This window comes from Clarias gariepinus, chromosome 3 (genome assembly GCF_024256425.1).
Source record: "Clarias gariepinus isolate MV-2021 ecotype Netherlands chromosome 3, CGAR_prim_01v2, whole genome shotgun sequence".
NCBI lineage: Eukaryota > Metazoa > Chordata > Actinopteri > Siluriformes > Clariidae > Clarias > Clarias gariepinus.
Window position 1 is genome coordinate 6,082,656 of NC_071102.1, and position 144,179 is coordinate 6,226,834.

The window sequence follows — 144,179 nt, forward strand, 5'->3', positions numbered from 1 at the left end:
CCAGTTGAAATGCTGTGGCAAGACATTAAGAGAGCTGTGTATAAATGAATATCCAAAACCCTTGATAAACAAAAACTATGTTCTAAAAAAGAATGTGCCAAAATTCCTCCACTGTGATGTGGGAGATTGATAAAGTTAGATTAAATGATTACATCTAGTTTTTGCTGCTAAAGGTGGATCTCCAAGCTATTAAATCATGGGGGCGCTTAGTATTGCCCACATGTTTTTTTTTTTCTTTCTGGCTTTATTTTTGTTAAAAAATAATAATGGCATGGTGAAAGAAGTTATACAGTATAGTGTTGGTTGTCTAAGGTTGAATTTGCCTAATACTAAGACTTATGTTAAGAATTATGTTTTTACACAAAAAAACGCAAAGAATAAAAACTTGTAGGCTAAATAATTTGTGTATATAAGCTCAATAAGAAAAAGCTATACACATTACTCTCACTTACCTCAATAACCAATCATTAATCTTTTTCAATTTGCAGTTGTGAGTGGATATAGTACGGCTGGTTCAACTTAAACATGATGCAACATGGAGCAATTCACCAAATACCAAACCCTCAAAAGAGCAACTTATTCTTTATATATAAAATACTGTAAGACACAAAGATAAATAATCACTTTAATTCAATGATTTATCCTGTATCCTGTGGTGGAAATACTTACAAAGAGAACACTGTTAACAGGTTCTGTAGTTAAATGGAAGAATGTCCCATTGGTGCTTGTTAACCTTTTGTAAATTAGAACATTCCAGCTTTCAAGCGCTTTATAATGTCTGTGGAAACCTATAACTCCTGAGAGTTTGGAAACAAAACAGCACAGCTGTATTTTTGGGACACACCGTGATAAATGCTTTCAAATGTTAAGAGATTGTTTTATCATTTAGAAGATAGACAGGAGCTGTGGTTTAGTCTTGTTTGTAGTGAATATACTGTGACTAGAGCTGATGGTTTAATATAAAACTAAAAAAAAATTAATGCAAAAAAAAAACTTTGATTCTAATATCTGTTAACAGATTGTCCGATTTTAATCTATGATATTATCATAAAGTGAACGTGGTAGCGGCTCCATTTGTAATTAACTTTGTTTTAATAGAGTCAACATCAAATAAAACAGAGGCACAGTAAAGTCTGGATGTCCAAACTGGTGTTTATGGAGGATGGATGGATGGATGGATGGATGGAAAGATAGATAGTTGATAGTCATAGTTTTTGCTATTGTGTCTTATAATGATTTGCATGTTTATTTCATTACAGTATGTTAAATAAAGTGGGATCTGCACTGGCAACGGTGCCTTTTTTAAGTTGTGACAGGAAACAAGACCAAAAGATCGAGCAGACAGGAGCAGCTCTGGGACCATTTACCATGGGTCTCCCCTAAAGAAATTTTTGGTGTGAGAGGAAATAGCAGGTCTGTTGCACCAGTGTTGCAACTAAACACAGATAATGGCAAGCACAGTATAAGCCAAAAGGCTGGTATGGCATCCACATCAGTAACATCCAAGCCGTAGAAAGGAGCCATCCGATGTACAGCTTGTTCCAGCCTCAGATTCTGGTTTAAAAGGTCTATCTTCACCACTCTGCCCTCCTATGAAGATCATTGTCTTTTCTGAATCCTGATAAGCAGATCATCATTGTACACAATCATGATCATACATAAAAACTGTTTCCTCTCAGTAAATTAGATTTTTCTAATTAGTACCATCATAATTTGTCAGTCATAATTTGTTCATTTACCAAAAGTATAGCAATTATATACAAAAAAGGTAATTATAACTACTACCACCTTTTCTCCAAGCTATCAGTTTAACTGTACTGTACTGTACATGGCCCTGTTGCACTCAATAACAAAAAAGAGATGTAAAACAGTAATGTCTAACCTCATTATATTGACTGTTTGCCTGCTTGTATTAGGAGCAACCTTGCTTTTAGGATTAAGTAGTAAAGTAAGAAATTAAATATTTAATTTATATATATCAGACTAACTTGACTAGAAAAATGAACTGTCAGTCTGGATCATTGAAACTTTTTGCGTCTTTTGATTAAACGGGTCTCTCTCAACACCATTATTAAAATGTTATTTCACTGTAAAACCACTAAGCCTCTACTTCATGGTTTTATCTTTATACAGAACGGCTATTGTCGTTGCTCAAAAGAAAAGAGTTTCAGTAATCGGATTGATCTGAGCTGATCTGGCTTCCCAAAGACTCGAGGTCTAAGGCGTGATTGACTAAAGAGGGAACAAGCAATTTAGTTAAGGCCTTGGGAGTTTAATAATTTGAATGAGCTGTTAACTCATAGATTCTAACTTTAGGTCAGAGGTCAAGAAGTGATTTACTCTAGAAAATGAGAAAGATGCCCTAAATTGTGTTAAAATTCCAATAATAGTAAAAACTAATTTGCATTAATTGTATTAAATGTAGCTTATTTGTTTTAGCAATCTCTGGCCTTTTCTTAAAACAGATGGTGGTACACACATCTTTGAGGTTGAATCATTTCAGCTGGATTTTTTTTTTTCAGGTGAAATGACTCCCAGAAATCCTCACCTGGATGACTGAGAATCTTCCTGGATTTTAACACACTCTTGTACAGAGGAATACTAAATAGAGTATACTTTAATAGAGTAAAGCATGAATAGTGTTCCAGGTGACAGGACTCCCAGCTAACCTCCCCTGGATGACTGAGAACCTTTACAGACAAAGTACTACTGAGAACTATTGTTCAACAGTTTGTCTTGAAATAAAATAAAAAAAATCTTAGCATATAGTCTTATTTACGCTGGGTGTTCAAAGCAACCCAGGACTTGTGATAAAATTTCTCATGAATAAAGACATAAAAACCAGTTGACATTACAGAAGACTTCAATCACATTACAGTCATGAGTATAGCATTTGAATGGTGCAAACTTTTTAAAGAAGACCTGTGAATAAAAACCTAAGATAGCCCACTGCAGTCATTTCTGTAGACATTCAACAAGTGGAACATTCTCAACAAAAAAAAAAGACCAAAGGAATTTTGTTTTTGCGGAACAGTGCATGACATACTGCCCACCATCCCGGTTGTACATTACAGGAACTCAGCTGGGAGTTATTGCGTCATGGCAATAACATCCCCCTATACAGTCATGACCATTGGGCCATTAAAGGACTTCCTGGGAGATCAACATTTCATGACTGCATGACTTGAACCAGACAGTCTGATCATCAACTGTCTACCTTGATGGTATCCAAACACTAGTGAAAGATGAGACAAGTGCATTAGTGCAGCAGGGGATTATATAGAGAAATAAAGGTAGACTTTACTTTCATAACTGTATTATCTTTGATCTGCACAATCAAAAGCCCCAGTTTCACCTGAAAGCCCCTTATATTCAGTTTATGTTGGTGATTCTTTGTGGTGACTAGACACTGATTTTATTTGTGGTTTTATTTGTGCATGCAATGGAAATGCACTTCTGTTGTGTTTCCAGATATATTATTATTAGTAGAAATTTTCAATTAATGCATGTAAATGGTTTTCACATAATGGTTATACATAATCTGTATACATACACAAGTCAAGGTTCATGTCTATCAGGAACTTACAAACATATTGTATGTTGTCTGTAATATGATCATCACTTTACTCTTGTCCTTAAATAATAAGTTTTACACGTTGCCCTTGGCCAAGAAAACCATTATTTATTTTTTTATTTTTTTATCAGATGGACCGGTGGACCGGAGCCCACTTCCTCGAGAGGAACCATCAGTGGACTTTTACTGGATTGTTTGAACATTTTTATTTATTCACTTAGTTATTTTTAATGAGAGACACTAAACTTTTCTGGGCTGTACTGGTATGGGGTCTTTTATTAATGTAATATGCAGAACAATTCTGTAAGTCACACTGGATAAGGATTAATCTGAAAATACAAATATATTTACATAAAATGTACTTTAGAAAATTTGTGGATACCAGAAAACTTTTTTATTGTTTAATCCTGTTACAAACTCTAAGACGTGCAGATACTGCCCCCTTGTGGTATTTGAGGGAACATTTGTTTTTAACATTTGTATTTTGTGTTGTGTGTTTTTTTTTTTTTTAAGTACATACTAATACATATCCATCCATGGATATGTTCCATGGCAGCATCATGGCTCAAACCAGGGACCTTCCTACACCTTAACCACTGAGCCACTCCTTATGGGTTCTCAGGGTGGGGGTATGTTTGTTTATTTGTTCCTTAGTTATTAACCCATTAATTGGTTTATTTGAATCTAATAACAATTTTAATCTTTAAATGTGTTTCTATGTGGAAAATGTGTGTGTGGGTGTGTGTGTGGGGTGGGGGGGGATGGGGGTGTTGTATTATATGGCTCCAGTCCTTAAATATTACTCTTGATTAGATAGTATTATAATATGCCATATTTTGAGCACAAAAAGGTTTAACACAGAGGAATTCTTTCTGTTACTATAATAAGGTTATACAGTAGAATGATTAATATTTTGATAAATATTAATAGTTAATATTATGTATAAGACTCCATATCATAATTGAATAATATTACTATGTAATTGAACAGTGAACTGAAATGCTGTTCGAGTCAAAACAGGATTTGTGATTGTGCATTATACCAATATTGTGCAGTTCTTATATCTCAAGATCAGGTGTTTTAGTTGCTAAATGTTTATTGGAACACCTGCCAATACTGGTATAATGTGCCAAGCCACCTTGGCTGAGATTGTCATTCATTGATGTACACCCTTCTTTAGAACGTTTGCATGATTCATATATCTTACAGCGGCTAAGAGTCTCATCACTGTAATATATTTGAAGTCTTCTGTAAATGTCAATTGTTTTTTATGCTTATACAGTATTCACAAAAAGTTTTACCACAAATACTGGTTTGACTTAAACACCACTATTACATGAAACAACAATTAGATTTGAATACAGGTGAAGTTATAATAAGGTATAATAGGTTTACAAGTGATTCAAGTCTAATTATATCTTTATCATTTGTAAATATACATCACCTTTTAGCCTTTGTTGCACTCACAGCCCTCATACTGACAGTTCTGAATAACATTTTACACTACTGTGTAAATCAGTAGGCAAAAAAAAGTTTATCGAAAGACTGGTGGTCTTTGGAACTTTTGACAATAAACCACAGTTGACTCAAATTCCTACTCTAGGCTTCATTTATTGCTCTCCACCCCTGCAAGGAAATTTCACACTGCAGCTCTAAACATGCATGACCTACAAATCCAGTGGGAAGAAAACACTCACCATTTCTTGTGATACAGCAAAAGAGCTGACCTCAAAAAACCATTGCAATGTTTCATGAAATCTCTCTCTCTCTCTCTCTCTCCTCTTTAAAACAGTTTTTTTATATTAAACACTTGTTGCAATGTTATGAGAAAATAATCAATGATGAATAACAGTAAAGCTAAGTAAAGTGCTGTTTTTGTACAGTTAATGGCACATTTTCTTTAAATAAGATACATACAAAAGTGAGACATGACTCATTTCTCACTCACTCACTCATTGTCCATAGTGCTTTATCCTGTGTACATGGTCACGAGAAGCCTGGGGCCTAAACCCAGGACGTTTAGGCCACAAGGTGGAGTACAATCCATCACAGGGCAGACACACACATACTCACACAATCATTCAGACACTATGGGCAATTTGAGGACACCAATTCCCAGAACACCTAATATGCATGTCTTTGGAAACTCAATGCACACAGACCTGAGTCGGGAATTGAACCCGGATCCTGGAGGTGCAAAGCGAAAGTGCTCAATTCTATTCTATTTTTCAGTAAAACAACTGTGGAATTTATCACACACTTAGCATACAGTATATACTCTTGTTTACGTACAAACACCTTGTTTGCTGTCTGGTAATGTGATAATTGCTATGATATTACTCTTAGACATTGGTCATGATGCGTAAAGTCTATCCACGCACAAGAAAACTAATTTATATTAGACAGTAGCAGTCTAAGCCAGACAGGAAAACATGTCATAGTGGCAATAACAACATGACACATAAATGACTCCTGAAACCAGACTAGTTTTACAGCTTCAACAAAAGCAGGACAGAGTAGTGTTTAGAACAATGATTAGAAGTTGCGACAATGTGAAAAGGAATGGGTGTGTATTGGTCAGGTCAGAGATTTAAGCGTCTGATAGTGGGATTCTCCTAAAACTGGCCATGCTTGCCTGTTCAGTTGGAAAATAACAAAACTGTTTATGTAGGATAAAAAAATATATATTTTTGAAGGAACTGGATGAAGTTTCTTAAAATAGAAAGCCCTTACTGTAATTACAGTCTACAACTAAAATCTACATTTACTGAAGACGACCTGCTTTTTACAGTCCCTTTGATGAAAATCTTTACTTTCTAGATTATTATTTTCATAATCATGAATATATATTTTAAGGACTAGTCTGTGTGCTATATACAGTATAAAAATTAATTGTTTATTTAATATTTCAGCTGGAATTAAAAGATAAGTAAATCCCACTATTAATTCAACTAAGTGTAATAAAACTGCTATAAGAAAACTACTTGTGTTTAATGTTTGCGTAGAGGCTTATTGTTATTGATTATTTTTCAGTTTCTAAAATGTGCATAGTTCAAATTAACAACATGCTTCTGCTTGTGGATTTAATGTAAACTATTAACTTGATGGAATACATTATAATCTCAAGAGGGGAAAGTTCAATAAACTTTCTGTTCAATAAAGAACACTACTGCAACCCCGCTGCACTCTTCCTCCTCCTCCTACCACTACCATTATTACTACTACTACTACTACTAATAATAATAATAATAATGATAATAAAGCTGAAATCTTTTGATGCAAATACACACTTATGTATACGGCAAACGCCCATATTTATTGTCCATTTCTAAAAGCTCTTCTTTAAAAAAATCTAATTTAGGTGACCAAATTACAGGTTTGCTATATGGAAATAGCTTTAAATGATCCAAGAAAGTGTTTAAAATATCCCATCATAGTCCAAACAAAGTAAAACAGAACAGTTAAACCTAGGATGTGTGGGCATTTAAGTACGAGGACCATTTTAACCCAGCAGTGTTCAAGGGAAAATTTGGTGTAAAACCCATTGACATGTACAAAAGAGTACAGTGATGAGACTCTTAGCTGCATTAAAAGATTTGAACGGGGTGGCCAGAATAATAATACTCAACAAGGTGGCTGCAGTCATCCCGCAGGAACATTCAGCAAGTAGAACACCTGATCCTTAAAAAAAAACAGATAACTTGTTGCCAACTTGTGGAAGAGACACAACTGTCTGTGGGAACTGTAAACACAACCATTCACCAACACCACTTGCACATTACAGAAACTCGGCTGGGAGTTATTGGCACCTGACCTTTACTGTCCTGACCTTGCTCCAAGCCATTTCTACATGTTCTACATGGCATTAAAGGAGTTCCTGGGAGGACAGCGTTTCAGACATGAAGCAGGAGTGCGATCATGACTTCAGCATACTGAGAAAACGTTGACTCCATCCACTAGTGAAACACTAGGATAAGTGCAGAGGATTATATTGAGAAATTTCTACATTACTATGTAACGAGTATACTACATAACTATGTCCCGGCTTGACTTGAACAGCTGTATTTTAATTAACCATACTGATATAATATGAAGTCTTCTACATAATGTCTATTATCATTCATTAATTCATCTTCTATACCGCATATCCTGTACAGGGATACAAGTGCCTCGTGCCTATCCCAGGAAACTTTGGGTACAACGCAGTGGACAGGGTGCCAATTCATCTGAGGTCTCAAAAAAATCCCATGAAATCCATCGCAGGGCACACACACGCACAGTGGACATTTTGGGAACGCCGTATTTCTTTGGACTGTGGGAAGAAACCAGAGTACCTAGAGGAAACTCCCCAAGCACGGGAATAAAACATGGCAAATCCACACTCACAGACCTGCGGCGGGAATCGAACCCTCAACCCTGGAGATGCGATACGGCATAAGACATAATACAAATATTTTACACATAATAAACTGCATTAAACTTTAATATAATGAATAAAATGTCTTATTTGGTGATGACAAACTAATAAATCCTACTAAGGTGTATTTACAGTATGTGGTGGCTAACCTTTTTATTTAATGGTTATGTTTAATTAGTTTCATTAGTTGAATATGTCTTATTGTTTTATTGCTTCATATTTTATTATATTACTTCAAAACATTCTAAAACTACAGTTACAGTTTTTTGTTTTTGTTTTTTGTTTTGTTAAGTAATATACCATGTTTCTAATAGATTGTCTTATATTCATTCATTCATTCATTCATTCATTCGTTCATTTCATCAAGGTCCACAGTTGCCTCTTTGCATTTGAACATTGCTGTGAACAATGTGTGCCTTTTTTAAAGGAACTTAACCGCCCTCCCTCCAAAAAAAAAAAAAAAATTATAAAACTTGATGCAACTGAAAGTAACTATAAAGCAACCAGCAGATAAAACATCCAGTTTGAGATGACGCTGCCTGTACTCTTCTCTTTTGAATAGCATCTGGCAGGGGTGTGTACTGTAGGTCTGTTATGCGGTCCTGGCCACGTCATTTGCGCCCAAGCTGTTCCCAGGCCTGAATGTTTTAGGAGGCCCTGTTTAAAAAGGGGGAAATGAGCTATGGCAGAATGGAGACTCTGCGGTGTAACGGGGGTAGGGCCGGCTCTATTGAATGTCCTTTCAGACAGGGCAGGGCCTGGGGAGCCGAGGGAGGGGATTATGGTAATGGAGTGCTGTGGGAGGAAGTGAGCAAAGAGCAGAAGAATGCACTTGAAAGTTGCAAGCTTCAGCTGAGAGCTGAGATCCCAGCTTTATTTTTCCCAAAAGACAAGACAGACCTAGATAAAGCTGCTGGGCTAATGAAAACATGCCCCATTTCACTGTGGTACCAGTGGACGATAGCTCACATTCCCACTATGACAGCCTGGAGGGACTTAACTGTGTGGATTACAGAGACACGGGGCAAGATGGGTACCCTGGGCACGGGGACACCGTCAGTTCTGATGGTGAGTTTTAAATAAGTGTGCTTCTGTAAATCATTTATATAAGACTGTTACGTTGTGTCTATTCTCCGAACTGCTATTGCGTGCTATTTTTTGACAACTGGGAGTATCTGTGTGGGATTACAGCAATTTTCCAGTCATGGAAAATATGGGATTGTTTGACAGCTAACTTTTCCAAGTCTTTCCGAACTCGCCTGTTAAAAGTAAGAGTGATATTTTTCAGCAGGAGATATACACATCAATGAACTTCAATAGCACGCATGACTGCGGTGACAAAGAAAAAACAAGTGCAGTGGGGGAGAAGAGGAGAGGTGGAAGACAGGGCGAGTGGTTTAGTGGTAATCAGACAGGCCTCAAGTGCACCCACACAAAAGATGGAAGTCCTAGAGTTTTGCTGCCAAACGTGTCTCTCTTTTTTCATGACAGCTGTTCAAGTTAGTCTCACACCCTCACTCACATAATCTTTAGCATTTTCCAGCCTGTCATCCATGTTTTTTTTTCTCATAAATGTAGAAAGTAAGGCAGGGAGGAGTCACTGCTAAAGTGAGAAAGAAAGAGAAAAACTTTGCTCCTGGGCATGACTTTTGATTTCATTTGGGCTGGGACTGAGATCAGTATTTATATGCTTTTTGAATGCATTAAATGAGCCTGTTTTTTTTGGATGCTTCTGTGAGCAGGCGATGCTGTCTTGAAGGGGGGCACTAATTAATATAGAGCACCACATCCAAGCCTGGTTAAAGAACCTCTGGTTCTTGTTTTTGTGAAATCTGCTTTTAAAATCCTCTTGGCTTGTGTATTGGATTGGAACTTTTGGAACTTAATACTAATTAAGTTAAATCTAATGTTGTACAATGGTTAAAGATAGAAAAATACTAATTGTATTCAGACATTTTTTTTTTAAACATTCTTAAACTTTAAATATTCCTTGCACGATATCTACTTTGAAATAATTAACCATAAAAGGAACTTATGCAATCCAGTTAGTAATTTCGCTACTACAATTCTAAAGTAGTTTAAAAAATTTTTTTTTTTCATTTAAGATTGTTTAGATTCTTGAGTTTGGCTTCTAAAGCTGATTATTTGTGAAGCCTCTGCAGGTGTTAAAATACACTCTTACTTCTCTTTTTTTTTAGTACTTGTACAAGATTTGCTTCGGACAACTTTTGGATTTTGTTTGTGTCATCAGTGATCGGAGAGAATATAATGTATAGTTGATTGAATGTATAATGTTGTTGAGTTTATTGTGTCTTATTTAAGGGCTGTCTTAAAGCTGTTGGAATAGGTGCAATAGGGTGGGCACAGTGATGACTTTGTTCAAGTGTGAGCTGAGAGTTGTGCCGGCCGGGAGGACACAGTGCGCACATTGTGTACTATTAAGGCTGAAGCATCCAGAGGAGAAGCACAGGAGCTTTTACACTTTCCATAGTAAAAACTAACTAGTAAAAAAAAAAGGACCTATATATACATATATGTGTGCGTATATACATAGAGAATATCACTCAATGATCTTGTTTCAGAATATGAACTGACATTGTAGCAAAACTGTAACGATTCAATCAGTGCAATCTAACTTGTAACATAATGTACTATATAAAATAGCAGTTCCACCACACAGTTCCTTCAAAATTTTACAAAAGATTTATGACAATAAATATAAAATTATTTTTCTTCCCATTTGTGTAACACAGTTTATTCAAATTTAACATATTCTTTAAGTAATCTATTTTATCACTTTCTTTAGTCACATATCTATCTATCTATCTATCTATCTATATATATATATCTATATATATATATATATATATATATATATATATATATATAAATTTAATATAATGAACAATTACATTTTCTTGTTGAATTTATTTTAAAAACTCATATATTCTACTTTCATGTTCTATGTGAAATCAAAGTGTAAAAGTTAAATAATTAAGAACTTTTTTTGTTACGTGGTGCGGTATGGAGAGCCGCACCACGAGATGTTATATTGGGTTATAAGAGCCCTGACGCAGGGCTTTAGAGGAAATCAGTGAAATAGGAGGCTGTGAGAGTGCTTGTGATACGCACGGAAGACCTTCCCGTTTGGAGATAGCGTGGGATTATTAATTAAGAGAACTTAAAATGAAACAAATGAAAACTAATAACACAAAATAAACAGAGCTCCGCCGTCTACGTGAGAATGGACGGGGCTCTGGAAAACAAAACAAAAACTATATCCTCTCGGGGCGTTCGCCCTTACCAAGGATTTATGAGGAGAGAGGGGTTGTGTTTTATGCACACTTTATACTTTACCCAAGAGCGCACGCTACACGGCTGCGTGACGCTCTCTCTCTCTCTCGCCGGCGTCTTAAGGAGGCAGAGGCTGGGGCTTTGCCTCTGTCTTTACTTGCGCGCTTTTCTTTTTCTTTCTTTCTTTCTTTCTTTGTCTGTCTTGGCCCTGATACCTTACCGGTGCTACCTAATATTCGCACGAAGTGCGGAGGTATCAGGGCCCTTATATAGACGTGCTGCCAGGTGCGGCTCATTCAGGCTAATTGCCTGACGGCGGCGTTGCCTGGCAGCCGTGTGCATAAATGGCCGCGTCTTTGCCTGTTCAGAACCCCGCATGGTAGCAACCTGCGGATCTGCCCGTTCTGAACAGTTTAAGAGCGGCTCTGCCTTTTGCGCGAGCCGCATCGTTACATTTTTTAGTTTATTTTGTTTTGATTTATTTTATTATTATGGCTTACAGGTCATGAAAATTACAAATCCACTATCTCAAAATATTAGAATATTGCATTTAAAGTTTGAATAAATTATATTTCAAACAGTATAAATATATATCTTAGTCTAGTTCAGTATACACATGGGAAAGACTACTGGCTATTCTCAAAATTCTGTTTCTCAGCGTAATTATGAAAAGTTGATTTAAGCGAAAAGTATTTTGAGAAAAAATTAAACAGCGACAGGGATGATCCTTAAGAAAATTGTCAGACAAAGCCAATTGGAGGCTTCAACCAGGAGTGCTTATTTTTCTTGATAAGCTGCCTAGATTGTCGATGGGGTTTTGCCAAGAGGAAGATGAGAAACGACCTACTGTACCAAACAATACAGATGAGCTGAAGGGTGCCATCAAAGCAACCTGGTCTTCAATAGTACCTCACAGTCATGATCACCTGCATGCTATACCACTTGTAATTTGTGCTAAATGTCCCGAATACATAAATTATGCAACATTTCAGAATTTCTGTATTGTAAATCCTTTTTTAATAAATCGTAGAAAATATTCTAATATTTCAAGATACTAAGTTTTTGATGTTCCAAAAATAGCTTGAAATATATCACTGATATGAGTCTAAAATATGATTCCTTGCACCTCAAGGGTCCGGTTTCGATTCCCAGCCGGGCTCAATTTCCTGTCTCTGTGTGCATGGAGTGCTTGTTCCTACAGTGCTTGGTGGGTTTCCTCCGGGTACTCCAGTTTCCTCCCACAGTCCAAAGATATGCAGGTTAGGCTAATTGGCGCTCCCAAATTGCCTGTAGTGTGTGAGTGAGTGTGTGTATGTGTGTTTGCCTTGAGATGAATTGGCACCCTGTCCAGGGTGTACCCTGCCTCGTGCCCTAAGCCTCCGGGGATAGGCTCCAGGTCCCTGTGACCCTGAATGCAGGATAAAGTGGTATAGAAGATGAGTGAGTGAGCGAATGATTAACTTTTCTTCCATGATATTCTATTTTTCCATGATGCACTGTAAAATACAGGATACATGAAGCCATTTTAAAACATAGTTCTGTTAAATTCTAAAACCTGCATTAAAAGAAAGTTTTCGCTTTTTTACAGAAAAATCAGCATTAAAATTCTAATCACACATTTGTATTATTTTAATTCACTTTTTCTAATAAGTTATTACATAACTGTACGTGATAACTGTAATTCAGGCTATTAAAAATAAGGGGATAAAAATTTAAACTTTCATTCCTTGCAAAAATAAGTTAATTAGCAAATTGCTGCGGTGTAATGTAGTATTAAAACATTTTTAAAATTGAACATTCATGGTGGAAACAATAACTCCACTTTGCCCTGGATCTTATCACACCACCCTGTTGTTGATGACATTCTTACAGCATGCCTCAACACGCCTTAGCATGTAAAATCTGTACACTGTATGAATTCTTAATATAAACTACAAATTAAAATACAAAAATCCACATGGGACCTTAATAATACAGTATATAAAAATAATAATAATCTTAATGCAATAGATTCATTTCATTTGGTTTTCTTAATACTGCTGTGTGTAATTTTGAGAGTCATGAAATGCCTAAATCAGCTTATTGTTTCTGCCAGCCACTGACTCAACATAAACCATTTCTTTAGAAATAACTAGAGAAACAGAAGGCTGCTTTAGACCCAGTGGGATGAGACTTTCAGTTTCAGAAATACAGTTTTTTTTTTTTTTTTTTGAGGACTGCCTGGTATATAGTGAAAACGGGCAAATGTTTTGGCCTTTTCACCTCCCTTCAGCCTGAAATAAGAGCATTATTAATTTTTGCTGACAGATAGCAGTCTCTCCCCCAGCAGAACATTACTTATTTCCTTGGGCACTGCGCTGTTCCAGTTACACTCGTAAAGATGTGAAAGACTGCCAGAAAAGTAGTTTTGAAAGACAACTTAATCTCTAAAACAATCTTATTACACTGTAGTCTTCCATTTATTAATGCAGAAGAAATGCAGAAATGCATTCATATTCTGGTGTTTAAAAAATAGTTATTTTACAAATAACAAATATTTATGTAATATTAATATTAATATTAATAACAATAATAATGATGATAATAATACACACATTATAGAGGAGCAAACCTCTTTGTGGAATATGAATAAATATTTTATTTTATTTTGTTATTTTATTATAATTTTCATAAGATTATGATACCCCTAAAGTAAGAATATAAATAGCCTTGAGACAATAATTGTGAAAATATTGTGAAAATATAGAGAATATAGAGAATATAGGATAGATAGAAATCTTATGCAAAACTGTTATCTATAAGCAAAAACTAAGCACAAATTAAAAGATATAGAGAGAGAAACATTAATACCACATTAAAAATGCAATACATTTATAATTTTCACTTTTGATATATAATGGTAATATAATTTAAAATGTACATTGTATAGATATAAAATATGTATGTCATGTATTTGTCTTGACCACCATAACATTAACACAGTAACAGTTATTATTAACTATACATGACCAAACTGGTGACAGGATCATGGGCACACAAGTCTCAAAAACCCCTTGCGGTCCCAGCAGCCAAAGAGCCCAAAGCGACAGACTTGTCCGCAGATTCCAATTTGATCATACACCCATGGGATGCATCAGAAAACTAGTCTGATTCATTGAGACACCACCCTGCAACCTATAGCACCCAAAGGATCTGCTGCCAACACAGCACACCCCCAGAGGTCTTGCGGAGTCATGCCCCGAATAAAAGTGGAACATTCACAATGCTGGGCATAATGAGTTGCATTGTAATGTTACAGCTGATTGGTATATACAAGTTTTAGGCAGATGAGAAAAAATGCTGTGAAGTAAGACTGCTTTTAACACTAGAAGTGTTTATATATTTTTTGAAGAAGAAGACAAAAAAACTTGGTGCATGGTTCCAAAGCAGGTGCATTGTTCCAAACATCTTGTAGAACTAACCACAAATATTCTGTGGATGTATTGTAGTCTGCCTCAAATCGTCTTGTCTCATCATGTTATCCCAGACAGACTCAATAATGTTAAGATCAGGGCTCTGTGGTAGACAAACTATCACTTCCACAACTTCTTGTTTTTCTCTGTGCTGGAGATAGTTCTTAATGACATTGGCTGTATGTTTGGGGTATTTATCCTGCTACAGAATCAATTTGGCGCCAATCAGATGCATCCCTGATGGTATTGCAATATGGATAAGTATCTGTTTGTATTTCTTAGCATGGAGGACACCATTCATCCGGACCAAATCTCCAACTCCATTTTCAGAAATGCAGCTTAAAACTTACAAGGAATTTTTACTGCTGCCTGCAGACACTTATTATTGTACCGCTCTACAGCCCTCCAGCAAACAACTTGCCTCCTGCTGCAGCCAGATATTTCAAATTTTGACAGATCAGTCCAGAGCACCTGCTGCCATTTTTCTGCAACCCAGTTCCTAAGGTTTTGTGCATAGCTGAGCTTGAATAACATCAACAACATCTTAAAATCCCAGTCTACTTTGAAGCCATTGACCAGGGCAACCTTCCTAATACATTGTAACTACATTGTATTACGTCACTGTGCTCAGTCTACCCATAGTGTATAATGTATATACATTGTGTATACACACAAACATAATTTTGCACAGTACTACTGTATGTATTTCATGTCTGTATTTCATGCCTGTATTAATATATACAAAACAGACTTTTTCCAAATGTGACTTCCAAAAAATAACATTACAGGAGAACATTTGCATGCCTGTAAAGAACGCAACATATCATATGACAGAGCAGTTTTCACATGGAAACAAAAAACCTAATGTAGGCTCCAGGGTTGTCCATAAAATAAAATAAAAAATATTTTAAGTGTGTTAACAAAGTAACCAGAAGAACCAATATATATCTAAACCAGCTGTTTTAGATAAACTGTAGTACTGTGCAAAAGTCTTGAACATAAATAAAAAAAGAAAAGAGACTTTTGAGAACATTTTTATATAAAAGAAACTACTACAAAGAGCACAGATTAATAAAACCATTATAATCAGTATCTGGTGTGAAAGCTTTGGTTTACTGTAAATGTGTAAAAGTTAATACCCCCTGAAACATTATAAAAATCATCTGATTGTAGCAAGCCTTAGAATTAGGCAAATACAACCTCAGATGAACAACATATAACTTCTTTTACAGTGCCATTATTTTACAAAAATTAAGTGAAAAAGAAAAAATATGTGGCCAATACTAAAACCCCTTACTGCTTCTACAGGGTTCAAGAGGGCAAGATACAGCCATGTGCTGCTAATCATCAGCCCTTGGTTAACTGATCATCTACAGGTGTGCATACCTCTCATAAAAATAAAAAATAAAAAACAGTGAAATTTTCAGAAAAACTGAATGAAAATACAGGATTTACTGAGCATGCTAAATGTTGAATAACAGCACAAGAAGAAGACTGAACAAGTATGGGTTGTGTGAAAACCTCTTCTATCTAAAAAGAACTTAAAGAAAGTGTATCTGAAAAACAGCTAAACATCTGGAACAATGTTCAATTAACAGATGAGACCAAAATGGAATTGTTTGGCATTAATATCCCACACCATGTTTTTTCAAAAACCAAACAGCATTTTAGCAAAAACACCTCATACGGTCAAGCATGGCACTGGAGGAGTGATGATTTGGGCTTGTTTTGAAACCAAAAACAATTTGAGCATCTTGCAGTCACTGAGTTGACTTTGAACTTTTCTATACACCAGAGTGTTCCAGAGGCAAATGAGAGGCCATAGCTAATGCTTGTTAAAAATGTGGTCATGCAACAGGAAAAAGGGGGTCAGAAAAAAGCAAACAGGGTGAATCAGGGTCAAAGCACATTAGTAAATCTACATCAGAATAGCTGATGCAGAAGATTTTTCTGAATGGCCTTATCAAAATCCAGGCATTTGAAATCATTTGAAATCAGTGACTTATACTGTATATATAGTATCAAGTCAAAAGTTTGTATTTATTTAACACATTTTACAACAGTTCTGAGTTTTACAAAACTATAAAACATAAAAAATATGGAGATGAATGATAGGGAAACAGTAATATTAGTCAGTTGTTATTTTTAGACAAGAAGGTCAGCTGTTCTGGAACAGTTCACGCAAGAACAGTATTTTCAAGTGCATTTGTAAAACCCATCAAGCACCATGATGAAACTGGCTCTCATGAAGACCATCCCATAAACTTACCTCTGCTGCAGGGGAAAGATTTAATTAGTGTTACCAGCCTCAATTCATTAAGCCTTCTTACTTAATCAGTATATCAAAATAGCATCCTTTTTTTTCTTTTTTCACAGTTTATGGCTTTCATGTGTAAAACATATTCCCAGTTGATAAAATTTTACCCGACTATACACTTTACAGCAAAAGCCATATTTTGTGAGCACAATCTGTAAACTTTTAAATTAAGATTTTTTTCTGAAAAAATATAACATCATGATGATCATGACTGTTTGTTCCATATGATTGTCTTATTCTACTCACCGTTATGGCCAGAGAATGTCTGGTCTCTGTCTTTGAATGATGAGTCATGGGTCCACCTGAGCAGACAGAATTAAGAAGCACCTGTGTGCAATACGGTGCACCTGTGAGGTAGCAATTTAGTGGTTACTGTAGTTAAGAAACGCAGACAGCTGGTTCGGTCAGGTGTGCTGTGTGACATTATAAACATGAACAAGTAATGGGTTTTGCTTATGTTAGTCATAAAAACCTACATACCACTGCAGGGAAAGCCTTTCGTCACAAACACACATATATACAAGAACACAGTACTCATTATGGGGACTATTACGTCAAGCACTGCAGTGTGCAGCCAAAACACAGACCTTTGGTGGCAAACCTCCATGGATAAATCCGCCTAAGCAGCATGACTTCCTGTCCTAATACAATCTTTAAATGTCCATTAAATGAGAACCTTTTGGAAAATAGGATTTCACACAAAATCCCATAATGCGATTGTACAATGTTTTCTGTGGGTAATCGGTTTTACTGTTCCTTAACATGCACACGCAAAAGATTTTTAAACCCCTGGGTAGTAAGAGAATTTGGATAATGATATATAAACATAACTATGCAACAGACAGATCCAAATGAGTAATCTGATTGGACGGTAGACATTCCATGAGTCGTGATATAAAGCATAACAACACTGGGACCATTAACAATATGTAACTTCGATCACATTAGAAGTTCTAACAATCATTACCTACACTGACTGTCAGTTGCCAGAGTGGGTGAAAACTACGGTACAGTCCACAGTACTGGAAGGAGGGCAAAGCAGCTGCCTGACAAAACCCATGACAGTTTGTCTCCTAAGTAATTGCTGGAAATTCAATCCTATTGACAAATCAATTGACAATTTAACCTCAGAACCATAGAAGTTATTCTAAAGAAGAATAAATAGAAATATAAAATGAGACTCATAAGTTTTTTAGGGCTGTCCACCACTTCCATGGATTATTTTTCTTACCTTTGGCTACATAGTAACAGTTAGAATTTAATCTGTTAATTACACTAATTGTCAGTTTCTAACTGGTCGCTAGTTCCGCCAGTCACAGAATGATGGGTGTTGGTGGAGCAAAATAACTGGTTAAATAACAAATCAAACAAACAAATCATAATATATTGATAATAAATTTTGTTTGTGGAATTGGTGTTTAAAAGCAATATCACATTTGAGGCCATGCTGTTGTGCTGGATATCAGCATGGCTGTGATATATTAGGTATTTATATTATATTATAGTCAGAATGCTGTACATAGATTTCAGTTCAGCATTCAATACAATCAACCCTCAACACCTGATCAGGAAGCTGAGCCTATTGGGCATGAACACCTCCCTCTGTAACTGGATCCTAGACTTTCTGACCAAAACCAGTGCGGATCGGGAAATATACCTCCAGCACCATCACACTGAGCACTGGTAACCCCCAGGGCTGTGTGCTCAGTCCCCTGCTGTTCACACTGCTGACTCATGATTGTGTAGCGACACACAGCTCCAATCATATCATCAAGTTTGCTGATGACACGACCGTGGTGGGTCTCATTAGCAAGAACTCAAGTGCAGAGGCTAACGGACTGGTGTAAAGACAACAACCTGTCTCTGAACATTGATGAGACAAACGAGATGATTGTTGACTTCAGGAGGACATGGAACGATCACTCTCCGCCCAGCATCGACGACTCTCCTATGGAGATCGTCAAGAGTACGAAATTCCTGGGTGTCCATCTGGAGGAGAACCTCACCTGGTCCCTCAACACCAGCTCTCTGCACAAGAAAGCCCAACAACGTCTTCTCTTCCTGAGAAGGCTGAGAAGGGCACAGCTTCCACCACAAATCCTCACCACCTTCTATAGAGGGATAATGGAGAGCATCCTGAGCAGCTGCATCAATGTCTGGTTTGGGAATTGTGCCATATCAGACCGCAAAACCCTACAGCGGATAATGAGCGCAGCTGAGAAGATAATTGGTGTCTCTCTCCCCACCTATCACAGACATCTACACCACACGCTGCATCCGCAACGTGTCCACCATTGGAAACATCCTTGTTGTTAATTTATGTTGTTGCAAGTATGTAGCACCTTGGTCCCGGAGGAACGTTGTTTCGTTTCACTGTGTACTGAACTGTATATGGTTGGAATGACAATAAAAGCCTACTTGATTTGGCCCATCCAATGTAACACAACAGGTCAGTGTAAGGCCTGTTCTCTAAGTGGTGAGACCAAAACCATAGGGTGTTTTGTTGCTGTTCTTTGATCTCCAATGCTATGTGGAATTTTTCGCCTAGCATTGTTAATGTGTTCAAACTTGTCAGTGCAGTGTGTTCTTTTCTTTCCCGCAGCGGTGCAGCAGGAGACTCAATGTGTGCTCTTAAAACATTTCTGAGGCTTTAATCCCCATAATGAGAATTCCAGTACAATACACCACAGCGCTGTTTAAAACTTTCTGTTTGTGGCAAGATCAGGCTAGTCAGTTTAAAATTCAGAGGACTTAGTGGCACTAGTGTGTCATTGTGTGGTATTAGTATGACACTGGTGTGTTATAACCTATATTATGTAGGCTTTTTTTTCTAGAGTTCTAGAATGTAATGATATATAAATGAGGCAATCAAGTTGAGTATAAGGAAACATATTCTCGTACACCTTTTTAAGTGCTGTTCATGATCCATGAGCCTTCTCAAACTGACATCACCAATGTGAGCAGAAATTCTGTTATGATACTTGACACTAGGTGGTAGCATTAAACCAGTTTTTACTCATCTTAAACCTCATTCACATATCATAAACTGCCTAATAAACTGTCTTTTTAATTTTTTTGTGTTCATGTATTCAAGCGTGCATATTATCTTCCCTGTTATTTCTAAAAAGGCAATAGAAGGCTTAGCAGAATTAAAATGCAATGCAGTTAAACAATATTGACTATATATATATATATATACAATTGAAAAATAAGAAAGACAGTATAGAGGTGGAAGTTAAAATCCATAGCTTTGATCGCTGTATGGATGGATGAGTGGATGGATTGATGTGAAAGTTAAAATCCACAGCTTAGCTGTGTGTGTGTGTGTGTGTGTGTGTGTGTGTGTATGTGTGTGTGTCAGTCTGTCAGTCTTTTAGTGTGTCAGCTGCTGCCCTTTTAGATGTCGTCTTTGATGCTTATGATTGGTCTCAAAAAACAGAAATGTTTGTTATATGTTTGTATGTGTGTGTGTGTGTGGGTGTGTGTGTGTTGCCAGTGTTCTGTATTAGCATAAGCCCTCTCTCCTTCAATGTGAGGTCACAGTGGCCTCCATGGAGGGTGACTATAGCCAGAGCTTATAACATTTCTAAGATCAGAGAGACATGCTGACCCACAGCAATGCCACTGCCAACTCTAACACTAATGGCTCGTTAACACAAGACAAAGGTGAGTGTTATTCAGTCCACAACATGCGGAATGAAAAAGAGACAGTCCAGATAGGCCTGTTTGTTTGCTGTGGGTTAAACTTGGGGGCGTAATAAAGTTAGTTCTGCTGCATCAGCTGCTCTAAAGGTGAAAGATTTTGCGATATTTACAACGTTTTGTATGGAATAAAATTGATTATGAGTGGTTCTTATATTTAGGTGCCGGTTGGGGTTCTGTAAATTTTCACATTTAACTGAAAATTCAAAAACAATAGGATCTGACATTTATTTCTTTTTTTACTTTTTATTTTTGCTTTTTTTTAACAGTGTTTTCTTTTTTTACTTTTTATTCATAGTAGTGGTATTTATTAACTGGTAGTTAATAAATAAATATTTAAAATGTTTATTATCTCTAAAAAAGGGCTATGAATGTTGTGCTTTTTGGAGTATAACAGTAGATACTTATTTTTTTACAAATAAGGGAATATGTGTGGATGTGTGGAAGTGTGAGATAAAAAAAAACTTCCTGAGATAAACACATAATAATATATTTTTTTATTATATAATAATATATGTACTAATTTACATGAAATATTACTTTATGTAATGTGTTAGATAATATTAATAAAAATGCACTGATAAACTATCAGTAAAAGTGAGCTGGGATCTTTATTAAATTATGTTTGTTTAAATGTTAATGATACATGCATTAATGGTTTATTTAATCCTGCATAATTTTGCTAAAATACTATAAATTAATTCAGACTCCTTTCTAATTTGTTGTGTTTGTTTTATTAATAATAATAGGTTTTGCTTATTTGAGCAATTTTGTTTATTTTCAAAAAACAGTTAGTGTTAGTGTTTTCTCATACTTCAATTATGTACTGCTGGTTTTACTTATAAAGTGGGTGCATTAAAGCTGAAGTAAACCCTATGTGTTATAATAATGTGTTATAATAATAATGTCCAGGAAAAGATCTGTCAAATAATTTCCTTGTATGTCTTTCCTTAAATACCAAGACTATTTGAAGTGAGTAAAGCTGACACTGAAAATGACCAATCTGACCATCTGTTGCCAAAATCATTATTATTATTATTATTATTTTATTAATTATTATTATTATTATTATTAGTAGTAGTAGTAGTAGTAGTAGTAGTAGTAGTAAGAGTAGTGTCTGGTCTATGTTGCTTGTTATGAAGCTTAATACTGTACTGGAAATAAATTATACACATTCTTTCTTTCTTTCTTTCTTTCTTTCTTTCTTTCTTTCTTTCTTTTAGGGCACAGCAATCACAAAGAAGATGTTCCTTTCCTTAACAACACAGATTCAGCAGCAAAGAAGAATGACTACTACGACAAGAACTTGGCATTGTTCGAGGTTGTTGTTTTCCTTTTTGACCTATTAAAATCCAAGGTCCACCTTGTAGCAGAAATAATTAGACCAGTATTTTGCAAATACTATTAATAAATAGTTTCTGTGCACTACAGGAGGAATTGGACATCCGGCCCAAAGTCTCATCCCTCCTCAGCCGCCTGGTCAACTATACAAACATTACTCAAGGGGCAAAGGAGCATGAAGAGGCAGAAAGTGCTGATGCTTCAAAGAGGAAAATGCCAAAGGTTTAATACACACACAGCTAAATAAAACTTTAGGAAACGGTTGGTTATACAATATATACACTGCCTTTCTAAAGTGGAACATTGGATGGCATCAGGCAAAGAAAGCATAAAAAATTTATATATTTTATATATAGTGCTAACACGTCACTTTGTGGAAAAAATGCAATCAGAAGTAGATTATGGCTGACCATAGATCATGATTGGCGATCACTTAAAAGCTTAGTGAAGATGCTAGAAGAGAACTCACAGAATTAGGATCACTTTTTAGTGGGACTAATCTGAACAAAAGATTTCCCTTTTATAGAAAGTACTGGACTGATGGGTCCAGCCTGGCCCTATCCCAAAGTGATGCACTCATAATGCACAGTGCCTGCTGTTCAAGGCTCTGTACCCAGCGTTACAGTCTCAAATTGCTTTTGTTGGTCAGGTCTAGATTCAGCTAGGTTATGTGGCCATAAAATTGAGTCAGCTGAAATCCGGAAAGTACTGGTTACCATCAAGGTTATACCATCAATGGCCCATTTTTCTTTCCTGATGGCATGGCCTATTCCAGGATAGAGTGGTTTTGAGAGCATGAGGAATCGTTTTCACATAAATTGGCCACCACTGGTGGTTAGTACTGTCACCTTGCACCTTCAGGGTCCAGGTTTGATTCCCACCTCAGGGTCTGTGTGTATGGAGTTTGTTCCCTGTGCTTGGTGGGTTTCCTCTGGGTACTCTGGTTTACTCCCATAGTCTAAAGATATGCAGTTTAGGCTATTTGATGTTCCCAAATTGCCCATAGTGTGTGTGTACAGTATATGTGTGTGCCCATTGATGAGTTGTCAACCCAAACATGGTGTACCCTGCCTCATGCCCTAAGTCTTCTGGGATAGGCTCCAGGCCCCCACGACCCTGTACACAGAATAAACCATATAGATGATGAGTAAACAATAATGAATTGGCCACCACACTGGAAAAAAAAAAATGGGGTGTGCAACTTTTCTTTGGCCAGGCATTGTATATACAGTATATACAAAAATGGAATCTGTTGTCAGTTTGAACATCTTATATGTGACATAAATAATGTTAGTAAGTAAATACTGTGAATTATTCAGTCACTTCAGTGAAACTAATAGGAAACTAATTATGCCAGGAATCCTAGGATGGAATTTTTATAGATTTTTCAGATAATAATGAATGAGTCAATAATTGTTATTGAGTTATGAATTTTTAGTTACACATATTGGAAAATGCTGTACTTGGCATTAGTGGAAATATCTAGGGATTGCTATTGCTAACATTGAATTTCAGAAATTTCAATATTATTCTCAGTGTCAGGTAAAAACGTATGACTTGTGTTGCTCTTGTTTTCTCTTTATCTCTCATTGCTGTAGTCTCCAAACATGGGCACATTGATGGGAGTTTACCTGCCATGTCTGCAGAATATATTTGGCGTTATCCTGTTCCTGCGTCTCACCTGGATTGTCGGCACAGCCGGAGTTGTGCAATCTTTCTTCATCGTGTTTATGTGCTGCACATGTGTAAGCTGTTACATATCATATATAGATATATGCACACATGCATTTTAATACATGCATATATACTTTTTACATATTTTTATTTACATTTAATGTTGTTTAATGACCATGAGACAAATTCCTTTAGCACTTACATTATAGCACGTAAGGAATGTTATAGGTCCCTATCCAACCCAAGGTCCTAAATACTTAAAAAACTTTATTTGCGCTTTTTTATTTTGTAATCATTGGTGTACGATTATGTGAAGAATCTGCCATACAAGCCCCTGTTAATGTATAGTTACTCACAGTAGTTACAGAAGCATCACATTCTAACCTGGTGCGTCAGAGCTGCTCTTCTGCATGAAATTAAACAACTTTCAAGAATTCAGTAGCACAGTTAAGTAACTGAACTTAACCATTTATCATTCTTCTCAACTTTTTGGTAGAGCATATTTTGAGTCAGTTTAGCATGTTCAAAACGCTGATTAAGCCATCTTCTCACTTGGTTGAGGTATGTCATACAAAAAAAATCCACTAGATGATGCTGTTCCTTTATATCGTATGCATATACAAGTAGAAGACACATTAGTTGTATTCAACAAAAAAAAAAAAAGTGGATCTTATGCTGTTGGATCACTACACAAAACACTGTTGACTGTTGATTTATAATACAGTGCATCCAGAAAGTATTCACAGCGCATTACTTTTTCCACATTTTGTTATGTCACAGCCTTATTCTAAAATTTATTAAATACATTTTTTCCTCAGAATTCTACACACAACACCCCATAATGACAACATGAAAAAAGTTAACTTGAGAATTTTGCTAATTAATAAAAAAAAATTATAATTAAGAAAGCACATGTACATAAGTATTCACAGCCTTTGCAGAATTGAGCTCAGCCGCATCCTGCTTCCAGATGTTTCTGCAGCTTAATTGGAGTCCACCTGTGTTAAAATTAGTTAATTGGATATGATTTAAAAGGCACACACCTGTCTATATAAGTATTTATGACTATAAACAACTAACATGAAATGTGTCCCCAACTGAAAACCTAATTCAATTCAATTTTATTTGTATAGCACTTTTAACAATTGACATTGTCGCAAAGCAGCTTTACACATTCAAAAGAATTATGTAAGTTCTGTAATGAAGACCCTGGTCGATATTACAGAAAAAAAACATAAAACTATATCAGATTCAAAGAGTCCCAATGTCTTAAACCCACAATAATTTAACCACTTTTTTAAAATATTGTTTTACAGACAATGCTCACAGCGATATCAATGAGTGCCATTGCTACCAACGGTGTTGTCCCAGGTAACGTCTAAAATTACCCACTTTGATACTTGGATCAGTGATTTATACAAAGAGCTCCTGTGTTTAAAATTTCCACATTTAATGTACTGAACAGTGGGATTTTTAGGTTTGTATCAGTGCTGCTGTTTGTGTGAACACATGTGGTCTGTTTTTCAGCCGGTGGAGCATACTTTATGATTTCACGTTCTTTGGGGCCGGAGTTTGGGGGCGCGGTAGGGCTTTGTTTCTACCTGGGAACAACCTTCGCTGCTGCCATGTACATCCTGGGAGCCATAGAAATATTTCTTGTAAGTCAAAGTTTTCATTAGGAAAAATAACCTGTCCAGGGCTGTACTTATACTACAATGAGTGTTCAAGTCAAACCGGGACTTTTGATTGTGTGAAATAAAAGAATACAGTTATGAGAGTCACATTTATTTCTCTATATAATCCCATAATACACTAATGCATTTATCCCAGTGTTTCACTAGTGCTTAGGTTACATCAAGGTAGAAAGTTTTATCAGTATCCTGGAACCACTTCTTCCAGGATTGTCACGCATGGATGTATGGCCTTTTGTAAAATATTTGCACCATTTTAATGTGTTCTGAGCCCAAGTAAAGTGAATGTTAATAACATACTGTACTTAAAGTCTGCTTTAAATGTTAATTGGTTTTATTTCGTACATGAAAAAGTTCATCATAAGTCCCATTTGACTTAAATAAACATTATACTGTATATCCTGTACCTTTCTTCATAGTTATATACAGTAAGTGTCATGGAATACTTTATTCTGGCCATTGAATAACTTTAATAGCTAAATACCAAAATAATAAATTATGACTTTGCGATTACAAAATGATCTACTGTCCTAGTGTGACACATTAAGATGTCTAATATTTGTGTGCTGAAATTCACAGAAATACCTGGTGCCACAAGCAGCCATATTTCATGCCACTGATGTTGTAGCAGAGAGCAGCGTCATGCTGAACAATATGAGAATTTATGGCAGTATCTGCCTCAGTCTCATGGCTGTCGTGGTGTTCGTCGGAGTAAAATATGTGAACAAATTTGCCTCACTCTTCCTCACCTGTGTCATCATTTCCATTGTTTCTATCTATGCTGGGGCGATAAAATCCATCTTCCAGCCCCCTGAGTTCCCGTAAGTACAAGCACATTCTAAAAACAAGATACAGTATAGCAAAATAGCTGGGATATTTAAGACATCAATCATTAATCAGAGACATTGAATACAGCTCTCTTTTAATGCTGAGCTTCCTATATACTGTATGGCTTTTTGCTGTAAATTCTGATGGACAAAATGCTGTCATATAAATGCTTGTGCTTGTTCTTGTTCAGGATTTGTATGCTGGGGAACAGAACGTTGGTGCGTGATCTTTTCGATGTGTGTGCAAAGAAACTCCTTATAGGGAATGACACAGTATACACTGAACTGTGGAATAACTTCTGTAGTTCAGAGAATGGCAGCATGTTTCACTGCGATGAATATTTTGCCCAGAACAATGTGACTGAAATTCAGGGAATTCCTGGACTGGGCAGTGGAATTATCAGAGGTAGGAATGTCTACTATGAAATGTATGTAGATTTCTGTACAAACATAAAAAACATTTAATTTCATTAAACTTGCATAATATTGGTTTTCCTATGAAAATGTGTTTTCATGAAGTCAGCCTTTTACAGTAAGTGTGTGTTTAATACAGAGAACATGTGGGGCGATTACATGGACAAAGGGCAGATTCTGGAGAAACGTCTGTCATCTGAGGATGTACATGGTTCTATGGATTCCTTCAGATATTATGTATCTGCAGACATTGCCACATCCTTCACCCTCCTTGTGGGAATATTTTTTCCCTCAGCCACAGGTACAGGCAATTCAGACAAGTTGTGATAGTCTATATGGTGTGCCACAAGGCTCTATTCTAGGCCCACTTCATTTTTTTTATTGTGAATGCTACTGCTTCTTCTTCCTTTTCTTTCAGCTGCTCCCATTAAGGGTTGCCACAATGGACAATTTGTCTCCATCTAACTCTGTCTACTATATCGTACTCACTCCAACCTACTGCATGTCCTCCCTTATCAGATCCATAAACCTTCCCTTGGGTCTCCCTCTTCTGCTCCTGCATCTCTAATATTCTCCACCCAACATACCCCTTATCATCTTATTCTGGCCTCTTTAACTTTGTTCCCAAACCATTTTACCTGCACTGTCCCTCTAACATACTCATTCCTAATCCTACTCATACTTTTTACTTGTTTTTAAACATAATATTGAATGAGTGAATTTGATTTAATTCAATACAACCTAATTGTCACTGCACTTGTAGGTACAAGGCAACAAAATATAGTTAGTATCTAACCAGAAGTGCATTTTCGCAGTGCATATATAATAGTGAGAGAGGTATATACAATAAATGCAAATGAACAAATGATTATAGGTGGTGCAATAAGGAAGATATTGTATACTATGATAAATAATTTGCATATGTAAACTGTACACAGAAATAGTTATATACACTAAGTGCAATGAAGGAAGATATATAGCATGATAAAATAATATGCATGTGTAAGTTATGCTTTCCCTTCCTCAATTTTACTTTTTTAGGGATTATGGCTGGATCGAACAGATCAGGAGATTTGAAAGATGCTCAGAAGTCTATTCCTGTAGGGACAATATTGGCCATCACCACCACCTCCCTTGTCTGTATCCTTCCTTTTATTAATTAATCTATTTATTTTCTTTTACCCTATATTGTATCTTATAGCAAAGATCTAAACATCTTGAGAACTCTGTTTGTTCCTTAATTAGCATTGTCAGATTTTAGTTCAGTGGTCTTGTTTGGGGCCTGTATTGAAGGAGTGGTTCTCAGAGACAAGTAAGTTTTCATCTGAAAATGAATTCTGATTGATTATCCAGCATTAAAAAAAAAATCCATGTACAGTACTTGAATGTATTCACAAACACATTTCATATGTGTATTTACAGATTTGGAGATGCGGTTAATAAAAACCTGGTAGTTGGAACGCTGTCCTGGCCCTCGCCATGGGTCATTGTGATTGGCTCGTTCTTTTCGACGGTAGGGGCAGGTCTGCAGTCGTTAACTGGAGCACCCCGTCTTCTGCAAGCCATCGCTAAAGACAACATCATTCCTTTCCTCAGAGTAAGACCTGGGCTGCTTGTAACCAATTAGGAACCATCCCAAGGCATATGCCTAGATTAGACCTGCATATTCTGTTTACCCTAACATTGCATGTACTATTGCCATATCTTATTAATTGTTAAATTTACAACAGACCTTTAAAACTAAGTACTATTCCTATTATTTTTTATGTAGCTGATATGTAATGATATGACTTTATGTAAGTGATAAAGATAGATCTATTTGCATGTTACTATGTAAATTACACTACTTTGTACTGTATATTACAAAGTACTCATTGTGTGTGTGCGTGCCTGCATGTGTGTGGGTGACATCTAGGTGTTTGGACATGGTAAAGCCAATGGGGAGCCTACATGGGCCCTGCTGCTTACTGCACTCATAGCAGAGTTGGGTATTTTAATTGCATCGCTGGATATGGTGGCTCCCATTCTCTCTATGTAAGAAAATAACATACACAGCACATATATCAAAATTGCTCAAGCTCTGTCAGATTAAATAAAGCCTTTTGGTGAACTCCAATTTTTATTTCTTCACATAAGTTACTCTCATTCTACAGTAGCTGTTGGTTTTGAGCCATGCACTGCATTGTTGGCAGGGCAGGATGCTTGGGCCATTTCCATGATGGAACGGGTTATCTTTGAGGATTTTTCTATAGTTGTCTACATACATCTTGTGATCAACCTTAGTTCCCTGTCCCTGCTGGTGAAAATCTTTCCCACAACACAATGCTTCCACCACCATGAGTCACAGTGGCAATGGTGTTTTCAGGATCATAAGTAGTTTTGGGTTTCCACTAAAGTAGAAAGTGGTGTTCAGATTCAGATAAGGTCAATAATCAAATGTTTGCAGAGGAAACCCCAACATTAAACAAAATGTGTTTTTTTAAGTAAAATGATTACCCTAAGTTAACAAATGTTGCTGTTTGTAGCACTCTAGTCATAAAAGCATGCATGATTCATGCAATAGCTTCAAACCCATGTTATTTTAGGTGCTAGGTTTTGTGTTTTATACCCTTATATCCTCACAACTTTTCTTCTGTACTTGTTTCTATTTGTTTAACAAGTTACCTGCATTTGCTTTCCAACAGGTTTTTCTTGATGTGTTACCTGTTTGTAAATTTGGCTTGTGCTGTCCAAACTCTGCTCCGAACCCCAAACTGGAGACCGCGGTTTAGATACTATCACTGGTGAGTTGTGCATGCAATTTGGAATTGTCATTAATCATTGCCTTTCTACTGAGTCTTGCTTAAACAGTCATACTAATGTTGGGAAAAGAAAATGAATTGTTTGATTAATTATAATTCATTTAATTTAATGATAATGTGTAAAAATTTATTCATTTTAATGTGTTAATAAAATGTTATTAAATATATTAAATAATGAAGAGCATTTTAGACTTTCCTTGGAATGACATATATCTAGTGTTTTATCTGTTTATTTTTTCAGGGCCCTGTCTTTCCTAGGAATGAGTATGTGTTTGGCTCTAATGTTTATCTCATCCTGGTATTACGCCATCGTAGCAATGTGCATCGCTGGCATGATCTACAAATACATTGAATACCAAGGGTGAGTTGTGGTTCATTTACATTTATGCATTTGGCAGACGCTCTTACATTTTTATCTCATTACACATCTGAGCAATAGAGGGTTAAGGGACTTGCTTAAGGGCCCAACAGTGGCAACTTGGTGGTTGTGGGGTTTGAGGTACTGACTGTATATGCTTTCATACATGACTTGATCATAATTTTTCTCAATCTATGTCTCAGAGCAGAGAAGGAATGGGGAGATGGGATCCGTGGTCTATCCCTTAGTGCTGCTCGATATGCCTTGCTTCGTTTGGAAGCAGGACCGCCTCACACCAAAAATTGGAGGTATGATGTTTTATCATTTTAAACAAAGGTGATCCATGTGATCAAGATATTGTAATGCTTGTGCTCCTCGATTTTTCTTTTTACGCTGTGAGACTTGCAGCGGTAGCTTGTGTGTTTAACACAGAATTGTGTACAAACTCTAGTGCTAGTTTCTAGAATTGATCATCGCTGGTGGAGTTTGTGACTGTTAGATATACAGTAGACCTTTTTATTTATCGCAGAAAATTGACCACCATTTTCATTATCGGAGTGTATTGTACATTCCACCTAGCGCTGAGAAAGCGCTCTGAACTGAATGCTAGGATCAGTGAACTGCAGAACAAACACCCCGATTGACTGTTCATAGTCACTGGAAATTTTAACAATGCAAATCTCAAGTCAGTGTGCCCAAAATTCCATTAGTATGTGGACTTTGAATGAGAGGGGAAAACGTGCTGGATCTTGTTTACACAAACTTCCCTTGTTTATATCGGGCAGAGTCCCGTCCCCACCTCGGCTACACAGACCACATCTCTGTTATGCTAATTCCAGCATAACAGACCACTCGTTAGGCGTTCAAAACCGGTTCTAAAGCAGGTAAAACCCTGGCCAGCAGAAGCTATCTCTGCTCTTCAGGACTGTTTTAAGAACACTGACTGGAATGTTTATAGGGACGCTGCAACTTACGGCGACTTCACTGACTTGGAGGGGTACATGGCATCAGTCACCAGCTACTTTAACAAGTGCACCGATGACATCACTGTCTCTAAGAACATCATCTCACACCACTGCGGTATTGCGTGCACTTCTAAAGCCCCGAGACTCTTCCTTTAGATCGGAGGGACAAGGTGACTTTTAGAAAAGCAAGGGACAAACTGTCCCGGACCATCAGAGAGGCGAAGTGCGCACAGGTCCAGAGAATCCACAACCACTTCAAGGATAGCGGTGATACACAGTGCATGTGGCAGGACATACAAGCCATCACCAACTACAGGACATTATCACCTAGCTGGCTCCCTTCCAGATGCGCTGAACAGCTTCTACGCATGGTTTGACATGCAGAATGACATGATGGTGAGGAACAGCACCCCTCCTCCCAACGACCGGGTGCTGTGTCTCACCAGGGCTGATGTCAGGAAAACTCTATGCAGAGTCAACCCACGTTAAGCTGCTGGAACAGACAATGGAATGGCAGAGTGCTCAGAGAATGTGCTAAACAGCTAGTAGATGTTTTTACCGACATCTTCAACATCTCTTTTAGCAGCACAAGTCCACTACCATCATCCCCAATTGGAAGAAGTCTTCTGTCTCACACCCATCACCATAAAGTGCTTTAAGCAGCTGGTCATGAGACACATCAAGACCCTGCTGCCCCCCTCACTGCAGTTTGCATATCATCCTAACTGTTTAACGAACGACCCCATCTCCACCACACTTCATCTGGCTCTCAAACACCTAGACAAGAAGGATACCTACATGTGAATACTGTACATACGTAGATTTCAGTTCAGCATTCAATACTATCATCCCCCAACACCTGATCTGGAAGCTGAGCCTGTTGGGCCTGAACACCTCCCTCTGAAACTGGATCCTGGACTTTTTGACTGGAAGACCTTAATAGTGCGGATCGGGAACGGCACCTCCAGCACCACACTGAGTACTAGTGCCCCCCAAGGCTGTGTGCTCAGTCACCTGCTGTTTATACTGCTGACTTACGACTGTGTAGCAACACAACGTTTCAACCACATCATCAAGTTTACTGATGACACGACCGCAAGACCCTTTAGCAGATACTCACTCTTGTTTGCACATTTGCACATGCACTTTATGTTGTCTCTTTTGTATAAGACATATATAGTTTTCTGTTAATTTAAAAATTAGCTGGGTAGTTTTGTTAATTCATGTTGTTAATTTATGTTGGATGTAGCACATTGGTTGTGGAGAAACATTGTTTTGGTTTACTGTGTACTAAACTGTATATGGTTGAAATGACAATAAAGCCTACTCGACTTGACTTGGCTTGGCTTGACTTAAGAAAGACGTGTGAGGAAGAGGGTGATTATGTAAAGATGCCTAAAAAACATTTTTTATTTAGATTCGCACGCAACCCTGTTGGCAGGAGGAGCTGTCATGTGCCTCTGCACACCACACTTCCTGCATTTCTCTCTGTGGGTTTCTGTTACCAAACCACTACCTGTGTGTTAACTAAACATTTTTATATCTTATTTGTGTCACTAAAGTCAGATATCTCTGGTTAAAATATAACATTGTATTCCACTGAATTAACAGACTAGTTCATGTTTACAGACCACAGTTGCTTGTGCTGCTAAAGCTGGATGAAGATTTGCATGTCAAATATCCCAGAATGCTCACCTTTGCTTCACAACTAAAAGCAGGAAAGGGCCTAACAATTGTGGGATCAGTAATTCAGGGCAACTTCCTGGACAGCTATGGGGAAGCTCAGGCCTCAGAACAGGTAATGATGTGATGAATCACTGAATATTTATTTCATTTTGATAAAAAGACAGGATACGTTAAACCAATCTTGTGCTTTATGTTTGTAACAAAATTGTTCGTGTGTGTGTGTTTGTGTGTGTTTCAGACCATAAAAAACATGATGGAAATAGAGAGAGTAAAGGGATTCTGCCAGGTTGTGGTGGCCTCAAAGGTGCGAGAAGGTATTGCCCACCTTATTCAGTCATGTGGCTTGGGTGGGATGAAGCACAATACAGTAGTTATGGGTTGGCCTTACGGCTGGAGGCAAAGCGAGGATCCAAGAGCATGGAAAACCTTCATCAGTGAGTGCCCTTCCATAGCATTGTACAGATATACACTACCATTCAAAAGTTTGGGGTCACTTTCTAACTCTATGATGGTTCCTGATTTTTATTTCTTTCTACATTGTAAAGGAATGCTGAAGGCGTCCAAAAAATGCATCAATCTCCTTTGAACAGTTAATAGTGAGATGTTTCTGCTACTTCTGCTCTGTAAAGACGTCATAACGCCTCTAATCTGAGGTGCTGTTAATTCGTCATTTTTTAGGCTGATAACTTGAAATGAACTTCTCGTCTGCAGCAGAAGTAGGTTTTGGTCTCGCCCTCCTGGGATGGCCTTCATAAGAGCCAGTTTCATTATGGTGCTTGACGGATTTTGCAAATGCACTTGACAATACTGTTCTTGCAAGAACTATTACAGAAAGGCTGACCTCTGTGTCTTAAAATAACAACTAAGTGTTGTTTTTGTTGTTGTTACGTTATTACCTGATTGCATATGGGTTATTTTATAGTTTTGAAATCCCCAGTATTGTAGAAAATAAATCACTAAACAAAAACAAAGGAATTTGCAAGTGACCCCAAACTTTCGAACGGTAGTGTATATGTACATATTCTTTAAAATATGCATATTCTTGCTGATCATTTTTGCTATATAAGGTTGTGTGATGATCACTTTATCATATAGTCATACTTTAATCACTTTATAGACTGCACACTGAGTGCACACTCAGAAAATACCAAAGTCTTCTCTTTTAAACAATCCATGAAAAGCTCTAGCAGCAACAGTGCTTCTGATATACAGTAAGTGCACAGGAATGCTTCTGGCTTTGAAGTTTAAGCCAGATACAGTCTCCCCTGCGGCTACGTTTAGCAGTCACACTGTTCATTTCGAAATGAACAGTTCAGATTTGCATGTCATGACTGTTTACACTCATATTTACAAGTGACTTTTATCTGACTCTACAGTCTCCTACCTTCTTAACTTTAGAGACTAGAAATGAGTAGTTTCCAGCTTTTTGCTCAGGAAAGGCGCTGTGCGTTTGCACCCCTACTTTACAATTTCTCCTGGAATTCTATCTACTGAATACTTTCTTCTGTACTTGGGTAAAAAATTTTTTTTTAAGAAACCCAATGATGTAAGATTATGTGTAGCCCTGTGAACACTATACTTAGGTAAATATATTTTCTGGTAATTTTTTTATTGTTTGTTTTTTTTAGACACAGTTCGGTGTACCACTGCTGCCCACTTGGCATTGATGGTGCCAAAGAATGTGTCGTTTTACCCGAGCAACCATGAGCGCTTCATTGACGGACACATCGACGTGTGGTGGATAGTCCATGATGGAGGAATGCTTATGCTGCTACCCTTCCTTCTCAAACAGCACAAGGTTTAAATTTGGCCTTTTAATACATAACACACAAATGTACAGAAACTTTGGGTGTAATAACTTCTTATCAAGCTAATTATAAGATGTGGATCATATTTATTGGCTATTAAGAAAAGTGTTAGATAGTTGTCTTATGTTTTTGATACTTTTTTCCCCCCAGTCTCTTTGTTTACACAAATGTTCCATGATGTTACACACTTCACATGTGGAATTAATTTTCAGTGCTATTGCTCGTGCTATTGCTCGTTAATTGTTATGTTCTCTTAAATTATTGCCATATGCTAAAATAGGTACATCTTGTGATTGTGATGTTGTTTAGGTATGGCGCAAGTGTAAGATGCGTATTTTCACTGTGGCCCAGATGGATGATAACAGTATTCAGATGAAAAAGGATCTTGCAACATTCCTTTACCAGCTCAGATTAGAAGCAGAGGTGGAAGTGGTAGAAATGGTAAATAAAACACATTACCATCTAAACCATACATTTTCATTTATATCAGTTATGTTACGTAGCTGTATGCAATGTTTTCTTGGCCTACTAATATGAAAGCATGCAAGTCCCTGATAATATTCTATAATATATTATTTCTAGCATGATAGTGACATCTCTGCATACACATATGAGAGGACACTAATGATGGAGCAGAGGTCTCAGATGCTGAGGCAGATGAGATTGTCCACAGCGGAAAGGAACAGAGAGGTGTGTGCATAATCTCTATCCATTGCACTGCCATCTTATTCTATGCTATGTTTCATGTCTTTATACCAGGGGCATTCAAGTCAAACTGGGACATTTTTTTTTTTTTTCAATTTAACAGAACCCAGTTACAGTATGAGTTGCTACAGTGGTGTAGTGTACTGTCCAGGGTGTGTGTAAGTCTCCTGGGATAGGCTCCAAGCCCCCTGTGACCCTAAATACATGATAAAGCGGTATAGACTATGAGTGAGTGAGTTACAGTATGAGGGCAAAACCTACCTTCATACAATTTTCCTTTAGGATTGGTGAAGTACTCTATCTATCTATCTATCTATCTATCTATCTATCTATCTATCTATCTATCTATTTAATTTTAACATAAATTCGTGACTTGGTTAGGACTGTATGTGGCAATAACTTCCAGCTGAGTTTCTGTAAAATTAGTTGGCGCATGATTATGCATCTAAGTTGTTCTTCTTCCACAAGTTGGCCACAAGTTATCTGTCAATTTTTAAGGACCAGGAACGTCTGCAATGACATCATTCAAGGATATATGTCCTTCTTTAAAACGTATACATTACTCAAATGTTTTTTTCTACAGCTAAAAATCTCATCACAGTATTGTGCTTGTAAATGCAAATCACTGTAATGTCTTCAATAGTGTGAAATTTGAAAGTATGAAAGTCCCAGTGTCACTTGAACACCCTTTGTATAGTATATCCACAACCGAATCCTCCGTTACACAGTACAAGTTCCTGTTAACATATCAGGCTTCATTAGTCCCCCTTTCTCTTGCCGTCAATAAAAAGAAAATGCGTTTTGGGTAATTAAATCCCTGTATATGTTGTTAATAACATATTATAAGGACAGCCTTGCAGCTGAAAAAATCCAGTTAACACCATCTGAAACATGGTATATATAATGTAGTGAAAAAAACGTTTTAATGTCCTGATTTGTACCTAACAGGCCCAACTAGTGAAGGACAGACACTCATTGATAAGAATGGGGAGTTTATACTCCGATGAGGAAGAGGAAGTACTAGACCTAGTGCCTGAGAAGATCCAGATGACATGGACCAAAGAAAAGCTGGACACAGAGAGACGAAACCGCAACAATGCTCCAGAGAATTTCAGAGAACTCATTAGTCTTAAACCGTGAGGATTTTATTTTTTCCAGTTTACTTTAAATCTCTTGTCTGATGTAGCGCTCTTATTTTAAGATAGCATTGATAATGTTTTCCTTTTAATAAAATACTAACAAACACATTAAGGCTCTAACATTAAGCTGGTTTAGCACCAGAAAATTTTCTCTTACTGTCTCTGATTTGTCTTTTGCTATATCTTTGGTATTTGTTTATCTGTGAGACAGAGATCAGTCCAATGTGAGACGGATGCACACGGCAGTGAAGCTCAACGAAGTCATTGTGAACAAGTCCCATGATGCCAGACTGGTGCTGCTCAACATGCCTGGGCCTCCTCGAAATGCTGATGGGGATGAGAACTGTATCCTTAAAACGCTGAAAAGTTCAAACTTCACAGTACAGAATGAATAATCCTAAACAAATTACAAGGTCTACACATACATTTAATTCAAGGCATAATTATTAACCTGGCAAGAAAAATAGGAAGTCTTAGCAACTTTTATGGTATCTTATGGTAAAGCAACTTTTACGAAATGCATTTGGGAGCAGTAGCATTTCAGGTATTAAAAGCCTGAAATCAAATTCCAATTTGATTAGAATTTGCAGTTTTTAAACTAGTAATAAAAAGGTTTAACTTAATCAATCAACCAATGGCCTATTTGCTCCAGTGAACTAACTTTGTGACAACAGTTTGAAAAAGGGCAACATATGTGGGCTGTAATGCTCAGGTCTTCACAAACTTTTGCCTTTTAAAAAAACAAATAGAGCTGGGACAACCATGACTTCCAGGATGAGTTGCGAAACACATTTTTCCAAAAGAAATCGTGTAAATGCAGATACTCTGTATCAGTTCCACCCCAAAATATTACCAGTTTCTTACACTATGATCATATATTTTCATGTAGAAACGATCATAACATTTAGGTTTAGTAAAATATGAAATAAATAGACATTTTCCTAAACCTTTTCTTCTTGCTACCATCCTTGATAACGAAATGCCAAAAACCCATGGAACCTAGCCAGAGTTCGTTCCATTCATTCATGATCGTATGCCAAAATGCCTTTTGTGCCAATGCAGATTTCTTGCAAAATTTTAGTTCTTAAGGCGATAACTTGTGAGACAGGACACTCATATGCCAAGTTACCACTGTACAGTATTTGCTTCAATCCTTGTTAGGATAAAGCATTTAAAAATTTACTGATGATTATTATTAGACAGCACTTTGCAATTGTTAATGATGACAAAACCAGTAACTGTAGATCAGTAGATCAATAGTAACAAACAGGAATCAAAACCAGAATCATGAGACAAAATTGGGATGTGAACCTAGAAACTTTAAACATCCATGTCAATATAAAAGTCCCAACAAAATAAAAAAATCTTTCCAAAAAAGAAAATCGTTTTGAAAATCTGACTTAACTGTGTCTGAATCCTGTCTGTTCCCTAACTCAAATTTTTCAGATATGGAGTTCCTGGAGGTGTTAACTGAAGGTCTTGAGAGAGTGCTGCTTGTACGCGGAGGAGGTCGTGAAGTCATCACCATCTACTCATAACTTACCAAGACAGATTTGTCCTAAGGCTAATTGGGGCAGAATAACAGACATTATCTGAATATAAATCTTGGTAATTTTAATGCTAAAAATGAGTTGTGAGCTATTCTGAATGCCCACATATAGCACTCATTCTCTCACGCGCACACACACACACACACAAACACAGTGTTATCAAAGGTCACGATCAAAGTGCATTTCAGTTGATAAGAAGCTAAATTGGTTTACTTGAAAGACTGACCCCAGCTCATCTGCTTCTCATTAGAAACAGAAATACCACTTTTAACCATCTGTGATTTAAAAAACCATGTGGGCCGGAATCCACAGTAAACAGAAAGTTTTATCAGTTTGCAAGGGAATAAATCTGCTATTTTGAGAAACCTTACATAATGTTACGCTACTTTAGAGCAGCTGCAGCCACATCAGTGCACATGTTTCTGTAAGATTTCATTCTAAAGAGCTTCAGTCCAAGCATAAATTTAACTTGGATAAGTTGTTTTATTTATTTTATATATTTCCTTTATTTATTTGATTTTACTCCCCGTTGGCTTAAAGAGCCCCAGGTTGTAGATAATGGTCGAAGAAAAAGCATTGAGTTTATTCATGTTTATGGGTGAAAAAGTAAAATGGTGTTTTTAACTTATGACTTTTTGTACTGGACTTTTGAACATTTCAAAGAAATATAATATTTTTAAATTAAAGACTTTTTGTGTATGTTTAGGCAACCACACAACTCCACAATGACATCTGTAATTGGTACATGTTGATATTTTTATGGCCACAATTACTGTACAGACAAATGCATCTGTAAAACTGACAATGAACAAAATGAAAATAAATAAATGAATAAATAAATACATTTTAACTCAGTTACCATGTTCTAATTCTTTTGATTTTATTTGTGCTTGTGTTCATGCAATTCTAGCTTAGACAGGGGGAAAGAAACAGTGATAAAAACCACAGGCCTCTCAAACCAAGACCTGAAATGACCAACCAAGACCTTTATACAGTATAAGACAATAAGAATAAAAATAACTATGTGGTGATGTGATGTAGCCCAACACAATACATAATTCCTGTTACCGCCCTGGAGTAGAATGTGAAATAGCAGCACATCCTGTCGAATTTGATAAGAAGGTGTCCCTTCCTATTATTTTATTTTTTGGAAGTGCAAATACTTTTATTATGTTATATAATTTTTTCATTAATGTGGGTAATACCACCTCTGTTAAGGAATCTGAGCAACAGTTTTCCAAAAATTCCTGTTTTCGGAACAATGCCGCCATATCACTGTCAGTTTGGCCTGCATGAAACCTCTATTGAAATAAGTGGCCAGGTCTTGCGAGCACAACGGAATTATGTCGACTGTGGTGCAAAATGCACCATTTTCGAGTTTTGAAAATCTGTTTTGGTACTCAGGGCGAACTAATGCACTCGAGAAGTCATTTCCAAGAGCCTGAAATCTCTACTATTTTCATACAAATCATGTAAATCAAAAAATACTTAACCCCTTCAAAAATGGCCAAGACATCGTTGCAAAGATCCCTCCATAGACTATGATGGGGTTTCTACAGTGGACACACAATGACTTACAGTACCCAAAAAAATACCAAAGTGTCTACCCAATGTACATTATATTTTACAAGCATTACAACCCCACACATATTATACCATAGGGCTCAGTCTCCTGCCTTGTTTAAATTTTGAATAGAAAAGATTGGTCGAACTGTTTGGGAACTATAAAGCAATATTCGGGACCTGAGAAAAAATACATTTTGTCATAGGAGTCCTGCACCGAGTGGTTCAAGCTACGCCCCTCAATTCTCACACACATTCCCTGAATTCACGAGCAGCATAAGTAATAACCGTAACAGTATGGGCAGGAAACGAGCCGTTTTAATCAATTAATTTCTCTATAAGGTTTTGTATTGATGATGAGAGTCAGACTGCTGTTAAAGTGTTCTCCAGTACATTCCAAAGATTCCTAATGGGTTTAAGGCCAATCCATGTGTGATGATGTCTTATTCTCTCTGAACCATTCTCTCACAATTTTAATTAAATTCAATGATAAATCCTGGCATCATTATCTTGGATATCATTGATGGAAAAATTTGGTTCGCTGTTTTTTCCGATTTTCTTGATTCTAAGGGTAAATGGCTGTTTAGTCCCAACCCCTTGGGTTTTCTTTGCATTGTTAATGTTCTTACTTTCACTATTAAGAGTTCTACTGATTTTCTAATGATTTTATTTCACTTGCATTTAAGTGATCTCCCATCCAACAGATTTTCCAACAGCATTTCTATAATTCCAGGTTTTAACAATGTGTTTTACAAAGTGTTTCCAATCCTTTGCTTGATGCATGCCAATAATTTTACCCTCCTGAAACAGAATAACATCTTTGCCATGACCAAAGGATATGCCTTCTGATGGTTGTTTAAGAAGTGAGGTGCTCACTGTATCAGTTAGGGTTAAATAACATTTCTGACTTTGCACATAACAGTTTCTCAATAATGTGAAAAGTTACTTTTTTGTTTTATTAACTTAAAATGGGTCCAACACCAGAGAATCATTCCATTATTGTAAAATAAACAGAAAACCATACCAAATCAGTGTTTATATATTTTTCTTTGTTAAATGATGACACATTTCTCTTTAATTTATTATTTATATAATTTATTATTACACTATAATTATGTGGTAAAGTGCTTCAAAAGTGACTTCATATATTTTTACATGAAAAGCTGCTTAATGGGATATACATAAAACAGGAAAAAAAAATAAGCAACATGAATAAAAGAAAGTAACAAAAGACAATAAAATGCTTTAGTATGAAGTATATGCCAACATTGCCATAATATCTGACAAAGCTTTTATCCATTTTTACAATAATTATAATTATTTATATCATATAATTATAACATAATTGTGCGTATTCTGGCTGTGCAGACATTTACCTTCAAAATGATTTAATCCTAGCAATTGCCATTTACTAACAAAAAATTATTATATTATAATTCATATCCACTCAACTTGGATAAACACAAAGCTAGTCTGTTTAAAGCATGTGAATGTTGAAACTGATGCCCAAAAAAGCACCTTCTCAAATCAATTCTTGCACATTCTCGCAAATTATTTAAATGCTTGACCATAGAAATAAGGAATGCTCATAAAAGAAAAAAAGTATACTTGTGATATGGATACCAACTTTTGTATTCTATGCATTATAAATAAAAAGTTATTAAATATTTATATAAAAATAATGTCTAATATAATATATGTATAAAAATAACATCAACAAAATAGATAACCATCTGTAACTTATATAAACTTTATATTCCAAAATATTTGAAGTTACTGCCCCAAAATTGCCCAGAGTCATTTATTTAAAAATGCTAATAGAAGCTAACAGCAAACCAAATCCAAGTGTATTAACATGGAAGATAAACAAAAATGAAATAAAAATCCTAAAAAATAAAAAGATATGTTTTTCTGATCTTAAACCTGTTTGACACATAGTTGTTTCATGCATCTTTTGTATTGTGCTATCTCCCTGAGACAGCCTAGAATCCGATAGCTGTACTGAGGACAATATAATAAATTATATTGTATTAAATATATTGAGATGTAATTAAATATATTTGCACTTCAAATGCATGTGTTGTTCTCCTGATGCTGTCATGATGCTTTAATCTAGCTTCCAACATTTTTACTTACTGGGAAGGTTTGTCAGATCACTTCCTCAATGAATTAGTTAATTTATAGCTTTACCATAAACTAGTATCAGTGTTGTTATTGCCATCATAGTTGTACATTGAATCAATTATTCACTTATATGAGGTTGATCTGAAACTGAATAACTACAAATAAGTACATATACAGTCATGTGCCCTCTAATTATATGGGTTTTTGTGTAAAAACATAATAAAAAGCACCTGATTGTAGCCGGTCTGAATATTAGGAAAAAACAACCTCTGACTTAAAGACCTAATGACTTTTTTTGCATCAGCATTAATTCAGATATGCCAGTTTATGTAGCAACAAAACATGGAAGAGGAGAAGAGTCCAAAACAGAGCACCTGGGCTTAAAAGATTACTTGCACGCGTACCAGATGACTTGACTTCTTTGGGTATATTCGGACGCCTCAGCACCAAACGGCATTCATTGTGGGCCTCTGCAGAGGGGATGACTGCCTCACTGGGGCGGGTGCTGCGCAGTTCATTACGTACCTGTACCATAGAAAACAAGACAAAAAGTATGTTTACTTTTATGCCAGTATGCCATCAGCTTTTAAACATGCAATGCTTTGTAAACACATGCTACAAACAAGGTTAGATCTTAACAGATCTTAGGTGTAGCATTACAATGAAACAAGACACTGTAGAAACAGATGGAACTAATGATACATTTCATAGGAATGTGTGGGGAAAGACATGATTATATCTTAAGGGCTTATGTAAAATAACAGTTTACATCATATGATGTCCTTTCTGTAGCCATATTGTTTATACATAAAATCTGTTCATATGAGCCTTTTGGTATATAAATTACAATAACCTATTAAAAAATATATATATTTATCATTTTTACATCTTTAAAAAAAGCCAGATTTTTTTTTTAATGTGGTGATCTTTATCCTGATTGATTCCAGACTTGTCTTATCCATTAATTACCAGACTTAGTTATGAGGTTTAACTGAAGGCCATCTCTCACCTTCTCTACCTTCTCAAACACTCGGATGAAGTTGAGCCTCAATATGCCCGCCAGTTCTGCCTCGCTCCAGTTCCTGGTAATTAGTTCTTCAATCAGAGCTGGGTATTTAGACACATCCTCCAGACCCTGAGGGAAACTATGAGCACAGCAACAAACACTTAAGACTCACTGATTTAGGGCATATGTTTTCCATGTATGCCAGTCTGAAACAGAGTGAATCTCTTTGCTGGAGTTAAAACAAATTAGAAACATGAAAACAGGAAAGCTCTCTTACACACTGGCCCCATCATAGTCACCACCGATTCCAATGTGCTTTGCTCCTATTACATGCTTAAGATGGTCAAAGTGGTCTACAGGGCAGAGGAAAGTAAAAAAATATTTTTTAAAAATCAAGTAGCATACAACAGATAATGCAATATACAGTACAGTCTGACTGCGATTTTTTGGCACCCTGTTCAGTTTGTACCCCGTCTGGTGCCCTAAGTCTCCTGGGATAGGCTCCAGGCCCCCTGCCACCCTGAATACAGAATAAGGCGGTGTAGACAATGAGTGAGTGAGTGAGTACAGTCTGAATACTGTTTTGTGTTATTTTTCCACATATGAAACCTTGCTCATGCCATTTGAAGGGAATCCAGAACCCATAACTAAGCCTAAAGCATTTTTAAAGACCTCGAATCCTTTAGTGTTTTCTTTGGTGAGCAGTTTACAGCAAAACATTGATTTCTGTTGGATATTTAGATATAATAAGCTTAAAGCATTATAAAAGATTAGTTTAATATTTAGTGCAGAGGCAAACAGTTTTTTAGCTAAATTAACCATACAAAAAGGAACTTATATTGCCTGGCTGCTTTGCCTTAACATATTTTATATTAGATTCGTTAGTTTTTTTTACCAAAATTGCAAGAGTTGTGCATGGGTAAAAGAGTTATACAATGGAACCTTGGATTGCGAGTAACTGCGAGCGTTTAGCAAGACGAGCAAAATTTTTACATGTATTTTAACTTGATAAATGAGCGAGGTCTTGAAATATCTCTCGCGTATAGTCAAGATCCATGTGCATGTGTTTTAATTTTGTGTCCAAGTATAGTAACTGTTCTGTAGTTCACATTAGCTCGAAATCCTTAAAAAGAGGCAAAAGCAAGTGTCAGTAGAGAGATTCCTTGTTAAAGATTACATTTTGCTGACAGATGTACTGTACTATTTGCATGGGATAAGTATTATCAGGGGACCTTGTGTGATTTAGAAATTACCCCCTTATCTGAGTTTTTTTGTAGAAGCCTGCGATTTTACTCAAATTTATTGACTTACTGTATCGCCCGGATATACAGTATATATCCCGAAATGTGTGTCTCTTAAGAGTGTGTTGCGATGAAAAGAGGAGGGGAGGATGTGTGTGTGTGCTTATCCAGACTGTGTGTGAGGCAGAGAAAGAATTTATAGATGTCTGCTCGGATGAATTAAAAAAAGAAACAAATATAGTTATCTAATAGCTCGAGCAGTACGCTTGAATTATCTGTAACTCATTAACCTTGAATTATGACATGAACCTCCTCGCTTAATTGTGCACTATTTTGTATAGGCTATTGTTTGGAAATGTCCTTACAGGTCTAGCTGTATGATATAAACAGAGTGTTTACCGCATCCTGCTATACTGTACATCTCATCCATCACTCTCTAATCATGCTTTTTGCTTTCGCTCGTCTGATGGTCTTCGGAAGCTTTCTCCTTCTGCACATTGTATAGTTGTACAGTGTATAGTGATATGACCCAAAATACTTTTAAAGCACTCCAACGCAGCCTCTATTCATTCTTTGTGGACGATCGATAAAAAGGTGCACAGGAAACAAAAACCTTGAAAAATTTATATACGACTCACAGACATGCTGATTCGCTAATATTATCACAGGACCTCTGTGTTCGGTAGATAATTTGCGGAGGAATTTTTACTTTACAAATTACAGACATGGCCGATTCGCACGGGATTAAGATCAACCTCTAATCTTAAATCAACCTCTGCAATTATTACAAATCACACGAGGTCCCCAGGTAATACTATCCCGTGCGAAAAGGACAAGAGAGCAGTGATTCCGTTTTGCGTGTGTGTGAAAGTCGTTCTACAAAGAAGCTCCCCTACTCTTTTTTCTCGTCTCACACCAGCCACAATTCTTTTCGCAGGTAAATGCGGGTTAATTTGTTTTTATTTGACCTTATATTTTGTATTAATTATTTTTATATAAATATGTTTGGTTTGTGGAACAAGTTTCCACCATTTCTTGTGGGAAAATTAGCTTTGATATATGAGTGCTTCGGATTACAAGCATGCTTCCGGAACGAATGTTTTGGAGGTTTGAATCTTGCCTTTGTATGCATGATGTTTGCATTTTAATTGGAATTTAAAAACTGCCCATGGCCTATGATTAGGTGTGAGAATCTAAATGGTCAAATAAACATTCTTACCAGCTACAAGAGAGACATTTGCTGGTGCACCACAGGATATAAAATCAGTGTAGAAGGTCACCATGATGAGCCCTTCATTTTTTTTCTAGTGTAAAAAATGTAAAGAATTTTTTTATGGATATGGCATGATAACAATAACATTAATAATAATAATAATAATAATTATAATCATAATAATAATAATTATAATAATAATAATAATAATTATAATAATAATAATAATAATAATTATAATAATAATAATAATAATAATAATAATAAAACTCCTTCAACTCCTGAGATTCTTTAGATCCTATGACCTTTTGCTTATTTCTTCAAATTCCACAAAAAGCTATACAATACCCTAAACCTACTACAGTCTCTTCTGGCACATAAGTTTAAGGCAAATTGGAGTCACCAGCAAGAGAAGCAGCTCATCAGGAACATTGCGTGAGTTGTTACAGATGGTGTAGGCGGAGGAGTGGCTGAAGATCACTGGAGCTTTGGAAAGTTGCAGCACGGCTCGTGCCGTAGCCCAGGAAGTATGAGACAGGTCAACCAACATTCCCAGCCTGTTCATCTCATGGACTACTGCCTGAAATAATGAGCAGGATGCATACACACAAACACACAAACAGTAAGTGCACTAATTTATATACAGGGTATATAACCCAGCATTCATGTCATGTTATATATGGCAGTGGTTCAGTGGTTCAGGATTTAGCAACGTCAACTCGTAAAAATTGAAAGATTAGATTTAAACTGCTGGATGGAGTTGTTAAAATCTGCAAGTTGCATACACTGAACAACAGAAATGCTTTGTATTAATATTACAGCTTTGTATTAACCCTTAAGGGTCAACGACAGCATGAACGATGCCAATCAGTTTGCTTTTTCTTTGCAAGTGTTTTTGTAAATGAAATTATATTAAAATTTATTTATTTTTTTTATTACCTTGCCGAAATCCGTCAAAGCATTGTTGTCTCTCTTGTAGTAGGTGTAATAAAGGGATGAGCTTTCAGCCCTACATAAGAAAACAAGTGAGAAAAATCCTTGCACGCATAAACATGCACACAGACAATTCCAACCATTAAGAAAATATAATCTGGATGATGCACCTTTCTCAAACTGACATGATAGTGTGTTTTAGGGTGTGCATTTATAAGCACTACATGACGCATTCATAGTGTGTATTTAACTCTTGTGTTAAATACACACTACTGTATCATGTCCATATTCTTGCTCTGCAGGGAGAGAGCCACCATGCTACTAATAAGAATAAGAATAAGAATGATTGTGCCCATGTGCTTACCACGGTGTGTTGCAGGTGTGTGTGAGGGTCACAGATCTCACTCCAAGTTGGTAGAACATGCGCAAAGCTGGCAAACTGCTATCAATTGCATGGCCTCCTTCTACACTAATCAAACAAGCTATCTTCTTTGTGGAGGTCATTTCTTCATACACACACACACACACACACACACACAACAAAAGTAATTCTGAGTGTAATCTTACAGGCAATCTTCAGTTAAGTGCATGTGAGAAGTGCAATTATGTCGGACGTGGAAAAATGCTCCCCTAAGAGGATAATGCTCCGGAAATTGCTCTTTTTCCACATAACTTTCATTCATGGGTGTGTCATCCTATTTGTCCCTAGTGGATATAGAGTATGAGAAATTTGGCATGTATGTATATTATAACTCTCGTTATAATATACATTATAAATGTCTACAGCCGTGGCCAAAGGTTTGTGAAATGACACAAATATAAATTTTTCACAAAGTCAGCCGTTTTAGTATTTTTAGTAGTTACTGAAGTTAAAGTACCATCAGTTCTGTGTAATACCAACAGTAAAGCATTCTGATACCATTTATGTGTGCAGTTGCTTCTCAGCCAAGAGAGTGGGCTTACTCACGATTTTGCCTAAGAAAACAGCCATGAATAAATGGTACAAATGGAGCAACTTCTTCCAACCATCCAAGAACAGTTTGGTGACGAACAATGCTTTTTCCAGCATGATGAAGCACTTTGCCATCAGGCAAAAGTGATAACTAAGTGGCTCAGGAACACGAAATAGAAATTTTGGGTCCATGGACAGGAAACTCCCCAGACCTTAATCCCATTTCGAACTTGTGGTCTATCTTCAAGAGGCAGGTGAACAAACAAAACCCCACAAATTCTGACAAACTCCAAGCATTGATTACGCAAGAATGGGCTGCCATCAGTCAGGATGTGGCCCAGAGATTGACTTGCATTGCAGAGGTCTTGAAAAAAAGGTCAACACTGGAAATATCGACTCTTTGCATAAACTTAATAAAATTGTCAATAAAAGTCTTTGACACTTAAGAAATGTTTATGATTATCCTTCAGTATCCTATAGTGACATCTGACAAAAAGATCTAAAAACCCTGAAGCAGCAGTGAAAATTAATATTTGTGTCATTCTTAAAACCTGCCTTGCAATTAAATGTGCACAATAACTATTATATGTAATAACAAAACATGCTCTTGGTAACTGAAATTATTGTATAATTATATATATTACAACTAAATACAATAGTGTTACATTAAAAAAAAAAGTTGAGTAGTGTGAGAGTTTTTTAATGTTATTATTATTATTATTATTATTATTATGTTTATACCTGCAGCAGTGGTAGCCAACTCAAGCTCTGGGTATTCAGTACACATACGTCTTATTAAATCAATCTGTTCCAATGCCAATCTAACAGCATCCTTGTCTTGAGCTGAACATAACACATATGCTGCAAAAATCTGACAAAAGAAAAGGTTGTCAAAGTTCATATATAAGGTAGTTGGTCATTAAGTTATTTATTTTATACATGATATTGAACCTCAATTCATCACAAGTTATTTAAGAATCAGTGTGGTATTGAATAAGAAATGAGTAGTTACAGTAACAAGTAAAGATTTACTGTATGCAGTAAAATGCTTAAACGACTGTGTAGCTTATCTGCCCTGAGAGAAAAGAAAAGTTGCAATAAGAACAAAAAAATAAATTACATTTTAACAGTTACAGAAAATTATAATTTTCAGATTTATAGTGTGCAATGTGCAATATGCCATGTTTTATATTAAAGGGTATAAGATGATAAAGATATGGTGTGTACCTATGACAGCAACAGTATAAGTGTAATATTTGAAATAATATATGGTGTATTAGCACCAGTGTTATTGTCAATGTTTTAAAGCGCAAAGTTAGTCCTCATTTATGTGTAAACAAGAACCAGCAATGTGCAACATATGAGTCATGTGCAGGTACAGGAAATAAAATGAGAAAAGGATAATAAATAAAAGACCATAAATAGGTATTGCTTACTAAATCGGTACAGTATTAAGTATACAGTTATGCAGTATTATCAGTACGCACTGCATCGATATGGGTTTTAATGACTAATAGATTACCAAATCAGTAGGGTAATGAATTTAAAAAGGGTAATACATTAGTAGAGTGTTGAAGCAGTAATTGTACTGAATCGATACAATATTGAATCAGTAAAGGGATTTACGTCAGTAGGGCATTAGCAGGGTAATGAATCAGCTAGCAGGACTACATCAGTACACTGTAAACCTTAATGCTCAAAGTAATTAAACATTTTAGTTAAAATTAATAGACCTTGATGAGTATTTAGAACTTTTTGGTATTTATGAGTTTGTAGAAATTAATCTTTTCAAGTTAGCTGAACAACTTTAATATTTTAAGCCACAGTAACTGTCTCCGTAAAGTTCCACCTACCTAAAATCTTTCAGCCTAGTGATTTTGTGTCTGACATCATCAATGCACATGTAAACTGCCAACATTGAATTGTTTTGATCAAGATGGTGGATTGGTCTGTCTTTGCATGATGCTGTAAGTATAAGCTTTACAAATCTGGGGACCCTAAAGTTGATGTTTTTGATTTATATCATCTGATTGTCGACAGTTTGGTGCTCTTTGGAGTTATGAATAGAATGTCTTTAGACACCTACGGGAAAAAACGTAAGCTCCCGACTGTTTAGGTGGTTAGAAAGCAAGATTTCTTGTAATTGGCAACTTTAAATCTTTAATTTGAACAGACTACTTTACTAGCATAAATTGTTTAGTTTTTTTAATTGGTAGGTTTACAATTCTAGTTTTCAGGGTTTTAATATAAATCCTGAATTCCTATTAGTTTTAGTTTTAGTACTAATATTCATAGATTTTGTACTTTCAGATAAAACTGAAAGATAAAATATTTATTTGATTTGTAACAGGGCACTGGTGGATCAGTGGAGAGGTGTTTCGCCTGCCACATGAAAGGCCTATGTTCGATTCTCAGCCATTGGATGAAGTGCCTGTCCCAAGCCCAAATAAAATGAGAGGGCTGCTTCATGAAGGGCATCTGGTGTAAAACCTGTGCTAAGCTTGTGTGCGGACCGAATGGTTCACTGTGGTGACCAAGCAAAAGACCGACAATAATTTCTTTGATGTGCAACAACTAAAAAAAAAGATAGTTACTATTAAATAGTATGAGTAAGGCTACTCATTTATGCAAATAAAGAATGATTAATATGAATCAGTACAAAAAAAACTCAAAAACTGTCAAAAACATGCACGTCACTCGGACTGTGCGCCGCTCTTTCTCTAAGTATATAAAGCACATAAAAATCTCACATAAATCGACGGAGTATTAGGGCCAAAATGGGATTTAAAAATAATAATAAAAAAAGACTTGGAAGGGGAGGGGCGGGGAATTTCCGAGTTTAAAACTCGAAAGTTTCGAGATAAAACCTCGGAAATTTCGACAAAAATAACTTAAAATTTTTAAGAACAAAACTTGAAGCTTTTGAGAAAACCCCCCCAAAAGTTTCGAGATAAAAACACGAAGGTTTCGAGATGAAAACCCAAAAGTTTCGAGATGAAAACTCAAAAGTTCCGAGATGTAAACTCGGAGGTTTCGATATTAAAACAAAAGTTTTGTGTTTCAAACTCAAAAATCTGTGGGGGGTTTTTTCCATCAAGGAAGGGAACCGTATATACACTTTACAAGGTTAGGCAGACATCACTTGTTTTGCATTATGCCTGAAGTGGAAGATCTAATCAAACTTTACTTTTCCCTTGGTTTGAGTAACAAGGAAATACTTATTTTAGCCCAGATTCACCAGATCATAAGCTGATGCAGACATAGTTTCCTTGCACTCTGGTGTGTGCTCTTTTAAAAACCTTGTGCAGAGACGTGTATCCTTCCTTGATAGAAAAGGCTTGAGTTGTGTTTTTTTCCTTCCTAAATGTTTTTTTTGTTGAAGATTTCATGTTTTTTTTTTTTTTTAATTTCGATTTTTTTTCTCAAAAGTTTTGAGTTTTGTTTTTGAAAAATTTAAGTTATTTTTCTCAAAACTTTCGAGTTTTAAACTCGAAATTCGCTGCCCTTCCCTAATACTCTGTCGTAGTAAGGGCAAAGTTAGCTCTGTTAGTTCTGTGTTCAGTTTTCTTCTGTTTTAATCTCCAAACGGGGAGTTCTTCCCGTGCGTGTTATAAGCACTCTCACTTCATTGACTAACTCCTCTTTCATTGACACCCTCAGAAAACCTGCGTAAAGGCTGTTATTAATATTATTACATCTAATAACATCATCGGGGTATTAAATCAGTATAAAGCAATACTATGATTACTTCTAAACATACTGTATGTTATAGCATATGATCATAAGATCATCATGACCTTAGAGTGTAGAAGAGCTCCTATCATGACTATGATGTCTGTTTATATAATATATATATATAATATAATATGGCCCTCGTTAAAATACTTGTAAAGCCAAAATACTTTTCAGAATACAATTTCTTATTTTGATTACCTTTAAAATGATTCCTTTTAAATGACTCTGGTGTGATTGATAATTATTATTTAATCATAAATATGTAACACCCACTGTATGTACATATTTTGCAGATCAAAGGCACATCAATGGCAACAACAAACACATTCCAACAAACACATTGTTGGTAGATTCTGGTGCAACTCATTCAGTCATTAAAGCATTAACCCTCAGAAAGCGAGTGGCAGATTCCTGAACTCTGTGAGCACTTCAGACCAGGTAGTTTGAGAAAACATCATGCAGAGTTGTGTGGCTTTCTTTGGTTGTGTATTTAATTTTTTATTGCTGCCCAGGAAATCGATTAAGGAAAGATTTGATTTGTAAATTAGGTATAGGTCTCCTGAGTAAGTAAACTAAACCCTGATACTAAGCTTGTAAGCTCCTATGAAATTTGACCCTGTTCTGTTTGTATGAATGAAAGTTCTGTACTGCAGCTGTGAGTTTAGTAAATGCTATGGCGATAGACACATGTATGTCACATAAGGGGAAGTGGAAGTCCAGGCGACAGATAAGAAACGGGGCAACTCATCATGGGGGTCAGAAAGGCTGGTTTTAAGATTATCGTTTTGGGACAAGCACAGATATACGCTCATGTGTCACCCTTATGCCGTTAGTTGGGGACTTCTCATGTGTCATTGGCTAGAGTAAGAAATTAGTGGAAAGATTTGTGTCCTTGGATGACACATTGTATGAGTGAGTGATTGGGAATGCACAGCTGATCAAACAGTTAAGTACAGCACCAGAAACAAATGCTTATGCTTATGCTGTTCAATTATATGGCAATGTGTAAAACAACTGGGTACATGATAGCTGACAAGAAGCCAGGCAGAAAATTTGGTTCAGTATTTAGCGTTTTAATAATGATTCACATTTATCCTCACTCACTAAAAAATTATGAGCAAAGGGCCAGTATGATGTTTATTTAATTAAGGCAACTGAACTGGTGGTCATCACCCCAATGTTACATTTTAGGCCCTGCAAACAACAGTATCTTCTTAAACACGAAGCCATTTCTGGTATAATTCCAGTGTTAAATTCTTTATTAAAGCTGGTGTCATAGTACACACCTCTGTCATCTAGCAGAGCAAGGACTCAAAGCAAGCCTATCAAAGCTCCAATTTCTACACATAAATCAAACCCTTAGCACACTGTTTTGGCACAAGATAAAACTGAATCACTTGGAGCAACCTGAAATATTCCAAAACAAATAAACAATTGATATCTTTCTACTGCAAAACATTTATTCTGAACTCTATAATCCTCAAGGGCCTTTTGAGCAATATAAGCTCTACGGACTGTAACAGCAGCTAAGAAGGCAGTTGCAGCCTCAAGAGATATACTTGGTTACAGTAATTTGAATATTCCAGATCTTTATGCAATTTTACTTATTTTAATGGAATAGAAAATAATCACATTTATCTGCAGCAGAATGTTAAATGTACAATGCTATATTGATTGAAATGCCAGACACCATTGTAAAAAATTTGTAGAGTTCTAAACCCTGTAAGTCTTTTTTTCTACAGAAGGCGAAAGAGAAGACCACAGCTACATTTTCCCACTGTTAATCAAGTTTGTTCCTCGTAGTATTGATCCATAGGAAGTACCATTACAGAATCAGAATTTAGAATTGTATGTTTTTATCTTGTATGGATCAGCATTTCATGATCCAGAAGTAGGTACTAACAAAGTGGGGTTTGCAGCGGTGACAGCACATGAAATTCTAAAACAAAAACTATTAAAAAATCGGCAGAGATCATAGCTTTGACTGAAGCCTTTGAATTTGGCGAAGAAAAAAGTAGTTAACATCTTCACCAACTCCAGGTTTTAGGACAATTGGAAACATAGGTGTGCCTGAAGAGCTAAAAAAATCCTGTTTTCATTCACATGGCCTGATTTGGCCAAGAGCAACAGATGTGTATAAACATGATACTCAAACTAACAAAACAGATATCATTTCATAAAAGGAAATACAGCAGCAAAGACGCCTACACAAGAGAAAAAAGAGAAGAGTTAAACCATAACTTGTGTCTCTAAACTTGCTTTAACCCCAACGGCAGATCTTGGCGAACTCCTGTCTCAAGCAACATCAGAGGAGAAAGTGTTTTACAGTAGAGGAAATCAGGTTGCATGGCCAAAGAAGGAGTATGGTATGGATCAAATGGTGAACCGCATCTTCCAAAGAAATTGATTTTCCTTTTACAAAAGCCCTATTAATCATATTTCTGTTCATGAGAACAAAAACAAATAAAATTTATTTAAAACCCTGTTTGGCAGACCCCCAAATATAGGTATAGAACCAAAACCTCAAACAATCATATCCAAAAACTTGTTTGATGGTGAAATGCCCTCAGATTCATAAGTAGGTGAAGAAGGTCCTTCCAATACCGGCACAAGCTTAACTGCATGATCTGCAGCTAGGTGAGCTTTCTGAAGTGGTCAAGGACTTCAGAAAGAAGAACTGGAAAGAGCTGTGTGGCTTCAATCAATACATGAGGTACCAGAGCCTAAGAACGTGGCAACTGCACAGACAATTGTCACCAACAGCAGCAAGTAAGTGTTAAGGTCTGTGGTGTGGTGGTGACACTCAAGAGGTTGTAGAGCAGAACAGTATAAAAAGTGACAATGAATTAGCAAGGTAGTGTCATTGTAATCCTACTGTAAGTGGGAAAAATCAATATTGACAGGAAAGGCTATTCTACATTATCAAGCTCCACTGCACTTCATCAAGCTTACAACAGTGTAATTAAAGCATTTAGTGCCCAGAAAGTTCTTGGGCAAGTAGTAATCAGAGCAAATAACATTTTCATTAAACAACTTACATTTAGCTCATTCTAGCTTAGTCCAATAACATTCATTGTTGGTTAAGTGTGAATTAAAACAAAATGAAAGCCCTCGTGTGAATGGCAAATGCATATACCTGGTGGAACAGAGTGTGACACACTACCAAGCCAAATGAGGGCACACAGGGAAGTGCTAGGAACCTCTCCCATGTACCCCAACAGGTCCCCAGCAACACGTAAACTGTTTAAAATAAAAGAAGGCATTACTAAAGTAGCAGATGGTGAGTAGGGATTGCCCACAGCCATCCCACAAAGGAACTGCTCGACACATCCATGCATCATGTACCATGAAAAATCCATTTAAACAAAGACCAAAGGCTGTTTGATGTATCCTGGGCTTTTTGTTGCTTGTGATGGTGATGACTGTGTTCCTGACTAATAGTAAACAAGTGTCAGCAAACGGTACCTATCCCCTGACTGATGTGAAATGCAGCAAGTTGCAAACTTACACCAGGACTCGACGTGGCATGCAAGGAAATGGCTTCTGGCAATTTGCAAATAATACTGCACAACAGCTGACTAACAGTCCTTGCTTTGTCTGTGTAGCAATGCCTGTAGCAGTGGGAAAAAGCAGCATGATTTCTTTGAAAGACAAGAAGTCAACTTGATGAAATAGCCAGATACTGTTTAAATGATTTTTGCAATGAAGTATCTATGTAACTGCCGTCCTGGCCCTTGTGTGTCCACAGACAGAGGACTCGCAAAAGTTCTTCGGCTATGTGAAAGGAGGAGCAGGTAGAATGACACTGATACTCACTAATAACACTGTGTTCCAGGTCACACTTGAAGGCTTTTCAGTAAGCTGGCTCACAGAAAATATAGAAACGGGCCCCAGCATTCACTGCCCATCCACAAGCAATCACGAAATCCACACTACTTGGTGGGCATGGGAAACATAATGGTAGGCAGCATAGTTTGGAACAAATGCACTTACAATATTGTTCCTATTTGGAAAACTGTAGGTGTTTGTATGACAATTGCTCATTATTACACCCAGCAGAATACGGTACAATGTTGCGCTCGGGCACTTTGGTATTGGATATGGATAAAGAATATCTATCAAAGTCTACCAAGAGTCTGGAGGGGATCCTGTGCTTTGATGAGGGTGATAACTTTCACCCACCAGGGGGGGAAAAGCCCGTGATGGCTTTCCCCCACCAGAACATCAACTAGAGCCAAAGTGGGAAAAGTTCATACACGGTATGTTTCATCAATATGGTATGATACAGATTTGGAACTGATGAGCTGTATTTAAAAAAAAATGAACAGTAGTTAGATTCACCTTGACCTGCAAAACCAAACTACTTGACAAACACTGCACCTCACCATTCGTCTCGACCTCATTGATTTAGAAATTATTTTTTCACAACATTTTTTTTTAACCTAATGGAGCAGTAAAATATCATGATGAATAGTGAGAGTATTGCATCAGCAGAACCTGTTGGACTTGCTTATATAAGATAACGTAATACGAAACAGGTGTTTAATGAGGGAAACCATTCAGCTTTATTGAATGTTCTGCTTTGATCTATTTTTTCATTTTACCCATTATATCACTGACACTGCTGAGCCTCCAGCCTTTTTTTAAAACATTAATTAATGTTAGCAGTTCTCTGAGTACTTTGTGTATTAACACCCAATCCTCTTATTCAAACATGTACATCGTGTAGTCATGAACTCGTAATAAAGTCAGTAAAGGTGAACATAATGTAAATAAACAATCTGCATTACATTTGTACTTTCCATACAAGGTTTGACAGTGAGTGATCTCCAATTAAGTACTTCATGCACCACAGTATAAAGTTAGTTTAAGTTGATCAAATATGCACAACTATAAATCTCTTCCTGTTGGTCATACTGTAAGCCAGTAAATTAACTTTGAATGAGGGTGGGAATGAGCATGTGCGTTCTCTCCTGTGATGCTGAATGATGTGATGTGTATTTTTAGGTTGAGATGCAAATCTGATCAGCAATCCCAAGGAAGTGTTTGTTTATCCAAAGTTCATGCTACTGTAACAGTCTATGAAAATTCCTGTGGAATGTTGGGCTGTAAAGGAACATATGCGTGTCTAATTATTTACACATGGTCTTTTTGAAACATGTACTGTACTACTACATTTTGTATAGTACATACTGCCCAAAGTGGCTTAAATTAATTTATTTGTTTCATATTCAATGTATTTAATAAAAATCTATGCAGATTCAGGTGCTTAAACTAATCCCTCACTAATGTCTCTTATACCTCATTTGTACTTTTCCATTTTTTCAGCGTCTCATCATTACAAATTTGTCATAGTTGTTGTGTTTTTTTTGTTTAGGCTTTATCTTTTCCAGTAAACTATTTGCATTTGCACATGCCACCTCAATCAAATCCTGAACCACATTTTTTCTTTCGCTATCTACTATTGCTCTACTTGACTCATTTATGAGAAAATGATCTGAACCAGACTAATTTAAAACAGGATTAATCATTCTAATTACATTAGTTATCTCTTTCAAATTAGAATGGTTGAAAAATTTATTAACAGACAGTGCTTTCCTCAGTGGACATAGGGAAAAATCACATGAGGTGAAATGAAGAAGCGACCATGAGAAGAATTTTCATAAAGAAGATTTTATGACCTTAGAGCTCAGAACTTTTACCCTGGTGCTGTGGGAAACCTGTACTACCTGCTACATCGGTAACATTATTATTCTGGCCACATTTACCAAAAAAAAAAATGTATATAATTATACAATTATTATTATAATACAATAAAATATTTACAAGGAATAGTGTAAAACAGACACTACCTGTCCTCCAACACGACCGGTTTGGAGGCGGGTTATATCCGTAGCAGTGTGCGGGCTGTTGTACAAATTCACCTGGCTGAGATTGCTATTGTGGCGAATGCGGAGGTGCAAAGGGAGGTCATTGTGTCTGTAGGCAAAAAGAAAAGCAAGTGTGAATGTTACTGTAAGGAATGGTGCGGTTTTACACAAAGTTTTTTTCGGTTTCTCAGTTCAAAGTTTATTATGTACTGTTTTTTTTTATTATGTACTATTAATTTTACATCACTCTTCTCAACTACTCAAAATGCACAAGTGGTCATCTGTGGCACACAACCTACTCTTAAACTCTCACTTTATTCTTAGCCACGGGAGTGAAAATGCTGAAACATTTTCCAAAAAAAGTTACCTTGTTTTACAATTTTTCAAATACCATCATATCACCTGTAGCTTACTATCCAGGTCAACATGCAAACCATATACAATGACCATCATTACCCATCTATTAAACGGTATTTAGACATCAGCTCCAAAGTTTTGCTGGTCAAACTGGAATCAGACTGCACTCCATGCAAAAGGAGGAAAGAAGCACAGCACAAGCTCAGCTCACGTACGGCCAGGGCTAACATGGTCTGGTTCCTGTTAAAGGCTATAAACACATAAAAGATTACTTACACAATAAATAAATACATTTACCATACTGCGCAAAACTAATTAAAATTTCAATATTGTTTAAGTGGACTAAAGCGATGCTATCTTTTTATCTCTAATTATCCATTTTTAATGACATTTTTTTAAATATTGATCTTAAAAAAAATTTAAATAAAGGGGAAAATTGCCATAAACCAAGCATATCAAACATACATCACAATAAAAAAAATATTTTTCTTTACAACATTGCTTCAGTTAATTTATGTCTTTGGGTTGGGTTGAGGGCTCTATCTTGACTAGGCCATTCCTAGATGTATTAATTTTTTTTCTTTTTCAGCCATCATGATGTAGATTTTCAGCCATTATGATGTGGATTTTTATGATCACTACTGTGCTTCAGATCATAGGTTGGGTTGCATGACCCAATTTTGCCCAAGCTTTGGCTGTTGGACAGATGGCCTCACATTTGCCTCTATAATATTCTGGTATACAGAGAAGTTTATGGTTGACTTACTGACTACAAGGTGCCAAGGTCCTGTTCCTGCAAAACAAGCCCAAATATCACCCCTCCACTGTTGTACAGTACTTGACAGTGGGTATGAGGTGTTTCCATTAAAATGCTGTTTGGTTTTCGCCAGACATGCCACTTGGCATTAAGGCCAAACAATTCCACTTTGGTCTCATTTGTCCATCTTTGTTCAGAAAGGTTGTGCTTTGTTCAGATGTAGTTATGTGAAACCTCCATCGTGTTTCCATGTCCTTTTTAGACAGAAGAGGCTTTCTCCTTGCAACCCTTTTTGAAATTGTTCAGTCTTCTTCGTCATGGAATTTAACATTTAACCTGCTCAGTGAGGCCTGTAGGGTACAGTATGAGCTGTATCTCTTGGTTTGCGTTGTAGTTGTCTGAGCATTGTGCAGTCTGATCTTGTTGTGAACTGGAAAGATTGACAACTGTCTTGAATGTTTTCCACTTGTGAATAATCTTAATTGAACTCCAAATTGTTTGGACACGGCTTTATAACCCTTTCCAGATTGAGGTGTTTTTTGTCTTTCCCTCTTGGGGTTCTGTGTTAACAAGCACTGGATGCTCCAGCCAGACCAGCACACTGACACTTTTATAAAAACTTTTATAGAGGTCTTCACACCAGCTAATGATCAATTAATCAAGGGCTGATAATGAGCAGCTGCAACTTACCCTCTTAAAAATGTTTTTTTTTTCCCCGTGAAAAAATGAAATACTTGTTTTTTTCCCATGTTTTTTGTTGCTTTTTTTTGTTGAACAAACAATTGTATGTTGAAAAAGTTTGTGTTGTGTGTCTGAGAATGTACAGTATTAGCCTAATACTGAGACCGGCTACGGTCAGATGATTTACAGTTTGTTTTTACACCAAAGGAAGGGAAGTTACTGTATATAACATACACTCAAAGGCCACTTCATTTATTTATGATGGTCATGTGGTCAAGAAGACAAACCCTCTGTGCTTCCATTCAGTTTTATAAGTTTCATAATTCAATTATTAATCAGAAACAAACACAGGCTGATTTCTTTATGTAACAACTTATGTAAGTTGTTAATTCAGCAAAACAAGTTGTTAATCCAACATTAATGTGTCATGTATTTGCTAAATATCATCACCACTCTAATCTAGAAAATCCGACAAGTTTAGGCAAAATCATGCAGTGCTGAGTCCAAAAAAATGACAAAAACCGGTTAAACTGGAACATATACTGCAGCATCTGGCATACAGTACAATCCTAGTTTTTATCCACAGTTATGAATGTTTAAAAAAATACATGTCACCATACAACGACCAAAGTACAATGTTATATTTATTCTTATTATTCTTATTCTTCTGATTATTATTTAGAAGTACTCACCGCGTAAGGAAGTTTAACAGCGCTGTGTGCTGTGGCTCCTTGACTGACTACCCAAAAGTGCGGCACTGCGGCTCCATTTACTGCGGAAGCTTTAACCCGGAGTTTAAATGGCGCCCTCTGGTGGACACACGTTAGAACAATAATCCCCGTGTACCGTTATTCTGCTCTAGCCTACCCGCCGTTGACTGTTTAAGTTTGTAGAAATAGTTTAAAATAACCTGATGAGCTTTTAATGTAACCAGTGATATTATTATTATTATTATTATTATTATTATATTATTTCAGGTTGAAGCCCACCTACATGTCTGTCTGTCTTTCTGTGTGACAGAATTCTCTGTCTAATTTATTAAAACAAAGAAATACCATTGTGTAAGGTTGAGTATCTTACGCCTTGTTTGTATCCTTTTTTTCTCATCGTCAGCCACATACACTCCCTGTTTGGTAATCGGAAAGTAACTCAAAAAGTAGATCGGATAAAGATTAAGTTTTGTCTTAAAAAAAAATTCCTCTAGCGCAGTAAAATTCACATACTATTTCAGCGCTGTTATTTCAGTGGTAAAATATTAACTTAAAATATTCAGTTTAGATTTTCTAATTAATATCTATTGGTGCAGCTGTTTGTTTATATTGAGCAGGTAGCTTGAAGGAATCTTATTTTAAAACAGATTATTAAATATACAGTATATAACTGTTCATAACATCACTTTTACTTTTAATATTTTGATTTCTTTTATGGCGCAGGTTCAACTTCAGGCAGATATCTAAGTACTGCAAAAGTTTAATTTAATTCTGTTCAGCCAGTCGTGTGATGCTGTGACAAAATTTGGCTGGACAGACATATAGACAGACATACATAAAGATATCAATGAAGGAATGAGTTCTGACCAACGTACAGACCAAACTTTTCTTTTTTTTTATTTTTTTTTTTATAAAGATTTGTGGTGGCTTGTTTAGTTACAGGCCTAAATGGTTGTTGGTTCCTGTTCTACTATAAACATTCATGCAATATCTTTGACTGAAATTGCCGCACAGAACTGTTACAGTGGATAAAAACAAGCCAGCTATGTATACTATACATTACATTTTCAAACCAGTGGTTAGTATGATCTATTTTTTATTATAAGATTAGGGCAACATAAATATTGTATAAAAGTAATTATTCATAGACATAGGCTATATGCTCAGCATAATGTTAGGTGACGCCATGGATGTAGAAAGATGACAAGGGTAGCTCAGTGGTTAAAGTGTTGGACTCCTGATTAAAAAGTCCCAGGTTCAAACCCCCCTCTCACCAAGTTGCTGCTGTTAACCCTCAACTGCTCCGATGGATAAAAATGTAAGTTGCTCTGGATAAGGCTGTCTGCCCAATCTGTAAATTCCAAGCAGTGTCAAATGAGAACATTGAAAAATGGACACTTTTCTATTCTGAGGAAAAATTGCAGTGCTCCTGCAGCATAATACTACATACTGTATTTAATCAAGCACCGTCTGGACATTAACTGACTAAGACTTCTGTAAACTCATTCAAAAGTAAATCAGAAGTGTAACTTACCAGTACCAGTCGTAGGTGGAGAATTTCAAGATGCAACTTTGACTCACATTTTGTGTTGAGTCAAAATGCATAACCCTTCATGCATGTGAAATGTTTGCAGGTAAAACTTAATTGATTATTTGCTCCTGAGTCCCTTATTTCCCCCAACAAAAAACATTGTGACAGGATTGGGTAAAATAAATTGCCCTTTGTGTGTGTGGCCAGCAGAGACACCCACCTACAGGGGCCGGGTTCATGTGCATGGAGTTTCATGTTCTCCACCATACTTGGTGGGTTTCCTACGTGTAGTCCGGTTCCCTCCCACAGTCCAAAGACATGCAGATTAGGCTAATTGGCTTTTCCAATTTGCCCTCAGTGTGTGAATGAGCATGAGTGAGAGTTGACCAGAGGTCCTACCACAGTTGTAAAAAATGGGAATTAATAAAGTTATTTGAATCTTGAATCTTGAATCTTGAAAACATACAATGGTCTTGATTTGGCCTTTACAGCCCCTAGTTGGACTACATGAATTTCCTGGTGTGTGTGTGTGTGTGTGTGTGTGTTTCTAATTCATGCCCATTATTTCCAAGTTTTGCCACAACCCCAGTCAACACCTTGATAGTCAGTAAGTGAATAATAATTAAAAAAATCTATGTATTTGTAACTTTGTCTATACCACACTATGTCCACAAGAGGGAGCCATTTGTACAAATAACTTCCAGAAGTTCAGCAGTCTAAAAGATTTAATATTTTCTCATCTTGCTGCGTGAATTTTACGTAGTAGACAATCCGAGTAAAATGCATTAATTTATTTTTAATACATTTATCTGTCTAGCTCGGTAAGTATGATTTTACATTAGAGGGCGAGCGCTTATATTTCTGCCACCAGAGGGCGCTGTGGCATTAAGACAGTGGTTGACTATGGTGAGATCTTCATCTAATAAAGATATATTAATCTTTATTTAATCATTACCTTCCATTCCATATATAAAAAAAAATCTCCACAACAATAAAATACTTTTTCTGGTGTTATGGTGACATGTATGTGTTTTATGCCTGCTTTGATAAATGTGACTTGAGACTTGTGATTGATTTTTGTTACTCCTTCAGCCTTTCCCTCGTCCCATGGCTTTCATGTTCACAAAGCATTTTTAAACAGAAGGAAGTTTTCTCAACCATATAATATATGTCTGCCGAGACCATGACTTAAAGGAGAACCCAATGATTCTACTTTTTTTTGTTAAATTTAGTGGATATCTTCTCCTTGTGGTCTGCTAACTGTCTGTTCTTTATGTGGGATGGCAAAAAAACCATCTGATGTTTGTACACAGCGCTGGCATTGTAAATAGGAAACACAAAAAGTGGCACAGACCTCACAGCACAACCATTAAGCAACCAGGACATTTATGCTCAAAGAGGTTTTATATGAATATTGTCCACCTAATGTAGTTGCTTTTAATGCATATCCATAAATTTGGCTAAACAGCTTCCAAAGGAGCACTGAATCAAAATTTTTCTCTAGTTTCACTGAATCCTTTTTCTAACAATATACTTTTTTTTTTTTTTTACAGTTAAGATATTTGTTGTTCTGCAACTCTGCATGTTTTAAGCCCCAAACCCGGGAAACACATGGCCACCTCCATGCATATGTTTTGTTTGTAACAAATTAGCCTGCTATTGTAAGTGATCATAAGTTTATATTGTATAAGTTTTATGGATTTACTTAATTCAACAGCTAACAGTGAGTGTTAAAAATTCAACCAACTATTGTGTCTATGCTGATTCATTTAAAGTAAAGATTATATAGGGTCTTAAGGTGAAAGATGAAATGATATTTTATTTGCTGCTGATTGTGAGAGCAGCCATGTAGACATGGGGGTCAGGAGCTGAACTTGGGGTTCAGGAGACAACTCTCTGAAAAGTTAAATAAACTTACTTTTCAAAGGTCAGAAAGTACTTGCTAGACTCAGCTCTATAAGACAGAGTTTTGTTGATCAGTAGCACCATCTGCTGGTGGTCTAATGTTAAGACTCTCACAAGCTGAAGGTTCGAGTATTAAGTCTTGTCTTAGACCCTTGTTTTATAATTATGATCTAGCAAAAATACTTTTGTCAAAAAAGCATGATCTGTTGTAGGGTACTACTTGAAACCATAAACCCTAGATAGGTTTTTTTTAAGCAAATGTTTTTATTATTTATCATGTTTTACTGCATTTGCTGGCTCTTTTGATCACATCCCGTCGCAAGTCATTATGGGATACCAAGGATCTAGGCAGAAAAAAAAAAAAAATTTCCTGATATAGTTATATAAATACCATTATATAACTCTTACATTATAAAGCATTTTTTTTTATATTTACTGTGTACTGGGTTTTAATTTATGCCAAATTCTACTTGGATATGCAGTTAAACAATGATAATAATAATAAGTATTAAAGGACATTACCTCTGATTGTCCTTCAGAAGATGCAGTGTTCGTTCCAGCTGCTTTAGGAGTTTGTCTTGCTTTTGAAGAACTTGTGTATCACTCTCCAGATGTACCCCCAACTCCAAAAGTGTAGTGTCTTAATACACACATACACACACACACACACACACACACAAAATAAACACTCAAAGTATTTATTGCACATAATAGGACTCATGTACTGTAAATGCTCACCACTTTCTAAACCTGTGATTATCTTCCTTTTCTCTGCTCGCAAAATGAAATTTTCTTTTAAAGCCGAGATCAGCCTCGTCTTCAATGATTCCTTCAGCACGGAGGAATTTAAAGTGTCTTTAGAAACACAGTATGTACTTTTTTAAAGTGTATTATTTTGAATTAATAAAGCAATACAAGACCTGTGCATGTTGAGTTTTGGCAAGTTGTCTTTTCAGGTGTCTAACTTCAGAGACATCACATCCTGATCTGTATCCTTCACAGCTTTTCCACTCCTTATTCCCAATGAGCTCATACCCCAACCTGCTCTTTACCTGCCTGGATTTCTCCACGTCCCAGCATGCTCCGCTCTCCTGCATTCCTTTCAGCTCATCAATACTTCCTCTCATATGCTTGTCCTCAGTTTTGGAAGGTAGAACAGGCTTGGTCAGAGATAACAGAATCAGGATGGCTTTAGCTGTAAGAAACCATGAAATAATTTTATCATCTGCATTCTTTCATTCATTTTCTATAATGTTTATCCTGTACAGGGTCGCAGGAAGTCCCAGGAGATTTGGGGCACAAGATAGGGTGCGCCCTGGGCAGGGTGCCAGTCCATAGCAGAGCACACACACTCACACTCAGATTTAAACACTAAGGGCAGTTTAACTCCAGTTCGCCTCATCTGCATGTCTTTGGACTGTAGGAGGAAATCGGGGTACTCGGAGGTCATAGGTCATATTCTCAGTTAATTCATTTCCAAAACCAACATTAGCTGAGCATGTAGTTTATCATGCATGTTTTGAGTCTAAAACCTTCCTGGACTCATGTAATTTATTAATCTTATATGTGCTTGGTAAAGTGAATTGTTAACTATTTACCAAATCAGAATCAACTGTCCAAGTGGCATTTTCCACTTTAGTGGGATTAAGTACTTACTGTAAGTGTACACTCTAAAGGTCTAAAACAACTCGAAAAGAACAACTCTAAAAGTTAATATAAATTCAGTCACATGTCTAGATGTCTAGATGTGTAAGCTACAGACAAAATCACTTTGTTTTGTATATTATGGCCAAAAGTTTGGAGACTTCTGAGCATAAAACCCATATGTGCATGTTGAACCTCCACTCTTCTCAGAAGGCTTTCCTCTATATTTTGGAACATGGCTGTTGGAATTTCAAAATTGGAGACCACTTAAAGGCTTAAAATCTTAATAGCTGAGTTAAAATTGCACATCACTTTGTTTTGCTCATTTTGTAATGGATGCATACCCATAAAGTTGGGATTGAGGTGGAGAGAGAACTGTCCATTCCAGTGCTCATCCACTAGGTCCAACAAACTCCTCAACACAGTGCACACATCAAGCTCATGAGGCCAGACAGCTGGACCAGGTAAAGTGTTTCCCTGGACTTTGGGAAAGAGCACCTGAAGGCATACAGTTTTAAGCACAACTTTACATGCAGGTACGATTGTAGGTAACAGATTTTTTAGTTGAGCAATGAACATGGGGCTTTATAATGCCTACAATAAATATCGTCATCCTACAATAGTCCAGCAGACACAGCACTCCATAGAGGGAGTTTGTGCTTTGATATAAAATTACAGTAGGTTTTACTATAGAATATTTGCAAGAAAACTAATATGCTTCTAAAGTCTTGAATTATTATTATTTTATTTATTATCTAAAAAGGGCTAACATTTATTATATTTGGGTTTGAGTCATTGTACTCCAAATACTTTATATGTTAGATCTGAAACAAGAATGAATGGGCTTAATGACTAAAAGCCATTAATCTCCTGAAGGATAAATGTTTAAATGGAAACCATTTGGCCATTTTCTGTTAGGAAGCGAAACAGTATGTTTCCTTTAGCAGCAGTGATAAACGGCATCAAAACTATTTCCATATGAAAGGAAAGTGTTCCCTTTTAAGTTTAGTTCCTCATGTCACTGCAGTAAGTTTTTCATCTCACCTTCACCTCTAGCTTGCTCATTACAGCTGAATTTAAAGATGTATTCATGGGTTAATGTAAACTGCCTTTGTGGAAGTGTTCATTCTTAAAAAAAGAAAACCAATTTGTATTAGATTTCTGATCTTAACAGTGAAAAAGCCAACCTGTTCCTGCTGTTTTTTGGGAGTCTGCTGGGTCTCCTGTTTGTCTAGGAGTCTATTTACTGGTGTGTGTTCCTCTTGTCTCATCTCTGAAAATGGTACGGCAGCATCAGGTAGGTGTGTGACTTCATATAAGTCTATGGTATAAAACAATATTCAGGTGTCATATATATATATATATGTCATACTTCAGTAACATCTAATTCTTAATTCATAGGGTTTAATATGGTGTTGGCCCAACACCCTTTGCAGCTATAATAGCTTCAACTCTTCTGGGAAGGCTTTCCACAAAGTTTAGGAGCGTGTTTATGGGAATGTTTGACCATTTCTCCAGAAGGACATTTGTGAGGTCAGACACTGACGTTGGACAAGAAGGCCTGGCTCGCAGTCTGCACTGACATCCCAAAGGTGGTCTTTTGGGTTGAGGTCAGGACTCTGTGCAGGCCAGTCAAGTTCTTCCACACCGAACTGACTTGGACCTCGCTTTGTGCACCAGTGCACATTTATGTTGGAACAGGAAGCATCCATCCCCAAACTGTTTCCACAGAATTGGGAGCATGAAATTGTCCAAAATGTCTTGGTATGCTGAGGCATTAAGAGTTCCTTTCACTGGATCTAAGGGGCTGAGTCGAACTAATGAAAAAAAAAAACCCACATCATATTCCCGCCCCTTCACCAAACCAATCGTTCCTCTGTCAACCGTCAAACCCAGACTCGTCCATCAGATTGCCAGATAGAGAAGCATGATTTATTATTTCAGAGAACATGTCTCCACTGCTCTAGAGTCCAGTGGCGGCATGCTTGGATGCTGCTCGGCTATGGAAATCCATTCCATGAAACTCTTTACACACTGTTCTTAAACTAATCTGAAATCCACATGAAGTTTGGAGTTTGAAGTTGTCAACCTCTGTGCATTATGCATCTTAGCATCTGTTCAGCTGCTTTTATGTGAAAAATTTTATGTGACCTACAGTACCATTTGTGACCGAGTTGCTGTCATTCATAATCGTTTCACTTTGTTACAAAACCACTAGCAGTTGACTATAGAATATTTAGTAGCGAGGAAATTATATATATAATTATAGGATATACTGTTTATCTTGCATATATTTACACTATCCCAGGTAAATCCCTGGTAGTACTGTATAATAAGTGTGATATGAAACTGTGGGTAGAAAGTAATATAATGTGGTTAATAGAGGAAATTGTAAAAAGTACTAAAGTAAAACCCAAAATTCAAAAATATGAGCACTGACTTTCATTATGGACTAAATCTTGGATGCGATTGAACATTATAAACATTAATATGCGGGCTCTTTAAAATGGATTTCTCTTTTAAAGGCTTGCATTTAGAATGTTTCATATTGCCGATCTAAAATTTTAAAATACATTTTATGACAGAATTTATAAGGGTTCTATAAAATTAACGTAAAATAAGGAATAATACTTTAGTACCCCTGGTAAGGCGGAGCAGCCTGTCAGTATGTGATTCCAGCTCTGTCTCTGTTTCGGCCAAAGGGTGATTCATTGAAGTCCGTGACAACACAACATCCCTAAAATTCATGTCCACGGCTTTATTGGTTCCTTCTGTGGTCTCAGAGTCCCAATTGAAAGAGCTGATTGTTGGTGTGCTCCATGTAGGAGTGAGTACAGACTGCTGATCATTTCTTGATAATGTACTGCACAAGGTCATTGTCTTTGGAGGTCTGTTTGAATATTCCTGTTGAAAAGTCACTCTGAGATCTTTTTTTCGTGGAGGCGAACAGGAAGAGGAACGTAGAACAGAGTACAAAGGACCTGGAGAAAATTGGTCATCTGAAAGATTAAAAAAAGACCGTTATTGTTATAGTTTTTTTTATTGCTTACAATCAAGGTTGCAGTGGTATGATTTCATAACACCAAACTGCCTTGATGCCTTATGTGTAGATAGAAAAGTGTTGCTGGTCAACAGTAAATAAAACACATTACAACAGGAAGTTATGTCTTTACATGCAATAAGTAATATGAATATCAGTATCAGATCTGGTGTATATTGTGCTTACCTTCTATAGACCCTGTTAAAAGCTTTGCTTTTGTTTCCTTTAATTCTTTTCCAGAATTCATCCTTTGCTCATTATTGCATCATCTTGTCCAATCTTTTCATTTCGTTCTAAATCAGAGACTTTCTTTTTTTCCTTTTTTGCACCACCTCAAAGATATTGAGGAAAAAGTTCACTGAACTAGTGGTGAAGGCAGAGCTAAGATTATCTTTGTAACCATAGAGACACAAAAACTTGGTCCAACAACAATACAGCTGGAGGCACAGAGACTTTAAAGGTCAGGTATCACCATAGCAGCATAAGGTAGCAACATTTAAAATCAGAGCTGGTCATTCATTACATGACTTTGAGTCTTTTCCAGCTTCTCAAAACAAATCAGATACAGTAGCTAAAGTAATTCTGCTGACTTCTGATGACCTTGTTGTTCAGATTTTGTTTAACTGTTATGACGTAAAATAAAAAGTCTATAATTACTATAGTACTATAATTTTAACCTTTAGTTCTAATTGAAGTGGGTTATGGAACTGTCTCCCCAGTGTCCACACGTGTGGTAAGAGGATTTCTGTTACCATAGAGTTCTTGAAAGTTCTTAATTAGAAGTAAAACAGCAAGACAGTAGCATAGCTACTGAACATCTAAAGAATGTAGAGCATGGTAAGTGCGTGTTCTCTAGAAAAATCATGTACACCAAAACCAAAGTGTTCAGGAGCAATATTTATCAAAAAGTTTCAAGATTAGCTATTTACAAGCTCTGTGTTTTTCCTGTATCCTCCCTCAGTTGCCTTGAAACCTGGCAGTAGAACTTGCTATTGACTGTCTGGCCCCTGAGGATACAGAATGGCCCCTGAGGATGAGATCTTAATGCACAATGTCACAAATGTCAAAAAAGATGATGAACATTCACTTGGTTGAGCTGCGGCCTTGCCTCGCCTTTTTTGGTAATGGAGATGATGGACTATTCCACAGTGAAGACTGTTGCTTTGTTTCAGGGTTCTACCCTACACCCAAGTTACAGTACGTCAACGGTAATGATCCTTGACACGAAGGACGGGTCAACCACGGCAAGCTGACAGAGATCTTGGCAGGCTTCAACTCAATGTTCCTTCTGCTCTTGCGTCAGTAGCCTGGGAACAAACTTGGCAGCAACGAGGCGCATGTTCAAATCACACATGAGGACCGCCTGGACTGGTCCGTATGACACACCGACAAAGGCAGCAATGTTGTGGATTGTTCCCTGATGATCGTCATGCACAAGTTGCTGAATGGTTTCGGCATTTTCGAGGGTTAAGCTTGTTGATGGTCTCCCTGATCTTTCGCCTTCTTACAGTGATGTTCTTCCACTCTTGAAGCATGTGGGCCACTGAAAACACCTCAAACGACTCATTGCAGCATCGCTGTAAACATGGCAAATCCCGTCAAACGTCTCTTTGGCAGATTTGCCCAGTTTCACACAGAATTTTACTCTTTGTTCTAACTTGCTGACCATGATGAAATAGTGGATGTGATAATGCGCATGGTCAGAATAGTACCAGTTGCACAGCTCCCCATGTACACAAGATGAGATCTTTTGGCAAACTGACTTATAAAGGCCGGTGCTCTGACTGACTGCCATCTTTTGGTATATTACAAAACTAGTCTCGCAACTTTATGATACCACCTCATATATTCATCAATATATAGTATATAAAAACTCATACTGTATATGGTGAAAAACAGCTTAAAATACTTAAAATTCTTTACTTAGTATTCATTAGTATGAGTTTACAAGTGTTATACGCTACTTGTAGTACAGTGGAACCTCAAGTTACGAGTAAGACGGTTTACGAGCGTTTCGCAAGACGAGCAAAGTTTTTAAATAAATTTTGACGTAAAAAACGAGCATTGTCACGTATCACGCGAATTGTAGGTAATCGTCTCCCCTGCTGGGTCTTAGTGCTCGTCTCTTACTTGTATAATCAACATCCATGCACGCGTGTCTCTGTTTCAGCCTGTGTGAGCTTATGTGTGCGCGCGTCATTTGACACTGTGCCGGTTCACACACACACACATACACACACACACACACACACACACTAAAGACCAGAGAGTGTGTGTACACCCAGTCTCTGCTTCACACACACACACAAACAATCTTTGGTCTACACAGAAACTCTGCTCTGTTGCAATTCTTTTAAAGAAATACAAAGGTAAAGTCCAGGTTCATTTGTTTGTTTGTTTTACGTTACAGCAGTGATTCTGTTACACGAGTGTCATCAGTGATGTTCCTTGCTAATTTCTGACAAAACAGTGTTGCGGGAGAGAGAGGTTGATTTATGACATCTGTTTATGGAAATGTAGTCCAGTGCGGGAGATGCATTGTGGGTAATGCAGTCCCGTGTGTTTGAACGCAAATGCGAGATGTGAGCTAGGATTTAAAGCCTGAGTTTTGTTTTCTCTTCAGTAGTTTTTTTTTGTTGGAGTTAAGTGCAGGATTCACCCGAAGGTTTGTACTACTGTATAGCCCAACAATGCAGCAAATAAAAGAACGAGCATGCATCGACTAGTTTGTCCATCTCATCATTACACACACACACACACACACAGAGCACCTGCGTGCACAAATGGAAACACTTATCCGTTAAGATTTATTTTTACTTTTTTTAAAGGTAAAGTGCAGGTTAATTTGTTTTATTTTTTATTTATATTTTTTAATAATTATTTTTATGTATTTACTTTTTCTGGGCCATTCTCCATTCTTTCTTATGGGAAAATTAAATTTGGTTTTGGAATACGAGCCCCCCTCCGGAACGAATTATGCTCGTAATCCGAGGTTCCACTGTATTTGATATATATATAAATACATGACTGAATAATGTATATATATATTTGGATAGATAAATGGTAGATAGATGATAATTGATTATCATTGACTATTTGATATTTATTGCATGTAAAGAAAATAATTTTCTATAGAATGATCAAACAATATACTTTTCGCTTTTTACTTGTTTGTGGCAGACGATTATGGTATGACGATTGTGTTCCCAACATATATTTAACTTTAAGCAGTTTGCATAAACAGGTTGATTAAATGAAGTTTACGCTTCCGAAATGAATTTTACAATTGCTAAATTATTTGGATATAGACAATAATGTTGAAGATGAATAAAATTAATGAACTGTACTTATATTGTTGAAAACAGGAAAAAACTAAATGTGAACACATGACAATTTCTCTTTCATTCCAATCCTGTCTGCTCACACAGTGATTTTTCTTCCCTTTTTTTGTAACTCTCCAAAATATTCTTTTATCATTTTCCAAATAGATGAAAATTAGTCATTTAAACGACAGCACTTCAAGCCAAAATAAATCTATTAAATAAAAAACAAATATTTGACCTTATTTGCTTCTCAAGCTTTATATCTGACCACCTACATGAAAGTAAAAAACATCTGTTCATTTTTAATTTTTAGTTCAGATCCATATCTTCACACATCTTCACTGGAAACTGGGAGTTTTGCATAAACAAGATATTACAAAGACATATTTGGAAATCAGGACTATTTTTGGGGCTGTATGATAAGAAAAAATGTTCTCATGATGAACTCTTGAGAGGTGAAGTAAGGCACCAGAGGCAAGTTTAATCATATCTTTTAGTATGACTTCATATGAAAAAGACTAAAATCTTGACTTTCTCTGAGAGCCTGTTACTGTTTTATTTTTTTTAAAGATCAATATGTAAAAATGTTTTTAAACTTTTTTTTTTATATATAAAATCAATGTAATACTGTATGTGTCATAAATGTGCAAAGCCATAGCTATTGTTTTAGTTTTAATTCTGTCTGAAAATCCATTCAATCTGTTGAACAGAATATAAATCAAACTAATACAGTTTTCTTTTCAAAACAAGCCGCATACGCTGTGTGCCATTTATAAACTATTCCCTTACTTGCCTGTACATTATTATTTAATAACTGAAGCGCAATGACCCCGGTCTTCCTGCTGTAATATACAGCACTTCCGCACCTTAATTCTAGACTTGACACTAAGTTTGACAAGCAATTTATTAGCCAATTTATTATAAACCAAGGATGGAGATTCAGAGCTCGCCTAAGGAAGGGTTGAAGGAATTTATCAAGTCGCAGCTCCAGGCGAAAAGGGGCCACATGTGAACAGATCCTGCATGAGATATGGTTTTGATTAGAGACTTCCAAGGAGATGTCCCAAACAAACGTTGCCATGAACAAGGGTGTTTAGTTACAAACACACGAGGCAGGCGAGAAGTGTCGGAGCCAGGTGCCGAGCTGTTATTTTGTGTACGTTTCTGCTGCCATGGTGACGGAACGACCCACATCGGCATCCTGTTCCTCTCGAATAGCAGTGGAGGGGTGGGGGACTCTTCACATTGCTCTGTCCGCTGTCCACATAAATAAGTGGCTGGGGCCTGGCTGTCTTGTAGATGAGATGAGACATTAGGATTTTCTTTTTTCTAATCCGGGCCTGACATTCCAGCCACACACAAACCACAAATGGTTATTAAAGCAGGGGTTCACCATGGAGAAGAAACTTTATGAGCTACCAGGAATGGTACAAAATAAGCACAAAAAAAAAAGGAATTGTCCTATACAGATGTTTAAACCTGCTTTATTCATTTATTTTTGTGTGATCTACATTTCGAGTTACTATTATTGTGTAGATTATGCATGAATCATATTAATGTATTTATATATATATATGCATTAGTTATGCATTTTACAGTATATAACTCCTCCATAGTAATATAATAATATATTTATCATGTTCATGTGAATCTTTTTACATTGTTGAAGTATAAAATTATTAATAAATATCACATGAGAGGGAGTGCTGTTTTATTGAATATTACTGTATCATGGCTATGATGTGCTTATAGGAACAATTCCATGGCATTGTCTTCTAAAACTTTGACAAATTTGACAAATTAATAACTTTATAAACTTATTTATTAAAGTCATATTTTTGTCATACCATGAGCTAGGATTGACTACTTGCATAGCACCTCACACTGCGGTTAATACAACCACAGCTGTGTATCGACTTGACTCCTACAGCCGAGGTGGTGAGCAATCTGCTGCCGAAACTGCTCAGCACTTTCCAGTTGGAATTAACCAAATACCCTAAAAAGAGAAAGGTGACTGTGTGCACTATTCACACTTCAATGAGAATATGAACATACAGAAAAAACACTTTGCATTTATTACTGTATGAGTAAGGCCTATTAAATCACCTATTGCCAAACTAAAATTTAACAATTTCTACAGTCATCTGAAAAGAATTTATGGGGCACATGCCTCTTCAAGTTGAATTGGCACGACGCTTTTGATTAGAACACCTGTGAATCTGAGAGATGCATATACAGTCATGTACCCCCTCTTTTAATTCTATGGGAAACATAGAAACATGCATGCAATAATACGTACTCTTGTACTGCTTCCACAGGATTTAACAGGGTAAGTTGCAGCCAGGTGCTGCTGATCATCAGCCCTTGATTAAGTGATTATCAGCAGGTGTGCAGACTCTATAAAAGAAGACATTTTGGCAGTTTGCTGGTCTGAAGCATTCAGGTGTTTGTTCAAACCATGCCAAGAGGAAAAGACACTGGTATGTGCAAACGTATTAGAGAAGTGAGGGTTGCTGCACATCAATCTGGAAAGGGTTATAAAATCATTTCCGGACAATTTAACGTTCATTGTTCTACAGTGAGAAAGATTATTAAGCTTTCAGGACAGTTTCCAAACGTCCCAGGAGTGGACATTCCAGCATAGTCATCCCAAGGTCAGACAGAGCAATGCTTAGAAAAAGAACAAGAGTTAGATCCCAAACCCTACAGGCCTCACTAAGCATGTTAAATGTTAAAGTCCATGACAGCACAATTAGTAGAGGACTGAACAAGTATGGTTTGTTTGGCAGGGGTGACAGGAGGAGGATTCTTGTGTCCAAAACAAACTTAGAAGCATGACTGAGGTCTGCAAAACTGCATCTGAGCAAACTACAAGACTGGAACAATGCCATATGGACAGATGAGACCAACGTGGAGTAGTTTGGCTTTAACCCACTGTGAAGCACAGAGGTGGAGGGGTAATGATTTTGGGATTGTTTTGCACCCACAGGACCTGGGTACTTGGCAGTCATTAGGTTAACCATGAGCAGCTCTGTATCCTGGAGTATTTGGCAAAAGTGAGGCAATGCAATTAAATTGGGTCATGCAATTAAGCAATGTTATAAAAAAGAAAATCTCTCCACAACGATGTGAGAAACTGATAAAGTCATACAGGAAACGATCACTACAAGTTATTGCTGCTAAAGGTGGACCAAGCTCTTGAGTCATAGTATTACCCATGCTTTGTTTCTTTTTATTTCCTTTTTGGCTTTATTTTTGGAAAATAAATAAAGGTACACTGAAAAAAGTTATATGTTGTTGGTTGTATAAGGTTCTATGTGACTAATACAGAGACTTTCTACAATCAGATGATTTTGATTATGTCTTTACACATTTAAAATATAATAAAAGAGGGGTACTTACTTTTGAATATGACTGTAGTTAAACATCCCGGTGCTGTTATATCATATTTCAGCACTATGGCATAGTTCTCCTTTTAAACTGCTTAGCTGGGACTGACTGTTGTATAATGTACCATATAAGAAATAAAAAAAATATTAAAACTCTCAACACATTTTATAGAAGTTCATGCATTTTACACAATTCTAACTGAAAAAACAACAGGACCAAACTTGAAAGAAATTGTAAAAGTTATCCTTTGGATCTCTGAGACAGTTGTTTGTTATTATATAATGAATCCACATAATTTCACTGTTCGCCCAGAAATATGTTCACAGCTTAATGACAGTTTTCAAATGTATTTTTAAAAGGATGAGTTATTGAAGTCAGAAAAGATTGTTTTCTTATCATGAAAAATTTACATCATGTTTATAGGTTATATGCATCCATTAAAGTGCAACGGAGAAGGCAGACCTGCATAATTTATTCTTCAAAAAGACTAAACACTCTGCTACTTTAATGTACACATTTAGCACTGTTGCCGGTAAACATATAGTGAGTAATAGCGGTGAGCAGACAGTCATCCTTACTAGTGCCTTTGCTTTGTTTTTCATCAAAATTTAGACTTCAATAGTCAGCCAAAATGTGCTTATCATAAAGGTCCTCTCAGTTTGAGTCACTGTGGTAAAAAAAAAAAAAATCTGAACAGAATTTTACATTTGCATCACATCAAAACCCCACTGAAAAATGAGTAATGGTTGATAATTTTACTATAGTCTATGTACAATACTTTCTGCAGGGATGTACTGTTAGGGTTCTAAGCTTCCTTAAAAATATGAAATCAAACTATTTCAAAGGATTTTAGATTTAAAATATTTGTTAAAGATTGTAAAATAACAATAAGATCTCGCAGCAATGGCATAGTTTAAGTTTTGAGTTTAAACCTCCAAAATTATTTTCACAAAATCTTACAAATGTTTAACGTAACACATGTACAGTTTATGCAGTGCAGCTAATTACATACATGCAAATAATGCAGTATGATCGTCATAAAATGTCAGCAATGTTACCCCCATATTGAACCGCCCCAGTATCTCATACTATAATTAATAAATAAAAAAAACATACTATATGAAATTAACTAATTAAATTTAAATTTAATTACTGCAACTGCTGTACCAAAAGCAATGCAAAAGTGGGCATAGGTTCTTTTTTTTTTATCAACTTAAAAATGTCATTTAAATTGTACCTGTTATCTGTATAGTGTAACCATTTCTCTATACAGGAAGTACCCGACTTACGAACAAGTTCCGTTCCAGGAGCGTGTGTGTATGTCCGATTTGTTTATAAGTCCAACAAAGTAAGCCTTGTACACCTTTGACATAAACAACAATGTAATGCACAGATTTAGCACTTGACTAAATCTGGCTTCTTTCCCCACACTGCCAAAAACCATTATTATTCCTAAGGAGTACTTAATCTCACATATGAAATGTAACAGTGTTGTATCTGCACTTTTAAATCACAAGGGGAATCCTGGATGGGTCAATTTTGTCTGATCTGTTTTCCACTGTATTGTACTGGGAACTCTTGTTTTGTTAAGGATTTTCCATAATTAGGATTATTCATCATCATGATGAATTACAGGTTTACAGGACAGACATTTGCTAGCATCCTACTTCCGGACTGATTCGTTAAAAATGGTGAGGCCGACTCATTTCTCCCGCACCCCCACATGCACACACATACAATGTACCAGATGTTGGACATGAATGTTTAAACATTCACTTGAATATATTGTATATTTTGGTATCTGGTGCACTGCAGTGTCTATTGTTTGTACAATACACGTGACCTACTTCCATGATTAAACTGGAAGTAGAACCGTGGTCCATTCGTATCTGCAGAAATTCGTAACTCGAATATTCGTAAATCAGGGACTACCTGTATAAAGGTACTACTCAAGTCGATGGCTATCTACTGCACTACAGAATGTTCAGAGATGAAACACTGCAATGTGCAGAAATGGATAAAGAAGTTTAAAGAAGGGGAAACCAGCACTGAGGCAGAATGGTGGCTTAGTGGTTAGCAATATTGCCTTGCACCTTTAGGATCTGGGTTTGATTCCTGCCTCGGGTCTGAGTGCATAGAGTTTGCATGTTCTCCCAGTGCTTGGTGGGTTTACTCCCTTGGCCCATTTTAGTTAATAAAAAATAATGCCCATTTTTGCATTACTTTTAGTATAGCTCTCAAACAGTATCTTATAATTGTCGTTTTATTTCCTACATGAATTTATATATCCAACTGGTAGCTTATGCCTTAAAATAATGATCTGACAAATTTTTTATACCATCACTAACTCTACTTCTGCCTCAAATTCACACAAACCGCATGAACATATCATAGTTATCAATAAAATTGCATGCAATTATTTTTTTTAGCAAAATTCCTCATTCCCCTAAAATCTATTCCTGGCTGCACCACTGCTCAATAGTTTTTCTGTAATCTTTATTTCTTCTACAAGTTTACAATAAAATGGCTTGTTTTTCTTTACTTTTGTTAAAATCCATAAAAATAAATAAGAGCCCAGAACTTAAAACTGTTATTATTAATAAGCGAAGAATTCATCATCCAGTGCTTTGTGACCAAGTGGGTCACCATCATTAACAGAGCAGAAACCAAAAAAAAAAAAAACTGTGATATCAAAATGCAAAAAGAGAGGAAAAATAATCATGTTTTGTTTCAGTATGAACGTTTAAATTGGCCAGATGTACAAATTTGAGAACAAATTTAACATATTATGCAGAAACATTTTAAAATAACAAAACAGTAACATCAATGCATCTATATAACTGCATCCGGAGACCCCAGACATGTTTACATAATTTCCTGACATTGACTCGCTTCCAACATGACAAAGTTCAGGTCTGCCTTTGGTCCAGATGTAAGCGCTGATGGAGCTGGAAATGGAGCTCTTCCTGATTCCTCACATGTTCCACGAGCCTATCGACCTTCACTTGGTTTTGGTCTTCTCATCATAAGTCCCTGCATTCTTGTATGATGAAACATAGCCAGTGTTCTCTACGAGCTCCTCGCGTCCGCCCTTTCCTTTTCCTTTGCCGCTCTCGTCAAAGCGCTCCTTGTGAGAGCCCGTGTACTTGGAAGTGTCTGTTAGTCTGTCCACTGCTCCACTCTTAGCCACTTTCTGAAAAACAAGTATGACACATGGTAATCCTAGAGTACATGACAAATCGCTGTAGATCATTTTACATAATGTTGGATGTCCAAAAACACACAGAGGATTGAAAAGCGGTTTTATTCTCGGAGCCTGCCAGTTTTTGGTGTGTATGATGTCATATGTTGGCTGAGGGGTTTTATCATTGAAAGAACCTTTCATGAACTCTTGCTCTCTAAGCTAAATGTAAATACAGGTCACATGAGCTTCTCACTCAATCATCACTAGGCACACAGAAAGAAAAAAAACTCTGGGAATGGGAAAGCCCAAACAGGATTATTCTGCATAATGCAATACAGTATGTAAATTAACAGAAGTGTCAGTTATAACACATTTTTTTCTCTTTTTTTTTATAAAAAGTGTTTAATTAGAGCTGTTTCAATCAACATCTTCACATCCATCTATGATTTGCTCCAGCCTGATACTTTCACTGTTTTCTTAAATGTGTTTTTTTTATTTTATTTTTTTACTTTTATACTTTCATTTTTATCCATGCAAGCATCAGATTAGTTTCCTCACCGTTATGCCAACATTGGTAGGTTCTTTGCCTTCAATCAGCTTGTGGATGGCCTGCAACGCTTCTTCCTTGCTTTGACCTTTGAACCTCTTCACGGCCAGTTCTTCCAGAGCTTTCTGAAACTCCTCGTACGTGATCACCCGAGATGTCTTTGCCCTACAGTTCCGTGCACATTATATAATGGTCATGTTTAAAACTTTTTTTTTAATTTTCATTGGTCTTGCACAAAATCTAATATTGGGATTCAAGTAAAATGTTTGTTGTTCCATTGTAACGAACAAATGGACTTCAGGATGGTTCATTAGGTTCATCATGGATTTCTTGGATGACTAATGGTTTTAGCCTTCTAAATCCTTTTTTGTGGGAGTCGACATAAAATGTTTAATGGTTTCCAACAAGCAACAAATAAAAGAACCTTTTAAGTTTCTAAATTTTATCTTATACATTATAATAATAGAATGTTTTTATTTTTTCATTAATTACCTTTTACAATGCATATACAGGACATACAAACCTGATGGCAGAAGATGCAGATACAGTATATACTGTAAAGTATATATCAAAAGTAACAGTATAACAATAACTTTTCCATAATTTTCTGTATCAACTCACTTGACTTTAGTGAAGACGATATCTACATCAGTCGACGTGACGTTTTTGCCATCAATAACTTTGCAATCCTTACAAAGTTTGGCCCAGTTTTTGCCATTCATCTCCTTTCCAGTTGCTTTGGTGTCTCCATGGATAGCAAACTTCTTAAAGGCACTTTCCAGCTGGTCCAAATCAGTGCTCTCTGCCATCCTGCCTATGCTGAAAAACACGATTAGATTTTTATTTTATGTAAACACATGTATTTTACATTTAAACCTCAACTAACAATTATCATTCAGCTTTCAATGATTAAAAGCAGCACAGATGTTAAACCTTACTGTTTATGACAAGATTAATTCCAGAACAATCAGAAATAAGATTAACTTATGCAACAGTGTTCATGGTTAGCAGTTCTCTGAGGGACTCGATCCCAACAAAAAACTTTTTCAACAAATAAATGCACTACTAGAGTAATATGCATTTTTAATAAATTAATCTTTTAAACTCGTGTTACAGTGGATCATAAATAATTGAAGTTATAGAATTTTGAGGGGGGGTGTATGTAGCATTCGCGGAGAACTTAAGAAATTTTTAGATTATATTGAATGAAGAATAATAAAGAATAAGCAAAGACTAAAGTGGAGATAAGGAACACTAGAGCAGTGTATGTTGTTTAAATCCTAAAAGTTTCTCAGTGGTTCCCTTGGGTGCTTATGGTTCAGGCCCTCTTTAGACCTTCTGTGGAATCTTATCAGTATGTATTATATTGATTTACACCAAACCTTTAATGATTCCATAAAAGTGACCAACCAAATCACTTTCTCTGACCCTCTGAGCCTCATTTCTTTAACGTTATGTTCCTCTCATTTTGCCATTTATAGACTAGTGCATATTTCAACTACTGAAAATAAAACCAAAAATAACATTCTTTAACCAGCCATTCATTTAAATTAAAGGCTCAGGATCTTAATATTAGCTGAATTAGAATGTAACTGGAGCTTTATATTTAAGCTCGAAAGAGAAGGAAATCCTAACTGTGGCGAGCAGTATGAGTGTGTAAGGAGGTCTCTTCGAATAATCCCATGAGCCCTGTGCTAAGTGTGTTACTGTGGAATCTTTCAGAGCGGTGTCAGAAGTTTGGCAGCGCACGGCTCTACACAGACCTGATGGAGAAACAATGTGCTGGGTGGGCTTGGCCTGACTTCAACACACAGCCTCCACAACCACCTGCATGCAGACACGTACATACGCATTGATGCAGAGAATCAAACTGTTAGACTGGACATTTCAGTTGTGTATTTAGTTTGAACACGTCACTTAATTATCAGGAGTAGGATAGCAGGTTTGGTTTGTAAACACACACACACACACGCACAGTCTGAGAGATTTCCCACAGCCTGACTTTCTGCTTGTGTATTCTCAGGAAGTATCCATGGAAACCTTTATATAAACCTGGGAAACACCTATCCACACACACACACACACACACACACACACACACACACACACACACACTTAGTGTACTGTCCTTGAGAGCACTTTCCTTTCTTCCATTGCTCTAACTACTAATGCAGCTCCTACTCTTAAACTCTGACCTTTATCATATAAGGAATTCTTAATAAAAAGCTGCAGGTTTATTGTTGTTGTTGTTGTTGTTGTTGTTGTTGTTGTTGTTGTTGTTGTTGTTTTGACGAAAAAAAAAAATATTTTAGGGACCAGCCAAAGTCTTTAGGGGAACTTAAACATACGTCCACTTTAAGTGGGTTGTTAACCCATTGCAGGGTGCGCACACACACACACACACACACACACACACACAGTCATACACTGGGGAATTTAGAAACACTAAATCAGTGTACACCGCATGTATTTGTGTATACTGTAACGGGGAAACCGGAGTGCCCTAAGGAAACCCACAAAGCACTGGAAGAACATGCAAAATGCTGCAAGATTCAAACCCCTAACCCCTGGTGGTGTGAAGCAACAGTGCAAACCACTAAGTGCCTTTCAGAGCATAATACAGGCATAAAATTAAATGTGTATAATATTTGTGCATGTACAGTATGTGCATGTATTTGTGTGTGTAGTGTAGGGGGACTTTAACTTTCATGCCATTTTACACACAGTTCTATGCTTGCAGGCTATCAATCCAAACTTCATCTGAAGTTTTATACAAATACAAGACGACCTCACCCCTTTGTGCAAACTGAATCATATACTTTATGAACCGTTCTAACGTGTCAGATAGTACATATATCATATTTAGATACATATCTTAACCCTATGGTTACATGACTCAATGAGGTGGAACTATGCCAGTGTGTAGCAAAGGTATGACTGCACTTAACCACAGACTGATTCACTTCAGTGCACCTCATTTGTCAGTACCTTCGCAATATAGTCATGATATCATCTCTGGCATTTGACAGCTTTTGGGTACTATGTCATGACGTTTGTTGATGTATTTACAGAGAGGTTTAACATAGTTCTATTTTAATATACCATGGAATTGACAGTTTTTTACTGTTTTTTTTTTTAATCTTGAATTTTAAATTCATCAATAAATCTAAATGTCAGAATTATTATATTTGCATTGTAGAAAAGTCTGACTGGACAGAGTAAAAGGATCCATAGTGAACTGGTTCGGTACTGCTGCATTACAGCTTAATAAATACCTAGAAATCAGGGATCCTCTCATTCTGGGTTATAAGAAATGAACTAATACTACAGTCTAATAATGTATAAATAAGTAAATAAATACGGGATGTACTTACGGGCTGTGCATGTGCGTGCAAAAAACTAAAGCAAATAAGCAAGCTGAAAAATTGTTCTGCAGCCTCCTGCATTTTGGTGTGTGTGTGTGTACATGTGTGTATCCGAATGTGTTTTTTAGAGTAATGGCAGTTATAAAGTTCTTACCTGCGGCACCCTGCTCCTTCCTGCACGGCTACTCCACACGCACATACACACACATGAACTTACACCCATGCACATTAAAAAGCTCTCTATATACAGTGCTACAGTCTACAGCACCACCTGCTCTCTCTCTCTCTCTCTCTCCCTCTCTCACACACTCTCTCTCTCTCTCTCTCTCTCGTCTTCCTTTTTACTCTTTTCAATTGAGCTATAAGGGGATGGGGGCTTGTTATCATCTGTTTATCCCGGTATCCATAGTGACATCCTGTTTAACATCGAGGGAGGGCAATAAAAAGAGAGTAAGTGAGTATGAGCAAGAGAGAGAGAAAGAGAGAGAGAGAGAGAAACAATGTCATAGGGTGGGGCAGTAGTGTGTTTGTATGTGTTTATGACTGTGTAATTGCTGATGAACAGATTTAAACATAATAGCATGCTGTCTGGAAGAATGGGTGTGAGGTTTGGCATCTGCTTCTGGTGTGTGTGTGTATATGTGTGTGTATATATTCTGCATTCTGGTGTGTGTGCATGTCTGTATACAAATGTGTTTTTAGAGTTATAGAGTTTTGCAAGGTAGATGACAGTTATAAAGTTCTTACCTGTTGCACCGTGCTCCTTCCTGCACGGCTACTCCACACGCACATAAACACACATGACCCATGAACCCATATATATATGAGAGAAATTATTAATATGCATGCATTTTCTCAACACAATAAGTGATGAAAAATTATTCAAAATAATAAAAAAGGTCTAAAAGTTAAAGGGTTAAAGTTCTGCTTCATCCTTAAATTTCTAGCCTTTCGCTATTCCTCTCTCTCTCTCTCTCTCTCTCTCTCTCTCTCTTCCTTTCTCTGCATGCTGTCTGCTGTAATGGCATTACAATTTCCAGCGTTGCCCACCCTACCACCTCCATTTTGTCTGGACGGGATGAATAAACAGACGGGTACGAGACTTTGTTATAACCCCGAGTGTGCCAAATATGATCTAGCACTGTCTGATGTCATTCAGAAATATATTTTTAATTATCGCCGGGTTCAAATTAAGGAGGCACTGGGAAACCGGGCTGGACTTGTTCCTACTAGTTAATGGGCTGCAAAGTATTAAACAAACCCTGGATTTCACAGCACTTCACAGATTTTTCTTCTGCTTCTCATTTTCCTTCTTGTTTTTCCCCTAGAAATTACTTATTTTCCCTTCCTGCATAGAAAGGAATAATAGTAATGTAAACCATCAGTATTTCATGGACAGCTTTTACTCTAGTGATCGTTTAATGATTATATAAAATTGTACATTATTGCTTCAAGCAATGTACTGTAATGTAGGAGAGCTTTTCGGTTTTTGGAAGTTTTGGTATGTCTGCGACAAGCCCATGGGAGAAACACAAACACACAGCTGTTTCTTGCCATGGCTCAGATTTATAAAAATCCCAAACCTCTTTAAGGACGTGTCCAAATCTGAACAAGGTATTAAGTCTGATTTGTGGTTTGATTTAACGTAACATCATGTCAAAAGGTATAAACCATAACACCGTTCTTAAACTGAACTGTAACCATAGTAACCACCAAACTACGCCATGTGAGCTGGTCTGAATTTGCAAGCCTGATTCCTGGTGATATTTCCTGTAAAACGACAGTGTTCCATGTTTGAAAAACGTTCATGGTCAATGCAGATACTTTGTAAAAATGAGTTGTAATTTTTCTGTATCGGAGTTGATCTGGGTCGGAATGTTAAACAACCTGATACGCCACCTATCTGATCTCCAGTCTTCCCATCATAAATATTTGCATGGATACAGTTCAAGCTGTACAAAAACACTAATGGGTGTGTTTATAAGTACAAACACTCATTGTGATAGATTTTCTCTTGCAGTAATCTCTTGCCCAGGATATCGTCCTGCAAAGATTACGCTCCGTAAAGAGATGGTTTACAATACAATAAAAAAAATTTTATTTTTATTTCCCCAAACAGTCACTCTATCACCTAAAAAGATGTAACATAAATAGTAAAAGCAAAATGGCCTGGTATACATGACTGTAAGTAGACCAGTCAAAAACTAACAGCGCTATGTGATACAGCCTTGTTTGTTTTGTTGCCATTGAAAGTTGGGACTTAATGATGTGATCGGTCGCAATCCACTCCCCTAAACATATTCTATTACTGCGCCTGGGACAAAGTGATATGGACACCACATGCCACTGCAAAACTGCAGTGCATGTGTGTGTGTGTGAGAGAGAGAGAAAGAGAGAGAGAAAGAGAGAGAGAGAGAGAGAGAAATTGAACAGTGCATGTGAAGAAGAAAAACAAACTACACTATATACACAGACATCCTTATAAATGACTTTTACATATTTCTCAGAAATGCTATGGAATGTAACATTTCTATTGCCTAGCAGCACAGGCAATCCTCAAACATTTCAACCCAAACAAGAAAAGCATGCAAGATGGTTTTTCAGACGGCAAGGACAATTCTGTGTGCTGGAAATGGGACATGTACAGTATGCCAACTTTTACTAATAGGCCATGCATGTCAGGAGTCCTATAGCAGTATGTCTACACCACTGGACCTGATGGATGGATGGATGGATAGATAGATGGATGGTCAGTCCAGTGGTCTAGACATGCAATGGGACTCCTGACATGTAATGGCCCCTTAGTGAAAGCAAAAAGCCTGTCCTGAGAAAATATCTAGAAGTGTTTGGATATACTGTATATGTTCATATATAAAGCAGAAATTCTGTTTGCCTGGTGTTTGTGTGTTGCAGCCATTTCTCGCCGACAGTAGGCGGCATCATCTTTTATGTCATTCTGTGAGGTAATAATATATCTTTATCATTTGATTATCAGATCACCATAAGGCGGAAAGAGGGATTGCAAATTAAAATGCACATGATGGTAATTGAAGGAAAATTTTTTAATTGTGTTATATAGGGGTCGGCAACCCTAAACACCATTTGGACCCACCATTATATAGTATATATATATATATATATATATATATATATATATATGGTTTACATAGTCTTTATTCTATATATATATATATATATATATATATATATATATATATATATATATATATATACTATAGCGTGTTGAATTTATTAAATCAATGAATTAAAAAAAAATTAATTTCTGCATGCAACAAAAACATTTTGAACCTCAAAACAAACAAAAAAAGACACTGTGTTGAACGTGCTGAATAAAGACTATGGCTCAAAAGTGCAATAATTCGCGTGCCGGCAGGTGTCACACATCCGTCGTTGAGATGCATAATTTGGGCGACATAAAATTAAACACATTTTTATTTTAATGTTACAATATCATCATAATCTTCAAATTCATAATTACATTAAAGAAGCCGCAGGAGACAGATGTGGGATCTACATGCAGATTTGGAGCCGCAGCTTGCCGAACCCTAGGTGAAAGATTTTTGGAGCAGAAGGACTGTTCAAGTGAAGATAGGCTCAGAGATATCAAGCCAGTGTAAGGTCAAAAATGGGACTCACCAAATGATACGTGATTCTGAAAGAATAATGAAAGGAGCTGTGGTCTGCTCGCAGGAGACTTTCCTCAAACTCTACCTGTTATTCCACCAAGAACACCAACAGATGAACCCAACGGTCCTCATGCTAGTCCAATGTTTTGGCAGATATATTATTACCTCATGACGTAAAAGTTGATGATGCTGCTTAATGTTTTTTGACGACTCTCCCTACACTAACCAATACTACACCGGCCAACAGTGGCAGGCCGAACAGAATTATAGTTTTTTTAAGTTGGTTCGGCTCCTGCCATCGAGAGAACTTGGTACAAGTTTTATGCCAGATGCAGAGAATTTCTGTTTTACTTTATATATACAGATTATCTACTAAGTTTTGCTAAGCATCCTGCAGAACCACCCATGATGCCTGCGTGCTACCAGTGCCTGTAAATGTGGCAGCAGGTATGCGGTCAACTCGTTGCTGCTGCTTACACTGCTCCAATGTTATACGTGGCTCAACCCATGTGCAGATACTAGCGGCTGTGTGCTACATTTACCCAAGAAAGGAGTGTGTGATCAACTCGCTGCCGCTCCTCACGCTGCTCCAATATTTCGATAGCCCCTACTTCTGATTCTTGTATGATCTTCTCTGTAGACACTCCGCAGTCTGCAGCTCAACAAATATTTAGGGCATAATCAGCTCTATATAGTGTGAGGTGTGCAAATTGTGCGGTGCACCCGGGTGGCAATGGCCTTATGGAGATCATAACACACTCAAATAACACACAGGTTGTGCAGTGCACCTGGGAGGCCATGGCACAGGGTGCTTGGGCCCGTCATCGCTGCTTGCAACTATTATTATTACTATTATTATTATGGTGATAGTGCTGCTGCTAATTATTATTATTATTATTATTTAATACATAAATAAATCTGTACATGACTTGTTTGAAGGAGACTCAGAGACGAGAATTTGTCACACTGAACACAATACATCACTAAACTGATTTTAGTTTTTATATCCTTTTGAAGCTGGATAAAGCTCTATACCATCATTAATAATTTGTTCTGTCATGGTAGACACATCCTAAAGTCTTTATTCTTTAGGTATAACTATTTAATGTAAGTTTAAATAGGACAGGACAATAACATGACCATTTAATATGAATATGACATTTTCCCATGCTTGATGCTCCACCTACTTCATAACCAACTTTATATACATTTCCCATCTTTCTCTACTGGTGGCAAAGCGTCCACACCCGGCTCTTTAAAAACTCCTATTCATTAGTGTGGGAACTAGATCTCTTGAGGAAAACAGAGGCTGCCCATAATTCCAGTGTTCTCCCTGTTTTTTACAGCTCAGTGTAGTTGGTTTGTTCTGCACTTATACAAACTCTGCATAGGCTGTGTATGGTCCTGATGCCTATCCCATAGACCATAGGGCACAAGGCAGGGTACACAGTACAAGCCATCACAGCCAAGCACTCACACACTTGCTTTGGGCACTTTGGAAAATCCAATCAGCCTACATTGCATGCATTTGAGCACTGCATGCACTTTCAGAGAAAAGTGAAGTAGCCAGGAAGAAATCCAACAACATTGGGTAAAACATGCAAACTGCATGCACACAGTCCATGGTTCTTGTTGAATTCCCCATTTTTAGTTGTCAGCAGCTCTGACCATACTTCTAGGGATTATAAATGTGCTTACTCCAATCCATTTATTGTTTCTCATTCATAAAGTCTTTTATCATTTTTTTTCTGTTTGTTTCTTTTATCCTAGGAGTCATGACATCCGATCAGTTGATCCACAAGATCACCACATGCCCATCCTGCAGGGTTCAGTGTGTTGCCCAGGGACTCAAAAGTGGCAAATCATCGACCCTCCAATCAGCAACCTAAAACCTCAATGTAATGAGCCACCACTGCCCCAGAGACTTACACCAATGATGATCCAAAATTTAAAACTATTAATAGATAGTTAATAAAAAGTGGTTATTCAAAATGGTTTTCTTTAAGAGATTTTTCATTGAACAACCATTGAAAAGCCCTGCTGGTATGTTATCAAAATGAATGAATCTCGGTTATAAAAATGAACAAATCTTTTTTTGAGTCATTTAGTTCATTTTGTTCTTTTAATCAGAAATAAAATAAAATTTTACCCTAAACAGACCCCCAACACGTCTACATATACAAATTTTGGCTATAGTTCCAGTAATAAAAATATTACAATGCAGCTGAGCACATATTAAGAAAACTAAATTTTGATTCTTTTGTCAGTACAGAAATAGTTTTAATTTTTTCAAGCTTTTTACTCAAGTAAAAGTGTAAAAGTACTGGTTTCAAAACTACTTAAAGTATAAAAGTAAAAGTAACGTGAGGGGGAAAAAGCATTAAGGATAAAAGCTTGGGCTGTGCCACGGGCCTATATACTGCACTAACACCTCATAAAAAAAAGAAAAATGTGTTGTTGTTTTTGTGTTGTATTTTTTAACGGCCATAGTGATGGGATACTGTACAAGAACCATATATGTGTACTACTGAGCATTAACACGTTTTATGGAGAAGAAGATATGATAACTAGTTACCTATAAGTCAAACTTCAGAGGCATGTCATCGGTAACCTTTATTGTAATGTAAATGTACATCCAAGCTTAGCTGCAGGAATCTGTGAGGGCAACATACAAGAAAATTTGTGTACCCAGGACAGGCTTAGTAACAATTACCCTTGTATGGTTGTCTACAATAAACATTAGTGCTGTCAGAATGAATGATGTCAGAATGAATGATGTCAGGATTAAAAAAAATAATTATATATATAATTCCTGTTACCTTCCTGGTGCTGTTACCTTCCTTGCTGGTGCTTGGTTGTGACATTTCGCTCGAATCTCGAGTCTCTCACGGACATATTCATCTACTTATCACAACCTTATCAACCGAAAATGCTAATATATTCAAACGTCCTTGCTGAAGTGTGTGACGTGCCGTCATGTGCAGGTGCGATGGATCGCGTACCAACCAATAGGGTGTCGGCATCCAACCACAATCTAATTCGCTCCATCCAGATGGCGCGATTTATCCGGATGTTCTTTTGTTTGTTTGTTTTTTGAATGACAAGCTGAAATAAAATAGGTAGTAACGAGGCTATTTTTAAAATGTAAGGAGTAGAAAGTACAGATAATTGCGTGAAAATGTAAGGAGTAGAAATAAAAAGTCGGCTAAAAAATAATTCCTCCAGTAAAGTATAGATACTTAAAAAAAATTTGTCTGTTACATTTATCCACTTTATCACTGTTGTAAAGAGTGGGATATTAACTACCAGTGTGTGTGTTAAAGGTCATACCCATTCTGCCACACTGTGCTACAGTATATAGTTTTATACCCTGTGTTGTGTTCTTTTCCTTTGTAAAACAAAATTTAAAAAGTATATAGATATGGCCTTTGAACCTACACTCCATTTCCTGGTTGTACTGCATTTCATTGCGAACTGTAGACATGCACGGCTGTTCTGATGCCGTGATCTGGAATGACCTCTTCATGACTGACATGTTTAGAAAGTGTGTTTATGTTGCCATGGCTACGCTTTGTTATACTATCAAACTCTGCCCAGAGAGATGCTTTGAAGGAAGCAGAAGTAAAATGTCATCTTTGCCCTTGTGCTTGGCATTTGAAAAACATGTCAAAGAGTGATTGAACACTCACTCAGTGGCATATTGTGATTAACGAGGATTTGGTGCGGTCTTTTCTTCAAAAGTCGGTTAAAAATGTCAGCGCACTTTTGAACTTCCCTGAAATAAAAAGCAGGGTGTGTGATGCATTGTATTGCCGACTATACTATATTATATTATAATATCATCTCCTTTTCTTTCGTCTGTCTTTTATTGTTGTGAGTCAGTTTGATGTATATCCTTCAGCAATACCACATGAATCTATAATCGGAGTGGAGTGGTAATGTGACATTTTAAGCACAATGAATTAAGTGACTTTTCCAGTTTTACATACTTTATTCAGTAATAGGACCAAGACTCACATTGCAAACATGACTTGTTAAGACAGGGCATTCTGTACCCACAAGATCTACTTCCTCTTGTTTTTTGTTTTTTTTTAGTCTACAAATTTAAATAAATGTGACTTGATGCCAACTTGGATGAATTCTAGCTAGGAGCCAGAAAAATAGTTTGTCATGTCAACATACTGAAAATATATATTACCAAAATATTTAATTAATTTTTTTATAACTTAATAATAATACCTTAATACAAAAGATATATACAGTGGTGTGAAAAACTATTTGCCCCCTTCCTTATTTCTTATTCTTTTGCATGTTTGTCACACTTAAATGTTTCTGATCATCAAACACATTTAACTATTAGTCAAAGATAACACAAGTAAACACAAAATGCAGTTTTTAAATGATGGTTTTTATTATTTAGGGAGAAAAAAAATCCAAACCTACATGGCCCTGTGTGAAAAAGTAATTGCCCCCTGAACCTAATAACTGGTTGGGCCACCCTTAGCAGCAATCAAGCGTTTGCGATAACTTGCAACAAGTCTTTTACAGCGCTCTGGAGAAATTTTGGCCCACTCATCTTTGCAGAATTGTTGTAATTCAGCTTTATTTGAGGGTTTTCTAGCATGAACCGCCTTTTTAAGGTCATGCCACAACATCTCAATAGGATTCAGGTCAGGACTTTGACTAGGCCACTCCAAAGTCTTCATTTTGTTTTTCTTCAGCCATTCAGAGGTGGACTTGCTGGTGTGTTTTGGGTCATTGTCCTGCTGCAGCACCCAAGATCGCTTCAGCTTGAGTTGACGAACAGATGGCCGGACATTCTCCTTCAGGATTTTTTGGTAGACAGTAGAATTCATGGTTCCATCTATCACAGCAAGCCTTCCAGGTCCTGAAGCAGCAAAACAACCCCAGACCATCACACTACCACCACCATATTTTACTGTTGGTATGATGTTCTTTTTCTGAAATGCTGTGTTACTTTTACGCCAGATGTAACGGGACACGCAACCTTCAAAAAGTTCAATTTTTGTCTCGTTGGGCCACAAGGTATTTTCCCAAAAGTCTTGGAAATCATTGAGATGTTTTTTAGCAAAATTGAGACGAGCCTTAATGTTCTTTTTGCTTAAGTGGTTTGCGCCTTGGAAATCTGCCATGCAGGCCGTTTTTGCCCAGTCTCTTTCTTATGGTGGAGTCGTGAACACAGACCTTAATTGAGGCAAGTTCTTTAGATGTTGTCCTGGGGTCTTTTGTGGCCTCTCGGATGAGTTGTCTCTGCGCTCTTGGGGTAATTTTGGTCGGCCGGACACTCCTGGGAAGGTTCACCACTGTTCCATGTTTTTGCCATTTGTGGATAATGGCTCTCACTGTGGTTCGCTGGAGTCCCAAAGCTTTAGAAATGGCTTTATAACCTTTACCAGACTGATAGATCTCAATTACTTTTGTTCTCATTTGTTCCTGAATTTCTTTGGATCTTGGCATGATGTCTCGCTTTTGAGGTGCTTTTGGTCTACTTCTCTGTGTCAGGTAGCTCCTAATTAAGTGATTTCTTGATTGAAACAGGTGTGGCAGTAATCAGGCCTGGGGATGACCACAGAAATTAAACTCAGGTGTGATAAACCACAGTTAAGTTATTTTTTAACAAGGGGGGCAATCACTTTTTCATGTTATCTTTGACTAATAGTTAACGGTTTTTGATGAACAGAAACATTTAAGTGTGACAAACATGCGAAAGAATAAGAAATTAGGAAGGGGGCAAATAGTTTTTCACACCACTGTGTGTATATATATATATATATATATATATATATATATATATATATATATATATATATATATATATCTTTTATATTAAGTTATTAAAGTTATTAATTCATAAAATATATATATATATATATATATATATATATATATATATATATATATATATATAATTTGATATTTATATCAAACAATGATAATTAATAATAATAATTAATAATTGAAAATAAGAGAGTAAGGCTACTGTAGGTTAAGAACTTGTATTTAAACTTGAACTCATATGGTCGCTTTGCTACTGTATATGCTTAGTAAAGTGGGCATAAAAGCGACATGACTCTTGTACACATAATAAACTCTAGGATCATACCTGGATAATCAGGGAAGATTCCATTGCTGATTGCAATATTAAATACAAAAATTAAATTTGATGATCCCTTTCAAGGTGGTGTAGGTGATATACATTTCAAGGTGGTGTAGGTGATATTCCTTGGATGTAAGATGTACATTAAGCCTGCATATTATGCCTTATTAATTATATATATTTTACCAAAATGTTTTATTTCTTTTTTATTAATATTGCTTAAACTATCTTCCTACAAAGATCAAATGTGATGTGATGCACTACAATGAATGATAGAATATGAGTGAAGTTACATTTTTACATGACTCAAAGTTAACATTTAAGAAAGACCACTAGCACAGTACAGTACGGTGATGAAAGTAAAACATCTGAATGGTCTAAACGTTTTAAGGAATGCCGTGAATGATGATCTCGCCGAGGTGACTCGGAGCCCACTGCGCTCGTTCCCATGAACAGTCAGCAAGTGGAACATCTGATCCTTGAAAACTGATGAATAACTTGTTCCCAGTTTGTGGAAAAGAAATCACAAACATTCACAAACACAGAAACTTATCTGAGAATTATATCCACATTCCCTGTACCATCCTGACACACCGCTCCGAGCCATTTTTACATATTTGGGCCATTAAATGAGTGCCTGGGAGGCCAGCATTTCAGAAGTGAACCAGGAAGTCCGATCAGAAAACTTTCTGCCCTTATGAGTGCATTGATGTAGGAGGGGATTATAAAGAAAAATCAAGGGAGTTTTTACTTTCATAACTGTGTTGCATACCATACATTCTATATGGTATGTAAAAGTTTGAGTTAAATGACCACTTAAAGTGTGACATGAATAAGAGACGGTTTTTCATTTTGCAGCTACACATACAGAACACATGTACTGGTACACTACTCAAAATGGCACCATTTGCTTTTACTGAAAACCTAATAAATACTGTATATAATGCCTCCTTGCAATTAAAAAAAGCATGCATGCACGCGCGCACACACACCCTCCCACACCCAATCACACAAAGATTTTCTTACACTTGAAAAAACTACGGTTTGAAAAGAATTTTCACTCTCACACTCTCCGAGGCAGTTATAAGGGTGAGGCATGGGTGACTAAGTCCTGGCTGAGTATTTATTCCAAACATTAACTAATGGTTTTTGTTGAAATGAAGGAGCTGAAAACTTTGGTCAAACTTTTTCATGAAATAATTAGATTCTGCAAATTAATTTCTCTCAAATAAATATTAAAATATTATTAGTTATTTAACATAAATTATCTGCAAATAAAAAAAGACTAAATCAGTAAACAAATCTAGACGTAAACTTAATGGTCATACATTTGCTATGTAATAGATTTATAATTTTTCCTTTATTTATATCTTTTCCATTCTTCTTCCTTTTTTTGATTCAGGGCTTCTGCTGCAGCTATAACTTTTCTGTGTCTTCATGCCGAATTGCTGCTACATAGATCCTTCATGTCTGAGCGAGGAAGTGGTTGACCATAATGGTCATGATTGATGAGTCAATCTTATGTTCAACATCCTTTAGCCAGCATTTAATCTGCTTTCCTTTCCAGCTCCCACTCTCTCCTGACCTTGTGGGAATATTAACGGACACTCATTAGCTCATCGAAAGGCGTGTGAGAAATTAGGACTCTGTGTCTAAACGGAAACAGATGTCAACTCTGCAAGCTGAATGCTTGGACCTATAACTTAAATGTATTTACCTAGTGCATCCCACCAGTCTGACACGGTGTGTGTGCGGGTGTATGTAAAGTCCACCAGAGCTGAGGCGGAAGCAGGTCAGCGGAAAAATCGCTCCCTGTTCCCTCCTACTGTTGCTCCGGGGCAGGCGCTTGTGTCCATAACACAGCTGTGTTTTGGTGAGTAGTGGGCTGGAGGGTGAGTTAAAGACCAAAGGGTCACAATATGGCATCACAAAATTGCGTGTATGATTTCAGTCCTTTGTTTTTCACACAGCCGTCGCCATGGGGACAACTCCTGCCGACCAAGCCTGTTTGAGGAATGGCAGATGGAGGAGATTTCTATGGCAACATGGATGTAAACAGAGGGAGATTTTTATAAGCTCAGGGATTTATTTGGGACATATTCCTCCAACATTAAATGACATACTAGCATATATATATATATATATATATATATATATATATATATATATATATATATATATGCTAGTATGTCATTTATATATATATATATATATATATATATATATATATATAGTGTATGTGTTATTTTTTTTCAATAAATTATGAAGTTCCTGTATTGTTGACATAGGGTCAATTCTCTCTATTATTCCATTTCACATGCTACTTAGGATGGCCCTGTCCCCTGTCCTCTCACACTCCTACTCGTTTAAGAGAATCTCGTTTAACATGGGGATTGGCAGATTGGCAATGACATCATCGCATTTGAAGAATATGAAAGGGAGACTGACAGCAAAATGACTGGAGGTTTTCACACATTACATCAGTTCCAGTTAATAGCCAACACCCTTTTGAATAATGCAGCGCTATACTCATTTTATACAGTAATTTTGCTAATTCTTAACCCAATACCAGTCCCTAAACTTAATAATAATAATAATAATAATAATAATAATAATAATAAATGATAACATTAATTAAAAATAAGATACTAGGTTTGGAACTGTATTTAAACTTGAACTTACAGCATATGGTCGCTTTGCTATTTGCTTAGTAAAGTGCATAAAAGCGACATGATTGCCTGTACTTGACATTTTATCAGTTTCTCTTGTACACATAATAAACTCTAGGATTATACCTGGATAATCAGGGAAGATTTTATTGCCAGTTGCAATATTAAATATGGCAATCGAATTTGATGACGGTTTTCAACTGTTAACATGTTGCAGGTTGTGTGTGTGTGTGTGTGTGTGTGTGTGTGTGTGTGTGTGTGTGTGTGTGTGTGTGTGTGATTTTCCTAGATGAAGGATGTACATTGAACCTGCACATCCATCCATCCATCCATCCATCCATCCATCCATCCATCCAGGAACCTTTGTAGTCCAACTAGGAACTGTTTTGGTCGAAAAGTGACCATTGTATGTATTCCCATTTTTTTTTACCGTGGTCAAACATTCACACTTTACTGTACGTGCAATTTTGGAATGGTAGTAAGCCTTAATCTGCATGTCCTTGGACTGTGGGAGGAAACCAGAGTACCTGGAGCGTCCTTGGACTGTGGGAAGAAGCACGAGGAGAACTTGCATGCAAACTCCATGCACATCGACCCCAGGCTAACCCTGGTGGTGCAAGGCGACAGTGATAACCACTAAGCCACCGTGACGCCATACTGTACTACTGTTATAGACGTCAGAAAACAAATAGCGCTCTCTTGCCTTTATAGCTGTTTGGAGTAAGAGTAGAAAGTAGAAGTGCTGCATTTTTATTTCTTTTTTGTTCTGAATAAGGTAGCTGTTTTATTTATTACTTTAGAATTACCCGTGCTGATTTTAATTTCCAACAGGAAGCTTCTTTTCCATATTTTTCAAAGGACTCGCATCTGATTGACAAATCCGGTATCTGGCATCAGATTCATGTTATGACCTGCCCTTTACACTGATGCATCAAACCTGATGTTAATAAAGAGATTGAAAAGAAAAAGACTGTAACTGAAACTGGAACGAGACTAGGCACTTGGAATAGGAAACTAGAATAAGAAACTAGACTCCTGCTATCCGAGAAAAAAGGTTTTCAGTTTTTCCTTTAGTGAACGCTTGAAGGGTCAAGAATAGTAAGTGTTGAGAATGTAAAGAGTGACACGTTAATTTACGACCCAGGACAAGGTGGGACTGAATTCAGAACTGACAAAATAAAAGTAAAAACAGAAACCAAAACAGACTCTGTAGTACAGAGCCTCAATATAAAGTTGGCCGGTGCCTACTCTTGGCAAGCCACACGAAGCTTGCTGAAAGCCAAATGACCTCACAATAATTAATTGGTGAAATAAGACTCTCTCCGAGAGGTGTATCGAAACCCTTTTAATTCTGGGAATAAACATCAGTCAACAAAGTCCAGCCAGACCCACTGATGCCTGCAATAAATCACACCAAACGAGTAGACGCCTGCCTTCAGCCGACGTTGAGCCTCAGAGTTGTCATAATCCCCAGCTCAGGCTTCACCATATGCCAGTAATAGAGCTACTGCACAGGTCCTGAAACTCCCTTTCAATGTCAGCGCGTTCCTTCCTCTGGCAGAGACACCGTGTCAGACACTGTTATGATGTCGTCATGTTTCGGTGCCATGGCTACGAGGGGTGACCATGCGAGATGGGCAAGATGGACACTGCCAGAATAAACTATCTGTCCCAACAACACAATACACTCGTATAAACAGCAACCGGAGGGAAGAGGGAGAGAGCGAAAGACGGAATGTGCAACATACCCTAAATCCTTGTGAAGCACTAAAACAGCTCAGTGTTTAATTACCAAAATGGTCCAAATGGATTTGTGGAAACCGAGACATTGATATTTTCAGACATAATCATCTGGACTGATGGGTACTTTATATGGACGGGCGTCTATAACTGATTTTACAGCTCGGCTTGAGAACTCGATCCATCAGCTTCACGCCAAATGTCTTTAATTGCAAGGAAAGCTAATCTGATCATGAGGAAACAAGGGTAACCAATGTTGGCTCAGTTTCTGAAAAGTCAGGAAATGCATTTGAGCAACCATAAGGCCTTGTATAAATAGAGTAATGTTTACAGCAGTGTTTATCCATAAATGGCCATCTGATAGCAATCACCTGTTACAACGGATATATTTGGGCTTTAATATAGGAGTGTAAAGGATGTCTGTCGTCAGACCTGTTGCGTTTTTGAGCTTCAGCACCACTGCAGAATCTAGAATGCGTGTAAATACTAGCATAGCACCTGTCAGACTAGAGATAAACCCCATGACCTATGGCAATGAAGGCATTTTAAGGCATGCCATTCAGCGCAAAACAGGTGTAACACTCAACACTCATCACTCGCGACTGATGGCCGTTTTTAAGGGCGGGAACATTAAGTCAGCATGAAGTCTCAATGTCACCCAAAGATGGTTTGGAAAAGTTTGTGCTTGTCTAAGAAACATTTTAACTATCACATTTAATTATACTTAATACTATATGCTATAGTAAACACTAATAGTATTAGCACCCTTTAGGAAAAAAATGTTTTTGTAAATAGTTAAAAAAAAAAACAATAATAGTATTTTTATAAAGCAATCTTATGACACAAATTGTGTGTCATAAGATTAAATAAATAAACTATTTATTTAATTTTTATAACCCCAAAAATTACTGCATCTGCCATGTGGTCATAGAGGAATCTTTCTACAAAATAATAATCTCTAAATCTATATAAATAAAAGAGGTTTCGTCAGTACATTGGTCACAACTCGCTCTTCCAATGCTATCTTCATGTTACATACCTAAAAACATGTCTCAGAAAAATGTCTGTCTGTATTCCTGTATGTCTGTATGTCTGTCCAGCTGAGTTTGTCACAGCATCATGCAGTGGCATATGACTGGCTGGACAGAATTTAATTAAACGTATTTCAGTATTTGCCTGAAGTTAAACCTGCGCCATAATTTAAATCAAAATGTTGAGTAAAAGGGACGTTATGAGCAGTTATGGGCCAGATTATGTCACAGCAGACAGCTCTTTTGCCCTCGAGATGGGCGTGGCAATGGACATGACTCAACAGAACAAATCAATGTGATAATTTACTGTAAATACAAAGTACGTGGAGGACACAGTAATATATATATATATATATATATATATATATATATTAATGTGTATATGCATATACTGGATATATATACATATATTTTTAGTTATTCTTTTCTTTTTTTCTTCATGGTCACCTTTTTGACCAACTCAAAGAGACAAAACAATAGATCCAGGTCAAGGTATGAAATCCACAACTACCTCAAGAATTCGTAACCAATACAGGCTACAAAAACAACTGTAAAAATGGAACGAGTTGCAATGATTAAATGTACCATGTCTTCTGATTGCGATGTGATTCGTCCAATATGAAGGTAATTACCCTGAAACGGAAGCAGCCCCACCAAAAGAGCTGAACTCTATTCATGTAAGCTGCCTCAGGAGTCATGTAACCGTAACATGGGGCTAAAAGCTAATTCCGGCTTCATTACTCCGTTCTGGAATCCTGACTGGCCGCAACAGCTTTGTTTCAAGCCATGAGAACAAACTCAATAACAGTTTACAGGATGAATACGGTTTTACATCAACCCTTGCTTGTTTCCCATTAACCTGCCGTGCACCCACATTTCTAGACGAGTGTATTTTTCGTGTTGCCATGGGCACCACTTGGGAGGGACAGATGTTTTAAAGTACTCCCACACCATGTGTGCTTACCTCAGTGGAAGCATTCAGGAATCTGACCACATGTGGGACTATTATATACGACAAGCTTCTGATTTGTCATGTGCAGGCATGTTGGGTAGAACACTGACCATCTAAGGTTAGAATAAGCTTCAGGAAGCGTGAGACGGAATACAGGAATTGGATAAAAAGGTGTTTAATGTGTTACAGTGCTGTACAAGAGAGCAGGTTTCACAAGTAACAGATTATTAAAAATGTTAAAAAACCCAGATACAAGAGATTTCACAGCTGCTGTGTAATGGAAGCATGCATGCACATAATGCCGATAATGCTCACAATACAGTTGTATAAAATAGCGGATGATGTACTGTATGTCAAAGTGTCCTTTTATATAATTTTCCTGGAGAAAAAAGCAGCTCCATAATGTGGGTGTACTTTGGTTTTAGTAAACCACCAATAAAGGAAAATCTTAACATGAAGAGAGTGGTATGTAAAATCTGTAATGAGTATGTGTACAATGATAAATACTAGTTGACATACAAACAAACTTAGCTTTGATGGCTGTGTCATGTTTGTAACGTTAATAAATTTAGTTAGTCTTATGCAAGTCATCCTAATTGATGTACATACAGTATGTCTAATATACTCTAGGTAAAGTAATAATGAACGGTGGTGGGATTGATTTTTTTTCTCCAGGAAACATGAGTGTAATGATTGGTTAAAACCCTTATTGACTAAAATCGATTATTGATTGGTTTACTCAAACTGATGTCTGTTTATAGAATGGTTACTGACCCCAATGTGCCAAAATTTGACGACATAACTACAACTACTAATTTTTTACTTAAACAGCTGGACTATCTCTGGAAATCCCCTTTTTACTGTTAACAGAATTATAGTGCAGAAATTGTGTTTTTAAGATCTTTTAAAAACAACCTATAGGCATAGTGGTGTAGTGGTTAGCACTGTCGCCTTGCACCTCCAGGGTCTAGGTTCGATTCCCAACCAGGCTCGATTCCCGTCTCTGTGTGCATGGGGTTTGCATGTTCTCCCCGTGCTTGGTGAGTTTCCTCCGGGTACTCCGGTTTCCTCCCACAGTGCAAGAATATGCAGGTTAGGCTAACTGGTGTTCCAAAATTGCCTGTAGTGTGAATGAGTGTGTGCCCAGCAATGGATTGTCACCCTGTCCAGGGTGTACCCTGCCTCGTGCCCTAAGTCTCCTGGGATAGGCTCCAGGTCCCCATGACCCTGAATACAGGATAAAGCGGTATAAAAGATGAGTGAGTAAGTAAGTAAAAACAACTTGGGCGAGGAAACCTTACTTATTCAAAAATGTTAAATTTGTTACATAGATTTCATCATAACAATTTGTGTGTCTGTTTACTTCTTGCAAGTGCATTTGCATGTAAATCAGGGCAGCTTCATCTGAACTGAGAGTAGACTGGGGTGCGCTTTTACTCTCTCCACATTACTGGATAATGCAGGAAAATATCTTTTTAAGGTCAGTCCAAAAACAAGATGCCTTTTGTGATTATTAGAAATTATCTTAAAACTGGCCTGATCTATCTATTAGTATTGTCAAGACATACATAATATGACACAAAACAACAAACAATTTATTTTATTTCCCCCTTATTATTAATCCATAGAAAATATATAGTGACTGTGAAGCTTACAAAAAGAAAATACTGCATCAATTTACCATACAAGAAAAGGCATAGGAAGAAATAAAGGTACATTTACACTATGAGCCTGAAGTGACTCAAATTACATTTTTTACCCTAATTTGAAACAAATCTAATTTTTTTTTAGCTGTCTGAACCCACAAATCTGATGTTTTTAAGGTCGGATAAATTAATTTGTAATTATGAATGTGAACTGTCATAACATGCAAATGTGATCCGATCATTGAACAAAGAGACTTTAACGTGAACGTAGCCATAGTTAGGTTCCGGTCTCAAATGCCACACTTGCCGGTTAAAGATCCTCACACACAAAAAAAAATATATAAAGAAAGACCAAAATACTCAGCATGGTAGCATCGTCCACTGTGCAAGGTATTCACTGTGCTGATTTATATATTCATTCATCAGTAAAAACCTCACTAAGTGTCACAGCGGTTTAATCACTAATATGTTTACAGCTTAACCAACACAGCTAGCTCATTTTATTAAAAAATATTATGGCCAGGTGCAAACAGGAATAATAAAAGTGCGAAATGGTGGGATTGATTAAGCGTTTCGCGTGTGCATGTGGGATTGTCCAAAAAAAAGCAGAGGCCGTCGTAAATTGTATTAGTTAATAGACTTGTCAAACAGAGCTCGAATAACAGCTTCGTAAAACAAATCCCGAAAGAAAATGATTCTTTAGTGAAGCCCACATGATTTAAAACGATAAGTCTGATCTTAATTAACAGGAAATGTTTGAGCACAAGTGCCTGAGTGAGTAATAACTGTGAAGACCCTCGTCTGGTATCGCTAAACGCTTAGTCAGAACAGGAAGGTAATGCGGTTTTAAGGATCTCTACAAATACTTGGCGTTACATCGCGCCTGGTTTGCTCACACGCCATAGGCCTACTCAAAAGTATCTCAACTTAGTGTCATGAGTGTGGCCGTAAGGAGAACCGTAGGGCCTGGCCTTTTATTTAGGACTTGGGTCCTGCTTTAAGGAATGGGTGACAGTTCAGTATAAGAAACATTAAACATTGAACATTAAGTATAAGTTAGTCATAAGTGAGAAAATGTGCCACTGTAAAAACAACCAACATTAAATGACTGACTAAACATACAGGAATTATGAAAATAATAATAATAAAAACATTTTTATAGCAACAGTCAACAGATATTTCAATCTGCTATAGACTGTACACAATACATCAGCTTTGGCATTCAATATGAATTAATAGTTTTGTAATGATAAATAAAAAAAAGTACAAATACAATTGTGCAATGCGATGAAAGAAGTGATTAGCAAAAAGCATTGAAATGAATGAAACAGCATATATATCTGAAAAAAATCTGTACGTTCAAAAGCCTATACTCAGTGTTGGTTGCATAGAGTCTTTTTCTTTTCTCTTTTTTTTTTGCTACTGAGATTGTAGTGCCACTGGATTATTAATTTTATGATGCAGCTTATCTCTGGGAAGTTTAGCGAGCCTTTTTGTATTCCTACGCGAGTGGTGTGTGGAGTCTTGCCTCCTCTGTGCCTCTTTTCTTGCTTGTGTGCTTGCGTTTTCCCACATAACCGAGTCCGTCCTGTGCCCTAGCTCCATTGAGAGTTAAAGTAGTCTCTTCGCTTCTTTTAATGACGGAAACAAAAGGATTATGGGATGCCATTTCGAATCTCTCTTCCGCAGCTTTGCGAGATGCAGCCTTCCTTTTGGTCCTGGGCTGCGGAGACGGTAATGGCTGGAGCAAAACACGCTGTGTAGCGGAGGACTGGCTGACTGTAGTGATGGGCGCCCGTGCCGGCGTGGCGGTGCCCAGGCGTGCCAGAGCTACAGGGATCTCCTCCAAAGACTCTGCGGAATCAGAGTGGTACTCAGCCGGGGGGCCGGCAGCCTGCACAGGAGCCAGAGGGGGAAGAGTCACCCGCACAGGGAATGCTGGGAAAGGGAGTCGCTGGCTTAGGGATGAGGACAAAGTGGCAGCGGCTACGGAGGACTCTAGGGATCGGGATGCACAAAGTCAAAATGTACAAAAGTATTGCCTACTCGCACAACAAATGCAAACAGCACTGCAGAATGGTACTATTCACTAAAATAAAGTGAGATATTTATAATATGGCAACACAGATTGTAATTAGTAACAGAAATGAACACCACAGAACACTATGACTGAGGATAGATAACACACACTGCTTGCGCATAGAAAAAGAAAACATGATTGGGATGGAATGCCTATGATTCACAAAGAACGCCGCGACTATCACAATGCAAACATCCCACCACATGGGAAAATTACCCCATACACCATTACCAGTAGTTTTTTTTTTTTGCTTTAAAGACAGTTATACAGTGGATAATTATAAAACATCTTTCCTAAGACAAAACAACTCCATAACTGCAAATTTTGATGTAAGGTGAAAGATAGTTTAACACGTTTTTTTACCTTTGTTTGTCTTACATGCACACTTTAGAGTGGGGGTGGCAACATTTCTTTTTCACTTTGCATAATTAAAACTGTGATGCAATAACAATTTAGTATGAGATACCAACCAAAATTCCACGAAAGGAAAAACACAAACTATCACAAATTTGCCATATAGATGGAATTTCCCCCCTGTAAATAGAGAACCCCTGAACTATAATAAAAACTTAAATATGGATTGGTGTTTATGAAAAGATTCAATAAGAAGGACCCACTCTGTTGCAAAACTGTCATACTGTCACACAGTGTGGCAGAAAACCATGGAAGGTCAGTTAAAAATCACGAAGTTAACACCGAGCTTATGTTGTCATTTTAATGACTTGGGCGCAAGACAGGGTGCCGACACTGTAAATGCATTTGTTCACAAACTGTACTTAATCTCATCTTTATCCAATATACAAGGCCTGGAGTCTATCCCAGGAGACTGGGAGACCCAAGACAGAATACCGATCCATCACAGGGGAAAACACATACTACAGGGAATGCTAGAACCCAGAAGCGCGGTGAGAAAACTCTATGCTCACAGACCCGAGGTGAGAATAGAACCCTCGACCCTGTAGGCGTGAGGCCACAGTGCTAACCACCACATCACTGTGCCACCCGGGAGAATTAAATCAGACAATTTTGCCTGAAGAAAACAAATGCAGCGACAAGTAGCTAAGCTGACATTTGAGACGGAACTTCTCTTCTGCCAACTGTTTTGACAAGCATATTTGTCACCGTGCAGTGGTAAAGATAAACCGTACAGGTGAAGGAAATTGTGCAGAACTTCTTTTAAAACATTCTGCTGTTTTTGACATGCCTGCTGACGACACTGTCCCTACCATTGACATGCATTTTGCATCTTGCGGGCACGTACGGACACGCCACGTTAGTTTCTAAAGATGTGAACAAGCTATGCATCGGATAAACACAAGTGTTTTTTGGAAAAGTACTGCAAGCATCAGGGTGTTTAAAGGTTGTTTTCACATTAGGGTTCCAGGATCGTTTCCGAGAACACTGGACCCCAAAGTCTGGTTCTTTTTTATCAGCAAGAACACAATCGTTCACCTGAGCACGGAAGTGGATCGCTGTAAAGACACGACATCATCGGTGACATTGATCTCCTCTGAAATATGTACATCGATCTCATCCTCTAAACTGCATGGCCATAGCTGATCAAGTAGAAAGGCACTAAAAAGCGTTTGCTCTTGACATCCCCAAAAAAATGACATCCCCAAAAAAACAACAACATAAAAACATAAACATTAGGCATAGTACGAGAGTTAACATCATCGTTCTCATCTTCACAAAGCAAGTAGGTGCAAACTGTCACCTGCTGTATCGGAGTGTGTAAGTACGTAAGTGTACCAGAGTACGGAGAACAAAAACAATGTGTGAAGTGGGGAAGCCCTCATTCCTGGGCACGGTACAAATCAATCGTGCCTACCGTGAAAACACACTACTATTCTATTTTATAAGTGATAAACCTTAGAGAAATACACCAGGCATTTAGATTTTGGTTGTTAATTTATATAAATCATCAACTAAACACAAATGCTGATTGTGTCTTAGTGTTTGTGTGTTACCTTGCTCAGCTGAATGATGTGCCATGGGTCTGCCTCTGCTCATCTCTGTGACTCGGTCATTGTTCACTTCTGCTGGTATTTTATGCACTTTCTTCTTTTTCTTCTAAAGAAAAAAAAAACAGAAAAGAACAGTAGCTTAAACTTAAACATAATGGATCAGGTATAGTCTAGTTATTTTCCTGTTTAATAAACAATCTAACTCAATATATGGGTAGACCTTCCACAGGGAGGGTGTAATGAGATAAAATTCCATTGTTTGCCCTAGCTTCGGAACTGAGTGAAGTGGTGCTGTGTATGGACTTGTACGCTCATATCTAACCAGTATCTTGGGACAGGGTTCATGCAGAAATAAACAATCCTGCTTTTTATTCTTTTACTGTATGTTTTGGGCAGAGTTTGCTCATTCATATTCTATACTCCTTAAACTGGAGAGGGCCATGTGGACCTGGAGCCTATTCCAGGAGCGCACATGGGTGGGTGACACCTGGACAGGATGCCAATCCTTCACAGCGCACGGGCATGCACGCACACACACTTTGTGGGAGCTCTGAGATCTGTGTTAACTTGTAAAAGAAATATCCAAGCACGAAACCTTTAATGAATTATATCATTTTTCTTGTACAACTTTAGATTTGACTAAAATCTGAAGAGAGACGCCTATTACTGTATGAAAGCCCTGGTATGTTATCATCTCCAAATAGCCACACCACTTGTGCGACAACATGGTCCGTCCTGGTTCCCTAACGAGTAGTCCACGTGACCCTTGTATAGTCTAAGTCAAACCTGAGTGTTTTTGGACGGACGAGGCGCTGGTTTCTGCTCCGTGGACACAGTGGGGAGGAGATCCTCATCAGCCATTCTTTCTCGCGAGCGTCTGATCCTGCCGTTAACGTACAACCTTTTGTAAGAAGACACGGCCTCGGATTAGGACAGTACACAACCACGTGAAATAAACCAGCATACTGTATTCAGTTTTGTTACAGCCCTTTGTAAGGTGACCATGTTGAGTAAAGTATGATCGTAAAAGACGGACAAAATGATTTTAATTCTCCATCAATCTTTACAGCTATCCATCACAAATGATAGCAAACGGTGTTGACAATTTGAGCCCTTAGTTAAAACATTCCACTTGTTGTGATAGGTCAAACACAAACACACACCTCTATTTGTGGATATGAATACACACAGCATGTCCGTTAAAGTTGCCAAGTGATCTAATCTTATTAGTGATTCCCATTAGGTGATAAAGCTTACTCTCTCACCATCTCTTGATTTCAGTTAAAATGAGATCGCCAAGATGTTTCGAAACAATTCCCGGTAAAAGGGAATGCTTGCAACAAGGATAACTGATTACAAATCCTTAGGTAGGATTTCAACTGAAAGAGCAGTTAATTCATTAGTGCTGCCTGACTGTTTTGACCTTTCACATTTAATCAGTGTAGCAGTTGAAATTTCAGGGAAATGCTCCTTCTTCATCTTCTTTCGCCTTCTCCTTCTCCATTTCAATGTGCAAACTGTCATGAGAGGCATGGGAAAGCAAACCGGATTCACGCTTTGTTTGTGTTGTTTTAAATGCTCACCATGACAACACAACAAATGCCTGCTATTGCGAAAGTACATTCGGGTTTCATTCTTACAGGTCGTGTGCACGCCAGCTTCAAAATGTGACCACTGAACTAAAGATTGAGATCTGTCACACTTTCAAAACCTCTCACGGAGCTATATAAAATAAACAGTTGCTAAATATGTTCAGCTTAACTCTGGTTTAAGTAGAGATAGAGCCCTGGATGTGATACGGATTAAAAACGCAGACGCCACATCACTTTTTTTTTTTTTGCCCTATGCTGGCAAAAAGCAGAACTGTCAAAAAAAAAATAAAATAAAAAAAAAACAGTCACCATCACAATTTAGTTCCTGGCATAACCACAGGTTTTCTCTGTTTAATAAGCTACATTTTATTTCCTTTCTAGCGAATCTCACTGATCTAGTACCGACTTGCTCAATACAATAAAATAACATTTTACTGTAACGTCCTTACGTGAAGCAATGTAGCTTTATGTGGAAAAGTAAAAATAAACACAGCAATAAGCCACCAAACGATCATTCTTTCAACAGACTTAAAGCTCTGATTGATTTGAGCCAACTAGAGTAAAGTTAAAAGATATATAAATACATAAATAAATACGGAGCCTGAGCAGTTGAAGCAGTTGAGCAGTGAAAATGTTATGGCACCCATGGCGCAATTATTTTAGTTTTTGCTCAATTAAAAAATTTCTTTTGCAAACAAGTGTAAAAAAAAACTACATTTGACATTTAAGACAAACAGTTGCTGGATATGCAGTAGTAATGTGCAAAATCTAAGGCACATGCAAATAAATGCTGATGTCTTTAAAAAATAAAATAAAATAAAATAATAATATTATTAATAATTTTAAGGAAAAAAAAGACAAAACTATGATGCCAGGGAAACTCCAATTAAAAAAACAAATATTTGGAGTGATGACGCACTGAGGACCCTTTTAGTCTCAGAACACTGTGTACAGTTTTATACGGAAATTAGCTAGTAAGTTTTACTGAGCATCCTGCAGAACCACCCACAGTTCTTCTGAGGAATTTGACTGTTGTACCTTTTGTGTTTCTTTATTGCATGCAAACTCAGTTTCCTCTATTTATTTATTTTTTTGTGTCTGGAAAGTGGTCACTGCTTTTTTTCTGGCATATATATATATATATATATATATATATATATATATACTTTTTTACTTTTAATTTTGCGTTGGACTACTGATGTTTGAAAAACAGATCTTTTTTTTTTTTTTTTACTTAAAGTCATAGAATAAAAAAAAAAGGAAAAAGAAATCCATAGACACAGGGTGGCTAAAACTTTTGCATAGTACTAGATGTAATTGTATAATAATATCGTATACAATTGTTAATTCTGCAAGCACAAGTACAATGCAATCGCGAGTACTGAATTAAAATAGTTTTTGCTAAAACCTAATTAAGGATTAAACTTGATTAACGACTGAAGTCATTTTAAGATGAATTTTGACCGTCTTGTTGCCGGTCTTGTTTACATGTAAGCAATATGCGTTCAGTTGTCTTACTCTGGGTTTCCACGTGAGCTCCTCGTGACGGGTTCCTCCATCTCCATGTCAGGATTGGTGTAGCCTAGAGTTCCTGAGTAGCTCACATCCTACAAGTAAAACCAGACATTTGACTTATTTCTCAGAAAATTTAACTCCTACTAGGAATTCATCTTCAGTAAGCAAGTCGAGGTCTTGGATTGCAGAAAGGCTGGTTATGAGGTAGAGACACGATGCAGATGAGACGACATTTCAAAAAACATGTCCTGCACCATGCACGATCACTCAAATTTATGGCATTAAACCTCCAAGCACGTACCAGCCCACTATAGTTCAGGATGGTAGATCACCCTATTGCTTCACCATCAGCATTGTCTTGCTTAAGGCTTACCTTTACCTTCAGGACATAGGTGTAGGCCTGAAACTGAATATAAAGCTCTTTCAATTCAGCTCATTAGTAAATGGATTTTTATGCACCTGCACATCCACTTCTATATAATGCTTTTAAACAGCGACACAAAGAGCTTTTTGGAACCAGATATAGTCTATGGATGAAAACATTTCAGTATCAAAGGTTTTTTAACACGTTTTTAATCACAGATTTCCTGTTTAACCATTTCAGATGCAAGAAATACAGACAGCAAAGGCAAAAGCAGCAGCTGCTGAGATCAGCGAATTACAAATGAGTGTACTATGAGTTGATTCTACAGTTGTGTCCAAAAGCTTTAAGACAGCATATGCCATGCATTATAGCTCTCCATGAGAACAAAACAGATGATCTCAGTAATTACTTCAAGTTTATTTGGCTGAAGAGTTGTGCTATTAGCTGAAAACTGCCTACGTGACAATAGCATTCAACTCCTGGAGCCATGGCCTGAGTCACCTCCAGACCTAAACCCAGAAGAAAACTGTTGGACAATGGTGGAGAAGGCAGTAGCAGTCATAAAACTGTCTTCTCATGATCTCCAGGAAGCAATTAAGCAGGCATGGATTGAGTGAGTACCAGAGTACTGCAGATTTGACTCTATTTGACTCTATGCCCAGCCGGATCCGGCAGGTTTTGGAGACTTAAAGACATCTTACTCAAAATGAATTTTTGTACAGCAATTTCACTGAAGAAAATAAATTATTCTTATTATCTTGATTGTCATCCAAAATTTGAGACAGAATTTCACTTTTTTCCCCCCTCAACTCATGTATGCTTTTGTTATACTGAAGTTACAGTGCCCCCTTGGGGTGACAAACTGTAACTGAATGAGCTTCTTCATCTTCCTCTTCCCGCTTTTATTGAAAAATTCGCACATAGCAATGAAAAGAAAGAATAATTCCATAATTAATCCTTAAATAGAAACCGAGATCAAAATTTGCACGAATGCACGACACTATTTTGTTGTGAAAGGCACAAATTTACCATCTTGGTATCTAATTCTACATCCACATTTACACTGAAGACTATGGGTAAGTCACTAAGACTAAGGTTGAAAAAATGCATTTGCAACCATAGAATCATATGTTGTAGGGTGGGTGTTCACATGCTCACATCACACCATTGTCCAAGCAACTTTACACACAAAGTTACTTGTATGGAGCACAGACTCAACCAGACCTCCTAGCCATGCTGGTAAAAGTGGATAAAAAAAATCTTTTGCAAGACGTCATCATGGCATCCGACTGAGATTTTCCCTGACGCCTGGCGGAGACATTTCTGCCAAAATTTGTTGAAATGATGGAATGAACCGTGACAATTCAAAACAACCTGGTTGCCATGGAGCAAACTGCATCCATATGTAACACAGTGTCACATGTTTACCCAGCTTGCAATATTTTTTTTTATATATTAACCTAATAACTAGCATCTTTCACTGGCTAGAATATAAAATGATTGTAAAACCGTTAAAGTTAATGACTTAAGCGACTAAACTCACAATAACAGCCCGTTAGGAACATCCCATAAACCTGACGTGACTCAGTTTACATATACGAGCCTGAGAACACAACCAGGGAAGATTTCCAGTAATTGGGACCTTTGCGTGTAAACAGGCCTTGAACATCTACTTGTAGCTCATTCGAAACCTGTGTGTTTGTTTTGTTCACCTTAATGACGTTTATCTTGGGAACTCCAGGCTCATTCCCTGAGGGGCCATTGTTAATGTCTCTTGTGTCCGGTCGATGCCTCTGACGAACGATGTACTCATAGGTACTCAGCCTGTTCCACACTGACAGAAAAGAGATGAAGAGAGATAAATAACATGCCAACACAAAGCGATTAGTGAATAATTAGAATTTGCACGGTGGTCTAGGGAAACATCTGAACATGATGCGCTGCTGTATTTTACATTGAAAGCAGTTTAGACTGACACACTATGCTCAAGTGATTTTTCTGTTTGACCGAGGGTTTCCTGGTAAAACGCAAAAAAAAATAAAAATAAATTATCCTTCACTCTATGTGGCATGGACTAAGTTTCCTGTTATGCAAGTACACTCAATTAATATCAACCACACTCAACTGCTATGCCACTGAGGATATTATAGTAAAAATGTTTTCTGCTTCGAGTTATTTTTTTTAAGTTTTATTTTACTTTTTTTTAATAACAATATATCACATTTCTAGACATTAATTACAAGTATGAAAAGGTATTAAACCTTGGTGATAATTTTTTCGGCCACCTTTAATCACAATGCACTTTTATAGAATAATATTTTAAATATGGGCAACTGTGCAAAAGTCTTGACTCCTCCTTATTTATTTATATTTTGTTTACAAACAGCCAGATTTTCTTTTATCTTTTTATGTTATATGTAGTCTTGAGCAATAGTTCCCCAAGCGTCCTAAAGGACCTTCATGGCTCTCATTTTCACTCCAATCCCTATACCTAACCAGTTGTAGAGGAATAACTTAAGATATCTAAAATATAATTAAGATATATATAATAACTATAAATAACTTTATCTTTAGAAGGAATTACTTAATTGACTTAATTCTAACTTAAGGCATGAACCAGTAAGGTGTAGATGATGACAGATGTTCACACCGGTGATTAATATACCACTGATCCTGAATGCTGAGTGGCTGGAACAGACAAAAGAGGAAATGAGTTTGCTACTGTGCTTACCAATTATTTTTAATTGCATCTTTAAGCATTTTGCAGCCTGTTGCAGTAAAACATTTGCTGTCATTTATTTTATTTAAATTAACATGAAGAAATGAAGGATGGTGGGATACTTTTGCACAGTACTGTATTGATATTTGGTATTGTTCTAAAATGATATTAAAAAAATAAAATATACTTATTTTAAGTATTAATTCCTTTAAAATGTTGAATAATATACATATATTTATATCATAATCTAAATCTTTAAAATAATTGTTTTCTTTAAATTGTTTACCCCAGCCTTTTTATTTTCAACACATTCATTCCTCTGAATTTATTTAAGATGAAAATATTTGTAAATACTGTCACGGCGTGCACCCAAATCAATAGCGCTCCTCGCTCACTAGACAGGCGCCCCCCTATCTGCAGGTGTGCGAAGGTGTGGAATTAGGTACGGCTGGTAAACCATCACCTGCTAATGATTCCGGGCTTTTCCCCACGCTATAAAACACAGCAGCTCGGAGTCTGTTGGGAGACTGGACTTGCAGAAGAGCGGCATGCAAGCGGGGCAATAAAACGCGCTCCAAAGACTTCAAAGAGGCGAGTACGCCTTTGAACTCTGCAACGAGGGCAGCCGCGAGCTCGTGCTTTCACAATGGAGCCGGATTATGGTGACCCTGCCGCCGGAGAGGAAAAGGCCGCAGGGAGGATCACGTCTGACATCGGAGAGGACTCCCGTCTAAGGCCGCGCCCACAGAGAGAGCTGGGAGGGGCTGGTCCGGCTATTCGCCGAGAGTCAGCGCGAGTGGACGAAGCCACTCTGCCCATCGCTTGCCAGCCCATGCCCGCATGTCAGCGGGGCACTGCCCACCAGATCGGCACGTGCACATTCTTTCATTCCCTATCTTTTCAAACCTTTCCGTCTCCAATTTTAGCTAAATAAATTGCCCTTTTTCGCCTCGTGGCTGTGCTTTATGGTGCTGCCTGTGCAATATGGGTCAAACCCATTACAGTACCGATGGTGCCTACAGTCAACAATCATAAAATCTCTATCTTACACACACACTGATAAACACTGCAATCACAAACAGCACTCGATAGTTCCTCCAAAAGTCTAATTTTACTTGATTATTAATCAGGGTTTGTTATTTTACTGTTAATCGGGACTCAATAATTACAACTGTCACAATGATGGACTCTAGTCATTACTAATCACTCATCAGTAATTAGAATTCAAAATTATTTAGATTTAAAAAGAAGCATCTTTATTTTGGCAGTGTGCTTCTGAACTGTATTGTGTTCACAATAAGCAATGAACCAACACACACAGCCTAGGAAATGCTGTCTAAATATAAACTTGTTGACTCATCAGGTTTAAGCAACAATATGCCCTGCGTGGTGCTTAACTAAAGTGAGTGATCGTGACTGAACTATGGCTTGCTTTCCAACTATCTACTTAACATCTTGACATATTTTCCAGCATAACACAAAAACAATGTTTGTTTTTAATATAGAAGTTGCCTCTCCATGTTCTAGATAGCAATTAGCTTACAAACATATTACTATTGTTTACACCACGGCGGCATTGTGGCGTAGTGGTCAACACACTAACTAATTCTCAGTTGCGACTGGCCAGAGGGTGATTATTTTGATAATAAATCACAGCAGCAGGTGTACAGTAGAAAGGCTGAAACAGGTCTATATGGAAAGCCTATATGATACTGGATATAGCGCACTCACTGAGGTAGATGTGAAAACAGAGCAAATGGCCGAGTAGCAATGAGGAAAGAAGCCCCATGGTGATTGTTACTCCTGCCAGAGCGGGGATGGCTGGACCTGCTGTAGATACTGGAGCCACCGGCAAGAACACAAACCATACCACAGACTCATTCTTCACTGAAGGTAGGAGGCATAAAGGTGGGAGGCAAAGAAAAACACAAAGAGGAATATGAGTCACATAAACGTGCATTATCTGATTTTAGTGTTTACCAGTCAGCTACACACTACACTATACTCTTTATTAAATTTAAAATAGTTTTAAAGGTCAGATTATAGGAAATCCAGTGAGGATGAACAAATAATTGCTTTGTCTAATAATAGTACTATTCAGCATGTGTTGTTACTGTGATCGGCACAAGTACATAAATATACATCACCAAAAAAACATTTAATCAAACCAGAAGCAGCTGCAACTGAATGAATGAATAAATGCATACATACAAACATGCATAACTATTTTATAATTCATTTAGCAGGATGTAGCGGAAAGCGTGTAGCAAAATATTTAAGAGCTATGGAATTTGTACAGGCTTAAAAAGTCGGATGAACAAATTTGCTTAAAATATAATTCAGCTTTCCATCCCAAGCAATAAGATCAATCCAGATTTGAAAACCAAGGCACAACTTTTGTGGTCAAGGAGTGTTCAAGTGAAACTTGGACTTTTGATTGTGCAGAATAGCAAAACAGTTAATGAGATTGAAAATATATAATCCCCTGTTACACTAATGCACTTACAGCATGCAAGCATTTTCAATAGTGCTTGGATGCCATCAAGGTAGAAAGTTCACTCAGTATGTCCGAGTCATAATCGGTCTGTTTGCTTCACGTTTGAAACGCTGGCCTCCCAGGAACTCCTTTAATGGCCGAAACATGTCCAAGCATTCACATGTGTATAGCCATCTTCTTCACTGCAGCTAAGTCTCATCACCATACTGTGCTTGAAGTCTTCCGTATTCATCGATCAGTTTTACATCAGAAATTTCATCACAAGTCCCGGTTTTTACTTAAACGGCCCCTCACAGTGAATAGTTACAAAATTGGAAATGCCTTGTGTTGTAAGGTTGATGCATATCAGAACACTTTACCTTGCTGGAAGTGTTTGTCAGATCGAAGCTTCGATGGATCCAAAAAGAACTCGATGAAAACGTAAGTGGCGATGATAACAATTAAAAATATGCCCAGGAGAGCGGATATGACACTGTTGAGAAAAACCCTGCAATAGAGCAAAAAAGTGGACACTAAGAACTACGGAACAACATACTATTATAAATCTTTATAAATATAAAAGTGATAATTAATTTCATGCATGATAATTTTTTTAAATCATGAGTTGAAATCATAAAAAGAAAATCATACAGTAAAACCTCGGATTGCGAGTAACGCTGTTTGCGCTACACACACAAACCCCTCCTACTTTTGCCTTCGCATAGACGCACAGGCTAATTTGTTCTATTTTTACTTTACAGCAGTGATTCCGTTAGTGTGTCGCTTAATCAAGTGTCATTAGACAAACACATACACACATACTGTACACACACAGCGCCTGCGCACACAAACGGAAACACTTATCTGTCTGGGATTTATTTTTAAAGTGCAGGTTAATTTGTTTTATTTTTACTTTATATTTCGTTGTTAAATATATTATTATATGAAAATATTTTACATATTTTATGTATTTATTTTTGGGGGCTGTGAAACAAATAATTTGAGTTTCCATTATTTCTTACGGGGAAATTTAATTTGGTTTACGTTTTGAAATACGAGCCCGCTTCTGGAACGAATTATGCTTGTAATCCAAGGTTCTATTGTACTTTAAAAAAAATTAAAATAAAAATCTCAACGTGCTACGGTAAATGTTAATAAGATCCTCATTTTGGCTTTGCTTATGAGGAATGTAATTCTCAGTCCTGCTCTCTGTAGCAAAACTGAAAAGTGCCAAGCTAACAAGGCATCATGAGAAGCCATCTGTTCTCTCCTGCGTTAACAATCTCAACATATTGGGTATTCATTATTCACAAGGTCTTACCAATAGTTTCTGCTGCCCACGCAGTTGTTGAGCCATCTGCAGTGGTGATCGAAACTGGCCACACACTTATTACAGGCGCTGCAGTGTTTGGATTTCGGCCCTCTGAAAACAACAAAACAAAACAAAAAATGCGTAAATCCTGGTAATAAAACAGACTCAAGAGAAAGCTCTTAGTAGAGTGCTTAGTAGATAAGAGATGTGAAGCGTGGTAGCTGCTCATAGCAAACACTGTACACTTCTGCATGTTTCCTATTCCCTCGTTTTAAAGGCAAACTCTTATCTAATAACTTTAGAGTTGGTTTTATTTGCTGAACGGAGTGCATGATGAACACTGCTCTTTCATTTTCAACATTCAGAGAATCTCTCTTAGTGCTTCACTGCTTTGGACAGGCCAGGAAATGTTCCCGCTACGCTCAGTGCATACGTACACATCCACCTCACATAGGTAACAGTGGCAGTTCTCGATGACGTGTGCGTGTTTCGTGCGGTCGAACACAGGCAGGGGTCCCCTGTAACTCTTTGCTCGGACGTTGTTGTCCGCAGGGTCGATGGAGACAGCAGTCAGGTGCACAAGCAGGTGGCAAACAAATGTGATGCCTGTACACTGAACACTGGGTTAAAGTCGAGTAACTGTTGAAGGATGTAAATCAGAGTCAAATATAAAAGGGAAAAAAATAAATACCTTTTACTGGTACTACTGTATGTGGCCAAAAGCAGAGAAGAATAACCCATGGAGGGTCCTGTAAATCTTGTAAGTTTACATATACTTTATATTTCTTTTTATTTCTTTATATTTCTTAATATGGTATTAACATTCAGCTCCTTTTTCATCATCTTGCTAATAGACAAAAAACATTGCCTTATTTTAGTGACACAAAATATGTGCATATCTACACTAATCCAATCGAGCACCTATGGGATGCGCCGGACAAACCAGTCCAATCCACAGAGGCACTTAATACTTGAGCACCAGTATGAAGTCTAGTCTGTTATTATTTGAGCTGTTTGTTTACTGGTTTTAGTAGTTTTCCAATACTGGGATTTTGTCTGTGATCTGGCAACCTTTATTTCGCAATATGAGGGTTAAACTTATATGTAAACCGAAACATGCATGTACTATTCCGGATTATTTTCCTACCTCTACGTTGTATCCCATTTATCCAAATTCATCACAAAGGATACAATATAGCCGGCTGGGATCCAGTGTGACGGTAGCAGCGGAATGAAAACTCCAAAGCCTATGACTGCAAAATAAAGATAGAGAAGCCATGCCAGCAGCTGGAAGGGGTGAGGAGGCCAGCTCCACCCATTCGTTCTGGAGCACAGGGGCACGTCGGCTTGTCTGGGCACGCCATCGTTCAGAGGCACCGTGCGGTTTGAGTTCCTGCTGCACAGGTCCATGAGATGAGACCCGAGTTCTCCTGTCTCTGAGGCACTCCTGCGTTAAAACAGAAGCACACACTTTTTAAATAATTCTAAACACACTCTACTGTGCTTTTAGCTACGACAGTAAAATAATTATGAGCACTATGGCTGCATTACAAGTCTAATTTTGGCATAGGAAATGCTGAGCAAGCAAAAAAAAAAAAAGGGTGCTATATGCATTCATCAAAAAAATCTTGATAAAGAAAAAGAATATAGGTTTTGCTCTAAAGCCGGTTTCAATTGTTTTCTGCTGTAAATTTATACACAATTCTGAATTGCATACCTATTATCATTATAACAGAATTAACTCACCTATTTACTTATTCACGAGTGGCTGTCCATCAGAGTGTCTGTAACTTATTTCACCTCATTTCAGTCTTTGCCATCTTCTACCGTTAAAAATGCTTGCAGTCTGTTCGTGTCCATCACCGGCTCATCGACTTCTCCATTAATGCTTTAGGTTTTTTCTTCCTGAAGTATTGACTGCTGACAAACACCATCTCCATGCTCAGGAGTTACACATGCACGTCATGAAAACACATCATGTTCAGCTGGGAGAGCTGTCGGTGACAAGACATGAATTATCATTCATGTTACATGATCTATTTAAGTATTTATTCATTCACTCATTTATCACAGAGTAGGTTTTTTCCCCACACTACATGAGCCATAAGACTTCAGTTTAAAAGCTAATGGATATGTTTAACTTCATGTACAGTACTGTGAAAAAGTCTTGAACCACCCTTTATTTCTTTATTTTAAATTACTTTAAATGATAAAGATTACAGTAAAGAAATGTTTTACTGTGACTGGCTGCAAAGTGACTAAAGATACAACTTAAAAATTGGTTGTGTATGTTACAACCTCAGCAGCAATCTAATTTCCCCTCCTGTCTGTTCCAATTATTCAGCATTCAGCATCACCAGTATACTAATCATATAAAAGCTATACAGGAAGTCTAGGAAATTATTCCTCAAGAATATATAAAAAAGAAATACAACCAAGTCTGGTTCTTTAAAGGCAAAAATATGAAAAAATGAAGAGTGGCTCCACACTTTTTTTATGTGTACACAGGTTAATTGTTGCATGCCATGTTACACTGCATGCCAGATAGACTCAGATCGTTGTAATGTAATTTACTTGAATTTTAATAATTAGGTAAAGGAATGCCTTATCTCTATATAAATAAATGTAGATGTCAGTAGGCTAAACCTGTTTTTGCGTCATCATACGTTATCTCTATCGCAAATAACATACAAATAACTCCTGAAGATCAAGGATATCTACAAAAAAATAGTTTCTACATGCAAAAAAATACTATAAAAAGCAGTAATTAATGGAATCAAGTTACTAATTGCTTAAAATATAGTCTCAGGTACAGTTTGTCCAGTTTAATAAGGAAATGAGCTGCATAGTTTTACTGAACATCCTGCAGAAGCAGCCTCAGTGCTTCTGAGGACTTTGTCGCACCTAATTATTTTTCCATGCATGCAAAACTAAAAGGCTTTTTTTCCTTTTTTCATCCAAAGAGTGACCTTTTACATAATTTGCTGCTTTCTTTTCTGGGCTACAGATATTTTCCGTACTAATGTTTGGAAATCTGATTTTGTTGTTTTTGTACTGACCTAATAATGAAGTCATAAAATAAACACATATAATAAAGATTGTATCAAAGGAAAAAAAAAAAAAAAAAAAAAAACAGGGTGCCTAAGACTTTTGCACAAATAAGATTTATATTATTATTAAATAAAATTCTATTAGGAATTAAAGAACAAAAAAGTCTAAGTTACTTGATTAAATAAATTTTTCCTTGGGTTCTCTCCCTTTTTAAACATTTACATTATATTTACTCACTCGCTCATCATCTATACCGCTTTATTCTGTATACAGGGTCGTGGGGGCCTAAAGCCTATCTCAGGAGACTTAAGGCACGGGGTACGAGGCGAGGTATACCCTGGATGAGGTGCCAATCCATTGCCGGGCACACACATGAGAGAGCACACACACACACTCTCAGGAAGGAGGAAACCCAACAAGCACGGGGAGAACATGCAAACTTCATGAACACAGACCTAAGACCGAATCAAACCCTGGATCGATTTGAATCGAAGGCCACAGTGCCAACAATTCGGCACAATATTTACCAGGGTCTAAAAACAAATCTTACATTTTACATCTCCGTCACCTCACATGTTGGAATTTTGAACACTGGTTGAATGTTTTTTTCTTTCTTTTCATAAACAGTGAAATATTGATATTTTAGCACACAATAAAAACAGATCGGTGCATTTTATCACCATTATCATCAGATGCAGTAAATGAATAAGTAACTAATTATAACTATTATTAAGTAAATGCTAACTTACTTAATTAAAAAATAATAATTTATCCATTTTATTTTAACTGGCTGGTTTGCTGAAAGTATTTATTTATTATTATTTTTTTAAATAAACTAAACCTGCCCCAGACTCCAGAGCTCACATCTCAGGACTTTAGGGAGGAAAATCCATTATAAATCAAACTATCAGGAACAGAACAGTAAAGTAAAGCAAAAGCACAACATTTTTTTATATAAAGAGAAGGTTTAGAGTGGAACAGAAGTGGAGAGATGCCTTACTCTTCACACTGCAGCTGATGGCTGAGGATCACAAAGCAGCTTTTATTATTCCAACTGAAACCCTGAATACACACAGCGAGCAGCGAACACTCCCAAACTGACCGCTAATGCGGGTAGTTACAGCATTTATTACTCCAAACTGAACGGCTACTTCAGTCGTTAACTGTAAACTTAGCGGGAATAAAGATGCTCTCCAACACGAACAGCCTGGACGGCAATAACAGGCATGAATCAGATGTAAACCAGATACAGAGATGACGTACTTCCGGGAAAAACACACACGCGCGCGAGGGTTTCAAAATAAAAGTTTTTTTTCTTACTCTACAGTACAGCAATACAATTTAAATTATTTATTACAAATTAGCTAAATAACTATCATGCAACATTTATTTATTTGTTTGTCTTTAAATATTTACTGCAGTGATGTTTTTTTCTCTCAAAGCATACGCTCTCCTTAGCCAACATTCCTTACCCATTTGCCTCAGCAGTTTCAAATGAATGTTTTTTTTTTCTTAATGTTTTCTAAGCCACACAGTGACCTTTGAATCATTAAAGTATAAAAAAAAATATCTAACTTAAAGCATGAACCAGGTACAGATGATGACAGATGATATGATCAGGCCGGTGATTAGTATACCGGTGATGCTGAATGCTGAGCGGTTGGAACAGACGAGGAGGGAAATGAGGTTGCTGCTGAAGTTATTACATAAACGAATAATTTTAAAATTGTATCTTTAGCAGTTTGCCACAGTAAAATATTTTTTCCATTTCTCTGTTTTAATTTTCATAATTTTAATATAAATAAACAAGGGGCAGCTTACCACTTTTGCACAGTACTTCAAATTAGTCAGGAATCAATGATCTGCTCTGTACAACAGCACAGCTGAGAAAGCAGAGGTTGAAATCACAGGTTTATATCAACGCTTTTGTATTCCCAAATGTATATATTTACGCTAAGCGTGGTTCTTTTACAGACTGTGGTCACAATGTTGGATGCAAACAAACGTTCAGGATGACTTTAAATACTGTAACATTGCAATTTGCCATTTTCACTGGAAATAATCTCAAATCTATCCGAGCACGATCATGTGCCTGAGCAAAATCAAGCTTTAAGAAGGCATGGGTTTTCCATGCTAATAGTAGAAGAATTACTGTCCTGCCATGACTTCAACCCCACTAAATACCTTTGCTACGAACTGGATCACTGACTTCACCCCAGACCTCCTCACCCAACATCAGTGCCTGACCTTACTAATACTCATGTGGCTGATAAAAACAAATTTCTTACACCAAAAACTAGTGGAAAACCATTATAACAACAAACAGCACATATGAGTGTTATGGCCAGCCAATAGTAATCTATGCAGACTATTTCCTATAACACAATTCCTTCGGGTGGCACAGGTGCTTTAGTGGATATCACTGTCGCCTTACATCTCCAAGGTCTGGGTTCGATTCCTGCTTCGGTTCTGGAATTTGCATGTTCTCCCCGTGCTTGGTGGATTTGCTCCGGTTTCCTCACACGGTCCAAAGACACACAGATTTGGGTTAAATGGCATTCCCAAATTTCCCATAGTGTGAGAATGAGTGAGTCGGTGTCTGTACTGTATGTGTGCCCTATAATAGAATTGCACTTGGTCCTTGTGCCCTAAGTCTCCTTGGATAGTGAGGCCCCCTGCAACCCTTTAACCCATACAGGTTAAAGCAGTGTAAATGACCATGAGTGAGTGAGAATTCCCTTAGAATTCTCTCACTCAATATAACAATCATCAAACATTAATAGTACCAGCTAACTAATTAAATGTACTATTTTGCACTTGCAGCTGTATTACATGTGTGATCCCAGCAGATAGCAGCAGAGTGATGTTCATCCACCTAACCACAGCAGCAAAGGAAAGTTGTGGCTTTGTTGTTAAAGCATTCAGCTGCTTTTCAGACGGTTGTGAAATCAAATCTTTTGGGAAAGAATTGTGTATTAATGTATTATGAACATTATATAACAAAGAACCATGTAAAATTTTAATCCAAAGGGTCTCAACCTATTGAAATATAAAAATTAAATGATATATATATATATATATATATATATATATATATATATATATATATATATATATATATATATAATAAAAAATCAATCATTGTGAATGCTGGGTCTGCAGACTTGCCAAAGTTCACTGATTTCATCTAGAAATATTTTTCCAGGAGTTTTGCAGAAATGTCTCTCTTTGTCAGATCAGACATCAAAATACAAACATTCCGCTTGTTTGCTTTCGGGTTGTTTGTTCCCAATTTGAGGAAATTGTCAAGATACTGATGCATATTATGCCAAATTGGCTCAAATTAGAATGCATGGTAATTGGTAATTACTCCGGTATGTAGGGCAGATTTTGTTTACTCGTATTGTCCTTCATGGATGAGTAACCCAGAGGCCCACAGATATTTCATTTTTGTCCACACATTGCTCTGACATGCTTATTATATGACATTGAGGGCTTCACACTGCACCGAGAAGTGCAAATGGTCTCGGCCAGGAAATCGCACCAAGTGTAACACTATTGCAAGTAATGTGTGGGTGAGTGTTTATTACATTAGGGAAGAGAAGTGTGCACAGTGTCCTGCAAAAGAATTCACCCCCCACTGAACTTTTATAATGCTACAATTGCAAAATAAAAAGTGGACTTAATTGGGATCATATGCCATGAATCTATACGTATATGATTTCTGTGAAACACGTTAATAAGTCCAGCTGCTTAGTGTTAAGCACTATCATAGCACATAGTATGACGGCAAATCAAATCCTATATCTATCAGATATCACCCAAATGAGAATGGGTTTCCTGTTGAGTCTGGGTCATCTCACAATGAAATTAATTGAGTTGAATTATCACCTTACTTCTTTATGGTTGGGGGTTCAAATCCTGCCTGTGATCCAAATACATTTATGGTACTATAGGTTGATGGTGTTTCCAAATTGCACATATTGTAGTGTGTGTGTGTGTGTGTGGATGGGTGGATGGATGGATGGATGGATGGATGGCTGGCTGGCTGGCTGGCTGGCTGGATGGATGGATGGATGGAAGTCCACTGGTGTGCAGTTTTCCAGCACTTATTTTGATAGCACCTTGGAATGATACTGTTTATTTGCATAGGCTCTCCAACCAAATACGGATTCTTACATCACATGACATATTAAGCCATTATTCATTTAACCATGTGACTTCTAATAGCATAAAGGATTAATGTTAGGAATCTTACTGCAACAATAGGGTGAATACTTCTGCAATTATAATGTTACTGTATTGATATATGAATTATTTCACAATACTTATAAATAAAAAAAGGAATCGTTCATTTGTTGGTGGGGGTGGGGGGGTGTTGCTGGGGCAGCACTGGTTGACTTCATTATTGCTTGGTTTAGATAATTGCTTATGTAAGTGTCCTGTAACACTTATAAAGAATGTATGATGTAACAGTCATTTGTACTGTTTTGTTTGCCAAAGGACAGAGGCCTCTACCAAAAAAATGCCATTTTCTTATAATTATGTTCTATAATAATTCAGGGCTAAAGCAATCCATAACAACCCATCATTAACTTGCTGATGTTCTTTTTCCAGTACTTTTGCTTCCAAACTGATCAGGGGTAATGATCAGTAACTCACAGGGGCACTGTGAATGGAGGCTCATTTAGGGAGACTTGGAGAAGAGAGTGTATGTTAAGAGAGAGTGAGAGAGAGAGAGAAAGAGTGTGTGTGTAAGGAACATAACATCAACCTCAGTCCAGGATTTCCATCTGTCCCAGAAACCAGGGGAGAAACAAATCTTCTGCCATTACTCAGCACATCTATTCTGTCAGGGAATGCCTCAACTGCCTTGTTTTGCTTGGCCCAGGAATGTATTGTTCATTTGGACTTGCTGTTTAGTAGCAATGCACCTGTTTTAGCACTGAGGGCCTACAGGGTTCAAGCGAGGACACTTGATGGCCGCTTTGCATAGCGTATTCAGTGTGACATTCCTTGAACGTGTTATACAATGTTTGGAAGCAGCACAGAGCTCGTTGCATGCGATGCAGTGATTTAGTCTCTTCGACACAACCTGACAATATCCTACAGGGTGTCCGCTAAAACAATGAGCTATTTCCATCTCCATTCTCCCTGCCAGAGGAAACGGATTTCAATAGGTTTCTTTTAAATTTGGAGGACCTAGGCAGACCTGGCACTAAGCCGTGGAAGGACAGGATAATACACCAACTTTCACTTACTTTAGGTCAGTAAACACAAAAACTTTTCTTTTTTTTTTTAAGTAAGAGAAAGTAACAAAAATGATTAATGATTGAGGCTGTCATTATTATAATTGTCAGGCTCTCTCAGCCATGCACATAAATGAGTGCTTTATGGAGCTTAAATAATACCTGCACTGTTAAATACCAGCATGGAAAATTTACTTTATTTTATTTTATTAGGTAAGACCAATTTTAAAATGATCTAGCAGGATATTCTCATAAAAATATAAAAGAAAGTGATATTATTTTATTTTATTTCATTGCACAGCCCAAGATTTACTTCTTGCCTAAAGCCAGCTTTTCGTTCATTACCTTTATAATGATGCATCATAAAAAATTTGTTCATGTGTTGAGATATGAACTCTCATAACATACAACATGAATAGCAATTTAAAAAAGTGACAAATAACAGTGCTGACAAAATTCTGGCAGTGTCAAAAATGCTCATCTAAAATGCACCAATAGGAAGATGGCATGTGATTACAAAATTTTATGAGACAGCTTCATACAGAAACTAGTGGCAATGACACCTACTGTAGGTGGAAGCAAATTAGACCACTTTAAAGAATGTTAGTATGTGCCAGCCTATGGTTCTGCAAGCACATACTGATGTGCTTAAAGAATAATATTCTTTAATGTAATCAAAGAGCAATAGAATCTTTCTTATATAATTCTAAAGCGTGTATAGACATAATCGGACAGCTTATTATACAATCAATCTATACATTATCTAAACCATACTGTATGTAGGTTCATGGAGGGCCTGTGAACTCTCCCAGAGAACTTGGGGCTGGGGTGCCAACACACCATATGGCACAATCGCACCCATACATTTACACTCTCAGTCAAACACTAATCAACATAGACCACGTGTTGTTGTATTGTTGGAGGAAACCAAAGTAAAAAGAGGAAACCCACCCAGATTTAAACTCCTAAACCTTAGCACTGGTACCTTGCACCTCCAGGTTCAGGGTTTGATTTCCACCTCAAGTCTGTGTGTATGGAATATTCTCTGCGGGTTTTGTGGGTTTCCTCGGGGTACTCCGGTTTCTTCCCACAGTCCGTAGACATGCAGATAGGCGTTCCCAAAATGCCAGTGGTGACAGGCTACCAATCCATCACAGGGCACACACACACTCATTCTACAGGCAATTTGAAAATGCCAAGATTCCCAAAATTTCCAGGAAACTGGAGTACCCGGAAGAAACCCACCAAGCACAGCGAGAACATGCAAACTCCACGCACACAGAGGCGGGAATCAAACCCAGACCCTGAAGGTACAAGGCTACAATGCTAACTACTAAGCCACCGTTCCGTCTGACTAATTACTAACAATCTTAAACATAAACACACTGTCTAAAACAGAGCTGTTTAAATCTAGTGCTTTAGGGATGAACTTTAGAACAGTTTGAGGATATTTCTCCTAAAACTCAGCTCGTTTAATTATTTGAGACCTGAAAGGACTACAGGAATACTATTGCTCTTGGCAGGCACGAGATCAGTGTATGTCACCTGTGTGAGTGTGTATCTGCAGGGGTGTTAGGGGTTTCAGTAATAGAGAAGTTGGAGTAGGCATTCTGATACATGCTTGCAAATCCACACAGAACTCTCCGTCCTTTCTCCTCCTGTTTCCCTCACTCTCGCTCTTATACACTTTGCTCACTCACATTCACACACGTACACCAAAGCCTTTTGTCTGCTCATTTCAAACTGGGTGGCCTGTACTCTAGCTATATTTAGAGCTGAGGAGTAACTTGAAACATTCAGCATGAGTTCATAAAGCTTCTATCAGTAATTGGATGTGGCACAAGAGTTCATGCCTTTCATCGCTCTGAGGATAAAGAAAGAGGGGACATGAGTCTCTGGTTGCAGATGGACTCTAATAGGACAGCAGGTTTTATTTACAGAGCTCACAGAGAATCATCTCATTAGGCCATTAGTTCAGTGTATAGTTCAAAATGACTCAGTGTGCAGAATGTACAGTAGAAAACTTGTAAAGTTGAAGGATGTGCAATAAATTAACATACATAGGGGAAATTCAGACTTATCCTCTGTGATTTCTTTGTAACGTCATTCCCTCTTGTAATGAACTCATGTTAACATATCTGGTGTTAGACATGCAGTTGCATATTGAATGTGTTCCTTTAAATGGTGTTTGTGCTGTATATTTACAGGATATAGTACACCTTGGACTTCATGAGCTCCAACAGATAAAACCATGCAGGCTTTGATCTGGAGATCTCGGAGGCCACTTCATGTTGCCATGGTGAACCTGAAAGCCATTAAGCTAATTGATTCATTTTCCTTATGTTTTGGGCCTTTTGTGACACCCTGTATATTAGTAATATGGGGGTTGTTTAGGACTTCTCTGCATAAAACTGATTTACAGAGGACTTCAGGCACAGTACGCCGATGAGACACGTAGTCACAGTAAAACATTTGAATTTTAAAGAAGTCTATACATCCTTAAGGCGGCATTGGTGGCTTAGTGGTTAGCACTGTGGTCTTGCATGTCCAAATTTCTCAGGTCTGTGTGCATGGAGTTTGCATGTTCTCCCCATGCTTGGTGGGTTTCCTCTGAGTACTCCGGTTTCCTCCCACAGTCCAAAAACATGCCGATTAGGCTAATTAGCATTCCTAAATTGCCCATAGAAGTCAATAAGTGTAAGTACAGTACTGTACCCTGCAATGGATTGGCACCCCGTCCAGGGTGTACCCTGCCTCATACCCAAAGTCTCCTGGGATAGGCTTCAGGCCCCCTGCTAGCCTGTAAACAGGATAAAGCTGATGATGATAATGATGATATACATCCTTGAATGATGATCATAGATAACTTGTCACGAACTTGCGGAAGAGATTAATCTGTGGGAACAGTACACGCAATCATTCACCAACTCCACTTGCACATTGCAGGAACTAACTAACCGAGAGTTACTGTGTCATGTCTCATGCAGTCCTGACCTCACTCCAAGCTATTTCCGCATGGCAATTTCAGGCAATTAAAGGAATCCCTGGGAGGCCAGTGTTTCAGACGTAATACAGGCAGGCAGATAACGGCTCTAGCATACTGGCTAGTGTTTCAGACGTAATACAGGCAGGCAGATAACGGCTCTGGCATACTTGACCTTGTTGGTATCCATGCACTATTGAAGGGTATTTTTTACTACCATAACTGTGTTCTGATATTTTGCAGAAATCAAATAGAAATAGAAATCAGCTAACACCTATTAAAATTTCCTTCCTTTCCATCCAAGGTTCACAATAAACTATACACATGTTTAAGCCGAGGCCAGATGAGAAATATGGATATTAATCCATGTCATCTTCAGATCAGAAGTTTAACCCAGAGAGATAATACAGAATGTTTATTTTATTCTGTTGTTAATTTGCTGATTTTATATCTCTAGGAACAGTGGTCTAAAAAACTAGATAGGCTTACACATGCTCCATTTCGTCTTGGCAGCTTTTTCCTCTTCTGGTAGTCATTAAACTTAATTGCACTACTGAGATGTCTGACTGAATTCTGGAAATGAAATCACTGTCGATTTTGGTTCTGCAAATGTCTTTTCTAAAGGCCACTTTTGTATCTGTGAAGTCACGGAGTTCACTATATACTGCATAGTAATGTGTGTTGAAAAGCATGGTTTATTACTGTATATGTTATGCACTCATCAAACCCCAATGCTCTGTGGAAAAGAGGACCTTGCTGTCCTCTCTTGATTGGATGCATGCAGAATGAGATCGAGGTCAAGTTGAGTTATGGCTTTATTGATCACATATATACAGCGTTCCAGGAGCAGACAGGGTTAAGTGACCCTGCTTAAGTGCCCTACAGCAGCAACCTGGCGGAGCTGGGGTTCAATCCACCGACCTTGCGATCAGTAACACAGTTATTTGTCCTGTCACTGTCCATGTACACAATGACATGTGATTTTACACCAAATAAAAAACCACTGCCATGTTGACTAATATTGCATTTGTACAGAATAAAATAAGTCGGCAATACTAGATGAAAGAGTGGTGACATTTGAACTCATCAGCCAAACAAATACACCTCTCCCTTTTGTGCTCTTTCAGAAGCTGTGACCCCCCAAAAAGAATCTAAATGAAAAGTGCTGTTTAGATTTTCTCAAACATCCAATATGTTTCACAACTACTTTGGTGTAGCTCCAGCCATTGTGGGTGAGAATGTGAAAGGGGAGGATTCCCAAAGTTCACCTGGCTCATTGAGTTGATATTTTAGTTGAAACCACATCACTACTACAACCACCCAGACACAAGTATTATTATTATTTCCATTATTGCATTTCAGGGTGCATGAAGCATTCATTTAAAACAAAACAATGCTACTTGCAAAAGGGTACTTACAACATCCATGAGAGAATTCCAGAACTTTCCGGAATCTCTCTCTATTTTTTTCCTCATCATTTTGAATTTGCTAGAAACCATAACTAATATAACTATGAGGGACGTTCAAGTCAAACCTTTGGGACTTTTTTTTGCGCAGAGTAGCAGAACATAGTAATAAAAGTAAAAATAATCCCCTGCAACACTAATGCACTTATCCCAGCGTTTCACTAGTGCTTGTATAGTGAGAAGTCTTCTCATAAAGCGAGAGCCATGATCAGACTGCCTGTTTCATGTCCAAAAGACTGGAACTCTAATGGCCCACACATGCGGAAATGGTTTAGAGCAAGGTCAGGACTGTCATTATTGTGTCTGTCAATAACTCCCACCCGAGTTCCTGTAATGTGCAGGTGGTGTTGGTGAATGACTGTGCGTACAGTTCGCACAAACAGACGAGTCTCTGAGAGAGTTATCCGTCTATTTTCAAGGATCAGGAATTCCACTTACTGAATGTTCATGAGAATGACCGCACTGGGCTCCGAGATACCTCGGCTAGGTTTGTACGTATGACTTCTGACTTTCTTTAAAACATTTGCACCATTCAAATGTTTCACTTGCGGCTAAGAGTCTCATACTTCCAGCACAAATCCCGGTTTGATGTGAATGCCCCTTATAGAAAGCCAAAGTGCAAAACTGCATAAACTGTTGCATTATACTGTAGCAGGGCAGCTTAGTAATTAAAAAGAATATACAAAAGATTTCACACTAGATCACCACAAGCATATGTGTACTTTAATCAATTTATTTCACTGAATAAATAAATGTTTGGAATGGTTCCTGTTCATCAGTACCTATTTTTAAAACACAGTCCTCTCAGTCTCTGCAAAGTTTTATATAACCTGTTTGTACAAAAGGAAAAGGAAAAGTGAAAGGGAGGGTCACCTTTTTTTTTTAAATCAATGTTGATATCGATCTCCACCAAAAAGAAAAAAAAACTCTTCCTCTTTCTCCTGTTGACAAAGCTGGAATCAGACCTGTGGTCTTGGGGATGTCAGCTTTTGGAGCACTCCGGTAAAGAGACCCCTTTCCAATCCTCAGATATCCAGTTTGGATATACAGTACCTCTCCCCAAAGGTGCCTTCTCTGTTCTTAACCAACTGAGTTGGAACCTGAGGTGGTCTTTACTGTTGTAACTCATCCAACTCCAAATTCAATATGTTATGTAATCTGAGATGTTTAATCTGTATAAACTCCAGAGGCCGTTGTGTGCAAGAAAATCCCAGGAGATCAGCATTTTCTGAAATAACAGGCCTATCTGGTACAAACATCTATGCCTCATTCAAAATGACTAAGATCAAATGTTTTCCCCATTCTGATATTTGTCATGAACTTTAAATAAAGTGCTTGCCCTGCATGCTTTTGGCGGATTGAATAAATACCTCACCGATAATTTGTACAGGTGTTCGTGGTAAGTTCCTGATCTTATGAAGCCAATCCAACAGCAACACTAAAGGCAGTTTAATGACATCTAATTCAGGTACTGTAATAGAACAGTTAGTTTGGACTGAGTAATCTGATTGGACGACAGACATTCCAGGAGAGATGATATAGAACATAACAGTGTAAGACTGTCGGTCACCAGCATGGGTGAAAGTCGGTCTGTTTTGTTTGCAGTACTGAGGAGAGACCAGCTGTCTGCCAAAACCCACATTCAAAACCAATCACAGAAGCAGTTTCAACAAGAAAAAAATCTGATAATGTTATTACTGATTACACCTCTTTAGTAAGTGCTTCCAAGGTGTTCCGAATTGCAGTCCGTTTTGTTTTGTTCACAGTTAACACAAGCTACAGTACAAAGCTAACTAGCTTTTAACATAAAGCTAAATACCAAACCTCCTTTTAACCCCTGTACATAGGCATAAGTTGAGGTATGGAACAAGAGATTGTACACTTTATTGCACATGTCCATTAAATGCTAGCAGAATAAGGGGAAAGAAAAAGAGAAACATACAAAATTTATAGGGCGTCCACCTCCTCCATGGTTTATTCTCCTCACCTTTTGGCTTTATAGTACCAGTAGCCTGTTAATTACATAACTGTTGGTCGTTAACTGTCGGTTAACTTACCACTATATGTGTTAAATAACTGGTTAAATAACAATCATATCGTATTTTTTTTATACTAAATGGCTTTTGTACAGTACTGTATATCAGTACTGCGCCCTTGTGCCTACGACTGCATTATAGCCATATTAATATTTAGCATAACAGCATCATGAGATATCATTTTACTGGCTAATGTTGTGATTCTTTAAGCTAAATGCACATGACAAACATCTTACACCATCATGTTTAAATAATGCATCTCTCCAAAGGTCTGAAAGTATTTACAGTAAATGTTGACTGAAATGCAAGTGATTATCTTATGGTTTTATAACATCTCTATTTGTAGTTGTGTGGTCAATACTTAGTTTGTGTTCCACATAATCTCACAATCACCAAATGTGATTAAGTCTGGTTAGGGCTTCCTTTGTAGCGCCAAACATAAATAGATCTTGGCATCAAAACAGGACCCAATTAGAAAAAAAAAAATGGCTCGATGTGGCTGCTCTGGGTTTTCAACCACAAATTCAATTCTGTCCATGCTTAATCACATTTTCATTATAATTGATATACTGTTTTTTACCCTCCCAAAGCTTTTATTTTCAAGGATAGTGCTTGTGCTCCCCTGTTCACCCACATCTTTCACCCTACACTCTATTATTGTAACAATGGCTTTTCATGCCAGGGAAATCCTTCACTAGCGCTGAGAGCTCTGTAGGGAATGTTGATCATGCATCAGTGTGCTCTGATTTACAACAAAAGACAGATTTCCACCCTGTAGAGCAAAGGGAAGTAGACATAGCGGGAGGAAGTGTACCACATAAGAATGAGGACAATGTCATGTCAAAGTAGGGTCACTTGTCTTTTATTTTTGTCTACATTTTAAAAAAATGTGTAGTATAATCACTTTTTCACCTGTATTCCTTTGAAATTGTATTGCCAGTGAGAGACTGATAATTATTTATGGTGAATATTTTTCGAGGTATTTTTCCAAAAGCAGATTTTATTTCTACAGCACAGGTAAAGGTTGCATGAGGATGGGGATCAGAAAGTGCAGTGAATGCTAAATCAGCAAAAGAAATGTAGCTTTTATGAGCTGAGGTTTAGACAATAGAAACATGATTGCGACGTCCCACGCTAGCTGACGTTAGGTAACATCTCATATTTAAACTTTCCCATAACGTCTCCGGTAATATAATAGGACGTTGTGCCATTTAACACCTGCAGTGTGATTTACCGCAGGTTTGAAGTAGTGTTAAGGAAAGAGATTGTGCGTGCGAATGAATGCAACTGAAAGACGGGTATTGGATTTGTATTTAAGCTTGTTGGTGCCAATTAAAGATACTTTATTTCATTAATTTTTTTTATCATGTTTTCCATTAATATCTCAAAATTGTTTAATTCTGTTAGACAACTTGTGCCTTTTTACCTGCAAACATTATATAACACTGTTCTTCATTCTCTACTGTATATTCTGTATTATTTATATGTAAAATTGCACATAGATTCATGGTATATATCGGTACACGATTAATGCGTTACTGTTGTATATTTAATGTACGTATCTCTTACACAAATTTACAAATAACAGGTGCTTATACCTCCTTAACAAATTATTATTTATTTTATTATAAACAGTGTAATATATAATTCATATTGGTTTAAATTTACATATATGCTGCCTTTAGCCTTTTTATAGACATTTATTCACATATTTTTTAACCTGCACCTTTTTTTTATTTAATTTGCACAATATTTGCACTGATGTATAAACACTTCTATTTGCACTTCTGGTAGATGCTAAACTGTATTTTGCTGCTGAGTACCTGTACTGTGTAGTGACAATGAAGTTGCATAACATACTATAGAGCTTTCACTCAATAAACAGTTATGCAAGTTTGCGGTAAGTAGTTGTTTTGTCCTCCTCACTGCATATTCTAAAAGTATTTTTTAAATGTCCCACAAAATATAAAATTATAGCAAATTATCAAATTATCTAAAAATTTTCTCCAGTTTGGGGTTCGTATCCTGGGATGTTCAATTGATGAGTACAAAACAGCAAAAATGTTGGAAAGTCTGCAAACCCCCCACAGACCACACAACATTTCATTTAGTTCACCTCAAATAGTTGCATATTCTTGCATATTCAGGTTTGATTGGCACTAAACAACATGTCATTACACCTACCTTATGTACTGTAATGGTCTAAGATCTAATTAGCCAATCAGATGGCATCAACTTAAAGCATTCAGGCATGTAGGGTAAGCTTTAGAATAAGAAAGAAAAGAGACTTTGAACATGGCGTGGTTGGCACTGTCTGCTCTGAGTGTTATCAAAAAACTGAAGTAGGATTTTCTCAAAGGGAAAAAACTCAAAGGGATATTTTCTTGCTTTTTTTATTTACCTTTACCAGTTGAAAATCATTTTAATGTCATAGCCTATCTGAGTATTGTTGCTGACCATGTACATCCATTTATGACCACAAATCATCTCAAACTGGTTCCTTAAACATTATAATGAGTTTACTATACTCAAATGGCATCCACAGTTCCCAGGTATTCACTCCAAAGTGAAAGATTCACATCATGTATATAAAATGTGAAATGCTGTGATGTCAATATGGACCAAAATCTATGAGGAATTTTACCAACCATCAGTATTCTGGGTTTGTACCGTTTACCTCCAGTCCAGCTTGTATTGTGTAAAGTTACAGTATACCTTACTCTCTTTTGGTGGAATATCTGGGTCCAACCAGGTTTCTGATGATATTGTTAGATGATGCTCTAAATAAAGAAAGAAAATCTTTTTTTTGCACAAGATAGACATTTACATTTAGACATTTGGCAGACGCTCTTATCCAGAGCGACTTACATTTTTATCTCATTACACATCTGAGCAGTTGAGGGTTAAGGGCCTTGCTCAAGGGCCCAACAGTGACAACTGTGGTTGTGGGGTTTGAACCTGGGATCTTCTGAACCGTAATCCAATGCCTTAACCACTGAGCTACCCCTGAGCCCATAGAAAAAAATATATGAAAGCACATTGTCTAGATGGAAAAAGTTAGCCTACAGAATTGCATGCTTTATTAAAATCTGATCTTCAGATTAATGAAGATTGAAGACTTGATTGATTTTGTAATTAATCTTTTTCATCAGTGTGTTGGTCTAATTTCGTTTTTTTTTTATTATTATTGCTGTCCTACAGTACATTACTCACAATGCTATTTGACAGCTAATTTCATTACATTCTCATTGGTAGACATTCCTCATGCAACTCTGTTTCCAAAGCGTTAACCTTCATGCTAACATCAACATCAATGCCCCCCACCTTTTTTAAGGAGCTAACAACAAAGTTATGATTGTGGTCCAGAATTCCTCTTATCAAAATCAACAAGCAAACATAATTGTTATGGACAAGTGTAGAATTTTTTAGCGATTCTGGCTACTGGTTCCCACCGTACACTAGAAAGTTGGGGAGAATCATATCCAGGCTATGCTTTACACAATAATTCAACAGGCTCATGTTTATAGTTACATTAAATACATTCCAATGAGAGTTAACTGGCTTACAAAGTGCTACACGTACTTCTCTGGTTGCTTATGTGCATGATTCCAAGGCTAGGTAGCAAACGTTTAACAGCTGTTTTAGAATATTGTTTTCTACATATCTTTATTCTCTCTTTACCTCTTGGCCCATTGAGTCCCTCTCCCTCCTCCGGACCAGAAGAAACAGCAGGCGAGGTGACAGAGTTTATCCAGATGTGGGAACAATGCTAGTTTTGTGCCTATTGATGTGTTTAGCAGCATGAGACGTGCTTCATGGCTTGATGTCCACACTCTTTGTGTGCTGTTAGAGCAACTAATATACTGTATGCTATGTATGTTCCTCACATCATACAGTAATCTATACATAATTCCTCGTTTCCACTGGTCTAGTCTCAACTGATTTATCTAGTACAACTTGTAATGAGATGTTTGGTACATTTGTTGCAAAGTAAAAGAAAAAACATGGAGATAATGAGAGAACTGAGAACTGTTTCATCCTTCATCACTTCCACTGTCTAATTCGGAAAGAGGGGTCACACAAAGAATAATGTGCCCTGGACATATTGTTAGGTCAAACTCATACTGTATCTATGAGTATTACTTACTGTATAACATAGCCAGGCTATGTCCTGTGCCAGTCTGTGATTAGGGAGATGGGAAGAGACATGGGGAAAGCATACACTGATACTAGGAAAGTTCCATAGTAACCTAAGCTCAGGATAGAATCAGGGACCCTGCAGCTATAGTGCTGCCTCATCATTACAAGTAGCAAGGATACCAGTTAAAATATTTGGTGTCTCCCTGACTGTATGGGGTATAATTTTTAATAACATCTATGCACAATGTCTTCTACTCTATTTTTCTGTTTGCAAAAGCCAGATTTCACCCAAATTGTAATCTTTTTTTTAATGATTAACAGTTTCCAGTCAAAAATGTGGACACATTTTCTAATTCACTGTTCTTTGAACGATATTGGAGATTTCAAAACTATGAAATAACACATAATGGAATTATGGAATTAATTAAGAACAACAGTCAGTTGTTATTTTAAGCCATGAAGGTCAGCTGTTCTGGAACGCTTCCTGCAAGAACAGTATTGTCAAGTGCATTTGCAAAACACATCAAGCACCGTGATGAAACTGGCTCTCATGAAGATCTTCCCAGAAAAGCAGGACCAAATCGTACCTCTGCTGCAACGGAGAAGTTCATTTAGAGTTAGGTAGAGGTAAAGTTCATTTACCAGCATCAGAAAACACCAAATAACAGCACTTCAGATTAGAAATGTGATGAAGGCTTTACAGAGCATAAGCAGCAGACACATTTCGATATCAACTGTTCAGAGAAGATTATTGCATATTCTGGATGCCCTCAGCATCATTTTACAATGGAAATAAAAATAAGATCAGGAGCAACATGGAATTAGAAGGGTGTCTGGTACTGTACTGTACATTATCCACTCCTTAGAATACTGGTGTTAACTGCATTATTTGTTCAATCCTTTTTGTTTTTCACTTCCAAATGCAATATATGTGAATTCAGTCATGACTCACAAGCTGTGCCTTCCTATTAGTGCAATACGGAATTTACCGTTTTTTTTAAAGCTTTTTTTCCCTCCTTCCCCCTATTTCCAAGTTTTTCTTATTGTCTTATTAGACTAATTTATTACTCTTTTATTACTCTTTTGAAACAATGGAAAGCAACTATAACTAAGACAAAGCAATTTCCCTCTGGGGCTAATAAAGTTCTTTGAATCATGAATCCAGAATTTTCATAGTAGATAAATTTTCTTTTCCTTTTATTATTATTATTATTTTTTATTCAGACACAATGAAAGAAATACACCATTACTCTTTTATCAGGCCTTTGCATTGTGCAGTTCTGTAAACCATGTGCACAAGTGTCAAAATACCTTTACAAAGGGATTGTGTTTTCAGGCTCTAAAGTATAAAGACACTGGGCATCCATATAGGGTGTTTACCTCATCTCTAGTTACATATAATAAAATAAAATGTGCTTTGTAGGTAATGCTTAATTATACATTTATACATGACATTTCTTGACAAATGCAATATTTTATTTAGAAGCATCAATTTTGGGGTAAAACCCCAATCTATCCTATTTGACACTACAAACTGAGGAAATCTGCGAGGGGCATTCAAGCCAAAACGGTACGTGTGAAGAACTTTTTCGTGAATGAAAGTGTTAAATCGATGGACCCTTACATAAGACCTTGAGCACAGTATTGTGATGAGACATATTAAATAGTGCAAGCGTTTTAAAGGAGGCCGTACATCTGTGAATGATGATCCTGGCCGAGGTGGCTCGGAGCCTGCTGCAGTCATTCTCAGTTAATATTCAGCGAGTGGAATTGCTGATCCTTGAAAATCGACAGACAACTTTGTTGCCAACAAAGTGACACATCTGTCTGTGGGAATTCTACAAACAATCATGAACACCAAATGCACATTACAGGAACTTGGCTGGGTGTTATTGCAGCATCTCCCGTACAGTCCTGACCCTGCTCCATGCTATTTCCACATGTTGTTTCCACATGTTGGGCCATTAAAGGAGTTCCTGGGAGACCAGCGTTTCAGGCATTTTTTTTAACTGTATTATTTCAGAGGTATTTAAAATTTTATTCACTGCTAGAAACCTTCTTAAGAGCGTACTGTATATTGTGTTATATTGTGTGTTCATCTATGTATGTTCAGATACTAATTATGCCTTAGGAAAGCTGGAGAAAAATCTTAAGGACTGCTTGGGTATAAATTGATGTGGAAAACAGCCTGAAGTGATATTTATCCTAGAAATATTAAAACTCCGTGTAAAACATACTGTATGTGATGAGTGCGCTCATCATTATTATCAGTTTCAGGGCTCAAAAGAGAATCTGTTCAAGTGTTAAGAGTCAACAAGCAAAAAAGATGTTACATAAGCTCCTTTGATGTATAAAGAAAAATCCAGGCTATTTCCATGTTCCTGTGTCAGACTGACCCTCTCAGTACAACTTGCTCCTCTCGAGACATCATCCAAGGTCATTTTAGCACCATCAGCAGAGAGAAAAAAACATTATTTTATATAGATTGGTAAGGAAAACAACATAAACAAATTGCATTCAAGCACAATATTGTTTTTAAATGTTATTTCTTCTATAATACTGCTTTGCCAATACCGTTTTTTTTCATTCCTTAGCTCAATTTAAAAGGCTTTTTGCCCTCATAGGCAAAACTAATATGCGCAGACCAGTTTTCAGCACAAGAAGCCTTTTATCCTGTAAATACTCTCTACCAACCCAAAATTAACTATTTAAATAAAAAAAACACTAAGAACTGAACTTTTCTTGAGCTCATTAACACCACATTAAACTTCCCATAAGACTTTTTCCTGTTCATATGGCAAAGCTTAGAGTAACTGCAGTTAGTGGTTTCTCCATGTTTTAGGACTAGCTGATTTGCAGTAAGCTCATACAGCAAACCTAACACTATTGTAAGTTTATGGTTACTAAACAAACTCTGATTAATCATAAGAAATTGTTCTTCTAAATTTAACCTATTATGCAAAAGTCACTTTATAGTCACTTGTAAAGTAACCAGTACTGTTCTTATGGCAACTACTTTACAGTTGTACAGTACATAGGCATATGGACAAAGTTGTCTGATGGCTTAAATGTAAAGCAGCAAACATACTGTCCATACATAGATGAGTGGCTGATAAATAACACTGTTGCTAACCTGCTGTCCACAAAGGATGGATGGATGGATGGATAAAAAATACCATTGCTGCAAAGATATTGTCCAACTGGGATGGATGGATTGATTGATGGTTGGATGGATGGACAGATGGCTGAAAAATACAACTGCTGCAATTACATTGTCTGTATTGGATGGATGGATGGATGGATGGATGGATCAAATGTATATTTGATGTAAATATACTGTCTATGCATGGATGAATAAAAGGACAAAATATCACTGTTACAAACCTAGTGTCCACATTGGATGAATGGATGGATGGATGGATGGATGGATGGATGGATTGATGGATGAATGGATGAATGGATGGATTGAAAAAATGACTGCTGCAAACCTAGTGTCCACATTGGATGGACTGATTGATGGATGGAAAATATAATTGCTGAAAACACATTGTCCCTATTGGATGGATGGATGGATGGATGGATGGAAAAAATATCCCTGCTGCCAACATAGTGTCCAAATAGGATGGAGATGAGCATGGATGGTTGGATAGGAGGATGGATGAATACCTGGAAATGCACATTGCAGACTCGTGCAATGGTCTGACTGTGGTGAAATGCACAGACTGTGTGTGGGTGGATGGATAGATGGATGTATTAACAGACTCAGGGTAAAGATGGATAAAGGTATATCATTTGTCCAATGTTGTCTATGCTATATCACTTGATATTGTATATCAAATATACAATTTTACAATGTACAGTATATAATAAAGCTAGTTTAAAATGTTGTTTAATCTGTGTCCTCATAAAGAGGAAAACTAAACCTGAGTACAAACATATGATCTCCACATCACAAATATAAATCTTTAAATAACTTAAAGCGTGAACAAAGCGAATAGCGTGCTGAAATCTACTAACAAACTAATGCCCATTTTCCCTTTAGGGAAATAATTAGTTTTAGTTGTGTCTAAAAGTGTTCTGGTCTTTGTAATGAGCTCTTCCATCTGGGAAAATTCCATTATTACCCTGCCTTATGCGGGATTTCCATCACGTGTGGGATTAAGGTAAATGGTTCTTGTAAAGTTAAATAGCAGGTTAAATAGGTCTATGTGTTCTGGAGGCCATTAACGTGGTTTTGTTTTGAATCAGAAATGAAGATTATCTAAGTTTAACGATGGTACTACATTTGCAAAACCCTAGATATTAAACCAAAATTTAACTCACATTTTTTTTAGTTCATTTGTACCAGTAAGACCAGTAAGTTACTCCTAGCACATGTATTATATTCAATAGCGCCCATATTTTCTCCACTATCCACAGATTACTTTACAACCTACTCCACTATCAAGTTCAAGTTCAAGTAGGCTTTATTGTCACTTCAACCATATATAGTTAGTACACAGTGAAACGAAACAACATTTCTCTAGGACCAAGGTGCTACATGCAACATAAATTAAAACATAAATTAACAGAAAAACTAAACTAGCTAACTACAGTAAGAGGCCTAGTTAGCTGGTGGCTTTGCGGATGCATCATGTGGTGTGGATGTCTTCAATAGAGGAGAGAGAGACCCCGATGATCTTCTCTGCTGTCCCCACTATCCGCTGTAGGGTCTTGCACAATTGTGATAGAGCACAATTCCCAATCCAGACAGTGATGCAGCCGCTCAGGATGCTCTCGATAGTTCCTCTATAGAAGGTGGTCAGGATCGGTGGTGGAAGCTGGGCCTTCCTCAGTATTCTCAGAAAGAATAGACAGGAATTTGGTGCTTTCGATGATCTCCACAGAGGAGCCGTTGATGCTCAGCGGAGAATGGTCGCCTCATGTCCTTCTAAAGTCAACAACCATCTCTTTTGTCTTGTCAACATTCAGAGACAGGTTGTTGTCTTTACACCAGTCCGTTAGCCTCTGCACTTCCTCTCTTTACGTTAACTTCAGCGAACTTGATGATGTGATTCAAACTGTGTGTTGCTACACAGTCATGAGTCAGCAGTGTAAACAGCAAAGGACTGAGCACACAGCCTTGTGGGGCCCCAGTGCTCAGTGTGGTGGTGCTGGAGGTGCAGTTCCCGATCCGTACTGACTAAGGCCTTCTGGTCAGAAAGTCCAGGATCCAGTTGCAGAGGGAGGTGTTCAGGCCCAACAGACTCTGCTTCCCGATCAGTTGTTGGGGGATGATATTGTTGAATGCTGAGCTGAAATCTATGAACAGCATTCGAACATAGGTGTCCTTATTGTCCAAGTGTGTGAGGGCAAGATGGAGTGTAGTGGAGATGGCGTCGTCCGTTGAGCGGTTAGGACGGTACGCAAATTCCAGTGGGTCCATTGAGGGGGGGCAGCAGGGTCTTGATGTGTCTCATGACGAGCCACTCGAAGCACTTTATGATGGTGGGTGTTAGTATTAGTCATTGAGACAGGACACAGAAGACTTCTTGGGCACGGGGACGATGGTGGTGGCCTTACAGCACAGAAAGAACTGTGTCTATGCATGTTCTGCCAATTAACTAGTGCTTTCATGCTTTTCACAGCTAACAACCCGGTAGGGTGCAGGCAAACCTATGCATATAAACTACTATCTTAAACATTACAGAACAGCTAAACATGCTTGCAGGAAAATATTTGGGTAATATTTTTGATTTATTCTAAAGTGAAATTATTGATTTAAGAATAGCTTTATGAAATGCCTTTATGAAATGTCTATTTATATACTTTTAAAAAATAGTTTAGTCTACAACATGCTTTTTGCGGGAAAACTTCAAATGTTCTATGCAGAACTGTATGCAGAATGAAAGTTATCTTTTAAAGAACCTTCTCTTCTCTAATAAAAAAAAGGCTCTTTTTTGTTCTTTTCTGTGTCATGTTTGTGCCACCAATAAAATAAAAATAAATTCTATTCAATTCAGTTTTATTTATAAAGTGCTTTTCAAGCAATCTTCATTGTCACAAAGCAGCATAGGAAAATGAGTTTAAAACATGTTAAGACATACAGGATGTATAAATCAATACAATCAGATTGTCCATGAGATGGCAATAGAAAGAAACCTTGATAGGAACCAGACTCAACAGGGAACCCATCCTCATTTGGGTGACAAGGAATAGCAGGGATTGATCTCATGCTGTCTGATTGGAGGTTGGAAGTCCAATATAACAGGAGAGGTGTTTAAGTTAATATGGGGTCCAATTCCATTTTAGGAGGCTCAGGTACAAAACCTGTACCTGAACTATTGAGTGAATAGAGTCACAAGGCATTACATTCTTCTTGGATTTTCTCTCTGAGTTCCACATGTTCTTCCAAAACTTGTGTAGGACTTCTCTGCTTTCTTCCCATCATGGGGAAAAAACGCGCTAAACATACATTTACATTAAATTGAGCCTATGTGTTAATACATGCATCTTACTCTTTCATCAAAGTAAGAGTATGATCCTGGGATAGAATCCAGATTCACCACAACCCAGAATAAAACACTGACTGAAAATGAATCAACTGATCTCATGTTTTGATTTCCTCATATTTTGACTTATGAAAGATAGGTGCAGTTCAAATATTTCATATTCAATATGCATATTCAACAGAACATGATTTTTTTATTATAACATCAGTTTTGCGGTATGCAATGTTCTGCAACAAGTGGTTGGGGAACAAAAAGTCAACACCAGTGAAATGTGCTTAGTGAATTAACCTATGTTGCAAGACCTTTCATCTTACTGCAATTACGAACATGCAGAGATTTTGAGCAACAGCATGTAAGTGATTAAGCAAGACTTCAGTGCCTTTAAATCATCTGGACCTCAGGAGAAGTCAAAAAATAAAGGTACATACCATTAAAATCCTTTTGTGATAAGGATGAAATAGGGCACAGACGAAAAATTTCTAAAAGATTAATTAAAGGATTTCATCTTTTAATTTATTACATTTTTAACATGGGGCAGCTGCGGTAGTGGAAAAGTTTGAGGGCAGGAAGACATCTGCTTCTAGTTATTTGTGCATGTGTGTGTGCTCTTTCTGAAGGGGTCAGTGAATTTTTCATCATGCTTTACTATATTGTGCAATTTTGGTTTCCAGCAGGTGAGCATTATGTTGTGTGCGTGTGTAAACACAAGCTAGTATTTAATAACATGTGTGTGTGCATGCATAGTGAAAATAAGAAAGGAAGAGCAAAAGACAAAGAGAGAGAGAGAGAGAGCGAGAGAGAGAGAGAGAGAGAGAGAGAGCAAGAGTTCAGTTGGTACATGATGACAGACATGTTGTAGTCTAGCATGGCTTCCAGCGTGGAGACTTATATATATTTCAAAACACTCATAAACCAAATCAACTTTTTCCATAAGAAATAATGGAAACTCAAATGAATCATTCCACAGCCGAAAAAAAAAAATAACTAAAAAATTTATACAAAATTAAAAGTAAAAATAAAAAAAATTACCCTGCATTTTACCTTTAAAAAGAATTGCAACAGAGCAGTGTTTTTGTGTAGAGCAGAAAGTGTGTATATGTGTGTGTGTAAAGGCGAGAGGAGGAGTGTGTGTATGTGAAGGGGCACCGTGTCCAATGACATGCGCGCACACACATAACAGGAGGCTGACAAAAAGAGAGCGAGAGAAAATGGATCTTTTATCCTCTCTAATGAGATTTTTTTTTTTGCTTTACACCAGGAGTCTCCAAATCCAGTCCTGGAGGGCCAATGACTAGCACAGTTTGTAATTCGCCAACACCTAATCACACCCACTGAACATAGTAATTAACAGATTAGTTAAATCAGCTGTGTTTGAGAAAAAGAATCACCAAACTGTGTTGGACACTGGCCCTCCAGGACTGGATTTGGAGACCCCCGCTTTACACGCACGCTGTACACATGGGTGTTATAATAACCAGTACATGTCGCTGTACACACGCATAAAAAAACACAAAATAAAATATGTTTTACGCGCACACATGGTCACAGTGTTATAGTAAACAGTACATATGTGCACGGATGTTGATTATACCATTAAGAGACGAGCACTAAGACCCAGCAGGGAAGATGATTACCCACAATTCTGCAGTGCAAGAGACAAAAAAAACTCCGATTGCGTGACGCTCGGCTTTAAAACAAGAAGCGCATACATGATACATGATACTCGGTACTCGTAAACCAAGACTTGCTCGTTTTTCAAGTCAAAATTGATTAGACATTCATCTTTCTAGGAACCTCAATAGTCCAATCAGGGACCATAGAGGTCATGGGGACCATTGTATTTATTCCCATTTTTACAACCGTGGTGGGACCTCCGGTCAACATTTAAACACTATAGGCAATTTGGGAGCACCCACCAACCCACAGGGAGAATGACCACCAAGGTACCGTGCCGCCATTTATAAGGCATTAGAGATTGCATCATGAAATTGTGGGCTGTGCAAAACTAACTTTCATTTGCAGCAATTTCTAAAACTAATGTTCTACTTTTAAAAATGCGGTAGTTCCTGTTTTTTAAGATTTTATTTTTTTTGTTAATCAGGAACAATACATTAATATATTTTCTCCATTTATTCTGAAATTCCTATTTCTTAAATGGTTTTAAACTAATTGAACTAATTGCAAAATGGATAAACATTTCTTTTAACATGGTAATTAATTTCTATCAAGTTTGGTATGCTGAAATGTATTAATGCTTGTGAACCCACCAGTCCCGGCCTGCATGTTTGCGTATCGCTCACTATTTTCATTAAACATTGCCTTTCAATTATGACTATTGTTTTTGGATGGAAGCAGTCTTGGTGTTCAGTGCGGCAAGAACAAAATCCGAATCAGTCATCCAAATGTTCAAACATGTTTTCGTATGCCTAGTACACTCACCCCTGCTTTTCTCATTGGGTTGTGCATCTTGGCGGGATTTTAGGAGGCATAAAAGGGGAGATTCACAAGTCTGAGCCAATATTTGTAAAATCTTAAACTGAAAAGCTTAAACTGGGTGTTTTAGATTATTGTCGATAACATTCTTTTGACTTCAAAAGGTCAGGCTTTGGCTACATTGTGGCAAAGGGCCGAACAGGTGGTACATGCTCAGGCAAAGATCTGAAAGGGGTCCAACAGTTTCTGGTTAGGCTACTCAAGGCAAAGAGGGAGGAAAAGAGTAGAAGTCACACTTCACAGAAGATCTTTTAATCTGTGTTGCACTTTGCCATCATAAACACACGTAATCTGCCTCTATGGGATATTAATTGCATTTGAGATCTGGCAGTACTTGTGTTTGGAAAACTGAGAACAAGGCAGTTATTTTTAACCCAAAGTGAACTCCTTGTTCTAGCAATCTGGCAGTGTTCTCAGTAAATTATAATAAAAAAAAAGAGATTAAGCTTTTTTTTGTACTAAGTAAATAATACTAAAGAGAAGCTGCTCTGATTTATTAAGTTAAGAATATAAGGTTGACTAAAAGTAATTCATTTTAGATTAAGCATGTGTATTACAGCGTTCAATCTGAAATTCTAGAAATTATTAAAAAGTTTTTTTTTTTCTCTCTAAAAAAGTTTCTACCTTTAGATTAATACTTACAAGATTTTACAAAGAGGGTATGTTTTTACAGAACCCATACTGTAAGTGAGCCTAGGAAACCTCAACTATCTAAAGAACCTTTAACAACCTCCATTTTTTTCACTAGCTGGGTTTTTCAGCTGCCACAAGGGTGATGGATGTGTTGTTTTAAGGTGAAACAATAAGCCATGTCATTTGGGTAAATTTTATTATGGTGGAAGCTTTTGACCAGAGCTTGTACCAAGCAGATTTTTTTGTGATGGTCTGATAAACTGAGGGATGCATTTTCTCTTGCATGATTTGTCTTAAAAATAAAATTTCTATCTATCTAGTCCTTAAATGTTGCTTTGGTTTGTCTTGCTGAAGTTTTATGTGGTTCGATTTCAGAGAAAGTTCCAAGTAGAAACATTTTAGAAAACTAGAACTATGAATTATTTAAATATCCCATGAGCATGCAGTAATACTGTGGTATCATAAGAGATTCAAACACCATTGTAATATGGGCGGAATTGGATAATGTACAGAAGAGTTTGCGGGGATAGGGGATCTGGTATCTGTGGAGAAATTCCCAGTGGGTAGTCTAGAACCATTGTTGCAGTAATAAATTGAGATTTATAAATTTGCCTGCTTACGTCGGTCCAACATTTTTTTTTGAGTACTAGGTTTAGAACCAAAAGTAGCTGGTAAGGAAAATCACTCACTTAGGGCATGAGACGAGGTACATCCTGGATAGGGTGCCAATCCATCACAGGGCACACAAACACTAACCACTAACACACTCATTCACACACTAGGGGCAATTTGGGAACACCAATTAGCTTAATCTACATGTCTTTAGACTGTGGGAGGAAAACCGAAGTATGCAGAGAAAAAACCCACCAAACACGGAGAGATCATGCAAACTCCATGCACAAAAAGGCCGGAATTGGACCTGGCTGGGAATTGAACCCAAACCCTGGAGGTGCCAGACGACAGTGCTAACCCTGGTAAAGAATGCCTGAGAAGAACATTTCCACCTTTTGCTTTTCCACCTGCAAACAAAATCCATTTAAATATGCTAGATATATTTACCATCTGTATTAACTTTAATCAAACTAATCAAGGCTTCATTAGCTAGTTAAGTGAACTTGTTTCATAATTGTCTTCTTATAGGGGAACAAATCAAAGGCCTTGCTCAGCTAAATTTTACCGTATGCAGATTGGAGTCAGTATGGAATGGCAGATTGCTTTATGAACATTAAAAACCCATTCTGAAGGCTGATTTAATCAATTCAATCCAATCTAACCCACATCTATCGGGGGTTTGAAATCAGGTCCAAATCGGATTCCTAATGATGTGTCTCACTCTGGACTCTCTACTAACTCAATTCATATTTCATATTGTCCAATATGTCGCTCACAACGCAACGTGGATATGCAAGCCCACACAATCAAAAGGTATGGAATCCATGGATAAAAAATGAGCGGGCACACTAATATTGCCTGGTGTGACAGAGTCGTTCTGCCCCATGACTAGACAGTAGGTTGAGATGTGATTTCTCTATTCTTAACTGTCTGGTTGTTATCTATCTGTTGTTACAAGTCACCAGCATTTGACATCATGCAACACATGTGCTACAGCGTACCCCAATGCCCCCGGCGTCATTACAACACCAGTTGATGCAGAAAGGTCAACAATGTGGCAGATTTGGGCTGCCAGGCGGAACAGACCTCAATCTGATTTCATCACTTTCAGATAACATTATGGACATTCAGTCCTAAAGATGAGATTTGTGAAACGCTTCGGATTTGGCTGCAGTCTGAACAAGGTGAATACTGTATGACTCAGATCCAATCTGAAGAAATGTTAGATTAATGCATTCATTAGCAGCCCTAAAAAAACCCCAGATCTTTGTCAAAATTAGGGTAAAAACAAATCAAAGCTTTAGAGTTACAGTTTTCCCCATCAGTGCAGTGCTGATGTTGAAACTGCCAGAAAGTGGCAGAAGGAGCCAGTAACCATCTTGTACAGGACAGCTGCCACTACAACAGTTAAACGATCCGACATCTCATGTCCTCTGCAGCAATCTGAATCCATTAAACATCTCACAGCACTGTGATCATCATCATATCCTTGTATCAAAATGTACTTTACTCTAATTGAATAGAGTGATTTCAATTTACAATTGAAAAACAACCTTGCATTTCCAGCATGTAGTCATCTGGCGAAGCAGGGATCTTTCATTCTGCACCTGTTTTGAATTCAATCCCCCCACACTGTCCCACTTAGCACAATATTAAAACATATTTGTGTCTGTATTTCACACTTTCACACTAGATCAGCATTTTCCAGCAACGCCTGTTTGATTTTTTTTTCTGATGTGCTGTGAAATGATTTGGAACAAATGTACAAGAGTTTAATCCTTGTTTACGACCTATTTTCACATGTGCAAAGCTTTCATTTGCTTGGACAGGATTTATGTTCTATTTTTACTGCAACATAAGATTGTTGTGTGCCGGTGTTGTGGCTCAAATTTGTATGCTTTGCTTGAACCTTTGTACGTGTGCATGTTTATTTCAGGAGGTAATGCTATCTAATCCATCTCCTGCTGATGCTATTAGATACTTCAGGTGTGAGTAAAGCAGATAGAAAAAAAAAAGATCCCCAAAACCTGAACCAAATCTGTTAATGTTCACTTACATTTAGAGGATTACAGATGTGTTGTGAGAGAGTGTGGGAAGAAGTTTGTCTTTGTACCCATGTAATAAAATATGGGTATAAAAAAAGAGTGAGATTTGAGCTAAATGATTTGACAGTAAAGGCAGGAAGACTACTCAGGCTTACCCACAGTATGAAAAAAGGTGTTGTGAAATGTCATTTTCTTTTATTCCATAAGCATTGCAATATTTGTACAATTATTTTTTATTATTTTATTTTATGAACAGGTTATGCGGTCAATATGCATACAATTATGAGTGGATACAAAGAGATGCACCTTTCTTTTTCATGTTCATAAATGCAAACTTGCGCTCCACTAAAAACATGTTTAATCCCA

At 37.2% G+C, this 144,179-nt stretch overlaps 5 protein-coding genes across 8 annotated transcripts; 1 reads left to right on the forward strand and 4 right to left on the reverse strand.

Annotated features, from left to right (window-relative positions):
* The first annotated feature begins 8,811 nt into the window (after positions 1-8,811).
* Positions 8,812-38,384, forward strand: slc12a4 (solute carrier family 12 member 4). The gene is made up of 24 exons (XM_053492267.1): positions 8,812-9,059; positions 21,980-22,077; positions 22,188-22,319; positions 23,696-23,842; positions 25,088-25,142; positions 25,299-25,429; positions 26,042-26,283; positions 26,481-26,695; positions 26,843-27,004; positions 27,745-27,843; positions 27,958-28,015; positions 28,126-28,300; positions 28,619-28,737; positions 29,388-29,486; positions 29,746-29,865; positions 30,066-30,170; positions 32,457-32,625; positions 32,752-32,947; positions 34,142-34,311; positions 34,631-34,762; positions 34,904-35,011; positions 35,975-36,162; positions 36,377-36,510; positions 37,612-38,384. The coding sequence occupies exons 1-24, from the start codon at positions 8,921-8,923 to the stop codon at positions 37,701-37,703; spliced, it is 3,285 nt and encodes a 1,094-aa protein (XP_053348242.1). The 5' UTR covers positions 8,812-8,920; the 3' UTR covers positions 37,704-38,384.
* Positions 38,385-41,691: 3,307 nt separating this feature from the next.
* On the reverse strand, positions 41,692-58,897 carry dpep2 (dipeptidase 2). Its single transcript, XM_053491526.1, has 11 exons — positions 58,840-58,897; positions 56,809-56,959; positions 56,335-56,461; positions 47,489-47,618; positions 46,160-46,301; positions 45,802-45,871; positions 45,266-45,442; positions 44,869-44,953; positions 42,686-42,761; positions 42,412-42,547; positions 41,692-41,927 (listed from the first exon to the last, which is right to left on the reverse strand). Exons 2-11 carry the CDS (start codon positions 56,937-56,939, stop codon positions 41,709-41,711), a joined length of 1,293 nt encoding a protein of 430 aa, XP_053347501.1. The 5' UTR covers positions 56,940-56,959; positions 58,840-58,897; the 3' UTR covers positions 41,692-41,708.
* A 3,670-nt stretch (positions 58,898-62,567) lies between these two features.
* On the reverse strand, positions 62,568-66,814 carry LOC128519596 (leucine-rich repeat-containing protein 36-like). The gene is made up of 7 exons (XM_053493370.1): positions 66,577-66,814; positions 65,125-65,258; positions 64,282-64,435; positions 63,214-63,488; positions 63,032-63,122; positions 62,816-62,933; positions 62,568-62,637 (listed from the first exon to the last, which is right to left on the reverse strand). The coding sequence occupies exons 1-7, from the start codon at positions 66,812-66,814 to the stop codon at positions 62,568-62,570; spliced, it is 1,080 nt and encodes a 359-aa protein (XP_053349345.1).
* Positions 66,815-76,394: 9,580 nt separating this feature from the next.
* tppp3 (tubulin polymerization-promoting protein family member 3) lies at positions 76,395-81,095 on the reverse strand. 3 transcript variants are annotated; one of them, XM_053493312.1, is made up of 4 exons: positions 80,941-81,095; positions 78,043-78,235; positions 77,433-77,586; positions 76,395-76,883 (listed from the first exon to the last, which is right to left on the reverse strand). In XM_053493312.1, exons 2-4 carry the CDS (start codon positions 78,228-78,230, stop codon positions 76,692-76,694), a joined length of 534 nt encoding a protein of 177 aa, XP_053349287.1. In that variant the 5' UTR covers positions 78,231-78,235; positions 80,941-81,095; the 3' UTR covers positions 76,395-76,691. The 3 variants fall into 3 exon arrangements, with proteins under 3 accessions (XP_053349287.1, XP_053349286.1, XP_053349288.1); XM_053493311.1 differs by having other exon boundaries at positions 78,043-78,240; XM_053493313.1 differs by lacking the exon at positions 80,941-81,095 and adding an exon at positions 79,185-79,206 and having other exon boundaries at positions 78,043-78,240.
* Positions 81,096-97,102: 16,007 nt separating this feature from the next.
* Positions 97,103-116,870, reverse strand: zdhhc1 (zinc finger DHHC-type containing 1). Of its 2 annotated transcripts, none has more exons than XM_053493217.1 (12): positions 116,666-116,870; positions 114,361-114,608; positions 113,806-114,058; positions 113,052-113,227; positions 112,624-112,725; positions 111,683-111,810; positions 110,558-110,713; positions 107,820-107,941; positions 105,747-105,835; positions 103,423-103,537; positions 102,640-102,742; positions 97,103-100,587 (listed from the first exon to the last, which is right to left on the reverse strand). In XM_053493217.1, exons 3-12 carry the CDS (start codon positions 114,022-114,024, stop codon positions 100,091-100,093), a joined length of 1,707 nt encoding a protein of 568 aa, XP_053349192.1. In that variant the 5' UTR covers positions 114,025-114,058; positions 114,361-114,608; positions 116,666-116,870; the 3' UTR covers positions 97,103-100,090. The 2 variants fall into 2 exon arrangements, with proteins under 2 accessions (XP_053349192.1, XP_053349191.1); XM_053493216.1 differs by having other exon boundaries at positions 113,806-114,061.
* Positions 116,871-144,179: the final 27,309 nt, after the last annotated feature.

Coding starts and splice junctions, on each gene's coding strand:
- dpep2 (XM_053491526.1), bottom strand. CDS start 56,939: ATGTTAGCCCTGGCCGTACGTGAGCTGAGCTTGTGCTGTGCTTCTTTC. Junction 45,872..46,159: donor CACACCTGCAACACACCGTG/GTAAGCACATGG, acceptor TTTCTTATGTAG/GGCTGAAAGCTCATCCCTTT. Junction 44,954..45,265: donor ATGAGCTGCTTCTCTTGCTG/GTGACTCCAATT, acceptor TTTTTACACTAG/AAAAAAAATGAAGGGCTCAT.
- LOC128519596 (XM_053493370.1), bottom strand. CDS start 66,814: ATGACCTTGTGCAGTACATTATCAAGAAATGATCAGCAGTCTGTACTC. Junction 65,259..66,576: donor GCTGCTCCGCCTTACCAGGG/GTACTAAAGTAT, acceptor TTTATACCATAG/ACTTATATGAAGTCACACAC. Junction 62,638..62,815: donor CTTCTGAAGGACAATCAGAG/GTAATGTCCTTT, acceptor TTTTCTGCCTAG/ATCCTTGGTATCCCATAATG.
- slc12a4 (XM_053492267.1), top strand. CDS start 8,921: ATGCCCCATTTCACTGTGGTACCAGTGGACGATAGCTCACATTCCCAC. Junction 27,844..27,957: donor CACCACCACCTCCCTTGTCT/GTATCCTTCCTT, acceptor TAGCATTGTCAG/ATTTTAGTTCAGTGGTCTTG. Junction 36,163..36,376: donor GAACTCATTAGTCTTAAACC/GTGAGGATTTTA, acceptor TCTGTGAGACAG/AGATCAGTCCAATGTGAGAC.
- zdhhc1 (XM_053493217.1), bottom strand. CDS start 114,024: ATGGACCTGTGCAGCAGGAACTCAAACCGCACGGTGCCTCTGAACGAT. Junction 105,836..107,819: donor CCAAGATAAACGTCATTAAG/GTGAACAAAACA, acceptor TTTTACTTGTAG/GATGTGAGCTACTCAGGAAC. Junction 100,588..102,639: donor ACATCATTCAGCTGAGCAAG/GTAACACACAAA, acceptor CCCGATCCCTAG/AGTCCTCCGTAGCCGCTGCC.
- tppp3 (XM_053493312.1), bottom strand. CDS start 78,230: ATGGCAGAGAGCACTGATTTGGACCAGCTGGAAAGTGCCTTTAAGAAG. Junction 77,587..78,042: donor ATCGTCTTCACTAAAGTCAA/GTGAGTTGATAC, acceptor ACGGAACTGTAG/GGCAAAGACATCTCGGGTGA. Junction 76,884..77,432: donor CTACCAATGTTGGCATAACG/GTGAGGAAACTA, acceptor CTTGTTTTTCAG/AAAGTGGCTAAGAGTGGAGC.